The following is a 121,896-nucleotide window of genomic DNA, read 5'->3' as shown; positions in this document are numbered from 1 at the left end:
CACTCTTCCTCTACAAATTTCACATTCTATGATATAACCCTTCTTATTTCAACAATTAGTAATTAACTTCAGTTCTGGAGAGGACAAATTTTTAACGCGGAACTGTGGTATCAAGAACAAGTGGTCTACTGTATGTAAAATAAATGAATTCCTCAATCAGTGCCCTGTCCCATCAATTGGTAATATAACACAGATTATACAGGTAGGGTAAGGGTTTATATTTCCTCTTTAATGTTAACAAAAATGGAGGCATGAATTGGAGAGGACACTCATTTTTTTATTTAACGCAAAATGCCAATTTTGCAAGAATCTACGGAATTTTAACATTTTTGCACCAATTTTCACCATTCAACTTGCATGATGTTCCACACATATCATATTTTCATTGCAACAAGCACATTGCCATAGAATGTACCTAATTTTTCAAAGAATTAATTCAGAATACATGGGCAAAATGAAATGGGACTCCAAAATTGGGTTAAAAATGTACCTTTTGGCAATTTTTTTATACAAAAAATAGACAGAATTCTGTAAAAATGCTCATGTAGCTTGTAGTTTGTGGCATACTTAGAATTAAGTTAATAACACTGCATTATCACCCTAATTATATCAACCAGATATGATAAAAGCCATTTTTGTGAACGTGTCATTTATAATGAAATAGCCCTAATAAGTAATTCGCGCCGGCGTCGGTGTAGTTTTACAAAAAAAGGTACAGCTTCGCGGCGCCGTCGATGTGGTAGGGTATTATAAAGGTACTCCTTTATTTCTTTATTAAATTTGTTTATTTGTTTATTTATTTATTTCTCTATCAAATTTGTTTATTTGTTTATTTATTTATTTCTCTATCAAATTTGTTTATTTGTTTATTTATTTCTCTATCAAATTTGTTTATTTGTTTATTTCTCTATCAAATTTGTTTATTTGTTTCTTTCTCTATCAAATTTGTTTATTTGTTTCTTTCTCTATCAAATTTGTTTGTTTGTTTATTTATTTATTTATTTATTTATTTATTTTGTTTATTTGTTTATTTATTTATTTCTCTATCAAATTTGTTTGTTTCTTTCTTTCTCTATCAAATTTGTTTATTTCTTTCTTTCTCTATCAAATTTGTTTATTTGTTTATTTATTTCTCTATCAAATTTGTTTATTTGTTTCTTTCTCTATCAAATTTGTTTATTTGTTTCTTTCTCTATCAAATTTGTTTATTTGTTTTTTTCTCTATAAAATTTGTTTATTTGTTTCTTTCTCTGTTTCGTCCACAGCCATTTTTTGTTTTGGGACCCCATTGGAAATAAGCCTGCATACGTAGCCAGGCTTTTATGGGCTATCCTTGCCTTGCAACTTTTGGTGTTGTGGCGTGTATGCCGTTCCAATCTGGGATGGCATTTTGTGGTTTGTGCACATTTTATTATTGTTGTTAAATTTTTGATGCATTGTACTTGATGTCTTACCATTTTTCTGTATTTTTGTATTTGTTGCAATGCTAAATAAAAACTAAACTAAACTAAACTAAACTATCAAATTTGTTTATTTGCTTCTTTCTCTATCAAATTTGTTTACTTGTTTAATTATTTCTTTCTCTAGCATACTTGTTTACTTGTTTATTTATTTATTTCTATATCATACTTGTTTACTTGTTTATTTATTTCTCTATCATACTTGAAAGAGAAAGAAAGAAAGAAAGAATGAAAGAAAGAAAGAAAGAAAGAAAGAAAGAAAGAAAGAAAGAAAGAAAGAAAGAAAGAAAGAAAGAAAGAAAGAAAGAAAGAAAGAAAGAAAGAAAGAAAGAAAGAAAGAAAGAAAGAAAGAAAGAAAGAAAGAAAGAAAGAAAGAAAGAAAGGAAGGAAGGAAGGAAGGAAGGAGCGGGAAGGAAGAAAGAAAGAAAGAAAGAAAGAAGTATAGGCAATTGCCTAGTTAACGCCACTGTGTGAAAAATAACCAGCCAATATTTAAAGTATTCTCTGAAATTCTAGAAAATATATTTTTGTAACATGTCCTAAATTTTTAGCTAATGTAGGTGTTTGGAAATATTCGCACTTTTGTGTTTTAGGAAGGATGTGTAAACGACAGATAACACCAAAAAATATGAAGAAATTATTTCCAAACCGTGTTAAGTCTGCAAACCATTATACTTCTCATTTTCAAGAACGTTGGTTAACAATAAGCACACTATTGTCTCATTTCATAAACAAAAGCGCAAACAATATTATTACCTTTGCATTCGCTTTATAATCGTTCACCCAACTGAAACTATAATACCAGCTCATTGCTCATTGCACAGCCCAGGGGGGCCACTGGTCATTGACCAGAGGTATCATGCGTGGCCAAAGATTCAAGTAAAAGTATCGTGAATCAAGGAAATTTAAGAAAAAGGGTATACCTTGTACAAAAAATCACAGTGTTTGGGGTCCTTTGAAACAAATGTAGCATGGAATAAAGGTTAAAAGTTATGAACTTTTGAATTTGTGTTTTCCCAGTTGTTATGAAGGGTTTTAGAGTCAAAAAATCACTGATTTACTTGTTTCTAATGGGGGCAAAAATAGTGTCAATACTTATTTAGGGTATAAAATTTAAAAATTGCACTTGTCATACTTGATTAGGGGTGCAATTTTCAGACCTCGTAAATACTTGTTAAGGGTGCTATTTGGGACTTTGTGGTCACGCATGATACTCCCTTGTCAATGACCAGTGCCCCCCGGGTTGCACAGGTAAAACAAAAACATATCATAGGCCTATGTCGTGTAGATTTAACCAGAGAAGATCTGATTTAATCAGTTGAGCTGTTTTCAATGAGTGTTATCTTGGTTTAATAGCTTTTAATGGGGTTTAAGTCCTGCAAAGGTCGTGGTGAATTCTAGCCTAGGCTACTGTAGACATGACTGCATCATGAAAGAAAGAACCAGACAGATACGGGCATATGACGTCATGTAATTATTTATTCATAAGTTGTTCTGAAAGCGTGGATATATAATCATGGCGTTCGTCAAACCCAGGTAAGCTTATATTTTTGGACACAAAATACTCATTATTTAGTTCAGTTTTGTGTTATTCCATTCACTAATCATCAATGCAGTGTTTTGAATATCAATAAATTTGCGTAGAACCTTAGTTTTGATTTACTATTGGCGTCAATGGCCATGATCATGATGATTAAAAAATTTAAGCTTATTAAAAAAATTACTAAATCATGTAAATACTAGCATACAGTCACAGGGCTGTCAATTTTTTGGAATTGCTTGGGCTTGGCGTGAGACAGAGCCGTACCGGGATTTGTCGACTACTATTTGAAAAGCGGGGGAGGGGGGGGGGAGGAAGGGGGGAGGAGCAACAAATTATTTTGATGATTCTTTAAACAGATTCATCAGGATTGTTCAATACATAGCATAGGTATCACAGGGAAACCTCAGTTAACACATTTGTTAGTCAGTCAAAATGGCCTAAACCGGCAATACAAATTTACATTGAAATTAAAAAGAAGCTTTTTAAGAAGGAAACCTTCATAAATATGTTGTCTATACTTCACTTGACCCAAATATATGATTGTTTTTGGTGATGAGAGACCCGCACATGGAATTTCAGAGAGATTTTGATAGCAGTTCCATTAAAAAAAGGTGCTATCGTCATGAGACTAAGATCTAGAAACACCCCCGTAATGCCGTTTTGGGGAATTTTGCTAGCAGAATCTTTTTGATGAAAGTCAATCTTTGACAAGATGTAACTTTGCTACGGAAAGTGCTATGACAAAAAGGTTTTTAGTGTTGGATTTCTTTACTCAAGGGCTTTAATTTGATATAAAATGATGCAGTTTGATGGCAAATTTGAATTCACCTGGGATAGGCCCTACCTACAATACAGTAGAAAAGGTTCTTTTTCAGAGACTTAGACTTAGATCAGAGGTTGAATGATACCAGTGTATATGTTAAGCTTCATAAATATGTTGTCTATACTTCACTTGACCCAAATATATGATTGTTTTTGGTGATGAGAGACCCGCACATGGAATTTCAGAGAGATTTTGATAGCAGTTCCATTAAAAAAAGGTGCTATCGTCATGAGACTAAGATCTAGAAACACCCCGTAATGCCGCTTTTGGGGAATTTTGCTAGCAGAATCTTTTTGATGAAAGTCAATCTTTGACTAGATGTAACTTTGCTACGGAAAGTGCTATGACAAAAAGGTTTTTAGTGTTGGCTTTCTTTACTCAAGGGCTTTAATTTGATATAAAATGATGCAGTTTGATGGCAAATTTGAATTCACCTGGGATAGGCCCTACCTACAATACAGTAGAAAAGGTTCTTTTTCAGAGACTTAGACTTAGATCAGAGGTTGAATGATACCAGTGTATATGTTAAGCTTGACAAAGACCCCACACCAAAGTACAAAAAGCAGTTGGTGACCATACTCAGCCGACTTGAGAAAGAGGGGAAGATAATAGTGCGGACAAAAAATATCTGTACCCCACAGCTGAAATCGTCCCTCGGATTTACAGCAGCCCTAAGATCCACAAGAAAGACCCATAATTGATTATACTGGCTCGATAGGGTATAATGTACCGGTATCACGTTCTTTAGCGGATATCATAAGTCCCGTAGTAGGCACTTCTTGTCACCACGTGCTTAATTCAAAGCAGCTAGCTGACGACTTAGGGGAAGTAACTATCAAGGAAGACGAATGCCTCATTTCGCATGATGTGGTGTCCCTAGTTTTAACCAACACTCCTATCGAGATCACCTTAGACATCATTCGTCGGAAATAGGAGTAAGATCCTGATCTCAAAAAATGGACGCAAGCTTCTTAATGTCGACGATCTCATGGAATTAGTCAAGTTTATATTAACCACAACGTACTTCACTTCGAAAGGCAACATATACCAACAGAAGAAAGGCATGGCAATGGGCAGCCCTCTAAGTCCTATTGCAGTAGACCTTTTTATGGAATGGCTGGAAGAGGAAGCTATAGCAACAGCCCCGCTCACCTGTAAGCCTACCCTCTGGAAAAGATATGTTGACGACGTTCTAGAGATCATCAAGCGTAGAGAAGAGGAAAATTAAAACTGAACACCTCAACCAAGACCAAGTAGATCCGACAGGTAGTATTAAGTTCACGTACGAGGAGGAATCAGAAGGCAGCATACCATTCTTAGACACTCTCATCATCAAGAAACCAGATGGCACAACCAAACTTTGCATATACAGGAAACCAACCCACACAGACCAATACTTACAGTTCCAATCCCACCACCATCACAAGTTAGGAGTAGTAAGAACCTTGCTCGACAGGAAAGATAGCATAGTCACTGAGCCAGAAGATCAGCACAAAGAGGAGTTGCACATCAAACAAGCCCTCAAACAGTGTGGTTATCCAGAATGGACCATCAATAAGGTGAAGGAAGAGAAAGAGAATCCAAAACCAAAGAAAAAGCCGACAAATGACAGCAAAGAAAAGAACAAAGGTTTTGTTGTCATTCCCTATGTAGAGGGACTGTCAGAGCGCTTGTCCAGGGTTTTCAAGAAACACTGTTTTTACTCTTGTTTCAAACCTCACCGCACTTTACAAAATTTGCTTGTGCACCCCAAGGACAAACGTGACCCTTTGCAGACTGCTGAGGCAATTTATAAGATCCCATGCCAAAACTGTCCCAAAACATACATTGGTGAAACAGGTCGTTTGTTCGGCACAAGACTTTCAGAACACAAATCAGAAACTGAGAAAATAAGTGCAAAAAGCTTTACCAGGGCTCAAAGAAAAGTCTCAACATCAGAAATCCACAAATCAGCAATAGCAGAACACGTAGCAGCCGAGAATCACATAATTGGGTGGGAGGAGGCACAGATCATTGACCAAGAAACAGACAAAACAACACGCTGGCTGAAGGAGGCAATCTGGATAAGAAGTAGGGGGCAGAACACCATGAACAAAGATGAGGGGGCTTACAAACTCGATAAGATCTACGATCAACTCATCAAAAAACAGCAACCAGGATGTTTGGTTACGTCATCAAGACCAAACAGTGTTGCTGTTTCATCAAACATCTGGAAACACCACAACAGAGTGATCAAGATTCCTGAATCCTGATAGGAATTACCAGCATAATTGGATCTGAAAAAGAACCTTTTCTACTGTATTTTGATGATGCGTGAGATTTTACTCATTTTCCAGCATTTTGCGTGAGATTGACTACCTAGGAGTGAGATGATACTACCTTGGTGTGAGACCGTGAGAAAGTGATCCAATGCGTGAGACTCACGGCCATTGCTTGAGAGTTGACAGCCCTGAATACATTACCATGATTACCGGTACCTTGTCTTTGGTTATTATTTAAAGTTGATTTCCCTGATAAGAAATCAAAGTTTTGGAATTGTTTCATCAAGAGGCATTTATTTTATGACATGTTTTTTGTGATTTCCCCCATTGAGTGCAACGGTAAGTGTCCCCCTCGTGTCTGAGGGGACGAGGTGGAACAGCCAAATTTCGGCAATGGCAACCAATGGGAAGAAGTGATCTATCGCAAGTGATATCATGACGACCGACAGAATGTTCACTCTGGATCTGGAGTTGGTTAATAAGTCGGCAGGGAAACATTCCACCAACTCTTGTGAACGGAAATTTACTCTAAAGTGGTGTCTGGTGCTTGGGTGAAGATAGATAGGTTGAGTGCTGACTTAACCCCTGCCTACAATACACTTGAAACTTTATTTCGCACAGACAACAGTTGTGGAGTTACAGTCAAAAAATGAGGGAAAACCAATATTTGATAAATAAATCAATAACCACTTGCTTTGAGTTGCTGAATTTTCAGTATGTAGTTGTAGTCCTTGCCCCTATAATATACATATCTTACCTATCACCAGTGTGCTATAATTTTTGAGAAAAATGCAAGAATAGGAACAAAATTGGCCAGGGGTGTAGTACCCCCTTAAAGGATGCTTTTATCGTGGAACAGTTGACAATGTGAGATGGGAGTACTACTTAGTATATTCCAATCTGGTTTGGTGGTTGGAAAAATGACTGCTTGTAAACTGCCTTGTGGTGTCTTGGCTGGATGAATTTCTGTTTATGACCCTGTGTGTTCCTGGTGTTGTACTTAGCATAATTTTAAATGGGTACATCCACAATAATATGGTTGATCATCTTGTACAGCATTCATGGTGATCTGCTGTGATTTGCATCTTGACTGAAAGGAAGCAATGTATTATGCTTAATGGAAAATTTTCCTCAACTGCTGACATGACATCACATTCACATCGAGTGTGCCTCAAGACACCATCATCGGTCCTCTGTGTTTCCTGATATACATAAACAACATGCCAGATTGTGTCTCTAATATTCTGTCTCTAATTGTCGGTATCTTCTGGGATGGTTTTTCCCTCAAAGTCACTTTCAGTTGATTCTGGTATACCAGTTATTAAGAGACAGTTTCTCCGTGTGTATTGTTGCACCTCCTCCCCTACCCCTGGCTCCAGCTTTTTCAGGGCAAAATACAGGGGAAAATTCCATAAAAAAAATTACACAAAGATTACACAGAAAAACAATTTACACAGGATTACACAGAACAATAATTTACACAGGATTACACAGAAAAAAATAACAACACAGGATTACACAGAACAATAATTTACACAGAATTACACAGAAAAACAATTTACACAGAATTACACAGAAAAACAATTTACACAGGATTACACAGAACAATAATTTACACAGGATTACACAGAAAAACAATTTACACAGAAAAACAATTTACACAGGATTACACAGAACAAACAACAACACAGGATTACACAGAACAATAATTTACACAGGATTGCACATAACAATAATTTACACAGGGATTACACAGAAAAAACAACAACACGGGATTACACAGAAAAAACAACAACACAGGATTACACAGAAAAAACAACAACACAGGATTACACAGAAAACAATTTACACAGGATTACACAGAACAATAATTTACACAGGATTACACAGAAAAACAATTTACACAGGATTACACAGAAATGCTGTGTACACAGGATTACACAGAAAAACATCCTTGCATTTTTAATTCACCCCAATCCAAATTACACGGAAAAATTCCCCCTGCATTTTAATTTATCCAAAAAAAAAATGCAGGGGAATTTTTTCCCCTGCATCTCAAAATTCAAAAATCCTCAAAAAAAATTAAAATAATTTTTCCAAAAATTATTTTTAATTTTTTCCCCGATTAATAAAAAATAATTTTTGGTTTAAGAAAATCCCGATTAATAAAAACAAGATGGATCTACCGATTTTACCATTTTCAACGCTTCCAGAATTGAAGCGAATCGCCAAAGAACATGGCTACCGAGGATACTCAAAAATGAACACGGATCAAATTCACGATCTCCTTTCGAACCACCTCCTCTTTGCTCAAAGATTTGAAACGTCAAGCGAAAGAAAGGGGATACAAAGGATATAGCAAATTGCACAAATCCCAGCTCGTAGAATTGCTGGCTAACCCTCATGCTTTCGAGAATATGACGAAAACTAAGCTAAAAACATTGGCGGGAGAAGAGGGTGTCAACGGCTACCGGTCTCTGAATAGAAACGATCTCATTCGTTCACTAAATTCTTCTCAATTTTACACGATAGAACTAAAGGTCACGCCCACCAAAACTCCAGGGCCTTTGTGGAGCTGAACGAGCACGCTGCGTTAAACTCAGCCGCTCAACGCGGGAAAATACAAAAACAACTTACGAAGTTCAAGGACAGCACCACCGATATTGTTCAGGATCTTTTTCAAAAACTAAACATGATGGAATGGTTGGAAAATAGGGAATCGCTGACCCCCTACGTAAAAATTGTTTCAATCGAGCCTGGTAGCAACCCCGTCAACTTCAATCATAATGTCGTGGGAGTAACAGAGACCTCCTCTCCTCAAGTTTTTTCTCATTGGACGGACTCCACAGAATGGGACAGTCCTGAATTTCAATCAGGCAGATGTATGGCAACCGCGTTTCTTCGAAAGTTTAAAGATATTTTGAACGCGCAGAGAATAAAGCCCAATCCGCTGCTTACTTACGAAGGTCTTTGAAACTAGCCAGACCCGACGATCCTGTACCCGACGAAGGTTCGAGCTGGAAACTGTCGTGGACGCATGCCAAAGTTTGGTTGGAAAAATTTCGTATTTCGGGTCTAGTGATTGACATTAGAGGTAAAGTTCGATGCAGGTACGATCCACCTCGGGTAAATACGCATATCAATCACGCTAGATTTAATATTCTCCTTCATAATAAGCACGCCTGGCTCGTGAATAAAAACGTTCAGGAGTTTGGGCAAAAATACTCGAGAAAGCAACCCGAACCCCAACTCCCTCGTCCGCAAAATTCGATGAAACTTTCTGATAAATGGCCCCGACCCAACGAGAATAACGAAAAACTTTACTTCGTCGATTCCGTGGATGAGATTTTGACCATCGCGCTTGAAGGCACCTGTCGAATTGTTGCCGTCACCGGGAAGAGCCCGAAAACTTCATCAGAAAGTTTCATCAAGACCACAATATCGAGCCAGGTAGTTTGACTTGCAGAAGCGGGCGTCGTGGATGGATTTTCCATCAACCATCCCAAAGATTCCAAGGTTACCGTTCGAGTAAACGGGCGCTTCCCGTGGCATAGTTTGCGATCAGCGAACGATAGAAAATCCTGGTCCGAGGCTCGTCACGCCGCTGTTATGAATTGGATCAAGAAGCTGTCGAATGAGGTGGCTCCCAAATTTGGACTCTCGCGTTACAATGAACAAACCTTAGCGTTGTTTAACCGGTTCAGAAGAGGCCCGAGATGCGGATTAATCAATCGTCGGCCGAAGGAGTTGTGTGTATTTGGGGTAGACGTAGTCCGAGCCTACACCCACTTCATTCAAACATTAAGACAATTCCGTGTTCTCCGCGTTTGATCGCCTCGACCTTCAGCCATCCAAGGACATTCGCGATGAGGTGTTTTACCTGGTGCGTGTTGACGAGCCTGACTTGATCCTCTTCCCGCAGAATGAAGACCTTGTGCCCGGATCAGTCCTGCGATACGCCGATTCTTGCGGTATTCAGTATACGGTCCTAGGACGCCTAGTACCTCACGGGGTTATTGAGGTTGATCCCGCTTAGCGTAATTGACTGAAATGTACCAGAGTGATCTTCAAGACGAAGATAAAAAGTACGTAGCCAATCTCGTGTACGGTCTGACGGCTAAGAAAAAACAACAAGCCGGCATCTGGTCAGTTGTTCCAAGATGAAGAAGAAGTTTAAAGCGCACGGAGAAGATCGTTTAAATATCGAGATTGCTCCGGATCTTCATCTCGTTATCGACCAATCCATTCGCGAACTTTCGGAAGGATATCGACCGGTTGCCGCTCTCATTCTAAACGGCATGAGGGTTCTCCTTCACAAGATCGTGTCTGCGTTGGGAGACTCCGTCGTTGGTGTGAGAACGGACTGCGTGTTTACGACTCTGGCGAAAAAGAAGACGTGAGGCAAAGATTAACCCGTCGTTTACTTTTGGCAGCCGGATTGGTAACCTGAGATTTGTCGAAGACCCGCTTCTACCGGAAGGAGAACTCAAGATCGTCAAAGAACCCGCGCTCTACCTCGAACAACCCACCCCTCAGACTCGGATTCTTATGAAGGATGAATACGACGTGCATGCGACGGGCCAAAAGAATAATCGAACATCGGACCGAGACTGTGTTTGACGAGGACGCAGGAGTGCGAAATTGAATGCCCTTGCGAAGGAACTCCGAACCCCTGCTGGTTACTGGCAAATACCGGGATGTGGCAAAAGCAGACTAGCCCTGCATTGGGGGAACGAAAGAGACGACATGCTGGTTGTATGGCCCACGAATGTTTTGTGTGCCTCCGTTTTGCAACAAGGTTACACCGCCATAACCATGCACAAACTATTGGGTCGTAGACCGAGGGATTCTGAGAAAAAAAACTACACCAAGTTTGATGTGTCAAAATACAACATTGTCCTGTTTGAAGAGATCTACTTTTACCCTGTCTTTCAGCTTGAGTGGCTTCGCAATTTTATGATTTCCAATCCGGACAAAATCTTCATCGCTAACGGTGACCCAGCTCAGAACGAACCAGTGGGTCAAATACTCAGTGTTGACTTTGATGCTTACTATGATCAAATAATGCGGCAGATATTTCCTCGAAGACTCGATCTTCAAATTCCAAAACGGTACGATCCAAAAGATCGTAAAAGAATGACGAGGCTTTACGATTTAACTGCTTCGGAGCGAGATGATTCGCTTGCTATTGCTAAGAAATACATCCCAGTTGTCCCATGGACCACGCTGCCATCGTCACTGCGAAGTACCCTCACGCTGCCTTTACCAACGAATCGGTCGACCGAGTGAACCGCTGGGCTCAGTTCAAATTGAACGACACCCTCGAATGGCGAGTTGGAGATCTAGCCGTTGGAAAACCTGGAAGAAGATTGGCACGCATAAGATCACCTCCAATTCGGAATACAAAGTCACGGCAATTACTCAAAGTCAGATGACCGTGAAGGGACGTGACGGAGTCCTTAGAACTGTGAAAAAGATCAAGCGCCCAAACTCTTCAAGAGACCCTGGTGCAGAACTGGTCACTCCGTCCAAGGTCAGACTGTTGGTGACAAACTTTACATTCGCGATTCTGACAGCCATTTTGCTACTGCGAGATGGATGCGCACGGCCATCACTATATGAAAAACTTTGAATATTGTCTTGGTCGTGTTTCAGAATCCGTGCCATATGGCATCGAAGACAATTCAGCAGAGGATATCCAATCATAAGATAGTGGACAAAAGGAAGGGCAGAGCGCTTAATGCGAAAGATTACGTTATCGAATGCTGGGCTCGGGAAAAGTTAAGGCGCAGGGCTACAGCTGCGCCTGTGTCTCGAACCGCTAGACCTCGACTGGAGCATCGACAGAATTGACAATTCGAAGCTCATTTCAAAGACAACTGCCAGATCTCGTGTCGCAGTTGTCAAAACGCATCGGGTCATCGCTAAAGATAAAGAAAATGGAGTCGATACTTTTTGCTACCAAAAAGAAAACCACAGCCTCGCAGCAGATGACCAAGCGTGCGATTAAACCAAAAGAATATGCTCCCACCTGCGGACATCCAGGCACCTACCAAGGCGACCTAGTATTCTTTGAGGACATATCCAGAGTGAACCGCGCCACAAGAGTATCCTGACCGTGATTAGCGCAAACTCTAGGTTCGTGGTACGCCGAGCCTCTCAAGAAAAAATCCGACACACCCGGACGCCATGCGGCGATCATTAATAACGCCAAGTCCAGAGAGTCGATCAAAACCCTATGGACCGATCCGGGAACGGAATTTACCTCGAAAAAATTTCAGGATCTGATGAAGGCCTCCAACATTCAACATCAATTCTCTGGCGCTAAAAATCACGCACCACTTGGCCGATTCAATCGTTTCCATCTCACGCTTCGCACAATATTTGAACGCTGGTTTCTCCACACCGAAAAAACAATTGGGTCGACTCTTTACCCCAAATCATCGAATCTTACAACAAGCGTGTGAACAGCGCCATAGGAATAGCCCCAGCCAACACAACCCCGATCACATTGAGCAAGTTCGTCTAGAAGACAAGGCAAGAGCGATGAGAGTTGCCAATCGCGTGGATAAACTTAATCTAACTCCCGGCACCGACGTTAGACACATCGTTAACAGAGTAGGTTTCACTTAAAGGCAGTGCGCCAAAATGGTCTTCGACCGTGCACGAAATTCAAGAGAGAGTGGGTGTTGATAGGTTCAAAATCAAAGGTCTGCAAGGAACATTACAAGGATTACGAACTTCAGGCCATTTCACGTTGACCGGTCGGACCAGGCGGCGAAGCATGCAGAGCACGCTGAGTCGAGAAAAGAAAGACAAACCCAACGAGTGGAACGAAGGATCCACCGCGAAGGCATTGAACCGCGTGTTCGTCACCAAGACGGCTCAGACCCCGTAAAAATAAATCGGATAAAAAATTTGATTTAAGAAAAATCCCGCTAATAAAAAAATAAAAACAGTTTAAGAAAATCCTAATTAATAAAAAAAGCGAACAAAATGGCAAAACAATCAAGCATAGCGAAGCAAGAATTTGAGCACTTGTTAGAAGAGCAAAAAAGATCCACAATTTTGAAATGGGTTGAACTAGAAGAAGGAGAAATTTACAAAATTACCAATTTTGAGATCATGGAAACCAGGGTTGGAAAATCCGAGTTATCACTCTCAGTGATAACACTCGAGTTTGGAGTTGTTCTACCCTAACAAAAAAGGCTAGAGAACTTGGACTTCGTAAATCAATAGCTTTTGTTAAACCCACGGGCAAAAAAGAAAGCAAAACAACCGGGAGAAGAAAACACAGTTTAAACCTTGTAGTAAAAGAGTTGAAATATAATGAAGACTCAGACTAGTCGTACAGTCTACTATAATCAACAAAAATCCCTTTAGACATTCAGTCTAAAGGGATTTTTTATTGATACAAAAATGAAGTGTACGAGTAAATATAAGCGTTGTTTTTGCAAATTGTGTAAAAAGAAAACTCGCCTCGAAAACAGAACAAAAAAACCGATTTGCAACCTATACGGTACCGAATTTAATCGGTTGTTTAAAGAACCCGCACGAGTGGAGCAAAGAGTTCCGCCAAAATGTAAAAATTGTAACTCAGAATACATGGTAGACGATGTGTGTTATGATTGTGGTTTAGAAAATGACGCGTCTCTTAACGAGAACTCACCCCGAGTTAACATCGACCAAATTCAACAACCGAAAACATACTGCGAAACCAAGACCTACCAGTTTGAAGAATACATCGAAATCTATCTAGGAAATGTTACGAGTACTTCTGAGATTTTGATCGACGAGTTTGTTACAAAAATGAAGTGTACGAGTAAATATAAGCGCTGTTTTTGCAAATTGTGTAAAAAGAAAACTCGCCTTGAAAACAGAACAAAAACCGATTTGTCTATACGGTACTGAATTTAATCAGTTGTTTAAAGAACCAAGCCATGCGAGTGCAAAGCCTGCCAAAATATAACTCAAAATACAGTGGAAATGTTATGAGTACTTCTGAGATTTTGATCGACGAGTTTGTTAAAAAAATTAAAAAAAATAAAAAAATGTTCGAGTCCCTGAGTAAAAAAGACTTGTTAAAAGTCTTTAGATCAGACCCAAAAGCCGTTCACAAGATTTACTTAAATTACGGGTAATTTTCCCGTTGATTTTGTCACGATCGCATTAATTTGTTATGCGATCTTGATAATATACTGAAAATTTATTTACAAAATAAACCCAAGAGAAATAATTTCAATATTCACTACGTTCTCTTCTACCTACTCAAACGAAGAAATTATCCCGTAACTCTCGATGATTTTCCAGAGATTAGAGGCTCAGCTCCCACCCAAATACTTTTATCTAAAGTATTTGATAGCGACCACACCGGTTCCGAGCAATCCCAGTCCGAGCAAAGCTAATTCCCGTTCTGGATCGCTTTTGTTTGATCTTCGTCGAGATACTCTCCATCATAAAGTTGTGGTTCGGGTGGAAAAGAATCCATCAAAATTCCCGTTAAATTATAATACTGTCTCATCGCGTCATCGACGTCCGAAAAGGTTCTTTCCGCGTGACCCTGTTTTTTTAATTGATCGTTGATGTAATCTATTCTTGAAAGACGCTCTAGATTCCAAGAATCTCGGTCGTGCTGAAGTTTTTCGAGAGCGAGATCGTGTTTTTTGCGTTCTTCCGAACTGAGAGAGTTGAACAAATAACTGCTTCCTGAAAATGCCAAAGCGTTAACCACGGCTCCGATGAGCATTGCCATTTTCTCTTTATTTTAAAATTTAAAAAATGAATGTTTTGCAGTCGCGGTTATAATTTCAGGAAGTGGTTAAAAAATCACTAATAAGCCATAAAATAGTCGTACCAATTCATACATTGTTCGGTTTTATATTTCAAAAAGACGTCTCTTTTTCCCGTATGGAAAAATAAAACAGCGGGCTCTTCTTTTACTTCTGACGGTACGGCTACGATGTATAGAGCCAACCAATTATAACAACAAATTTCATCCTCTACATCAGGAATATCGGCCCAAATAAGAGGATCTACCTTTAATCGGTCACCATTGGCGAGGAAGTGAATTCGGTTTCAACATCGATCTTGGTAACTTTGTAATCTTTGTTCAACTCTAGATCTTCAATTTTCAAAAGTGCCATCCTTTTATTATTAATTAAAAAAAAAAACCTCTTAGCACAAATAGTGCTAAGAGGGTTTTTAATATACCTACCTTGACAGAATGTTTTCCTTGGACTAAGCCATAATTTGATCCGGAAGAATTCCTTGATTCACGAGCCAATCTCTGAGCATCGTGAGCGAAAAAGACGCTCAAAGTCAACTTTCCAATATCCTCCGCATCAAGCTGCGAGAGATTAGCCGGCTTCATTTTTAGGAACTTTTTCATAACGAACGAAAGTTAGCCCATATACCGAGGCTTATCGTTGTTGCGTGATACGCGCCGTTTACGATCATTTTACGCTTGGATTGGTTTCTGCCATCTTCTTTATTGTAACTAAAAATCATCGAAAGGATAGACTTTTGGTTGATGGTTGACCGCTGTGGTCACGGTAGGTGGGCTTTTAGTCGCACTACCGTTTAAGGTAGAATACCCATATGCCACTATCCCTCCAACGCATTTACCACCGCTCCTCCAACAAGAACTGGACTTGACAACCAGTTTGACACGGTTGATTTTTCTGAAGGTGTACATGACGTTTTGTCTATGGTGGACGGGTTCTCCCGTGTTGTTTCCGCTGCTTCATAGGCTTTTAATTTTGCTAATTTTTCTCTGTTTTTTACGGCTAATGCCTTTCCAGCGGCAACCCTCTTTGGGTCTTTGACTTTTGCTTGACTCACTTTTGCTATCACCTTTGCCGGCTTCATGCAGATGTTGCTGTCGCTGTTGACACTTCCACCTTGGACGGAACGTTTACTGATTTGGTTTCTTTATCACTCATCTTTTACTACTACAACAAAATCTGAGCAGCACCTGAGCAGCACCTGAGCAAATTTGCTCAAGTATCTGAGAAGTATCTGAGCAGCACCTGAGCAAATTTGCTCAAGTATCTGAGCAGCACCTGAGCAGCACCTGAGCAGCACCTGAGCAAATTTGCTCAAGTACCATGGGAATCCAACCAAAAAAAATTCAAGAGGAATAAATACTTCCTCTTGATTTTTTTAGTTTCCAGGATCTCAATCAATCACATCAATACTTGGGGAGTCGTCTACTGTGCACTTCGCTTCTGGTGGAAAGTCAACTTTTTAACACCGCTGCTAGTTAACAGAATAGCCTCCAACGGAGCTAGCATATGTCCAAAACTATGATACAGCCCACAGGTCCATTTGTTTAAAGCTAAATCAATAAAGGGTCCTTCGTTCAGAGACTCTTCCAGAGCATCACGATCGGTAATCGCTAAATTTTTTGGAAGGAAGAGTCCGACCAAATTTACGTAAGCGGTAACGGAAGTGCTTTTTCATTGAACTGGTTACTATCCCACCCATGTGAGCCTCAGATCTGGCGAGAGTCTCATCAGGCTCTTTTGATCAAGCTTCATCGATCTCAGCGGAGGTTATGCTCTTTCCCAAATACTCTTTGCTTTTTCCTGCCTCTGCTACGCCTATCAACCGTCCCGCGGCTGTGCCGTTTCGCCAAACTTCCTCACAGGTTCCTCCCGTGTAGCCGTACTGCCTAAGGTAGACATTCCGCCTATGGTGGGCAAAACGCCCACGGTCATCGCCTCGTTAACTATATCTTCAATTTCAGTCATGATTTTCTTTATCTTACGGCTAAGATTGCAAAATCACGCCAGCAAGCATTTTTTTTTTTTTTTTATCTGTACTCAAATCCTCTGGGTGGATGTAGAAATAGATTTAATTTCGAATATTGATTTTTTTCTAGTTTTTCATTCAATGCCTCCCTCTTTTCTTTGGGAACTACTTTGTTCTCCTTCATGATGGTGACGAAATCATCTTCATCTTTGCAATAGAAGGTAGACAGCCATTTGACCTGTCTTCTAATGGTTTTGGGAACTGCTACGTAAGCTTGAGTGAGCATCCAAAGAGAGCAGTTATCGTGTCTGCCGGAACAAGCGAGTTTTGTTAAAACGCTTCTTTTTTTGTCGATTCCTTCTTCGGCTATGCTATCGTCGATCAGAAACAGAACCTGGGAGTCATCCATTTTTCCGATAGTTTCCCAAAATACCTTGATCGCTAATTGAAATTGATCGCCTTTGTTAGGAAACCATTCTTCCGGATCGATCATAAATACTTGGTAGGGATTATCGAAGATCCACTGCCTACTGCGGTAAGTCGAATTATTAACCCAGTTCGGACAGATGATCACTATGTGCGAAAAATCCGCGATATTCGTTTTCTAATAGATTTAAAACATGCTCGGTTTTGCCGGACATGGTTTCGCTGAGATTATCGCCGAAAGTGCGCGTGTTTTGGAAACATCTTTTATTCTACCATAGGCAGAATGTCTAGTAGTTCACACTCTGCAATTTTCGGCTTCGATATTCACCCGTGCATCCTGTATGTAGTACACGTAAGCGTTCAACGCTCCTGCCGTCTCGGCTTCTTTTTCGATCTCGATCTGAATACTCTGACTAGCTCCTTCAATTTTCCTACCAGATCCATGCAACGTGTCATCATCCGTGGTTCTCATGTCCAACCAAAGACCATACTTGGTCGTGAGATAATCTCGCCTCTTCACATCAGCCAATCCCGCTTCCTTGATTACGTGTGGAACGGTTCTGAATTTTCCATCCGAAGTGCTTTTGAATTTCTTTGAAGTGATGGTGAGACAGCATCCCAGAGGAGTACAGCTGATTTGGAACACCGTCGAGCGTTGTTGAAACTTTCTTGATCTTTGGGTTGTAGAACTTTTCGGTATCTCGAGCGTAATTGGCTCCTCCTCCATCCGCAGCTGGGTCTACAAAGAGAATCAGAATACCTTTCATGGACTTTGCTCGCGGTGCTAGAGTGATATTCCAGACGGTGTCTGACTTGTTCAGTGACTCCTTGCTATGTCTCGATAACTCTGTCGCACATGACGACACTTTTTCCATTCACCTTGTTCCTGATATTCATCGCTAGCTCAGGATCATTGACTACATCAAACTCAAGGGTAATATCTGAGATGGAATAGCTGGCTGCTGTATCTGTGGACACCACGACTTTTTCGTAATTGTTGAACGTCAGCTCGTAACTCAGCCTGTCCTTCATCTCGTACTGAAAATATGGATTATGAGAATTCAGCATCTCAAAGTCTAGAGGGATACAAAACATGTTGTCGCCGAAGGACTTTCCTTCATGCGACATCCTTGGCATCTGTACCTTTGTCACCAGCGCCGATTCTTATTTTTCGACCTGCCGCAGACTGGATACCCTGATCAGAGGCGTTCTCTCTTTCCTCGCTCGTCTTCCAGAGATCTTGGTAGCAAAGGAATATATCAGCATCGTTCAGAGTGAAGATACTCTGCCCTTCCAATTTAACCTCAATTTTTGACACTATCGCTCTTCCGAGATTATTTACGATAGTCCTGTTAAGATCTTGATTTCCACCAGAGGCGGAATTTAGAGCAATCTTGAACCAAAGTAAACTCGTTCCAGGGTATATTACGTCATCTTTTCCAAGACCAGGAAATCTCACCGTAAGAATTCCGGTTTGGTCGATGGTACTCGAACGCGCGTATTCCGAATACTACGCCTATTACCTTTAACTCCTCGCTTTTGGGTTGTCGGTATGGGTTCAATTTGTATCCAGTATTCAGTCGACATCTTTCTTTTATTATTACAAAGTTCATTCAGAAAAAGTGTAAAATAAAAGAAAGATCAAAATGCCAGTATTTGAACCAGTAACAGATTTGGAAATGGAGAGGCTTGAAGATGAGTTGTATGAGTCAACGGTCGGTGATATAACGGGGCAGTTGGTGGTACACCGGCTGAGACTGATTTTGGTGGTGGACAGATAAAAACAGAGGCTGAGGTGTACTCCCAGAGACGTAGAGGAAGCGTCGAGTGGGAAAATCCCGATGTGAGTTTCGTTTCCGATAAGAGTCGAAATTCCATCGAAGATCTCAACGATCAACACGATCTATTAAAACTTCGTGAAGACAGTCCTTCCCTGAGGAAAACCGTCCAAACATTGAATCGACAAAAAGCGGAACTGGCTAGGGACGAGTTTCAGGATTACGTGAAACGCTTAGGATACACGCAACAAGGAACGATCTTTGCTACTGAAGCGGTTTTTGCGGTAGATGAAACCGAAGAATCAAAGTTAGTTACAGAAAAAACAAGTTTGGTTAACCAAACAAAATTCGAGCGAATTTTACCCCCTAGAATCGATAGCTAAACAAGTCAAAGGCAAAGATCCAGGAGGTACCAATTTTGTCAAAGTAGGTCTCGGAATCAAGGATTTCAAACGAGGATTAACGCCGCAAGTGCAGGAAAGTGCCGAAAAAGCGTCAACTAGCGCGAGAGATATATCACCCCTAACCACTACACCGCTGGTAGACCAAACAACACTAAAAGAGTTTTGGATGGTCTTCAAAAAACAAACCAAGACATGGAAGGTTTAGTCAATGAATTGTCAAATAATCCTCACGAAGAAATCCGAAATTTTTTAACCGAACGAGGACAACTCAAGAAGCTGTCTGATGTCTATGAGCACCTTGTCCGAAAAAGGAATGAAAAGGAAACTGAACTGAAAGAATTAAAGTCTAAAGGACGCGGTTCGGTCAGTTTTACTAACCCAACTTACGAAGGTGATGAAGGAGAGCCTCTGCTACCTGTCAGCGAAGAAGATGCTGAAAGAGCTAGGGAGCTTGAAAGCGATATCAAAGAGTTTGACAACGCCATCGTGGATCAAGATGCCAAGGTCAGAAATTCGCTTCAGCGTCTGCGAAGATCGATCGAAAGTTTCATAGACAGCGATGCTACCACGGGAAGTCGGATTCGAGAACTCTTTAGACGAGAGGGAGTCACCATAGTTTCGCTGCTCACAGCTATCGGAATGACAATAGCAACCGTCGTCGAGGGTATTCTGTTAGCCACCAAACCGCAGTCTCAGCGATCACACCGAAGCCTCCAGAACCAAAACCAGGTCCTCCTAAACCAGACCCAGGTCCTGAACCTGGACCATCACCAGGACCCGCACCAAAGCCTAAAACTTGGACCGATTGGATTAAGGATCAGCTCAAAAAAATAGCTAATCTCCTTTTGAAACTTGGAGACAAAGCTTTGATCGCACTTCCAGGGATCATCGGGCTGTTGTGAATTTCTGTCTCAAAGCTGCGGGGTCTGTTGCTGGATTTCTAGCTGATCACATATGGACATTAGCTTTAGGTGTTGGAATTTTGTTGTACACTACAGTTATGGAATTTGTCAAAAAGAAGTAAAAAAAATCTTCTTACTAGAATTTAGTGAGAAGGCTTTTTTTTATGTGTATCCAACTTTTTTTAAACCCAGAAGAATAAGAAAATTGCAGCGGCTGCCAAAATAGAGAAAGCTTTTTTTTCATCATGCGTTAGTAGAAGGTCTTCAGTTAAGGGCGGACTTTCAACCTCCTCTACCATAAGTGAACTTTCAACCCCTTCAGCCAAAGATGGACTTTTAACCGTTTCAAACAACGGACTTTCCTCAGGAGCACTGTCTTCAACATTCGGTCGAGAGTCGGTGTTTACGCCTGAGTTTAGCCCTATCTGCATGTCATCCGTGGCGATTTGGTTGAAATTGTTGTATCCGCACACGGATCCCACGAGATTTCCATGTTGCTCGGGAGCAAGTAAAGTCCGTGAGCCACGACAAAATCCAGTTTGCTTTGAGCGTACTGAAGAGTTCTCTGGTATCTGTCGATCGAGTCCGGAAAATCCACGACCGAGTTGATCACATCCTCGACGCGTTTGCTAGAAATTGTTTCTGAGCGTCGAACGCCTTGCCGGAACGCAGGATGCTGGATCTGGCTTGAGCTTGGGATCCGAGAATTGCCCACGTGTAAGTTCGGATGCTGTCGTTAATCCTCGACACCCCGGCTCTCGTGAATCCTTTCGACGAATCTAGAACGAAACTTCCGATGGCAGCCATGGCGTCGCCCTTACGAATGGATCTGTCCGTTAAACCCGGATCGTGATCAAAAATTGTTCAAGATACGCCGATAGTAGCCGCTGAATCATCCGCCCGGTAAAGGCACCATCAGAATCTTGGTCTACTTTCCAATTCATCGATTTATGATATTCCATACCACGTGTAACGACGGACCAATGTTTCGAGACTATAAACTGATACTTGTAAAAAACTTTATTAAAAAAGTAAATACCCATACCGTTAGAAGGGTCGTATTTTTGTCTCCAGTTGTCGCTAGGGCTAACTCCAAATTCGTTGCATATTCTTTCGTAGCCATCTCTGTCTATACCATTGTCCAGAGGATTCCACGAATCATCGGTGGGTAGCGGGCAGCTCATCTCATTCAGGATCCTTCTGATCTGGTAGTACGCGTGAAATCTAAACACGGATCGAATCATCGGATCTTTGTGACTGAGAAGTTCTTTGGACACCCCGCATCCTGACGTGGCGCACCAGACCGCAAAGTTCAGCTGGTTTTGCCAAAATTGCATCTGGTTGGAGAGCCAGTCATCGTACACCTCTTTTTCCGTGACTCTCGGAAGTTTGTACTTTTGCCACAAACTTGGAAATCTTACGTAAAATTTTCCTTTTTGCTGACTTGAATTTCTTGATTTACAAGACTGAAACCGCAAGCGCCGGTTCGAATACTCCTCCGGTTCTCATTTTATTGAAAGATAAAAGAAAAATGTTTGTCACAATTACCGGCACCGCAAAGGAAAACCTTATCGCCCGTTGCAAAGTATAGACAATAACGGTAAAACTTAAAAATTGGAATCAAAAGGATCTCGGTCGAGTAGGTTGGTTCAACGTCGAAGAGGAACTAGAGTGGAGGTACACTCAAGGAGGGCAGGGACCTGAAGAAGCGATAAAAATAAGCCGGGGCTGTATAATTTTGACCAGCTCGTAAAAAGAATTTACGAGTCAAATCGACGGTTTCAATTGAACTCGACGACCGCGATGGGAAACTCAACATGACAATCCCGAGCAGTATCAGATTTGGTTTCGGACGCGTTCGAGAAATGTTCGGATTGGACGACGAAGGGTGGCTAGCGGTTGGTGAATACACGGGAGATCGGGCGATAGAATTTTTACCTCGAAGAATTCTCGTGTACCTGAATCAGCTGTCAACCACGGACAATCTCAAAAACAACGACGACGTTTTGCAGGGAGGTCGAGTTCTTGGGTCCTTCGATCTCACAAACGCCGCGTTCGGGGAATACTACGTTTCGACCACGAAAAGCCGAGTTTCAAAAACTGCAAAACGGAACCATCCACGAGCTCGACTTCAACTTCAAAGTAGAATGGAAAAATTCTTCGAGAAAGCTCGATAATCACGATCAACCGCTGGATTTGGAATTTGAAATCAGATAAAATAAAAGAAAGAATGTCTATCCGAGGGCCAACGATCAAAAAAAAATCAACGTCAATAGCTGACGAAGATGTTGATCTTTCCGCGTACGTCAAAAAAACTGGAGCGCGAATGACCGGAAGGATTAACATGGGAGGGAAAAAAATAACTGGGTTGATGAATCCAACCGACCCTCAAGATGCAGCTACTATGGGTTCCGTGACCAGCCTAACCTCATGGTTAAACGACAGAAAAGTTTCAAGGATGGCGACTCGATGACCGGCGAACTCGTTATGAGCGGCAATAGAGTCACGGGTCTCGAACTCCCACGGACAACGAGGACGCTGTGACAAAAGAGTACGTGAGACCTGCAAATTGGACACGAGCACGATACCAGCTTGCATGTTTTGGGGAGATTCATGGTATGGATGAACGAAGACGGAACGCACTATGTTTCCATCCGAGCCAAAAAAACATCGACTTGGAGAGAGACAAGTTGATCGAAATTAAAAACGGAATGAACAACACTTTCAACGCTAGGCCTATGCAAATTGGTATCACTGCTGGGTTTACGAATTTGCGAATCCCGGAAAAGATTTGACCCCCATGCGACTCACTAGACCTTTAGAAATTTTTTTCAACAACCCATATTTTATTGTTCAGCCTTGGAACCTCTCTTTTTCAGTAAAATCGGGAGTGAACCCGCCGAACGCCCCAGCAAACGCTTGTTCTTTGACGTTTCAGTCTAATGCGAATTTCTTCATGTACCTAAATATTACTTGGACCGACGACTCGATATCGCTCAAAGTGTTAAATAACGCGCTGCAAACCCTCTTTTCCGCATCCGTTCAAACGGACACTACTATTATGCATCATGTCTCGATCGAGTACGTTGAAAATAAGCTTTGCTTTTGGATCAACGGGGTTTCAGCAGATGTCTACAGAACTCAAGCCCTGGTAAGTCTCCTTGGAATCAACATGAATTTTGAGCAACTGGGAATACTTAGCTTCTACGAAAAAATTTAACCAAGCAAGAAATCATACAGCATTTCGTTGAAAACCACGTTTTAAACTTTACGGATGATGAAGTTCTAATTGACTAATTAAATAAAAGGATGAAAAAACCTACAGCATCGCAAATATACCCTGATCTTCCACAAGGAGAGGATCAGGGAGTTCAATTTCGACTAAGTAAGATATCCGAAATCCGTGACGCCCTCGAAAAGGAAGTTGACCAAAGAGATCAACTAAGGAGAAAATACAAAACAGTTTGGAATGTGTTTTACAACACGGCTCAAGTAGCAGGACTCGTCGCAGTTGGAAGCGGAACAGGAGCTGTCGGAACTCTAGCTACGGGTGTTGGAGCTTTCGTAAGCATTCCTCTCGGAGGAATAGCAATTTTGGAGGTGTTCTTAGTGGAGCATGCGTGGCTCTCGGAAAAGCAACGATGAAGAAGGTCGAAAAGCACGAAAGTGTCAAAAGAACCGCAGAGTCCAGTTTAAACACGGTGAATGATCTGGTGTCTAGAGCTCTTGAAGATGGGGTTGTGAGCAATGAGGATTTCCATCACATTCTGCGGGAAATGGAAAACTACCGAGGTCACAAGGCTGGAATCAAGCACAGAACCAGAGCGGATCTAATTGAACTTACGGCTGATAGAGAACGTGAAATTCGCACAGAGGCAGAACAGGCTGGACTGGAAAGAGGAAAAAAAGAAGCTTTGGAGAGTCTCCAAGTACATTGAATCCGAGAAAAAAAAAATTAGAAATCAAACTTGTTTTGTATAAATAAAATGGATCTTCCAAATCTGACGGATGACAACTGGGTTGAGAACCTAAAAGCGTACGGAGAGTATCGGAAAGAAATGTGGGATGATGAAGGAAAACCATGCGGTGTTTGGAGATGGTACTATGACGAGGAAAAAACAAAAATGAAGGCTGAGATGGTGTTTGATGATAATTATCCCACGTACATGACGTGTTGGTACAAAAACGGATTAGTAAAAGCTGAAGGTAGATACAAAGACGGCGCACCTAGAGAACCGTGGGAATTTTGTGCTGGACGGGATCCTTTAGTTACTGGATACGCCGCATTTGTAGTAACCTACTTGATTACAACCATTTTAAACTGGGTGTGGTAACTACAACAAAAACCTCTTGTGATTAATAATCACAAGAGGTTTTTTTTTTTATTTCTGCACGACCTACTCATTCCATCTTTTTAGCATCGTTGTAGGCTTTCAAAATTTCTGTCATACGCTTGGCTTCCATCCTAATTCTTCTCTCGGGAGAATCCAAAAGAGCGCTCGTGAGAATCCAAAATGTTACGATCATCTTTATTTTAATAAAAAAATGGCAGATTCGATTTATTTTGAGCTCGCTGATGATGAAATATTCCAAAAACTGGAAGACTCGTCCAAAGGAGATTTTTATATGTGGAATGGTACTAGTCTCGAAAACCTGTTTGTTGCTGCTAGCGGTTACAACGGAAACAAAGTAAGAATCCAGGCAATCAACCTTTTGATGTGTTACATTGGGTGGTATAAGGATAGATACAGGATGAGATTGTGTTTAAGACCACCTTGGATTTTTCCTGAAAGGACAGAGGAGTTCGAGGTTTTAAAAAAGACTCTTGAGTTTGTTACGAACGAACCACCAATTAAAAAAAAAAATATGACTATGTTAAAAAATTATCAAGACAAATTTGGTCTTGTGGATAATTTTTGTGAAATAATATATTAAAAAGTAAAAATCAAAAAATTTTTGATTTTGATGAAGAGGTTAAAAAAAATGCAGGGGAAAAAATTCCCCTGCATTTTTTTTTTTTTTGGATAAATTAAAATGCAGGGGGAATTTTTCCGTGTAATTTGGATTGGGGTGAATTAAAAATGCAAGGATGTTTTTCTGTGTAATCCTGTGTACACAGCATTTCTGTGTAATCCTGTGTAAATTGTTTTTCTGTGTAATCCTGTGTAAATTATTGTTCTGTGTAATCCTGTGTAAATTGTTTTTCTGTGTAATCCTGTGTTGTTGTTTTTTCTGTGTAATCCTGTGTTGTTGTTTTTTCTGTGTAATCCCGTGTTGTTGTTTTTTCTGTGTAATCCCTGTGTAAATTATTGTTATGTGCAATCCTGTGTAAATTATTGTTCTGTGTAATCCTGTGTTGTTGTTTGTTCTGTGTAATCCTGTGTAAATTGTTTTCTGTGTAATCCTGTGTAAATTGTTTTCTGTGTAATCCTGTGTAAATTATTGTTCTGTGTAATCCTGTGTAAATTGTTTTTCTGTGTAATTCTGTGTAAATTGTTTTTCTGTGTAATTCTGTGTAAATTATTGTTCTGTGTAATCCTGTGTTGTTATTTTTTTCTGTGTAATCCTGTGTAAATTATTGTTCTGTGTAATCCTGTGTAAATTGTTTTTCTGTGTAATCTTTGTGTAATTTTTTTTATGGAATTTTCCCCTGTATTTTGCCCTGAAAAAGCTGGAGCCAGGGGTAGGGGAGGAGGGTTGCATGTCTATTATGTTGACCTTATTCTTGTGTTCTTTCTTGAATAATATACTACGGTCATTTTGAAGCTCAACTACGTCCCTTTGTATAGCCAAAATAACAAATTCTCGATCATGAGAGGATGTACCTTCTGCGTCAGCGTACTTTTCATAGAATAACACGATGGCGCGACCTGCATGACCGAACCTTGACCTTGTCTAGCAACGACCGTGTGATTGGTCAATTCTCAAAAGCTGTGTTTGCGCCGTAAGCGCCGGTCTTTGCGTAGTACGCTCAACGCAAATAACTGTGCGTACCCAAGTAGGCTCTCATGATCAAGAATTTAATATTTTGGCTATAGTATACATTTAGGTCATGAATTTCACCCTTCAACTTCTCCTGTTCTTCTTGCAGGCTGTCCTGTTTATCTGTTATTGCAACAAGTTTTTCACTCACCAGCTTTTCACTGCTTGATTTTAGGAGTGACATAAATCCTGGATCGTTCTTGACCAACGTAACCAGTTTATTGACAAGTTATTGGGATGCCTTGTCTACAGCTCTCTCGATGTCCACACTTTCTACAGCCCTGCTGTTCATCATGATGAGAATATATATTTCCAAATGGTAACAAAATATCAAACCGATGTAGTAGGAAGAACGTTACCATGATTATGTAGGCCTAGTATATAGTACTATAGTTGTAGATAGTAGTAAGCAATGCGCTGCAGTGACTAGAGATAATCTTCTATCTAGTTTACATGTTGGTTACAGAGGCGCGAAAAGCACGTCCGCAGACTCCGCACCCGATGAAATCTGTATGGCGCACTAAGATCCACCTGTTTGCAAACGATGCTCTCTTATATCAGGAAATAAACTCTGTTCAAGATCCGCAGATTTTTTAGAATGACCTAGATAGACACCTTATCCAAATTGGGCTCTGACTGACACTCCAAACACGAAAATTTTTAAATCAAGACTCCGACACCGACATTACAAGTTAAATACAGGTCATTACTTCTGACGTGATGCGGAATCCCGCTTTGTTGGAGTATACACCAGAATCAGAGAATCAGACTCCAGTGGTTGCCACTCAAGATCCCTATGAAGTTCAGTTACTGTCCCTGGTTCTCTACTGTATTCTGATTTACATTGTACAAAATCTTGCTGCCTGTCTTTGAATACTGTTCAGGAGTAATTGTTCTTTCAAGGTAAGGATTCTAAGCTGCTGAAGCATATTGAAGGAATGGTTTTACAAGTGAATGATACAAACATGTAGGTTGTTTCCTTGATGATTGAGGTACAGCTCCACAGGTTGCATTCAGGACACACTGTGCCTTTTTGACCGTGTCTCGTGTGTGACTCATCGGCCTACAACTGTCCGAGTCCAGGTCCTGCACAACCGAGTCCGGGTCCTTCAGAAAAGGACTCAAGTCCAGTCCGAGTCTAGGACCAAGAGTCTTCCAGTACTCAGTACTGGGTACTGTTGTGACTGACAAACTTGAAATGAAATAAAAACTCAATCCTGCATTGTGTTAGTTTGTAGTACACAAATCAAGTTTTATACTACTCTTTTATAATAAAGCCTTTTTCTGTTTTTGTGTATATATTTAGTGTGAAGATCGGCACCGGTGCTGTAGTATGTGTGGAGGCTGAATTGCGAGGAGACATCACAGTAGGTAGGTACAATACATTAAAGTATATATTAAGGGCATGATCACATCAGGCACTTTTGATGTGGGGACGTGGAGTCGACCCTACATCGAAACCACTTCCCTGTGTAGTGTGAACACAAAGTAAGTGGATTCGACCCTACATCAACAATGTGGATCGAAACTACCTGGTTGAGGTAGTTTCGACCCTAGGAGGTGGGTTAAATGTAGTAATGTGAACGCGATAATGTGGAGTCGATCCAGATCGACTCCACATATACCGAAGTGGCCGTGGTCGCACGGGCGAAATGGTGAACGCCAATGGAACAAATGACGAATGGCGTACACACAGCTAGGCGCAGCGCCACGCCGAACTGCGCTATGCGTTTTTGCGTGAATGACGGTGCTTTTGTGAATTTACGCGTGCGTAAGTTGGAACTTTATTGACTCGAGTAGTATGGTTTTGCCGATTCTAACACATTTCTGTATTTTTTCGTAAATCGTCCCCAACCATCAAATACACATAAAATCACAAAAACCCGTGTAAATCGACTCAACCACCAAATACACAGTAAAATCACAAAAACCTGTGTAACTGCCGTGTACACAGGATTAAAAAAAAAAACATCCTTGCATTTTTAATTCACCCCAATCCAAATTACACGGAAAAAATTCCCTGCATTTCAACTTATCTAAAAAAAAATGCAGGGAAAAATTCCCTGCATTTTCAATTTATCCAAAAAAAATGCAGGGAAAAAATTTCCCTGCATTTTTTTAACCTCTTCATTTTATTCATTTAAGAAAAAAAATTTAAAAAATAAATATAATAAAAAAATGGAATCATTCAAAAATCATTACAACGTTAAAAAGAAATAACTCTCGAATCGAAAGTAGAAAATAACCGTCTGTTCAGTATTTTACAACAACCAGTGGGTTCAACTCAGTCAAAAAATCCAAACAAATTTTACAAACCCGTAACATTGCAGAATCGTTACAATGTCGGTCTATGTAAAGAGTTGGGAATTCCGACAAATAAGGGTAAAAAATATAGTTCGCTTATTACCAAAAAAAATAGAGAGAAGTATTGTATGGCTTCAAAAAAAAATAAAAAAAAAATGAAATCCTCATAATAATTTGATATTGATTTTTTTTTTGAAAAAAAAAAAAAAGAGCTTAAGAAAATAAAACATTGTATATAATAAAAGAAGATGAGAAGAATACTAAAATTTTCATCGAACGCTGAATGGGAGCGTTTTAAAAAAATCAAGAGTGAATATACGGTAAAGGATCTACGAGCCATTGCGAAAAATGCTGGCCTGCAAGGAGATTGGAGACACACCATAAAACCGATCTGATAAAAATTCTTCAAGAAAACTATGTCTTAGATCCGCTGGATGCTCCGATACAAAATATCGATGTACCCATTCTTGAACCAACGCCGATACCACCCCGCTCCACCGCTGGATGCTCCGATACAAAATATCGATGTACCCATTCTTGAACCAACGCCGTATACCACCACCCCGTTCCACCCCAGATAGAAATAAAGCCAACATAAGATTGGTCATTCTTGGATACCCCCAAACCACCTCCCAGACGAACCAGATTTCAACGAAAGATTGCAAAGCTTTACAAACAGAAGGAAAAACCTTTAAAATTCAAGAAACCGAATCTGCTCTCAATCGATTTACTACTCAATACAAAATTGATGGAAGATCACGTTATGAACCAAGAACCTTTTAGCAGCAACTAAACAACCTGTTGTGAACCTTTTAACCAACAATGGGCAAAAAAAGATTGTGCTAGTGCTTCGCTGCATGATGGAAAAGAAGAATCTCCAAACGGGAGAACTTATCACCAAAGAAGCCGATTTACCTCCACTACGGATGTTAATCTGGAGGCAACTGATCTTGATGAATTATACAAAAGGTGGTCTGAAAGAATTTTGGAAAACATTGCGACATTTCAAAACAGCGGAAGCGGATGGGTATTCAAATCGATCGTAGACTTGAGCATTCACACAGTTAAATACAAACCGATGAGTGGTTCGTCATACATTCCGACTCCAAAAGATCTAGCCAAAAAGAAAGCGATCATCAATCTTAAAAATGAGGACAACCAATGCTCCAAGTATTCTATCACTCGAGCCCTCAATCCAGTTGACGATAATCCAAATCGGGTAGACAACAATCTTATAGAACAAGCCGAAGAGCTCAACTGGGATGGTATCCCCTTTCCAACCTCCCCTAAAGATTTTGCCAAGTTTGAAAGGAACAATTCTACAATTTCCGTTAATGTCTTGGGATACGCCGAAAAAAATTCATCCAAGAGGTTGTACAAAAATGAAGTCTACCCGCTGAGAGTAGGTGCTAGCAATCGAAAACACAAAGTTATTCTTCTTTTAATTTCGGGCAAAAATAAGGATGGCCATGACACCCAACATTACTGCGTCATCAAGAGTATGAGCAGACTAATGTCGTCACAAGAGAGTAAAAATGGTCATGCTAGATATTATTGTATGCGATGTCTCACGTCCTACATCTCCAAACAAAAATTGGTGAAACATAAAGAGCTATGTCAAAATAATGAAACCGTGAAAATTGAAATGCCGGATCCAGAGAAGGATTCATCTCAGTATTTTAAACATCATTTCAAGTCTCAGAACGTCCCCTTTGTCGTGTACGCCGACTTTGAATCCTTTGACGCCGATACAAACCTGCCAACCGGAAGTTTCTCAGAAGACTGACGAAATACCAAAAGCACGAACCGGGCTTTTGCTACTACATCAAGTGTTTCGATGTCTCGGTGTACACTCAAGAACCAGTGATCTTCACCAAGGAATCCGAGGACCAAGATGTGGCTCAGATTTTTGTGGAAACTCTAGAGCAAAACATCAAAGAGATCCATCAACAATTCAAGTTCCAAAAGGAGATGATCTTCGGGGAGCAAGAGCGAGAGATCTTCAAAAATCCACCCACTGCCACATCTGTAAGGATCCACTGACTCCCGATGATAAAGATAATTACAACGTCAGAGACCACTGTCACTATAAGGGAACCTTTAGAGGAGCTGCCCACAATATCTGCAATATGAAATATAGGAAACCAAATTTCTTTCCTGTGATTTTCCATAATCTAGCCGGATATGACGCTCATCTGTTCATCAAGAATCTTGGCAAGACCGAGGGAGAGATCGACTGTATTCCTTCCAACGAAGAGAAGTACATCTCATTCACCAAGAAGATATTGGTTGACACCTTTACCAATAAGGAAGGAAAAGAAGTCGATGTCAAGCGTGATCTCAGATTTATCGACAGCTTCAAATTTATGGCTGCTGGACTTGGCAAACTCGTCGAAAATTTGGATGAGTTTTCTGAATTACCGAAATTTTATCAGGATGAACAACTTCAGCTGCTCTTGAGAAAAGGGGTGTATCCAAATGCGATCACGTCAACTCTTTGGAAAAACTCCAGGAGACTAGTCTTCCACCCAAAGACACCTTCTACTCCAAACTCAACGAAGAACACATTTCCGATGAGGATTATGAACACGCTCAAAAGGTGTGGGATACTTTCGGAATGAAAACCATGAGGGAGTATCACGATCTGTATCTCAAGTCGGACGTTCTCCTTTTAGCCGCGTGTTCGAAAATTTCAGAAAAACCAGTCTGAAAACTACGAACTGGATCCTTGCTGGTACTACACGGCTCCCGGATTAACCTACGATGGCATGCTAAAAACGACGTCCAAACGTCTCGAACTCCTCACGGAATACGATAAGACTTTGTTTTTTGAAACGAAAATAGAGGTGGGGTTTCCACGATATCTACCAGATATGCCAAAGCCAACAACAAGTACATGGGTGACGATTACGATCCGAGCGAGCCCTCCAAGTACATCATTATACATCGACGCGAACAACCTATACGGATGGGCCATGAGTCAACCGCTTCCGGTCGGTAACTTCGAGTGGATGTCGTCAAAAGAGCTAGACAATTGGCGCGAAATCCCGTGCACTCTTGAAGTGGATTTGGAATATCCCAAAGAGCTGCACGACCTTCACAACGACTTTCCCTAGCTCCAGAAAGACTGATCGTGAACAAAGTGAAAAAACTAATCCCGAATCTGAACGACAAGGAAAAGTACGTTATCCACCACGTGGCTCTGAAGCAGTGCTTGGAGCTTGGACTCAAACTGACCAAGGTTCACAGAGGGATAAAATACCGAGAGGAAGCCTTCATGAAATCATACATCGACAAGAATACCAGTCTTGAACAAAAGCTACAACGGAGTTTGAGAAGGCTTTTTCAAGTTGATGAACAACAGCGTCTTTGGAAAAAGCGATGGAAAACATCAGAAATTACGTCAATGTCCATCTCGTGAATTCGAACACAAAGCTATCAAATTAGCCGCATGAAACCCAACTACGAAGCGAAAACACAATCTTTGATGAAAATCTTAAAGCGGTTCACATGAAAAAAATCAAACTGTACTTCAACAAGCCGATATATCTCGGAGCGAGCATCCTGGATATTGCAAAGACGAAGATGTACGACTTTCACTACAATTACATCAAGAAAAAGTACGGAAACAAAGCGAAGCTCTGTATGACAGATACCGACTCGCTACTTTATGAAATCGAGACCGAAGATTTTTACGAGGATATCGCACTAGACGTGGACCGCTACTTTGACACTTCCAACTACCCAGTTGATCATCCGTCGGGAATTCCGACGGAAAGAACAAAAAGTTCCGGCATGTTCAAGGACGAAGCCGGAGGAAAGCAGATAGTGGAATTTGTTGGACTGAGAGCAAGTTGTACTCTTTCAGAATGCACGAGGGAAACGAGGAAAAGAGGTGCAAAGGCATAAAAAAAGCGGTTGTCGAAAGAAAAATTACCCACGACGACTACAAGCGTTGTGTCTTCGATGAGAAACCTCTGATGAGAACGATGAATGTGATTAGGAGTTCCAAGCACGAGGTGTACACTGAAACCGTTAACAAAGTCGCGCTCGATTCTAAAGATGATAAGAGAAGCATACTTGAGGACAAAATTCACACACATGCATACGGTTACTGTGTTGAAAAACTTGAATAAGAAATTTTACTTCAAAACTCTGTCGGGTGGCAACTGTGTGCCCTCGGGTACTATCATAAGCTCCTGTCTAACAAACGCTCTTTTGGTGCACCTTCACTCAAATAGTACAAAATTGGATCACCGGAGTTCTCACGATACTATCAACCGTGTAAGTTTCCAGAGACCAAATGGGATCGGTTGCGCGTCTTCTCTCACCTCCCTCCAACTCTCCGGGAGCGTAAAGATATCTCAATCTCACGTTACCTGGAATTTTAATCTCATTTTTTAACTTCTGTGGAGCTGAAGGCATCGTTTCAATCTTTTTCTTCTTGATAGCATCAACCGGTTTCATTCCTATCAGCCGAGTCTCTTCGCTGTTCAAAGCTCTGATCACATCCGGAAGCCTACCCACCCACTCGGTAGACCTCACATTTTTCTGACCACGAGCTTCCATCAGTATTTCCTCGCAGTACTGATGGCCAAACAGTCTTTCAGCCAAAGTTCTGTTGAATCTTTCAACAATTGCCTGAGCTCTATGTTGACCAGGCAACCCTCTTCTGATATCGACCTTGTGCTTTTTCATCACTTCGTTCACTTTGCCCATGAATTCTCTTCCAGGATCGACCTGCAGAAGCTTGGCCACTTTAAAACTCGAGAGTAAATTTTTTCAAATGCCTTAGCCACCTCCCCAGATTCCTTGAGCTCAGAGGCTCAGCTTCCTTGTATCTGCTCGCGACATCCACCACAGTCAGCGCGTACTTGTAAAGCTTTTTCCTTTACTCGGTCTGTCGTGAGGGAGAAACAACAAATCGGCTTGATGAACTTCATTAGGTACACTTACGTTAAATTTTGCTCTGGGAATGTACTTGAGGTGGTAGGTAAATTTGCCACTGAGTCTGCTTTTTTAAAAAATTTCTAGCTTTTTCTTTCGTCACTCCAGCCTCTTTTGCCAGCTTGTCTATCGCAGAAACACCCTTCCAATACCCTCTCGGACTGTACGGCCCTGATTTGGTAAAACGATCTAACTTGAAATTTGGGAATTTTGAGATAAATCCATATCATGGGTAATGTGAGGGCGCTCTTTCCATTGGTGACATCCTCAAATCACCACCATGCCGACAAACAATGAGATTGTTATATTTTCTAAGACATTAGATCTGTTTAATAATTTATTTTGTTCAAAAAGAAAAACGGCAAGTGTTCAAACTTTAAAGCTCTTTTTCTCGAAACAGAGATTTTAATTTCAAGTTAGATCATTTTACCAAATCAGGGCCGTGTAGTAAACCTTAGACATTTTAGTTTCAGCCATCTTTTATTTTTAGCCCGATTTAAAAATAAAAACAGTTTAAGAAAATCCGGCTAATAAAAAAACAAACAAAATGGCAAAACAATCAAGCATACTCAATATTGAATTTGAACATTTGTTAGAAGAGCAAAAAGGATCCTCAATTTTGAAATGGGTTGAACTAGAAGAAGGTGGAATTTACTAAATTACCAATTTTGAGATCATGGAAACCAGGGTTGGAAAATCCGGAGTTATCACTCTCAGTGATAACACTCGAGTTTGGAGTTGTTCTACCCTAACAAAAAGGCTAGAGAACTTGGACTTGGACTGTGGTGAATCAATAGCTCTTGTTAGACCCACGGGCAAAAAAGAAAGCAAAACAACCGGGAACATGTACCACAGTTTTGACCTTGTAGTGAAAGAGTTGGAATATGATGAAGACTCAGACTAGTCGTACAGTCTACCATAACCAACAAAAAAAAAATCCTCTTTAGACAAAATAGTCTAAAGAGGATTTTTTTATTGTTACAAAAATGAAGTGTACGAGTAAATACAAGCGTTGTTTTTGCAAATTGTGTAAAAAGAAAACTCGCTTCGGAACAAAAACCGATTTGCAACCTATACGGTGCGAATTCACTCGGTTGTTTAAAGAACCCGCACGAGTGGAGCAAAGAGTTCCGCCAAAATGTAAAAATTGCAACTCAGAATACATAGTAGACGATGTGTGTTATGATTGTGGTTTAGAAAATGACGCGTCTCTTAACAAGAACTCACCCCGAGTTAACAGCGACCAAATTCGACAATCGATAAAGTACTGCGAAACCAAGACCTACCAGTTTGAAGAATACATCGAAATCTACAGTGGAAATGTTACGAGTACTTCTGAGATTTTGATCGACGAGTTTGTTACAAAAATGAAGTGTACGAGTAAATATAAGCGTTGTTTTTGCAAATTGTGTAAAAAGAAAACTCGCCTCCGAAAACAGAACAAAAAACCGATTTGTCTATACGGTACTGAATTTAATCAGTTGTTTAAAGAACTCCATGCGAGTGCAAAGCATACCAAAATGTGAAAATTGTAACTCAAAATACAGTGAAAATGTTACGAGTACTTCTGAGATTTTGATCGACGAGTTTGTTAAAAACATTTAAAAAAATAAAAAATTGTTCGAGTCCCTGAGTAAAAAAGACTTGTTAAAAGTCTTGAGATCAGACCCAAAAGCCGTTCACAAGATTTACTACAAAGTTACGGGCAATTCTCCCGTCGATTTTTGGCATGATCGCATTAATTTGTTATGCGATCTTGATAATATACTGAAAATTTATCTACAAAATAAACCCAAGAGAAATAATTTCAATATTCACTACGTTCTCTTCTACCTACTCAAACGAAGAAATTATCCCGTAACTCTCGACGATTTTCCAGAGATTAGAGGTTCAGCTCCCACTCAAATACTTTTATCCAAAGTATTTGATAGCGACCACACCGGTTCCGAGCAATCCCAGTCCGAGCAAAGCTAACTCCCCATTTTGGATCGATTTTGTTTGATCTTCGTCGAGATACTCTCCATCATAAAGTTGTGGTTCGGGTGGAAAAGAATCCATCAAAATTCCCGTTAAATTATAATACTGTCTCATCGCGTCATCGGCGTCCGAAAAGGTTCTCTCCAGCGTGACCCTGTTTTTTTAATTGATCGTTGATGTAATCTATTCTTGAAAGACGCGCTAGATTCCAAGAATCTCGGTCGTGCTGAAGTTTTTCGAGAGCGAGATCGTGTCTTTTGCGTTCTTCCGAACTACTGAGAGAGTTGAACAGATAATTGCTCCCTGAAAATGCCAAAGCGTTAACCATGGCTCCACCAACCATGAATGCGATCGACGCCATTTTTCTCTTTATTTTCACAAAAAAACCCTCTTAGCACAGATAGTGCTAAGAGGGTTTTTAATATACCTACCTTGACAGAATGTTTCCCTTGGACTAAGCCATAATTTGATCCGGAAGAATTCCTTGATTCACGAGCCAATCTCTGAGCATCGTAGCGAATAGACGCTCAAAGTCAACTTTACAATATCCTCCACATCAAGCTGCGAGAGATTAGCGGCTTCATTTTTAGGAACTTTTTCATAACGAACGAGTTAGCCCATATACCGAGGCTTATCGTTGTTGCGTGATCTGCGCCGTTCACGATCATTTTTACGTTTGGATTGGTTTCTGCCATCTTCTTTATTGTAACTAAAAATCATCGAAAGGATCGACTTTTGGTTGATGATCGACCACTGTGGTCACGGTGGGTGGGCTTTCAGTCGTACCGTTTAAGGTAGAATACCCATATGCCACTATCCCTCCAACGACGACGACCGCTCCTCCAACAAGAACTGGACCTGACAACCAGTTTGACACGTCTGAAGGTGTACGTGACGTTTTGTCTATGGTGGACGGGTTCTCCGTGTCGTTTCCTCTGCTTCAAAGGCTTTCATTTTGCTGCCCTTTCTTTGTTTCTTGCGGCTAATGCTTTTCCAGCGGCAACCCGGTTCGGGTTTTTGACTTTTGCTTGATTCTCTCCTGCCGTCCCTTTTGTCGGAGGTGTCGTGTCCGCTGCTGGGCGATCTACTGATTTGGTTTCTAGATCACTCATCTTTTATTATTAGAAAAATCTATAGATACCTGTAGAATTATCTATAGATACCTGTAGAATCATCTATAGATACCTGTAGAAATCATCTATAGATACCTGTAGAATCATCTATAGATACCTGTAGAATCATCTATAGATACCTGTAGAAATCATCTATAGATACCTGTAGAATCATCTATAGATACCTGTAGAATCATCTATAGATACCTGTAGAAATCATCTATAGTTACCTGTAGAATTATCTATAGATACCTGTAGAAATCATCTATAGTTACCTGTAGAATTATCTATAGATACCTGTAGAAATCATCTATAGTTACCTGTAGACTCTTGCGAAAGCTGAAATTTTCTTTGAAACTTCATTTTAAAGTTTTGATAAATAATTATAAACAAAAATCAGGCATTGATCATCGGAACCGAGATTGGTGTTTTAATAGCGGACACGGAAACTCAGTAAAATGACGGATTCGTTCTCCGAAGAATCAGATTTCAGCGACGAATGCGACGCTGCGTTCGATCCGCTGTACTGCGATTCAAAAGGGAGCATCTCACCTTATCGCAGAGGGTAAAAAGAAGCAGAGAGAGGATCGCCGAGAAAAGAGAGGTCGAGCTCCTAAAGACGCGACTTCTGGTGGAAGAGATCGCGCGCAGAGCAAATTTCCCAGGAAAAAATGCCCTACAAAGAGAACGAGCCCCGGTGACGCTGGTTCACTTCCTCTCGTTCGGTTGCAAGAACTCGGTCTACGAAAAAGAGATAACCTGGGAAAGACAGTGCGACTGCAAGAGACCGGATCTGCATAAAAAATCGCGCAGTATTCCAAAACCCGAGCCAGCGATCGTGATCCAAAAAAGCAACCCAAAGACGTGGAGCAACCTCTTCAAGACCGAGGCCACCATCGCGGAGGAAGATAGAAGAAGGGAGGAAAACGCAAAAAGGTTAGAACGGCAACGTCTCAAGTCCATCGTAGATCTGGAGATTCATACCGCGAAGTATAAACCGATGAGTGGTTCGTCATACATTCCGCTTCCAAAAGATTTAGCCAAAAAGAAAGCGATCATCAATCTCAAAAATGAGGACAACCAATGCTTCAAGTGGTCTGTCGCTCGAGCCGTCAATAAAGTTCCCAAAATCCAAATCGGATAGACAAAAACTAAAAGCAAAATCCAAAAAGCTCAACTGGGATGGTATCCCCTTTCCAAAGGCTCGAGCGCGAAAAACGACGCGCCCCCAGGGTAATAATCCGACTATGCAAATTTTACCAGCAAAATAAGCAATGTCCCAACATTAAAGAATGCAAAGACGCTCACTCTCCCAGAGATTTTGAACAAGAATGTAGATTTGGAAAGAGTTGTAAATTTTAAAAATAAAAGTGTAAAAATTTACACGGTAAATTATAAAGTAGTTGTGCGACTCATAAAAAAAAAATGTTCGTGGGATATTTTTCTCGAACATTTTTTTTTTTAGTTTTGAAACTTTTGTAATATTTTTTTTTTTTTTTAAAAAGTTTAGTTCCTCTCGAGCATTTTTTTTTTAACCCTTTGAGTCGCCGTTAGTATTCAAAGGTTAATCAATCACATCAATACTTGGGAGTCGTCTACTGTGCACTTCGCTTCTGGTGGAAAGTCAACTTTTTAACACCGTTGCTAGTTAACAGAATAGCCTCCAACGGAGCTAGCATACGTCCAAAACTATGATACAGCCCACAGGTCCATTTGTTTAAAGCTAAATCAATAAAGGGTCCTTCGTTCAGAGACTCTTCCAGAGCATCGCGATCGGTAATCGCCAAATTTTTGGAAGGAAGAGTCCGACCAAATTTACGTAAGCGGTAACGAAGTGCTTTTTCATTGACCTGGTCACTATCCCACCCATGTGAGCCTCAGTATCTGGCGTGAGAGTCTCATCAGGCTCTTTTGATCAAGCCTATCGATCTCAGCGGAGGTTATGGTCTTTCCCAAATACTCTTTGCTTTTTCCTGCCTCTGCTACGCCGATCAACCGTTCCCGCAGCTGTTCCGTTTTAGCAGAGTCCGTGTTGACAGGTTCCTCCCGTGTAGCCGTACCGTCTAAGGTAGACATTCCGCCTATGGTAGGCAGAACGTCCACGGTCATCGCCTCGTTAACTATATCTTCAATTTCAGTCATCTTGCTTTTTTATCTTAAGATTATTTTTGCCACCAGTACTCAGTCGGTTGCTCGGTAATTAGAATTAGTTTGGAATGTTTTTGTTTAGCTAGCTTTTTTATCTCTTTTTCTCTTCTAGAGTTGGGATTATATCGTTCTCCCTTAGAGTCTACTTGAAACTATCTTGATCTTTTGTGTAAAACAGGGCTGTCCATTTTGTCTGCTCTCTGAGATCGGTAACGATGGAGTTATATTTTGTGTAAGCACCCAAACGAGCAATTATCGTGTCTTCCGAGAATGCTAGCTGAGAAAGCATCTGTTTCTTTTTGGTTAATGATCTGTCAGAGCTGCAGTCGTCGATAATGAAAAGTGTGTGTCCGTCTTGTATTCCATAAGTTTTGTAGCCAAATTTCAAACAATCGTTCAGCCAATCGTCGGACTTTGGACACCAGTTAGGATCCATTGGAATGACATCAACGTCCTTAAAAACCAGGATCTGTTTAATGCACGCTTTGTTGCTTGGCGTCCAGGTAGGGCAAACGATTATGATGTATTCAAAGAAATTCTTGTATTCCTCTCGAGTAAATCCAAAACAAATTCAGTCTTGCCACAGCCGGTGGCTCCGCAGATTATAGCCGTGCGCGTGTTTTGGAAACATCTTTTATTCTAGTATTTCACGCTCTGCAATTTTCCGGCTTCGATATTCACCTTTGCATCCTGTATGTAGTACACGTAAGCGATCAACGCTCCTTCAGCCTCGGCTTCTTTTTCGCTTTCGATTTGAATACTCTGACTCGCTCCTTCAATTTTCCTACCAGATCCATGCAACGTGCCATCATCCGTGGTTCTCATGTCCAACCAGAGTCCATACTTGGTCGTGAGATAATCTGGTAAAATCACATCGCCAATTCCGCTTCTTTGATTATGTGTGGGACGGTTCTGAATTTTCCATCCGCAAAGTGCTTTTGAATTTCTTCAAAATGGTTGTGAGGTAACATTCCGCTTCGCATACAGCTGGTTTGGGTTCCCGTCTAGAGTGGCTGAGACTTTTTGATTTTTGGGTTGTATAATTTCTCGGAATCTCGGCGTAATCGGTTCCTCCATCCATGGGATCTCTGAAAAGAATCAAAATGCCTTTCATGGACTTTTGCTCGTGGTGCCAGGACAATATTCCAGACGGTGTTTGATTTGTCCAGCGACTCCTTGCTGTGTCTCATAACTCTATCGTACATAACCACGCTTTTTCCATCGTACATGTTTTTGATCATCATCGCCGTCTCTTGTGAGCTTACCACATCAAACTCCAGGTGAATGTTAGAAATGGAGTAACTGGCAGCTGTGTCTGTGGAAACTATCACTTTCCCATAGTTGTTAAAAGTTAGTTCGTAAGAGAGTCTGTCTTTTAACTCGAACTGGAAAAATGGGTTGTGGGAACTCAGCATTTCAAAGTCCAACGGGATGCAGAACATGTTGCCATAATTCTTGTCCACGGCAATATCCTTGGCGTCGGCACCTTTGTCACCGGCATCTATTCTGTGCTTACGCCCTGCTCCAGATTGAATACCCTGATAGACGGCATTTGATCGCTCCTTGGTTGTTTTCCAAAGATCTTGATAGCACAGAAAAACGTCAGCATCGTTCAGGGTGTATATGCTCTGTCCTTCCAATTTGACCTCAATTTGTGACACTATCGCTCTTCCAAGATTATTTACGATCGTTCGATTAACATCTTGGTTTCCACCAGCCGCAGAATTCAAATCAACATTGAATGAAAGTCTGCTAGTTCCAGGGACTATGACATCATTTTTTCCAAGGTCTGGGAACCTCACTGTGAGGATTTCACCCTGATTGATAGTACTTGGAGCGTGCGTGTTTCGAATGCTGCGTCGAATACCATTGATTCCTCGTGCATTACGAAGTTGTCGGTATGGGTCCAATTTGTATCCAGATTCAGTCGCCATCTTTTATTTATACGTAAAATAAAACCAAAAGATGGCAGATTTTAATCCTCGAGAAGACATTCAGATGGATGACTTCGATGAATTTGAAGATACGATCGGAGATACCACGGGAGCAGTTGGTGGTACACCGGCTGAGACTGATTTTGGTGATGAGGCGATACAAGCGGAGGGTCAGAGACGACGAGGAAGCGTCGGTTGGGAAAATCCCGATGTGAGTTTCGTTTCCGATAAGAGTCGAAATTCCATCGAAGATCTCAACGAACGACTCGATCTATTAAAACTTCGTGAAGACAGTCCTTCCCTGAGGAGAACCATCAAAACATTGAATCGACAAAAGCGGAACTGGCTAGGGATGAGTTTCGGGATTACGTGAAAGCGCTTAGGATACACGCAACAAGGAAGCGATCTTTGCTACTGAAGCGGTTTTTGCGGTAGATGAAACCGGAAGAATCAAAGTTAATTAAAAAAAAAAACAAGTTTGGTTAACCAAACAAAATTGAGCGAATTTTACCCCTAGAATCGATAGCTAAACAAGTCAAAGGCAAAGATCCAGGAGGTACCAATTTTGTCAAAGTAGGTCTCGGAATCAAGGATTTCAAAGCGAGGATTAACGCCGCAAGTGCAGGAAAGTGCCGAAAAAGCGTCAACTAGCGAGAGATGTATCACCCCTAACCACTACACCCGCTGGTAGACCAAACAACACTAAAAGAGTTTTGGAGGGTCTTCAAAAAACAAACCAAGACATGGAAGGTTTAGCCAATGAATTGCCAAATGATCCTCACGAAGAAATCCGAAATTTTTTAACCGAACGAGGACAACTCAAGAAGCTGTCTGATGTCTATGAGCACCTTGTCCGAAGAAGGAATGAAAAGGAAACTGAACTGAAAGAATTAAAGTCTAAAGGACGCGGTTCGGTCAGTTTTACTAACCCAACTTACGAAGGTGATGAAGGAGAGCCTCTGCTACCTGTCAGCGAAGAAGATGCTGAAAGAGCTAGGGAGCTTGAAAGCGATATCAAAGAGTTTGACAACGCCATCGCGGATCAAGATGCCAAGGTCAGAAATTCGCTTCAGCGTCTGCGAAGATCGATCGAAAGTTTCATAGACAGCGATGCTACCACGGGAAGTCGGATTCGAGAACTCTTTAGACGAGAGGGTGTTACCATAGTTTCGCTGCTCACAGCCATCGGAATGACGATAGCAACCGTCGTCGAGAGTATTCTGTTAGCCACCAAATCCGCAGTTTCAGCGATCACGCCGAAGCCTCCAGAACCAAAACCAGGTCCTCCTAAACCAGACCCAGGTCCATCACCAGGACCCGCACCAAAGCCTAAAACTTGGACCGATTGGATTAAGGATCAGCTCAAGAAAATAGCCAATCTCCTTTTGAAACTCGGAGACAAAGCTTTGATCGCACTTCCAGGGATCATCGGGGCTGTTGTGAATTTCTGTCTCAAAGCTGCGGGGTCTGTTGCTGGATTTCTAGCTGATCACATATGGACATTAGCTTTGGGTGTTGGAATTTTGTTGTACACTACAGTTATGGAATTTGTCAAAAAGAAGTAAAAAAAATCTTCTCACTAGAATTTAGTGAGAAGACTTTTTTGTGTGTGTCCAACTTATTTTTTTTAAACCCAGAAAAATAAGAAAATTGCAGCGGCTGCCAAAAATAGAGAAAGCTTTTTCTCATCATGCATTAGAGGCTCTTCAGTCAAGGGTGGACTTTCAGTCAAGGGTGAACTTTCAACCTCCTCTAAAAACAACGGACTTTCCTCAGGAGCACTGTCTTCAACATTCGGTCGAGAGTCGGTGTTTAATATTACGTCTGAGTTTAGCCCTATCTGCATGTCATTCGTGGCGATTTGGATGAAATTGTTGTATCCGTTTACGGATCCCACGAGGATTTCCATGTTGCTCGGGAGCAAGTAAAGTCCGTGACCCACGACAAAATCCAGTTTGCTTTGAGCGTACTGAAGAGTTCTCTGGTATCTGTCTATCGAGTCCGGAAAATCCACGACCGAGTTGATCGCATCCTCGACGTTTGCTAGAAATTGTTTCTGAGCGTCGAACGCCTTGCCGGAGCCCAGGATGCCAGATCTGGCTTGAGCTTGGGATCCAAGAATTGCCCACGTGTAAGTCCTGATGGAGTCGTTGATTCTCGAAACTCCGCGCGTGTGAAACCCTCGTTCCAAGTGTCTGCCACGAAACTGCCGATAGCAGCCATGGCATCTCCTTTCCGAATGGATCTGTCGGTTATATCCGGATCGTGATCGAACAGCTGTTCAATGTATAGAATCTTGTCAGTCTGATTGTCCACGCCTCCGAAGCTGACCGCGTCAAAGTGAACTTTCCAGTCCATCGACTGACTGTAGTTTCCTCCGTTGGTAAGCTTCGACCATTTTTTGGTGGTCACGAATTTCCAGTCGTAAAATTGTTTGTTGAAGAAGTAACTGCCCATTCCGTTGGAAAGATCGAACTTTTGTCTCCAATTAGCTCTCGCGGACACTCCGAATTCGTTGCAAATTCTTTCGTAAGCGTGGGTGTCGATCCCGTTGTTCAGAGGATTGAAGGATTCCTCCGAGGGTAGTGGACAGGACATTTCCGACAGGATTCTTCTGATCTGATAATATGCGTGAAATCTGAACACGGATCGAATCATCGGATCTTTGTGACTGAGAAGTTCTTTGGACACCCGCATCCTGACGTGGCGCACCAAACCGCGAAGTTCAGCTGGTTTTGCCAAAATTGCATCTGGTTGGAGAGCCAGTCATCGTACACCTCTTTTTCCGCGACTCTCGGAAGTTTGTACTTTTGCCACAAACTGGGAAATCTTACGTAAAATTTTCCTTTTTGCTGACTTGAATTTCTTGATTCACGAGACTGAAACCGTAAGGCCGGTTCGAATACTCCTCCGGTTCTCATTTTATTGAAAGATAAAAGAAAAATGTTTGTTACAATTACCGGCACCGCAAAGGAAAACCTTATCGCCCGTTGCAAAGTATAGACAATAACGGCAAAAACTTAAAATTGGAATCAAAAGGATCTCGGTCGAGTAGGTTGGTTCAACGTCGAAGAAGAACTCGAATGGAGGTACACTCAAGGAGGGCAGGGACCTGAAGAAGCGATAAAAATAAGCCCGGGCTGTATGATTTTGACCTGCTCGCGAAAGAATTCACGAGTTAAATCGACGGTTTCGAATTCGAAGTCGTCGACCTCGATGGAAAACTCAACATGAGAATTCACGAGCAGCATCAGATTTGGTTTCCGGACCGCGTTCGAGAAATGTTCGGATTGGACGACGAAGGGTGGCTAGCAGATGGTGAATACACGGAGATCGGGCGATAGAATTTTTACCTCAAGAATTCTCGATACCTGAATCAGCTGTCAACCACGGACAATCTCAAAAACAACGACGACGTTCTGCAGGGAGGTCAGGTTCTTGGGTCCTTCGATCTCACAAACGCTGCGTTTGGGGAATACTTCGTTTCGACCTACGAAAAGCCGAGTTTCAAAAAACTGCAAAACGGAACCATCCACGAGCTCGACTTCAACTTCAAAGTAGAATGGAAAAATTCTTCGAGAAAGCTCGATAATCACGATCAACCGCTGGATTTGGAATTTGAAATCCAATAAAATAAAAGAAAGAATGTCTATCCGGGGACCAACGATCAAAAAAAAAATCGACGTCAATAGCTGGCGAAGATGTAGATCTTTCAAAAAAAAAAAAAAAAACTGGAGCGCGAATGACCGGAAGGATTAACATGGGAGGAAAAAAAATAACGGGGTTGATGAATCAACCGAGCCGCAAGATGCAGCTACTATGGGTTCCGTGACCAGCCTAACCTCATGGTTAAACGACAGAAAAGTTTGAAGGATGGCGACTCGATGACCGGCGAACTCGCTATGAGCGGCAATAGAGTCACGGGTCTCGAACTCCCACAGACAACGAGGACGCTGTGGACGAAAGAGTACGAGACCGCAAATTGGACACGAGCACGATACCAGCTTGCATGTTTTGGGGAGATTCATGGTATGGATGAACGAAGACGGAACGCACTATGTTTCCATCCGAGCCAAAAAAAACATCGACTTGGAGAGAGACAAGTTGATCGAAATTAAAACGGAATGAACAACACTTTCAACGCTAGACCTATGCAAATTGGCATCACTGCTGGGTTTACGAATTTGCGAATCCCGGAAAAGATTTGACCCCATGCGACTCACTAGACCTTTAGAAATTTTCTTCAACAACCCACATTTTATTGCTCAGCCTTGGAACCTCTCTTTTTCGGTAAAATCGGGAGTGAACCATGAACGCCCCAGCTTAACGCTTGTTCTTTGACGTTTCAGTCTAATCAGAATTTCTTCATGTACCTAAATATTACTTGGACCGACGACTCGATATCGTTCAAAGTGCTAGATAACGCGGCAAACCCTCTTTTCCACATCCGCTCAAACGGACACTACGATTATGCATCATGTCTCGATCGAGTACGTTGAAAATAAGCTTTGCTTTTGGATCAACGGGGTTTCAGCAAATGTCTACAAAACTCAAGCCCTGGTAAGTCTCCTTGGAATCAACATGAATTTTGAGCAACTGGGAATACTTAGCTTCTACGAAAAAAATTTAACCAAGCAAGAAATCATACAGCATTTTGTTGAAAATCACATCTCGAATTTTACAGAGCACGAAGTTTTGCTGGACTAACGTGATATAAATAAATAAGCATGAAGAAACCTAACGCATCGCCACTTTATCCCGATCTTCCTCAGGAAAGCGAAGATCGAGGAGTCGAATTCGACTAAAAAATATCGAAGAGATTAGGAATTTCTTGGACAACGAGGTTAACGAGAGGGAAAAATTGAGGAGAAAATACAAGGCAGCGTGGAACATGTTCTACAACACGGCTCAAGTTTCCGGGCTCATCGCGGTCGGATCTGGAACAAGGGCTGTGGGGACGCTGGCCAGTGGAATTGGTGCGATCGTGAGCATTCCACTCGGTGGAATCGCCATCGCTGGTGGTCTAGTTAGCGCGGCATGCGTAGCTCTTGGAAAGGCTACCATGAAAAAATTGGAAAAGCACGAAAGCGTAAAACGAACGGCTGAGTCCAGTTTGAATACGGTAAATGATCTGGTGTCCAAAGCCCTCGAAGACGGACGGGTCAGCAACGAAGACTTCCACCACATTCGGCGAGAGTTGGAAAACTACAGAGGTCACAAGGCTGGAATCAAGCACAGAACCAGAGCAAATCTAATTGAACTTACGGCTGATAGAGAACGTAAAATTCGTACAGAGGCAGAACAGGCTGGACTGGAAAGAGGAAAAAAAGAAGCTTTGGAGAGTCTCCGAAGTACATTGAATCCGTAGAAAATAAAAAATTAGAAATCAAACTTGTTTTGTATAAATAAAATGGGTTCTGATGATGAAATGTCAACCGCTGACGAATTGGCAGAAATTTGGAAAATTCCAAATTTAATGAGTAAAAACTGGATCGAAAATTTAAAAGAATTTGGAAAGTATCGGGACGAAATGTGGGATGATAAAGGAATTCCACACGGCGTTTGGAGATGGTATCATGACGAAGATAAACGCAGAATGAAGGCTGAGATGGTGTTTGAAGGTAATAATCCCAAGTATTATACAAGTTTTAATAAAAACGGATTATTAGATAGAGAATGCACGATCGAAGACGGCGGAGTTTTGAATGGTACATTGTACGGCAAACCAAAACCTTGGGATCCCTGGATCGTTGGATGCGCCGCATTCGCGTCAACTTTTTTAGCTACAACCGTTTTTAATTGGATGGGGTAAACTATGGCAAAAAAAAACCTCTTGTGATTATTAATCACAAGAGGTTTTTTATTTTTGTACTCATTCTACCTAAGATAGAATTTAAGTTCGCTTTTGTACAAATAACCACGCTTAAATAAAATGGATCTTCCAAATCTAACGGATGACAACTGGGTTGAGAACCTGAAAGCGAACGGAGAGTATCGGAAAGAAATGTGAAAAAAAAAAAAAAAACCATGCGGCGTTTGGAGATGGTACTATGACGAGGAAAAAACAAAAATGAAGGCTGAGATGGTGTTTGATAACAATTATCCCACGTATATGACATGTTGGTACAAAAACGGATTAGTAAAAGCAGAAGGTAGATACAAAGACGGCGCACCTAGAGAACCGTGGGAATTTTGTGCTGGACGGGATCCTTTAGTTACTGGATACGCCGCATTTGTAGTAACCTACTTGATTACAACCATTTTAAACTGGGTGTGGTAAACTACAAAAAAAAACCTCTTGTGATTAATAATCACAAGAGGTTTTTTTTATTTCTGTACTCATTCTGTCTTTTTAGCATCGTTGTAGGCTTTTAAAATTTCTGTCATGCGTTTGGCTTCCATCCTGATTCTTCTCTCGGGAGAATCCAAAAGAGCGCTCGTAAGAATCCAAAATGCTACGATCATCTTTTATTTGAATAAAAGATGGCAGATTCGATTTATTTTGAGCTCGCTGATGATGAAATATTCCAACGACTGGAAGACTCGTCCAAAGGAGATTTTTATATGTGGAATGGTACTAGTCTCGGAAACCTGTTTGTTGCTGTCAGCGGTTACAACGGAAACAAAGTAAGAATTCAGGCAATCAACCTTTTGATGTGTTACATTAAGTGGTATAAGGATAGATACAGGATGAGATTGTGTTTAAGACCACCTTGGATTTTTCCTGAAAGGACAGAGGAGTTCGAGGTTTTGAAAAAGACTCTTGAGTTTGTTACTGAATGAACCACCGATTGAAAAAAAAAGATATGACTATGTTAAAAAATTATCAAGACAAATTTGGTCTTGTGGATAACTTTTGTGAAATAATATATTAAAAGTAAAAATTAAAAATTTTTTGATTTTGATGAAGAGGTTAAAAAATGCAGGAATTTTTTCCCTGCATTTTTTTTTTTAGATAAGTTGAAATGCAGGGGAATTTTTTCCGTGTAATTTGGATTGGGGTGAATTAAAAATGCAAGGATGTTTTTCTGTGTAATCCTGTGTACACGGCAGTTACACAGGTTTTTGTGATTTTACTGTGTATTTGGTGGTTGAGTCGATTTACACGGGTTTTTGTGATTTTATGTGTATTTGATGGTTGGGGACGATTTACACGAAAAAATACAGAAATGTGTTAGAATCGGCAAAAACATACTACTACTCGCGCAGTAACAAAAACCGAATAATTCCCGCCTATTAAGAGCTGATCATAGTATAGGCCTATGGTTCTGTATTCGGCGTTTTAGCCGCCACAATGTTACCGCTAATCGCTTCTCTGGGACTAGAATGCTGCGTGGTAACAGCGCTTTACTTCCAGGTCGTTCTAACATCCAGGTATGTGGATTCGCTCCACTTACGTCATAACCCACTTTCGATGTAGATTAGCTTGGTAGTGTGAACGCGAACTCAATGTGGATTCGATGTGGATCGACACCACTTCACTACCTAGGTACGAACCCACATTGTGTAATGTGAACACGCCCTTAGTGTGAAGATCAACACTGGTCCCAGTGCTGTAGTATACATGTATGTGGAGGCTAAATCACAGTAGGTAGATGCACTGAAGCGGATTATGGCATTGTCCAAAATAAGAACAATATTAAGTACTAGGCGGTTACCCGTATTTCGCGGTTCTCGGCTGTCATGGTTGGCTTTTGCAGATCTTAAAATCAGGGTGTGTCCTTTGGCTGGGATCACTGTCCTCACAGATGAGCTCAATTGTAGCTTTTTGCAATTTGACCTGACTTTCGCTCTCAAATCTGAGCTTCCTTGGCCAAAGTTACACCCACCCACCAAGTTTCATGAGCAATTTGAAATGTTTATGTTTTTGACTTATGACCTCTCAACTGTAGGTCTGACAAAAAGGTCGCCGTGGAAACTTTTGTTTTGTTAGTCCAAGGTCCACCCACCCACCAAGTTTGAGCTCCATAGAGTCAATTTGAAATTTTTACCTTTTTTGACCTATGACCTCTTAATTAACCGTAGGTCTGACGAAAAGGTCACTGTGGGAACTTTTGTTTGTTAGTCCAAGGTCCACCCACCCACCACATTTGAGCTCCATAGGGGCAATTTGAAATTTTTAGCTTTTTGACCTATGACCTCTTCACCGTATGTCTAAAGAAAAGGTCACCGTGGAAACTTTTGTTTGTTAGTCCAAGGTCCACCCACCCACCAAGTTTGAGCTTTATAGGGGCAATTTGAAGTTTTTACCTTTCTTGACCTATGACCTCTTAACCGTAGGTCTGATGAAAAGGTCACCGTGGAAACTTTTATTTGTTAGTGCAAGGTCCACCCACCCACCAAGTTTGAGTTCATAGGGGCAATTTGAAATTTTTACCTTTTTTGACCTATGACCTTTTAACCGTAGGTCTGACGAAAAGGTCACCGTGGAAACTTTTATTTCTTTGTCCAAGGTCCACCCACCCACCAAGTTTGAGCTCTATAGGGGCAATTTGGAATTTTTACCTTTCTTGACCTTTGACCTCTTAACCGTGGGTCTGACGAAAAGGTCACCGTGGAAACATTTGTTTGAGAGTCCAAGGTCAACACATTGGCATGGCCAGATTTGCCATTTAAAAGTGTTTGAAATTAGACTTCAATTGAACTTGACCCCGGCCTTGACCTTTGACCTTAAAAAATATAAACTCGTTCTTCCCCATACCAAGCTGCACCCACCCACCAAGTTTGAGGAACGTGCGACCCCCAGGCTCCGAGAAAATAGGTGGACAGACAGACAGACACACAGAAACATAGACACACAGACGATGCGTATTATTATATAGATATATGATCTGCTTGTCCTTAAATATTAACCCTACATACAAAACAATACAGTATGAAGGGATTGCAAAGTCATGCGTGATCCCATGTGATCCAAGTGTGTACTCCTGTCAAACTACATGAACAAAACCTTTGGTTGGGCGACAGTTACACACATGACTTGCTATCCCAGTTTTGCTGGTTGGCATCATGGAACCAATTTTGTTCTGTTGCCGTGTAATAACCCAATGAAGATGAAGATGGTACCCTAGAGTTAGGTGGTTCAAAACCTGGGCGGGGAAAATAACTTCTATCTTCATCTTATTTCTTTTGTCCTTCCTTTTTTCTTTTCTTTTCACTTATAGACAAAAAGCAGACAGGGAGTTGGGGTTTAAGTTTCTAAAAAATGTGTGATTTTTTTGGGTGCAAAATAAAAATCAATTTTGTTTGGTTTTGTAGCTAAGAAATTTTCCTAATTGTTATTACCATTTGGATCATTCAGTGCAGTGTGTAAATGGGCTCATTGCACCAAGGCTTAATATTAACACAGTATCAATGGGTAATGACACTGTTCTATAATAATCCCTGCAGCGATGAGGATTAAGTTCATTGTGTCATAGATACACCCTCTACTAGGGAGAGACACCCTTAGCCAGCCTACAAGTGGTTATTTTCACATTATTATTGTATTCATTCAGGTGCCAGAACAGTTGTTCATCCTAAAGCACGAATCATTGCCGAGGCAGGACCCATTGTGATTGGAGAAAGCAACCTGATTGAAGAACAAGTGCTAATCATTAACAGGTATATATGTTATACACTTGCAACTTTTTTTTTTTCATAAAATATTTTTGGCCTGAAAAGTAAGTTATAGGCCCAAAATTACTTGTTATTCAAGGTTAAAAACCAGAGAAATACTGCTACCAAAAAAAATGCCATTTTTTTTTTTTTTTTTTAGAATTTTTTTTTATGTTGACATTTCGGGATACGTGCCGATGTCAACACTTATGTCCATGAGGCATGTCATCCACGGCCTTACTTGCAACATTGATGATAAAATCGGAAGTTGTATGATTTTAGGCTTACCAATAAAAATCCATAAGCTTTATAAAAAAGGTTGAAAATATCACCTTAGTTTGAATGACAGGACTTTTCCAAAAAGGCTTTTACTTATGTTTGTTACATTGTACATGCTAAAACCCAGGAGCTAGCTGCCCCCCAGGCTCCATCAAGGACCAAGGGTAGTCCCATGGCCTATTGGTTAGGGCTTTTACTAGTTTTAGTTCCTAAATGTTGTCATGTATGCATTGAAAAGGCCTTATCATATGAAGCAGTTGCTATCAGCGCATTTTTTTTCACAGAGTGAACTGTAATTCCACTTGAACCCATATCTCATATACACAATTTATCCCTTACATACCCTGTATCTTGAATACCGGTAGCTATTGTAGCCTACCAACCCTGTGGTTAAGAGGCTAGGAAATAATTTCTAATTTCTCATACCCTCGTTTTGGTGAGCAAAGTTTGTACAATTGTTTACCAAGTGATGAGCCAACTGCCAATTGGAACTTATTCTTGAACATGATATAAGAAACCAGTAACCTCCATGCTTCATAGAATTTGAATACATATCTACCCAGTAATATTTTAAACTGATATAAATGTATTGATGAATTTTATGACAAATTGTAACAACAAAAATGTTCACTTACGTGAGCTTTCGGCGTGCGGTCGCTATGCCTTTTTCAAACTGATGTTATTGATCTTGATGAGTTTCACATGAGCTGTTGTGGTAAACAACGTCTTGTGACAGGATGTTGCGGTAGACTGGTACCAAGGTTGTGTTGTCCCATGTCCTTGTTTAGGTTACTGTGGTGTCTATGGATGTTGATAGCCTCCCTCACTCCCCTGTTGTACAAGTGGGGAGTCATGTATTATTTTTCTTTAATTTCTGTCTATTTCTTTCCACAGTAAAGAAGATGATAATAGGGAAGGTGGGCAGACTATGATCATTGGTGCCAACAATGTCTTTGAAGTAGGATGCCGTATCCTTTCTGTCATATTTTGGTTTGCCATTTTGTTGATTAAATCCACAATTCCACTCTCCTTTTGGTGCGTTAGAGCACCATGAAAATGTGCAGTCCTTCAGTGTTAAAAGCCATTGTTCCTGTGAACATTACATTAGCTAACAGTCAGTAGCTCATTGTCAATTTTGAAAGGTAAATGTGAATACGAACCCATTAAAAAACAGTTTGAACAATATATGAACATGCATGCACTATATATATATTTGTTATTAGGCCTCACTGTTGTTTGATGGCATATAAAACTATTCATTTTTAAAGCAAAGTTGAACAATGATGGTGCTATTTATCTTAAATCTTGTTTGCATTTTCCAGGTGGTAGCTAGATACATGTATAATGGTATTAAAACATCATATGAATGAGCAAGATATAGCAAAGAAATTTGTGAAGTACTTTTTATCCTAAAGGGAAAGGAATAATTCACATTATCGGGCTAAATTAAATTAAATATATATGTATATAGCACCCTTAATTTGCTCACAAATATTCAGTTTATAGAATTAAAATTGCCACAAAAAGGCAGAAAAAGATGAAAAATTTGATAAAGAAAAGAAAATCTAAGTTAAAATAGCTATAAAAAACATGTGTATATTAGTGTGATAGCTTCTGGTATTATTATGAAGGTCTATAATTGAAAATTATGTAAAGTTTTGTTAGAAACATAAATGATCATATCAAACAACCGTGGCCTATATAGTTAAAACTTGTAAATCCAATACAAGAGCCTGCTATCTCCGTACATGTACATAACTTACATGGAAATTCTGTGCATATGTTTGGTTGCCCTCAACCGACTGACCCAAAACAATTGGAAATCTTGGGTCAGGTTGTTTTTTTCCCAATCACTTTTTTAGAAGAAACCTTAAATTTGGACAGAATCAAGAACTTTTATATTCACTCATTTTATTTATTAAATGCATATTTGATTGAAAACAAGAAGTATTTCCATTTAAATCCAGTCCAAAAACACACAATATTTTTACCATCAAATGATCAAGCATTTGTCAATACTAGCCTTTTCAAAATCGAGGAAAAATCGAGGAAGAGTCCATGAAAAAAAAGAAGTATCGACCTATCGACCCTCCAAATTTTTGTCTCGGAAGGGCAACCAAACAATTTTTTTTTTGGCCTGATCATTGATCATTTTAGGAATAAACAGGACATCGACAACAATGATTTACCCTTCCCTGCCTATTAATGGATGTTGAAACAATTTGGAATTGGCATTTCTCAACATTGCACGGAGAGAGGGGTGGGTAGTTTTGTTTTTTACACGAAAGCATCCCAAGACTTTTTTCCAAGATTGTAATTTGGATTAAGCAATTATATTTAACAAAAGGACAACCTGTTAGCATGGTCCTTAACCATTACACACAGGATGTGAAGCTCTGAGAGTGGGTGATAACAACATCATTGAAGCCAAAGGTAGGTGTGTTGAAGTCCCTAAATAAATTGACTGCCTTACCGTAAAGGTTTGCCTTATGGTGCTATGGGCTTCTATGACATAAGTGGAATTTTAGGCACAACCTAAAAGTGCCCTCTTGTAAAATTCCCAGCAGCAAATAAGGGCACAGTACCTTAATTCATGTTGGGATTACAGAGGAGGGAGTTCTCTATTTGCAAGGCAAAGGAGCCTAAGTGTGCCATTAGGCAAATCTTTTATGGTATATTGCTAAGTTGTGCTCCACATTTGAAATTAGAATGTTATATTACATGATGTAATTCATGGAGTGTGTGTTAATTTAAGATCTGGTGGTATTTTATTATTGCAATAGTTACAACTTCGAGGGATATACAGTCATTTTGACAGCAAAATAGATTTCAATTTTGACATCCTAAAATGAAAACTACTGTCAACTTTGTGATTCTTCAGGATTTTTTGTGGTTAAAATTTATGCAATTTAATTGATTTTCAGCCCATTTTGGGGTATTTTAGCCCAATTTCACACTTGTTTTTTCAGGTTTTTTTACTACTTTCAGGATTCAATTGTAGCAGCTTTATTTTGAAACTTTTCTCCTTTTCTTGCAGCTGTAGTAGGTCGTGAAACGCAACTGTCCAATGGTAATGTTGTAGGGGCCTTCTGTGAGGTGACAGGCAATGAGGGATTACCTGAAAACACTGTCATCTATGGAGATAACTGTAGTAGAAGAATACAGGCAGAAAGACCACCAGTAAGTCAACAACTTTGTGAAGGATTAATCATATAAGCAGTGGCAGCGACAGGAATTTTTTTCAGGGGGGCATTATGGGGGGACAAAGTGAATTTCAGGGTAATTTTGGGTTTTTACTGGGGGAAACAGGGGGACAAGAGTTCTGACTGGGTGGGCATTTGCCCCCCATGACCCCACCCCCCACCCTGTGGCGCCACCACTGCATATAAGCAGAAACTACACTGGGTTTCAGAAAAGAACGGCAGTCCCTTGCTCAGATTGATGTGAGCACCCTGTTAATGAGCAACATACAGGTAGCTTTGTGTTCACTTCAAGGACGCTGATCTGTGCCAACCAACGATTTGATGCACAATCTGCCAATCAGATTATCGGTCTGTTGCTATGATTGTCACATGATTGATTCAGTCAATCAGAACCGCACTTCGGTGTTTACGCTCTGCAGTCTGCATGCTCTCAAATTGTAAACAAGTGCTGTTCTTCTCTGACAAAAACTTTAGTGGTTTCAAAATCAACAAACAAATAAGCTTTTTATAACCAAGCATGCAAATTACCAAACACTAATATCAAAATATAAACATTTTCAGCCTATGTAGTAAACGAAAAAAGGTTTGGATTTAGCCAAAAACTGTTATATGGGACACATGCATGTTGTGTATGATTTTGAGATAATGTTACTTGTAGGAAGCTAGTTCCCTGGTCCAATGCGATTTGTGTCTCTCATCTGCTCTCATTGCTCTCATCTCTTCCTACTGACCAAAGACACGGGCAGTGTTGTTGTTGATGCAAATTGATAACTTATTGGCTAAGTGTCCAATTTCCTCAACCCGTACCGTTGTCTAGGTTGGTCTGAGCACCAAGATTGCCGGGTGCCTGCGTGTATGTCAAAAGTGTTTCTGTAATTCTCTGTGAGAAAACACAAGCCTATGCACATTAGCTGGATTCACATTATCATGATTTTTGCATAATGATAAAGAATTGTTCACTTTATACTGTCCTTATAATATGTGACCTGCTACCACAAAGTGAGCATAAAGTCACAAGCTGGTAGTTTTGAGATGTCCTGGCTGCTGTATTGGTGATCTTTGTTTCACACGCACCTATTCAAGCCAATAATTTGTCTGGATCTGGATGTTTTCCTCTGAATAAACAGGTACCCGCATCACATCGGAGTTGGTTCAATCCAATGATCACATATGTCTGTATATCCTTTGTGAATGGGGACACACAATGGGCCATTCACAAAGGACATACTACTGGCTTGTATACAGTAAACATTATTTAACAAAGAACATCAACTCAGCAGCAAGGATGTCTTGAAACTACCAACTTACGACTTTACGTTCATTTTGTGGTAGCAGGTCACATATATTTGTGAAGTGCGTTATGCAATTTGCCAAGCGAGGGTAGCGACCACACCAACATGAGTAACGTCACTCTTTGGAGTCATATAAAATGTAAAGCAGTGAAGCTGTGGATGGTTTATAATAGTGGGATGCTTTGTCAGAATGTGGTGATGATGAAGACATTAGAGTCACGCGGTAGCTTGACCAGCAAGTTTTAAAAAAACGACTGATAAAGAAGAATAAACAGATGCACCGCGGGACTATATTTACACGAAACAAAACGCTATTGTTCTATGATATTTTTCGCTGGGTACAAAATATGTCTAAAACCATGCTAAATCTTATTTACTGTTCAAAGTGTAATATTTTAATAACTCATTAATTCAAAATGTTACACCAATCTTACAGTCAATCCGATTGTTAATAATAAACAAACATTCTTGCTTCATTTCACGCGGTATTTTATAGCCAAAATTAGTGGCAAATCATAGCTAATCATACTGATATCCAGAATCTTTCGACACTGCTACAGCCATAAATGGCTGTCACTGTCGCACTACCTTTTGAGATTCACTTCCAAATATGCCCTAGCATTTTCCTGGATACCCTCCATACAAATTCTGGATCCCATTCGCCAAAAAATCAAGTTTTTCACAATTCTTTTATTCTTTCCGGACCACAGCATACATTCATATTAATAAATACTACACTTTTACACGTCGTTATATCGAGACGTCCCCGTGGTGAAGCGGTTAAGGCCATGGACTTCTAATCCATTTATGACTTTTTGCTCAAGTTCGAAACTTCCCACCACCTTTTTTTTCAATGTTTTATTAACAAATTTATTGTCATAAATCAAGAATAACACCATTTTGAACACCCATTGGTATGGTGATATTATTTTTTTCATCAAACAAACAATTTATCAGTGGCTCTGTTCACAGCTCAGACTGAAATTATATTTGGAATAAATATTATAAATTGTCACAAATTAAAATCACAAACCGCCAAAGATCGCCAACAACTGCCGCTAAATATTGATATCCAACTAGATTTCCCCACAGGGCTATAAAGAACCACAAACCGCGAAATGTGGATATCCAACTACATTGCCCCGCAGGGCTACAAAGAATCACACACCACGAAATATGGATATATCCAACAAGCTTACATTATAAATTAGCTCCCGATAGAGGGCAGGGCTTGATAAGGGAAATTCAAATCACAAACCGCGAAAGATCGCCGACAACTAATATCCAACTAGATTGCCCGCAGGGCTACAAAGAACCACAAACCGCGAAATTTGGATATCCAACCAGATTGCCCGTAGGCCTATCTATTATAAAGAACCACAAACCGCGAAATATGGATATCCAACAAATTAAGACCACAAACCGCGAAAGATCGCCAACAACTGCCGCTCAATACTGATATCCAACTAGATTGCCCCGCAGAGGGCTACAAAGAACCACAAACCGCGAAATTTGGATATCCAACCAGATTGCCCGTAGGCCTATCTATTATAAAGAACCACAAACCGCTAAATATGGATATCCAACAAATTAACACCACAAACCGCGAAAGATCAAACTGCCGCTCAATATTGATATCCAACTAGATTGCCCCGCAGGGCTATAAAGATCCACAAACCGCGAAATTTGGATATGCAACTATTGCCCCACAGGGCTTCAAAGAACCACAAACCACGAAATATGGATATCCAACAAGCTTAAACCATAAATTAGCTCCCGATAGAGGGCAGGGCTTGATGAGGTAAATTAAAACCACAAACCACAAAAGATCGCCGATAACAGCCGCTTAATAGGGATATCACACTATATTGCCCCGCAGGGCTACAAAGAACCACAAACCGCAAAATTTGGATATCCAACTAGATTACCCGCAGGCCTATCGATTATAAAGAACCACAAGCCATGAAATATGGATATCCAACAAATTAAGACCACAAACCGCGAAAGATCAACAACAACTGCCGCTCAATATTGATATCCAACTAGATTGACCCGCAGGGCTATAAAGAACCACAAACCGCGAAAGTTGGATATGCAACTAGATTGCCAAGCAGGGCTACAAAGAACCACAAACCGCGAAATTTGGATATCCAACAAGCTTAAACTATAAATTAGCTCCCGATAGAGGGCAGGGCTTGCTGAAAACAACAAACCATTTAAAGATCGCCGACAACCGCCGCTAATAGGAATATCCAACTAGGTTGCCCCGAAGGTCTATACAAAGAGCCACAAACCGCGAAATTCGGATAGCCAAGTAAATTGCCCCGCAGGGCTACAAAGAACCACAAACATCGGAATTACTCTCTGTGTCTCTCTGGCATTGTCAACATTGGGTGTGTGTTGTTCATATTTACATTTTCTTTACATATTTACGTGTATTAAAATGTATATTAACATTACAGTCACGCGTGACGAGCAAGTTTTAAAAATAAACGACTGATAAAGTTTTGTTTAATTTATTTTTTATTGTCATGAATCAAGAATAGCAATCTCAAACATCTATTTTTCGTTTTATTCGTTTTATTGAGCACTTCGTAACTTGATGACTTTCCAAGCTTGGAGCTGATTGACTACATTCATAAAAAGAAAAGAAATCTACCAAAAAATCGTTGACAACGTAAAGAACTCAGTAAGTTTAAAAACACCCTCCTCGGCTCTCTTTTTGAAACTTGGTCCCATTTTGAACACCAACACCAAATCACTGTTTTTATTTTATTTCAACAGAATACAGCGTTTCCAACAAGATTACAAGCCTACTTGTTATTCGTTTAATTCAATCATTAATCATGATTATTATAAAACAAAACACAATAGGATATTGGTTTACCATGCAAGAACAAGATAATAACCTTTCAGGTCGTTTCATTTGCACATTAAAGATACATATAACACTACTGGAAATGTTTTAAATTTATATAAATATGATAAAGTTTTTAAAAATCAGTATCTTTTACAAATGGGACCAAGTTTCAAAAAGTGAGCCGAGGTGGGTTTTTTAAACTTGCTGATTTCTTTTACGTTGTCAACGCTTTTTTTTGGTAGATGTACTGTACATGTTGTAACAAAGCTACTTGATATTCCATACATTTATGTTAATAAAAGTCATATTTGGCTAATTTATATTCTAAATATTATTATAAAAGATACATATTATTATAAAAGATACATTTTCTTTCTCTTATTTCTTTTTGTCAGGCACAAACTCTACAGCTGGACTTCTTGATGAAAATCCTGCCAAATTATCACCATCTCAAGAAATCAACTCGTTCCAAAGTAACTGCTGATAAATAGGGAATTACCCCCAAGATATATATAAATAGATACCGACCTCTATGCCAGGTCAGATCATATACTGCTTGATTCAAATATTGAATGGATATCTAAGTAAAACAATACTTGAGGATTTTAAAAGAAAAGAAGGTAGTAAATGCTTAGTTATTAGTATGCAGTTACTACCTTCTTCCACTGAGTCGTCAATTTGTCACATGTGTACAAGAAAATAATAAAAGTCTGGAGGTATAATCGAAACAGAATTCAAAATGGGGCTATTCCATTTTCTAAACACACCCCCAGATTTAGATTTAGAGTTCCAACCAAATTCAACATTGTAATTATTCCCGATCTAACCATTTTCATCAATAAAAGTGGATAAGGCTTGGAAGATTAGAAATTTGAAATCAATTTGTCTAATTTGGACAAGATTTTGCACAGTTTATATGAGAAAGAATATTAGAAGGGGGTAAATCACCCCAATTTTATTTGATGTGACAATTAACTCAATTTTGCTTGGTTGCCTCAAGAAGATTATGTACAATGTCAATACTCAACTTTCTTGTACACTAGTGACAATGGGCTATTCCAGTGAAATCCACACACCCCCTATGGAAAACATGATCTTAATCTCACACACAGGGGGTATAGATTTCAAGTGAAGTCACCCATTGAGGTAGCCCCCATTTGAACTTCACACTCCTTATGTGGGAGATTAAGGTCATATCTTCCATAGGGGGTGTAAGGATTTCAGCTGGAATGACCCAATCTATCACACTTACAGATGTACATGCCCATACAGCAGTATTAGTCAATTGGTCCATTCAATATTTGAATTGAGGGAAATGGTTATTGCAAAGAAATTTTATCTGTACATATTATGGTATTATTTATTACACTTTATTCCAAACTAAGGTCTCTAACGGTGTTACATTGTAAGCATTACCGTAGCGTTGGTAACATTTAAAGTGAAGGGTAGTTTCTGAAACCTGTTGAATTCATCACATCTCTTCTGATAAGCAAATTCATGAATGAGGCCGATTTTGAGTAAAAGTGAAAGAAAGCACTCTTTGATATTGAGTTTCACTTATGAACGAGATGAATGCACTGTGCAGATAACATCACATGATGTCAATTTAGTGGGCTTTGGACTTGCACACTCACATGTGCAAAATGGGGCCAAATATAGTACATGGGGGTGACATACTAGGATGTGCCGCAAATGGGTCTCATATCTGGCCATTTGGTATACCAATGACCCCTTTTTCTAGGCCAAATGTTTTATATGTATGGCTTATTTTTTCAAAATTCTCCAGAAAATAGCCCAATCTTACTTCACTGTAGCCAAATTTTTTGCATTAATTTTTGCTGAAAAATGACCTTTGGTATAGTGATGGGTCCAAATTTCTTGAAAATTGGTAAGTGGATGGGCCCACTTTGAAAATCTCAGATCCACATCCCTACCAAACCAAACTTGAGTAAACCCATGCCTCCACATTGTGTATCCACATTGCTTCATAACTGAAACTCCTGAATATTTAACATGACGAGTGTGAGGACATGAATAAGGTGTGCATTGTCATTTAATTGCTCTCAATTATTGAATTTAAAAGGATGCACCTGCATGACTCAGTGCAGAGTGCTAACGCTTTGTTTGATTTTATATTATCCATGCTGGTTTCTGGTTTGAAAAGAACCAACCAGTTTGTTATGTTATGCTTGAATTGGATATCTCAAATAACATTGTAATTAGACATCAATATAGCATCTAAAGTGACTGCTGTTAAATACTTTGTAAGTGGTTATGTACCCAAGTTATAGATGGAAAGAAGGATTTTAACCCCCTGAGCACTACCTGCCGATCTAACATTGCCTCTAATTGGTCAACTACATGACATCTTCACTTTAATCACCAATCAGAATGGAGCTTTGCAAATAATTCATCACTGCGCTAAATCCCAATTTTTTGGCATGGTGAAATTATGCTAACAATGTTGCTGATTGGTCCAATTGATAATGAAAACTTCTTTTTGGCCAATCGGCAGGTAATTCTCATGGGGTTAAGCAGCTCATGTATCTGTCTTTTATAAATCAAAGCGGACGTATGTTATAACACTGAAAGTCATTCCATATACATGTATAGTAAAAGTATAATGTGCATAAATGTATGTTGCATTGCTTAAGACATGTGATTTCATTGATATTATGTGCTCCACTTTATGTAATATTGTAGGATTGAAAAAGTACAGTCTACAAATCTGAACAAGGACGAACAAGACCCTCCAAGAATCCGTAGATCTGACAGAAAGCTCCCAAGATCATTTCAAGAGACAGGGGGTCAATGCAAGCTTCCTCTAGTCCTGTACAAGCTGACAACGGCATGTCATATTATCAAGTAAAGGTAAAACTTGGTTGTTGCCTATTCAGTTCTGAAGATTAGTGGTAACTACTGCATTTAGTGAATAGCTGTAAGACAGATTTCATAGCTACTATTACCCATTACTTAGATCCTGGGTGGGATGCTCAGTAGAAATGACCATACGGGGAATCGGGGATGTGTCACATTTTCGGCTCTTTGGTATATCAGTGACCCCTTCTAGACCAATTTTAGTATATAGATGGGTATTTTTGTCAAAATGTTCATGATTTTTCTGGAAAATTTTGAAATTTTCCCCAGAAATTGACAATTTGCATTAAATGTTTTGATATTTGGTACAGTGATTTGTCCAAATTTCTTAGAAAATTGGTATATGGATGGGTCCACTTTCAAATTCTCAATGGCACATCCCTACCCAAACCAAACTTAGATATAGCCTAATAAGTCTTTATTATAATATTTCGCAGTAAACCTTTGACAAGTGCGTAGTACCGTAATGTTGCAAAGTCACAGCTATCAATGCGTATGGCGCAAAGTTCATTCATAAATTTCAACTTAGCAACAGCAGATCGCCCCAGCAGCCAATCATAGACAAGCGTGTTTCAACGCAGTAAATACATGATGTACGCTTAAAATACGCCCAGCCCTCGTCAAAGGTTTACTGAAAAATATTATAGCAGTATTTGGTACATTCTGTAGTTACACAAAAGAATTGTTAACAAAACTAACATTCTATACTCACAAAAAAGAGACCAACTCAATTTAAATGCGTCACTTGTTCAGTCTTCATGATGATAAAGGAATTGTGTTTGTTTTATGGAGTCAGATATTGGAAGTGGGGAAAGAATAAAAGGTCCCCCTGAGACTGATACTTATTTCATTTCAAGGCTGACCTTTGTGAGTATGGAGCAATGTTCTTTTCATGATAACATCTTTCCATTGTTAAACTTACCAAATTTGGTCTTAAATGTATGTGATGTCATACCTATTGTGGACTGATTATCCTAGAAATACTGTGCAGCTTCTATACAATGTGTTTATTATTAAAATCCATACACCCTCTATGGACGACATGACCTTAAGTTTCCACACAGTGAGTGTGAATTTCAAATGGGGTTACCTGAATGGGTGACTCCATTTGAAATCTACACCTCTTGTATGGGAGATTATGGTCATGTCTTCCATAGGTGTATAAGTTTCAACCTGCTGAAGCTGACCACATTTCATACCCTTGATGAGTTTCCTGGTTACAGGTCACATGCAAACTGCTACATGGGTAATCAATAGAAAAATTTAAATTTCTCCCCATATTTATTACTAACAGGTCATTTAATCAATTCATTGAATTAAACAAAGCTTCAGATTGGTTGATTTTTTCCATCTCAATATATATAATATGCTATGTTTGACTTATAAATGGTAAAACTCATAACATTGTGGATTGATAAGGAATGGTGTGGATGCAGTTGGATACAGCACCTATGCTATTTGCGGTTTTCATTATGCGTAACCGTTGCATGCTTATGTAAATTTAAACAAGTATAAGTTTGGATTATATTGATGGGTGCAATAACAAACATCGACTAATTTTTACCATTTATAAGTTGAACAAAGTATAGTATTAAGAAATAGTAATTTCAGAATGGTCGACACAGATCCGTTGGATAACGCTTTTTCAATGGGAAATGAACTTTGCTGCTTGGATGATGTCATGATGAGATAAGCATTTATTCCGCATTGAAAAGCGTGTTCCGATGGATCTGCACTCGACCGGCCTCATTTATTTATTAAATCATTATCAGTAATTCATGAATAATTCATTGGGTGCATTACATAGTGACGCATGTCAAATCCAGGGTGTTTTATATAGTGACGGATGTCGATCCCAAATTTATCAAGAAATAGACATCGGGGACAACAGTGAGTAGGTGATTTGTATTGGGCATAGATTATAAACTCGCCATAATGTTCAGCAATTCATGTGTCTGTTAAAAGTAGACCTTTGAAAGTTATTTTCAAAATGTTAAAATGTTGTAAAATTGCACATCTCACATACGTAATAGATTACCAAAATATCCATCACTATGGACGACACAATTTTTGTGACATCTCAACATCCGTCACTATGGATTTTAACATATTGTGCAGATCCGTCAGTATGTAATACACCCGATGAATATTATTGCTTTCATCAATTCAACATGTTTATTTTCATATAAACTTTAAGCATGCTCATTATTTTTTCTGTTTTTGTTATTGATATTTAATTCATCTTTTATAATACTATTTTCTATGTGACTTGTATGAAGGTAAATTGTCTATAGTTTCATAAGTTAGTCACAACTATGCAAATGAAGTCATGCTCTTTATTCCTTCTATAAAACAAAGGGTGGACTCATTTGCAAGGTTGTGATAAACCCATGTTTCCCTATTCACAGTGCATTACACATATATCTGCTGGGTGTCAAAACTTAAAAATACTTCTTAATACAATGTATCAATGTATCAAAATGGGGGTGGGGTATACTTCATGAAATGGGATTATAGGAAGAAATTGATTCGCACCTCTTTTTTGACATATTCAGTACCGTAGTAGGGTTAAAAATGTAGAATGATAATGTTCTGTCCCAAAATATCCCTGTTGAGAGTTAAGTTAGAGTTTTAGGCTAACACTAAGTTCCTTCTGAGGTAGCTTAATTTTGGCACCCATCCAAACAAATTTCATGCTAACAAACATGAAGCTTAACAGGATAGATTTACCACCAAGAAATGGAGTGCTAATGAATGTGAGGAGGGCCAATGTGGACGAGTATCAGTGTCAAATGAGGGACCTAGTTATTACAAAGAAATGTTATCTTGCACTACCTCTGCTAACACGGAGGTAAACTCCCGTCTGAACAAGCCTAATATTAGAGTTAGATTATTTGAGCAACCAGAGATATGTGTGTAGTCAAGGTCACTGTGTTTATTTCAAGTCATAAGTATTACTTTAAATTTCAGAATAATACAGCACTTGTATTTTTTATTGATATCGAACAATGGGAGAAGGGAAGGTGGTGTATTTTGTACCAGTACCAAGTACACATGATAAACACATCATAGGGTGTATCTGAAATCTGTGAGGGGAGTTTAGGCTTTTGAAATATAGGCAAAAGATTGGCATTATTTTATTTTGTAATTAAGATGGAATCATGGAACTTTAGTCCGATACGTTGATCACTAGAACTCTCAATATTCTCTTGGTGGGGCTGACGTCACAAAGGGGAAATAGCCTTTTAAAACCAGTGTGCGCATGTGCAGTTCCCCTTTCTTAAGCTGGTTGCTATGCGCGGGCTTCTGCGAAGGGGACATTGTTCCCGGATGTCCGACCGAGTGAATAATCATCCCATTTGGAAGATAGAAACCAGTCTGGTGCATTCTAAAGTAGAGTTGGTTGTGGTGCTTAAAGCCATGTACAATCTTTTTAAATGAGTTTAGTTAATTTCTTTAAAACCTGATATTTTGGCATATACACCTAGTTGAATTCAGCCAAAGTTATTGTGTTTTTAGGACAACAGAGGAAAATTGAATTAAAGTCATGATATGACTTCAAATCCCCCATAAAACACCACGGTTAAGCGGTTTAGGTAGTGATTAGTTTTCTTTCAATTTACTTCATTAGTTTAAAATGACCAGAAAATTTTCCTGACATTTGTTACTAATAATAATATTTGGCAAAGAATGACCAAATCAAAATGTGACCGAATATGCATTTGTTTGTTTTGAAATATTGCATGAATTATGGTAGTCGCAAATAAATCTTATGCTATGTACACCTGTGTTGATTGTTTCATGACTATATCTTGTATAATTTCAAGTTCATAATAATACACTATTTATCAAGAGATTTCCATTAGAATAATATGTGATGTACTATGTCCCTTTAAAACACACCCCAGGATTTTCTTGTATTAATACAACATTGAATGTGACCAAATTTTTCACATAAAACCCATTTCATGGCTACTGATTTCCAATAGGATCAGGAACCATATTAACCAAAATGCCCAGGGGCCCTCTGTAGATTATAATCAAATTATTGCTGGGAATTATGGGCGCATTACACCAAATCACTGCGCGAAAGGTGCAATGGTGATGAGTTCCAGTTAAAAGTATATGGCTACTGGAGACAATGTGGTGTCCTTAGGGACCATGTTCTTCATGAGATTGGCATGTTCTGATTTAAATGAAAGATGCTAACCTATTACTAAAATAGATAAGAAATTATATAAATTGATTTCACATGAAAAGTAGGTCCTGTCCTAATTACTGCTAACTGAACAAGTTTTAATGCTAGTTTTGGCGTTGAAATAGCGGCGTCGCTTTTCAACATTTTTTAATAAAAAACTGAATCTATAAAGTTCCTCAAAATTAAAGCTTAAATAAAATTTCAGTCCTTAAAAAATACAGGGATGATTATTGGTAAATTATGCTTTACAAATCCACTTGATTACTCACGTTTTTAGACGTTTCATCTTCCTACGGAAGACTTCATCAGTAATGTGATGAACCAGCAACACTCCTACTCTCATCTCCAGAGGGTGTAGTTCTTTGCAATAGCTGGTCATATACATGATTGAGTGAGTATGTCCCTTCATCGCGGTTGATAACGTTGGCCCCCCGTTTTCTGATCCACATTGCTTCTCTAATCCATCTGGTTTGCTTACATGAGTCTTTGTCGATTACTTTGGCTCCGTCCCAATCAATAACATGGTTTTGTTGCGAAACATGGTCTGTGATGGCGGACTTGTTAATTTCATCGACCGACTCCTTTCGAACAGCGCGTGTGAAACGTCTAAAAACGTGAGTAATCAAGTGGATTTGTAAAGCATAATTTACCAATAATTGATATCTACAATCCTGATGAACTTATTCAAGGAATACAGGGATGATGTAAAAAAGTGAAAAATATTGTCACGCCTGGTAGAAAACGCTGCTTAAAAAGTTGATTTTTACGTGCTTTACAATGGAGAAGTTATTTGGTGGTCTACGCCCTTATGTTAGGTTGTGGTAATACTGTCCACATGAGGTTAAAAGAAACCCAATATGCAATATTTGTGTCGTGCAATATCAAAGTTCTGCCCTCGATTGGAAATTCATTATACTGCCCTCACTAAATAAATGACTAGCAATCCAATTGAGAGCTGCTTGGTGGCAGTTTTCATTCTATATAGTTTCCAGGTGGCGGTGGATGCGATATCACCATTTTTGACGTCTCCTTTGGATTAACACATAATCATGAAATCTTCACAAACAATTCTAAATTTGTTATGTGGGGTCAAAACAAAATTATCTTACTCTAAACCTGTTGGGGTACGACAATGTACCACACTGTAAGTATGTTGTTTTTCAATTTATAACTGCTAACCGTCTATTTTGAATGGGGCTGTCAGCCTTGTATTTTCGCCAGCCTTGAATGTCATGTGTCGCATGTCCTATGCCGCCTGATAGTTTCTACATGTAATTTTCACATGGATTTGAATTCCCTGTTAAATTAAGAACTGTGAATTTAAAACCAATTTTGATCCATGGGTTAAAGACATTGTCACTGATTTGCTTAAATAGAAAATAAAAATAAATCGGATTTTTCTAATTTAGTATTCACTGATAGTGCATTTAATTTCATGTTTCAAAATATTTTCACAGGATTTTAAATTCACAGTTCTCAAATTAACAGTGTGAAATTCAAATTTGCATGAAAATTGCCAACTATACAGTATACCAAAACTGCCACCATGTCCTCAACTGGATTGCTAGTCATTTATTCAGAGAGGGCAGTATAATGAATTTCTAACTGAGGGCAGAACTTTGATATTGTATGACAAATCAGGGGAGGCAGGCCAAGATTAACTAAATTTTTACGTCATCATTGGTTTAGCATGTAAACACACAACTATGACAAATAATTCCAAAAATGTCTAAAATCCATTGGGGTGTGGTGGTGCACCCTAGTTTAAAGCATGGTTTTTCTATCTTTTGTGTGTGTGGCTCCAGTATGTTATGATAGAAATAGAATTTCTTCAGTGTTCACAAATGAACAGATAGATCAGAGATGGTGCTCGCCTGCACCCCGGGGGGGTACTCAAGTTTGGTTTTGGTAGGGACGTGCCGCTGAGATTTTGGAAGTAGACCCATAAATATACCAATTTTTCAAGAAATTTGGACCCATTGATATCCCCAAGAAATTGAAATCCCCAAGTTCAAAAGCCGGTATGCTGCTTACATGATTGTTTTTCTTTTTTTATCCATTTTTATCCTAAAATTGTTTATTTTCATGTATGAAAATGTACATATTGCAATGGGAAATATATTTTGTGCAATATAATTGTTAAACATCATAAAATTAGATATTTGTTTTGTGGTCTCTAGGTGTGTAAGGGTTAAGCGACTAAACCCCTCCCTCACCTATTTCGCCCTTGCTCCTATTCTCTCCCTTCCTTTCATTTCATTTCATTTTCATTTAATTTCATTTTATTTGCCAGATAAAAAACATTAAACATACAGTAAACACATACAATGATTGCACAATAATAAAAGTATATAACATTTTCAATTGACCAGCAATTAACATGAGTTATTTTCATATAGGAGTTATTAAAAGGCAAGACTCCGGTGCATGATCAGGAATCCAAGACTCCCTCGGTGTGCAAAAACAGGAGAACAAGACACAGATAGCCAAGAGTAACAAAAGTCACTTTCAAAGTGGCTAAACCTAAAAACTCTGCAAAAACAACACAGCAAAATAGATATCACACCGGAGGAGCTAGGATTTCTCCCCATGAACTAGAGTGGGGTAAATAAATAAACTAAACATATTACATAAGAAACACTCTATAAAAATCAATTCCAGCTGAGATTTTTGAAGTGCTCTTTGGAATTTGTTAAAAACCCATTTAAACTGAAAAGACGTTGATTAGGGAGATCTTGAGGAAGTTTATCAAAAAAAGCAGGAAATCTGTTGAAAACAGTGAATTTAAAACCATCTGTGCGACCATAGGTGTGACGAAATTTTAAATTCTCGTTGTGGCGGGGATTCTCTGAGATAAACTTAAAGGGATTGATATCATACCTCCCATACAAACATTTTGAAACAAAAGACAAAGCAAGGTAAATATATCTGTTACGCATAGAAGATAAACCAAACATTTCTAATCTGAAATTGTAACTAAGCTCCCCCCGGGGAACAGGAATCCTCACTCTATTTCCTCCCTTTCTCTCTCTTCACTTTCCTCCTCCCTCTGCCTCCCTCTCTGTCTCCCTCCAGTCACTTTTTTATCTTTCTACTACTCTCTTTCTCCCATGGGTATCAGTCTCGGAGGATGGGGGGGGGCGTTTCACAAAATTTTCAACAATTTTTTGACAATTCAGGAGGATTGTCCCTCACATTTCAAGACGGATTGCCGGTACTCCATTCCTCTGTAATCTCTCATCTCTCTGTCTGATTTAGTGTGCCTTTTATCCCATTAGGCTGCGTTCACATAGAAGTATACTATTCGGGTATACGGTGCACGTTTTGCAGGTGCACGCGTATAGCTTAAATCGAGCAAGACAATTTCATAGTACCGGGTCACATAAGGCTACGATCACATACTATTCGGGTATACGGTGCACGTTTTGCAGGTGTACGCGTATAGCTTAAATCGAGCAAGGTAATTTCATAGTACCGGGTCACATAAGAGGGCACTATTCGAAAAGGCCGTATACATGCGTATAGTAGTATAGTGGGAATCGTATGCGTGTTCAATTTTAGTGCAGCGTATACCGTCCTAATTTTAAAACTAAACCATATGTGGGTAAATTTTTTTTTTTTAAATAGATGCACTATCTAATTCTGCACATTATGACACCTCATTGAATGCAATGTGACCTCAAGAAGTAAACTTACTAGCATTTGATTAGACGAAGAAAATTGGTAAACTGACCTATCATGCCTAGACTCGCTAATCGCTATACGAAATAAGCTCATTCGATCAGGCTGAGTTCACATAGTATACTCCTATATGAACTCAGCCTGATCGAATGAGCTTATTTCGTATAGCGAATACCGTATACCGTATACTTCTATGTGAACTCAGCCTTAACACATTAAAGACACACATGCACTCTTGCACATAAAGGGATGACCTTTTTGCTCCCACGGATATTCACCTTATAACATGTAGAAGACCATAACAAATAGCAAGAATTTGTTTTAATTTCTTTGTTTTATTGACAGTGAAATCTGCATCAAGTTGCACTTTTGTTCCACTTGTTTCTCTAATGAAGCTGAAAGGTCATTCTCTCAGATTAACTCTCTTCATGCGGGTGTCGACTGCAGACGACATGTTTCAAAATTTTTTTAAAAATTCAAAAATTTCAGAAATGTAAATTTTCATGACCATATTTGGAATTAGCATGAAAAATGCATTAAAATGAGTACAAACAAGCCCAGTATTGGTTCAGTAGTTCTTTAAGATAGCTTTTGATATTTCGAGAAAATATTTCAAAACTTGGAACTTTTTCCGTTGAAGCGCATGGCTAGCATGCAGAGCATTAAGCAAGTAGACGGTCTCACACTACATTAAGTTTTTACCCTTTGTTGCACTGTTTTTGTGCTTGGATCATCTGGAAGCATAAAATCCGCTCATGAATATTTGAACAATTAAATGAAAGTGATTATACTTATTTCCCAAGTATATTTGACATGGATGAGTTTTGATCTGAATATTTTTTCCTGATTACTATAGGGTATAGGAGAAAGAGGGAAAGAGTACAGGCCTAGGGAGAGAGAAGAGAGAGAAAACAAGGGCAAGGGTAAACTAGAAGGCTATATATTTGTACACAAATACGGCTATACCGCATGTTATCGGTGTACCCAAACTTACAGTCCTTATTTGCTGAGGACTTAAAATAAAGAAATTGTATGTGTAAAAGTGAAAGTCCAAGTCACAAGCTTTAATTGAATGTAGGTTGCACTGTCGTAGCACTTAAAATAAAGAAATTGTAAAAAGTCCCCTCCCAGGGAGTCGTCTCTCTTACTCTCCATAGGTTGCTGTTGTCAGTCTCTCTTACTCACAGTGAGGCTATGCAATATGATTCAGGGAAACTATTCCAGAGGTAGTATGTAAATTAAATGGAACAGCCATTTCAGAGGGAGTATGTAAATTAAACGGAACAGCCTTTTTTGGGGCCATTTCAGAGGGAGTATGTAAATTAAATGGAACAGCCAATGGGTATGTAATTTAACTGGAACAGCCTAAACGCTTCACGCTGGTATTTCCAATTATGATATAATACGATCTGTCTGTTTAATTCTACGTGTGTGGGGTGGATGGGTGCGTGCGTGGGGGGGGGTGTTAGTAACAATATAATTCTCAGGTGCTATCTGTGTACAAATTGCTGAGGACTTAAAATATAGAAATTGTAAAAAGTCACCCAATTGGGTGGAAAATGTGTAAAAATTGAAAGTCCAAGTCACAAGCTTTAATTTAATGCAGGTTGCACTCTCGTAGCACTTGTATAAAGTCCCATGCCAGGGGAGTTGTCTTTCCATAGATTGCTGTTGTCAGTCTCTCTTATTCACAGTGAGGCTATGCAATATGATTAGGGGAAAACTATTCCAGAGGGAGTATGTAAATTAAATGGAACATCCATTTTAGAGGGAGTATGTAAATTAAACGGAACAGCCTATTTTGGGACCATTTCAGAGGGAGTATGTAAATTAAATAGAACAGTCAATGGGTATGTAATTTAACTGGAACAGCCTTAACGCTTCACGATGGTATTTCCAATTATTATATTAATAATTATAATACGGATACTGTTTAGTCCTACGTGTGTAGGGTGGGTAACCCAAACTTACAGTCCTTATTTGCTGAGGACTTCAAATAAAGAAATCGTAAAAAGTCGCCCAATTGGCCAGAAAACGTGTAAAAAGTGAAAGTCCAAGTCACAAGCTTTAAATGAATGTAGGTTGCACTGTTGTAGCACTTAAAATAAAGAAATTGTAAAGTCCTCTCTTATTCACAGTGAGGCTATGCATTACGATTAGGGAAAACTATTCCAGAGGGAGTATGTAAATTAAACGGAACAGCCTATTTTGGGGGCCATTTCAGAGGGAGTGTAAATTAAATGGAACAGCCAATGGGTATGTAATTTAACTGGAACAGCCTTAACGCTTCACGCTGGTATTTCCAATTATTATATTATAATACGGATATGTCTGTTTAGTCCCACGTGTGTGGGGTGGGTGGGTATGTGATAATTCTCAGGTGCTACTGTGTACAAATTCTGAGCCCGGAAGCTGCTTTATTTGATGAGAAAGCGGCCGGCCCTTTGTTATAACATTTGGGGCCCTGGGGCCCATAATATTTGACTTATGAGGCCCATGGACACATGTTGAAGTTTAATTCTCTAGTGCTATCAGTAGACTCAAGCTGGGCACTGTAGCTGCTTTATTTACTGAGTAACGGCCGGCCCTATGTTTTAGCGTTTGGGGCCCTGGGGCCCATATAATGTAATATATATGGGGCTCACATGTACATATAACAGTGTAATTTTCAGGTGCAATCTGTCTACAAACTCTGAGCCCTAAAGCTGCTTTATTTGATGAGAAACGGCCGGCCCTTTGTTTTAACATTTGGGGCCCTGGGGCCCATAATATTTGACTTATGAAGCTCACGTACATATGTTGAAGTATAATTCTCTAGTTCTATCAGTAGACTCAAGCTGGGCATTGTAGCTGCTTTATTTACAGAGTAACGGCCATTGCCCTATGTTTTAGCGTTTGGGGCTCTGGGGCCATATGATGATGTGACATATGGGGTCATATATACATATGACAATATAATACTGAAGACCTATCTGTGTACCAAATCTGAGCACTGTAGCTACTTTATTTGCTGAGAAATGGCGCCCTTTGTTTTAACATTTGGGCCCCTGGGGCCCCTAGCATTGTACATCTGGGGCCAAAATGGGCAAAAGGCACATCTACAACTTAGGGCCCATACATATGCCACATATGAGCCCTAGTGATCTTGTGCTTTTAGAGCTGGGCTTGTCAATCTGTTGCACCATATTTTAACATTTGGGCCCCTAGGGCCCATAATATATAACATATGGGGCTCTTGTATATTTGTTATCATAGAGTACCCCTGGGGCTACCAGTGTACCAACTCAGGGCCCTGAGGCTGCTTCATTTGATGAGAAATGGCATGCTTTGTATTTTCACATTTGGGCCCCTGGGGCCCGTGACCTTGACCTCTGGGGCCAAGATGGGCAAAAGGCACTTCTCTGGGTAGGCCCCATAAGTGTACCACATATGGGCCCCAGGGCCTTTGTAGTTTTAGCGCTAGCCTTGACAGAATGATGTGTTTGATAGGAGGAGAAGGAGGAGAAGGAGGAGAAGGAGAAGGAGATGAAACCATAGGATAACAATATACCCGTCCATGCTTCGCATGCGGGTATAAAAATGAGAGAGGGAGAGAAAGAGAGAATAAAAACATGTAGAAGATTAACGCTCTCGTCCAACCGTAATTGTGGGGACATGCGTGGTGCTTTTCACTGTATTAGTGTGGCAATTTTGACAAAGTGGGGACATCCTGGATTCCCCACAATTACCATACAGTATATCAAAAAAGTGTGAAAATGCTGTTTTACCGAGTGGGGACTATTATAGGTAGGGGTCCCCACAGATCTCATCGTTTACATGCATAGAGAGAGAGAGGTTGTAGAGAGAGGGGTTTGGGGATAATTTTGTTAAAAAGTGGGAACCCAAAAAAATGACCCCATAAAGTAGGTCAAAAGTACTAGTCCTCATTTTGTTTTGGGATTATTTGGTCTTTTAAGGAAGCATATATCGGGGTCAGAAAGGGGATACATGTATGTCAAATATATAGAAATAGGGTGCGCTCTATCGACTAGTGACATCAAAATAATGCTATTATCTATTCATTTAAAGTCGCTGGTAACCAGTATTTCAAAAAAGGGTGTAGCTTTGAATTGATGTGATGGGATTCAATTTTATTCAATATCTATGCTGACCAACAGATTGTTCTACGGTTTCACAATTTAAATTACTAGGCCTATATGACCCGATATTGCCGAGAAGGCATTGAGACAAACAATATGCATGCAAAATGTTCCAAAGGTTAATGATCGAGAATGAAAAGAACAGATTAACTTTATCATGTTTGTCTCCCTATGCATGAGTGCGTATATTTATGGCCTTTACAATATTATCTTATGTTCTTGATTAGGTGTGAGGTATACATTAAAATAAAAAAATAGTTATATCAAATGGAATCCTAGCACAAATATTAAAATCGTCTGCATTCAATTATTATCTAGATAATACTGTGTGCATATTTGTGCTCTCTTTATAAGCAAGTAGAAATAGCTTGTCAACATTCAACATGGAAAGGCGTTATGAAGTATCTGAAAAGATATAGCTACTGTCTATAGTACGTAGGCCCTATACGACAAACAAGATTTTCTTTCTGAATTGGACGTATTTTTACGTGTAAGAAAATCAATCGCATTATCGTGTTCACTCTGGCGTAAGTTTGGGCCCTATTTGACTCATTGGAACGTTCGAAAGGACCCCCCGCGACTGTCAAGGTAAAATGAATCAAGTATAGGCCATATGGTTAGTGCTTCTGGGGGACCAAATGTTTGGCCATGTTCCCAATTTTACTGTTTGGCAAGGTAGGGAGAGGGAGAGAGACTATAGGAGAGAAAGAGAGAACACCAGTTGCTTTTGCAGATTTTATAGAAGAGAGAGAGGGGGGGTCAGGGACTAGGTGAAAGCATAGACTGTAAAAAGATAATACAGTCTATGGTGAGAGAGAGAGAGAGAGAGAAACCACACACCTTTATGTTCTCCGTGTGCCTATTGTATGTTCTTTGTCTAATGCCTCAGGCAAAATATCAACAAGAAATATTGAGTCATGAACCAAATTGTTGTAATGGATCCTCAAATCACCACACCCAGATCAACACAGAGGTCATCATTGTTGAATTTCACATAAGTCTCTTCTCATCCTGTGCTTTTATAAAGGGTAGACAAGGTATTGTTGGTCGTAGCACCTAAAACAATTTCATTATCCAAATCATTATATTATTGAAAAATAACACTTTGATGTTTTGCAAAACTTCATCCTCCCAGACCCGGGCATTCTACAAATCATATACTTTGAAAACTTGCTTGATTTTTTGTTGTTAATGAGTTTTGTTCGTTTTACAAAAGTGTTGTTCTTTCAGCCCTCTTTGCAACATAACTCAAGAAACACAGAACCTGCAAAAGTATATCTGTGATATTTGAATTATTCTACACACTCGCTTGAAATGACCAATGCAATTATTGCCAAAGTTCGCTACCATACGCAGGATGATATGAACTACCAAATCGCAACAGTTTAAAAAAAAAAAGTTCACTTTTCCCCCCCTAATGCCCCCCAAAAAATTTCTGGTGCCGCCACTGTTTCTATACCCTGAAAAATTCTTAGTTTGTATTTTAACAGTATTATGTGGATCCTGTCTTCTGAAGTACTTTTTGAGCCAGAAACCACTTCATTATGGGTCAAATTATTTTCAGTCAAAAATAAATTAGAGGTGCAGAATTGTCAGTGTAGGCGACTAAGCGCCTAAGTCTTCCCTCCCCCTCCTATGCTGGCTGCCTTGGTATTGAAAGAATTTTTTTTTTAAGATTTTTTTTTTTTTTTTACAAAAAATATTTTTTGTAATATTTAGCCCGTTTTTAACAATCAAATTTGATCTCCCTTGAAAGTTTCATTGTCTCCGCCCCTTCTGAAAAGGTCCTGGCTGCACTACTGCACATTTATGGGCTTTGCTTTTTTATGGGTGAGGGGGGGGGGGGAGAAAACACCTTTTCCTTGTTGAGGTTTTTGGTGTAAGTGTACTGTGCATGAGTTAACAATAGACACCATCATTTTGCTTCACTGAAACAATCATCAGTAGCTTAAGGGAATCAATTTGTCATGTCAGTCCAAGAAAAAAGTCATTTTGTGGCCGGCAAACTGGCAATGGATTTCCTTTCTACTGTCCATGCTGATAGCTGCTTCAGGTATATTACACCTTTATAGTCTGAGGTCTGACGATAACACTCCGATCGGCCATGCTATCTACGTAGGGCAGTAGGGCAATGGAACCGCTATGTGAACAAGCTAATTACACCTGGAATCCACATCTCAAACAGAACTTGCTCAGTTCCCTTGGTTTGTGATTCCTGAACAGCGAGCTGTAGGGGGTGGTGCAATAATTATGTGTACACCCGAGTCCGAGTGATGAATTACAGAGTGGGGGGGCAAAGAGTTTTTGTCATGCCAAAGGGGATGGGGAGGTTATAGATTTTTTTGGCAGGTTGAAAGGGGGGAAGCAATTGGCACAGATGTTTGGAGCACCGTTTCTATAGACCACTTGACATGTGATGTCATTGCCCGGCAGTATGCACACAAATTATGGCAATTTCCATTATGGCATGTGCACTTATAATCGCCCACCACATTTCATATAGTACAAGAAAGCCATTGAACAGTGTAGCGATTCGTTCAAGCATATCGATAGACCAGTCCCTCGCCTTTGTTGATAAACAATGATGTCAAGTGGTCTATATCCTATAAAGAGGAGAAGATTTTTGGCACTGCCAAAGGGAGGGGGGAAAGCGAGTTTTGGTCGACCATTTTGAGAATTCACATAAATATTGCACAGACCCATGAGTTAAATATTTGTACATGCTGTATTTTGATGCCAGATTTTGACCACCATTTAGCCCCCACCCCCACCTTGGTGATAGATTCCCCCAGCATCCAAACATGCCTATTTGTACTTTATTGATCAATTGTTGTGGATAAGTTGGGCAAAATAGTTGGTACAAAAAATATGTCCCTTTTTTAAACAATAGACATGGCAGCTTTCCATGTACATCTGTCTTGTTCATGCAATATAAAGTACTAGTAATATGTTGTAGGTGTACCATCTGATTGACACATTCCCTTAGGGCTCTTAAGTCTGCATTTCCCTTGCTTCTAGCATTTGTTTCACAAAGCTTAAAGGTACTATAAAAATTGTTTTGCAAGTTTTGGTGATAATTTTGTTGAAAGCAGGCCCGTAGTCCATACACAGGATGGGGTGCACTCTTTGCTATTTCAGGCGGATATAATACGGAATTTGCTGGGGATAAAATATAATTATTTGACACATAATTGTGACTGTGGAAATTGTTTTTGTGTTTGGTAGCTTTATGTATAACAAGATTGACTTATGTAAAATTGTTGTTGTATATGCGTTGAGTTTGTGTACGATAATTTGGAAAAAAACATTCATTTTAATATACTATTTTTAGAAACACACTATTTTTAGAAACTCTCTGGCCTCTTCACTGAGCTAGACGCATGCGTGGTGTCAATTTTGTATAGAATTGGGCTCATTTGCATATGCATAAGTTCGTTGATAAGGCTGTGGCGTTTAGTGATAGTAGAGTTCCAGTAAAATGAAGTTGCACGATTGCGTTTGATGATATAATGCGTATATATTTAAACTGTTGAAACATTTGTTTTTGTAAATCTGCACAATGTCCAGGCATGTCGCAAATGGCAAATATTGTACTACGTGTAATAATATGTCCTAGTGTATTGTATTTGTTCGAAAAGTTTAGCCCGCTACTTTACTTGCGCAATAAGGCATAGTTAAAGTTGGATAACTTAATATGACGTCATCGAAAAGTGATTTGTTTTAGATAGAGAAATAATGCATGTCAAGTAACATTTTCGCTGACATTTTTATTTTACTGTTGTATTAATTGTTGTCAATGAAAGTGACAGTAAAATTTCGAAAATAACCGTGCATTTATGACGAATTTATGTCATGGGACTATTTGTTATGGTTTTAATGCGGAGGGACATGGAGCTATAGAGGTCAGTAAGCGTGAAATGGTCAAAGTCACGTGGACATGCACATGGAGTTGCAGACACGTGCAATAAATTATGCATGTCAAGTAATAATAATTGTGGGAAATGTTAAATTGTTTTATTGTCGTATACAATTGTTGTATAGGTCTACTGAAGCTGACAATCAATTCAAAGAAGATAATGAAGAATGATGAGGAAATGTTTGTCATGGGACTATATTTTGCTTTAATGTGGAGGGACATTAAGTTAACGTTCAGATAATGTCAAACGGCCAGCTTGCACGTGGATGACACGTGAATTGAAAAAGTCTTTGTCTCCGGTTGTTGTTCGGGTTTGGAGTAAACTTATTTTCTCGTTTTATACACAACGTGTGATCACTGTGATGTAATCGGAAACCAGCGAATAACGGCTGGCGTAACATTTTGTGATAGGGTTAAAGGAGTAGTGGGGTTAATATAGAAGGTTACCATGCGAAATGACTTGACCAGGTCAGCACGTCAGTGCATAGGCCTACTGCGAGTTTGTTATCAAGATTTTTTATGAACCCAAGCTCAAGTGCACTAATTGCTTCTTGTAGCATCACCAAGGTAAACATTCGCATGGCCTTGTAAGTTGTGCATGTTCTCTCACGCAGTGGACTTGACATGTACGTTATCTGTATGCTGCTTTCAGCATAATTATAGACCTTTACAGGGTCTAGTGCTTTCACAGCTTTCAGTTGACAAAAATCTATTACTGTAGGCTACTTTATGTGCATCGCCTATTTATATTACCGGTGCACACATGATTTATAAAGCGCGTTCATCTATGTGAACCCCGATGTGAACTGTTAGTATTAGGCCTATGTTAGTATTATAGTTTCAAGTAGGCCTATTTTACAAACCTGTTAGTGTTACTCAGATAAAAAGTATCATAACTCCAAAAATGCTGTTTTAAAGAAAACTAAAAACCACATTCTTGTGATTCCCGTTAAGTTATGTGTATACTGATTTAAAAGCAACCCTTTGAACCCAATACAAAGTCTGTGAAATTCCAGAAGTTATGATTAAATATGTGACACAATCTGATCATGCAGAACAAAGGAAGCATTTTTCACAATTCATTTCCGGAGGGGGGCACTCCTATTGTCGCCTGTACACCATCCGCGATAATCAACTTTTGAAAGCACCCTAAACAAGGATTTAACCCTTGGCCAAAACGACACCCTAAACAGGTAACACGCGCCTGTTTCACACCCTAAACAGGGATTTTATTCCTTGTATCAAATTTCATACCCTAAATTTCATTTCGCGTATTAGCAATTGCAATTTTACTACCTTTCCCCCAATTTTTCATGTTTATTACACCCTAAACACGTAAAGCAGCGTATCGCGCCTACCCACAAAAAAGTAGGCCTACCCGCTTTTACGCTGCGTTTTTATTATTGCGGATGGTGTACATGCCACCATGGGAGTGACCCTTACCGGGCAACCGCCATACTTCAATATGCTTGGTTCTAGTAGAGTTCTGATGATTTGTAGTATCCATTTTCTTAAATGTTATTTTTGTTGGCCCCTACACCATATTTTTGCCTTGATCTCAATTACAAATTTGCCGGCTTGGGCCCTAAACCAGATATCACAAATTGTTACAAATTCAATTCCTGCAACCTGTTATTTCCAGGGGCGGCGGAACGATGTTGAAAGTGGGGGGCAGTCAGGGTGATGTAAAAAATAAAAATAATGGCCGCGAAGCGGCCATCGCGTCGCGCTTGCGCGACACAGGGGGGTGTCTGAGGGGGGATGTGCCCCCCTGAGAAGTGAGAAACTTTTGCAAAATGAAGGCCCAATTTAAGCCATTTGGTGGACCATTCTGGCACTATTATTGTGTACAATTTTAGTTTGAAAATTCGAAAATGGGTTAAATGAAGGCCCAAATTGAAGCCATTCGTGGATAAGTTTTCCCTATAATTGTATAAATTATTGCTTTTAGTGTTGGGTGTCCTAATACAGGGGAGTTGGAAAATTTTGCAAAATGAAGGTCCAATTGAAGCCATTTTGTGCATAATTTTTACACTTTCTTTAAGCATGTTAAGGTCTAGAATAGAGATTTGATTATTTATGTTCACCCAGACATTTTACACACAGCACATTATGGGTTAAAAGTGTGGGGGGGGCAGGTCCCCCAGTCAAAAAAAGTGGAGGGGCCACTGGCCCCGGTTCCCCGCCTTGGTTATTTCAATTACTTGTCTTTATATGAATATACTAAAGTGAAGTCAAATAGGCCTACAGCATCTACATGTAACTCAATTCATACAAAATCTCAGTTTTGTTAGGCATTGAGTGTTAATGCTAATGCTGACCTTTCAATTAATATTAATTAACAACATTAACAACATTGAAGACAAACCTGCAGTGACAAAATCATTAAGCGGAGAGGCGAATATAATATTCGTCTCAGATGTGACATGTTTTCATTCAAAGATTATTTATTCTATACTTCTCTTAAGTTAAGTGCTTTCAGTGATTCCAGCGAAAGTAAGTTTTGTCTTAAATACATAGCTTTCAGCTGAATTACTATGTTAGCACATCTATGACAATGCAAAGGTACCAAAATCTGAATTTTGATGACTCACGATACGATCGTCCAAATGAGCAAATCCCGAATGGGCCTTTAAAACCTGTTACTTTTAAATCAGTGGCTCCGGAACCGAGGCAAATCCATCATGTTTCCTTTAATCACTGCGTTGTCTTTTTTAAAGACATTTCTTGTTTTCAATAACCATAACAAAGGGCAAGAGTGGTAGAAAAATTAATAAAAGGTTCACTTTATGGTGCTATTAAAGGCATTCAAAAAGTCCAAAAGCAATCAGTTTTTAGGGGTTTAGGTCCACTTTTTATAGAAAAATCTGCACTTTTCTATCAAAGAAAGTCGACTTTTTGGAAGTCTCGCATCACCCAAAAATAAATCCTGTGTACAGACCTGGTTGGTAGAATTCAATTTATGTTGATTTTGTTTAGTGCTAGCGGTATTCTGTGACAGATTTTTTCCAGGTGCAAGTTCACTCAGTTTTCATTCAGTATCTTTGTCAAATACCACACTTGCAGGGTTAAAATTACTTGGTAAGTTACATATTTAAAATGTTCTTGTCAAATTTTAAAATTAAGAAAAAAGTTAAATGGTTCTGTTAAGCTTAGGCCTAAAAAAATTGTTTGATTGTCGTAATATAAAGTCAGAAGTTACAAGGCCAAAACGTTTTCCACAATTCCATGGCTAAGGCCAACCTTAATTTTTCAACAATGTTTGCCAACAAATATTTTACAATAACATTTTGACAATATTTTTAGAATGTTGTTGTATGGGTTTTTTTTATATAAAATGTTTTTAGAATGTTTTCATGACCTTTATATAATCCAATATTTAAATATTGTTACCAAAATGCATTTATAACATGTTTATAATGTTTTCAAAAAACATTTTTGTGTTTGCTAAAATGTTGCTGATCAGCCATATCTGCAGTGAAACAATGATGCCTTCTCTTAATAACTATAACCCAACATGTGATTAATTTGAGGCTAAAATAAAGTCCCATCTGCATCAAAAGTTAAACCAATTTAGACATTGTTTACACTATCTGTAACATTCAATGTCTTTGTTTAATCTGTCAGCAGTGCACAGACACACTTTCGTGTTTAATAAAAGCATTTATTAAACTTGAAGAATAATTAGATTTTTTATTCATCCAAATTGCTGATAAAATGGCTATCTGAATTGCTTGAGGCTATTATTTCCATGAAATGAACTCTTCCAGTTGATATCTATACAACCCCTGTGGAAGACATGACCTTAATCTCCCATTCAAATGGAGTCACCCATTCAGGTAACCCTGTTCGAAATTCATACTCCCTGTGTAGAAGATTAAGGTCATGTCTTCCATAGGGGGTGTATGGATCACAACTGGAACAGCCCAGTACAAGTGTGTGTCCTGGGTGTCATATATTGCTATATAGATGAGATTGCTAGATGACCAAGTACTAAATATACATAATAATGTTATGACATTGATATTATTATACCAAACACTTCAAAACATGTCATGATAATGAATGAAAAATGAAATTGTGTCCACATGGAAAGTCCAATGTCTGAAGGTGCTCATCCTTAGAGTTATAGGTTTCATTCAGTTGGAGGTTCAGATCCTGGGTATCAACTCAAATTTGGTTTGGGTAGTGGTGTGCCCCCGGGGGTATGCCACTGAGAATTTGAAAGTGGACCCATCAATATACCAATTTTTAAAGAAATTTGGACACATCCATATACCAAAAGTTAAAATCTTTGGCCAAATGTTTTAGAAATTTCAAAATTTTTGGCTACAGTTATTGAGCTATTTCCCCCCCCCCCAAAAAAATTGAGCTATTGAGCAAAATTGAGAACATTTTGAAAAATGACCCATCCATACACCAAAATTGGCATAAAAAAAGGGGTAATATTGATATACCAAAAGGCCGAAAATGCTACCCATGTTTGCAGCAATCCTCGTATGGTCATTTGTACTGTGTACCCCTTCCCCAAGAATTGACTTGGCATTTCCAGTGTTTCCTCCAAGTTCAATCATCCACAACTTAGGGTTAGCTGTCAAATGTAAACTATGTAAACATTGTCACCCTGCTCAAAAATCTAGTGGCCACCGGTCAGCACTGTTGGAAGTTTACTGGCCCAAGGCAAAATCAACTGATGTGGGCGACTGCTTAAATCTGACCCTACTAAAGCCCGATCCTGACTCCACATCGCAGCGCGATGCGATGCTGCGATGCTATAAAAACTGTAATCTGAGCCAGGTTTTTACGAGCTCAGCGGTGAAAATTCTCAGCGCGCGGAAATTTTGGTCCGCGAAAAAGTTGAACAATTTTCAACTTTTTCGCATCGCGCTGCGATATCGCAGCCGTACACGCTTCTGATTGGCTGCTGGAAAATCAAGGTCGGCAGAATGACCTTTAAAGGAGATGCAGACCCCACATGCTTTTAAAACATCGCAACATCGTGCGATGAAATTAAAATGTCCATTTTAATTTCGTCGCGCAATGCTGCGATGTTTCAAAAGCATCGCAGCATCGCATCGCGCTGCGAAGTGGAGTCAGGATCGGGCTTTAGAGGAATAGATTTCATTTCTGAACTCTGAGGTTTAAATCCTTCAAGTTTTTGCCCTACATCTGATCATACCGAATAATGTGTATTCAGCATATATGTTCAAATTATTGGGAAGTTTGTATTTTATTGACTAAACATTTCAGCATAGCATAAGAGAGACAATGGGAAAGTGAATCCACCAGGACGTTGAACCGAGGGACAGCAGGGTTTCATGGCTTTTATTAACCAGTAGGATACATATCTCATTTTGCCTGAATGTGATTTTATGACAGCTGAAACTGATGAGATATTGATATTCATTTAGTTGCCCAATGACCAGATAATTATTGTCCACCTCTGATCAATTATTGCACAAGACAATGTCATAGAGCTCATTAAAGCAATGTTGTAAGATTTCTGACAAATTTAGGGGTTTTTATCACAAAATTAGATTTTTTGGCCCCACAGTGGGACTTATGTTATGGTGCAGATGGTTGTTTGGTTGGTAGTCTGTCCAGTTTTCTTTCGTTCACGGGGAGGATGCAAAATTATTAATCCACTCTGCAGTCTCCACTCAATAACTGATTTACTTCATTATTATGTTTTCGGAATCTTGCATCCTATTCCTATAGAGTATGGTGACCTTATGTGCTGTATAGTTTTGTGTGAAGTTGTTTGCATATTTCATGACTACTAATGAGCGTATTTGCATATGTTGCCTAAAGTTCCATTAATCCACTCTGCAGCCAACACACACATGCAAATTGCTTTCATCACACTGAATGCCAAAACACGATTGAACCGCCTGAGAGATTCCCCTGTTCATAACGATTCTATGACTTGGTGTTGGACAATACTATAAATGAAATAATGAAACTGAGATGATTTATGCATTTGATTCGTAAATTAAGAGCACCCTGTAACTTCTCAAACAAGTGGCATGAAAAATTACCCCTGTTTGTGTTTGTTTCGCAAATCGTGTGTCTTCATCTGAAAACACCCAATTATTTTCTGAATTTTCTGAATTTTCTGAATAGCATGAGTACCAGCGGATACACAGTGTGCTGGGACCGGGATCAGAAACCTTTTGGTACCATGCCTGCTATCTTGATCATAGAGGATTAAATCCAAGCAGCATATGATATCAGATTCAACTTGATCAAACTTATTTGCCTTACATATTAAAATGCGTAAGTCTAATAGTAATTGTACTAATTTAAAATGACATGAGCATATGACAGAATCACTTTTTTTGTTTGTTTTCCTAATGTGACTATTTTCACTATGTTTTCACGGACACCCTAGCTATAAGGTCTTTCCATTATGTTCGCAGATAATTGAAATTACACATAAAAAGAAACTTTCAACTGACTGATACAAGTAGTTTTATTTTCATCAAGGTGCATCTCTTCCTTATAGGCCAAAAAAAAAGTTGTTTGTTTGTCCTCCACCGCCCGCTCCTCAGTTTAATATTTTTTTCTTCTATTTTTTTAAAAATATTAAATATTAAATACAAAATTCATTTTTTTCCAGATTTGGAGTATCTCTGGACCTAGCTAGAGCTAAATGGTAGGATCGTTCATGGTTAAAAATAAAAAGCCCCCCAAAAAGATTATGTGTCTTCAATATGCAAAGTTATAATTTGTGTTCATATCCATAGTCTATTATTATTAATGACTTTAAAATACACTGGATTTATATCCATTTTGAAATCATTAAAAAACTATGACATGAACACAAAATAACAACAAAATGGGTTTTTTTTAAGTCACCATGAATGATTGTAGCTTTTAGCTCTAGCTAGGTCCAGGAATACACCAAATCCGAAAAGAAGAAGAAAAAAAAATCCGCCCACCCGCACCTCCTCTTTCAAAGCTGTGGAGGACAAACAAACAATTTTTTTTTGCCTTTTGACAGAATCACTTTTTTTGTTTTCTTAATGTTTTGCTTATTTTCGCCATTTTTTTCACTGACCTCCGTCCCTAGCTATAACGTACATTTCTCCAATATTTAAGTTGACAGATATTTGAAATTACACATAAAAAGAAACTTTCAACTGACTGGTACAAGTAGTTTGATTTTCATCAAGGTGCATCTCTTCCTTATGACAGAATCACTTTTTTTTGTTTTCTTAATGTGACTATTTTCGCCATTTTTTTCACTGACACCCGTCCCTAGCTATAACGTACATTTCTCCAATATGTAAGTTGACAGATATTTGAAATTACACATAAAAAGAAACTTTCAACTGACTGGTACAAGTAGTTTGATTTTCATCAAGGTGCATCTCTTCCTTATGACAGAATCACTGTTTTTTTTTTTTTTCTCTTAAGGGCTGGGGTATGAGCGTTTGGACAGTATTTATTGTGGGACATTAGAGCACATCAGACATATCGATTGCATTCTGAATCGAAGAATGTCATTCTGATATCAAATAATTTTGATTTTTGAAATTGCAATTTAATACACATTTTATGGCAAATCATTAAAATTGATATTTTTGAAGTACTTGAAGTAAACTTTATAAATCTGATGATTTATACTTAAAGTGTATGTAGGTGGGATGAAAAGCCGACGATCAATTGAAAATTTTGACCTTTTCAGTATTGAAGATATGGATTTTTTTCCCAAAACACCAAAAAAATTAGGTCTTTTTGGGAAAAAAATCCATATCTTCAATATGAAAGGTCAAAATTTTCAATTGACCGCCTGCTTTTCCTCCCTGCTACATACACTTTAAGAATATGTCATTAGATTTATATAATTTACTTCGAGGACTGTTATATATCAAAAATTTGAAAAATATCAAATTTTTATAATTTGTCATAAAATTTGTTTTATATTGTGATTTTCAAAAAATTAAAATTATTTGATATCAGAAAGACATGCTTCGTATTCAGATTGCAATTCGATAGGTCTGAGGAGCTCTCATGTCCCACAAAAAATACTGTCGAAACGCAATAAACGCTCATTTTGGATCCCTTAATGTGACTATTTTCGCCATTTTTTTCACTGACCTCCGTCCCTAGCTATAACGTACATTTCTCCAATATGTAAGTTGACAGATATTTGAAATTACACATAAAAAGAAACTTTCAACTGACTGGTACAAGTAGTTTTTTTCATCACGTCACATCTCTTCCTAAAAATAAAAAAAAAGCTCTTTGCATAACTGCAGAAATTGTTCATCATTGCCAGGGAGGTTTAAAACCCTTCCCTGCTGTCAATCAATATCACACTTTTGTCGCTAAATTTCTCGCTCGCCATAACTTACAGGGAGGAGCAGTTCTGGTATTTGAATAAACATTTGAACTCAGAACTGATATGCTATAAGACTATTGAAGAGCATGTTGGTTTAGTAGTTGATACACACCCATCTAATACAGCTTTGGCTAGAACTAGCCCTGTTCACAAATTGTGACAACCCTTATGCGAACAGTGAGGAAGACTATTGTTGAAATATCTTAGGTATCAGAATCCAGCACAGAGCCTGTGCTAAGCTGTGACACAAGCTGATCTCCTACACAGCATTGCATAATTTGACATGTTACAGTAAAAGGTACCATATACCTCATTTTGCTAGTGCCAAACCAATCAATAAGCCTATATTGTGAGCATACCCTCCACACAGGATTTTGTCAGGGTTCTGCCGTTTTCCTCCTGTAGTCTAAAATTGAATTTTCCCCATATTCCTTTCCTTCCCCATTCTCCTTGTTTTTATTATTTTTTTATATAACTCCATAACAGCACATTCAACATCTGTTTGGGAGAAAAGTAGATACAGAGTTTCTGTTATTTTATATTCCACAAATACATAATATAGCCTGATAGATAGGGTAGGGACTAATTTGGTCCTCAATTTTTCCCCAGGACCTGCTAGTTTAGTACCAAATCTGTACCCTCCTCTCCCAACAACAAGATGACAGTAAAAATACAAATTTGCCATGCTGCTAGTTCTTCAAATCACACATAGTGCGTTATTTTAAGACCTAGCTAATAGATGTGTGTGCATAACAAACTTTTTTCTCTATTGTTCATAGATGGAAGGAATAATTACTTAACTCCATCACATATGCATCACTCAAATTGATATCAAAAAAATTGCCTGACAGGTACAAGTAGCAAGTTTCTATTTTGGACCAATACTTGTTCTATCAGTGCAAAACAAAGCTCTTAGCATTGGTAGTGAAAGTTTCATATGAGGACTATCTACATTGGAGAATAGATCCACTCTAATGCACTTCATTGCAACTTTTAGCAAGATTTTAAGCAATACGTTAGGTGCACTTACTGTTGGTTGTTACTGAGTGAAATTTGTGTGCTATATAGACAGTCAGTGACGTAGATTTCTTTTTGACATTGGGGGGATGGGGGGGGACATTTCTTGAAGCATAGTAAATCCAGCACCATTTGGCTGTAGAAAAAGTTGATGGTACAATTGATGGCGAAAAATGTTGCCATATTGAAGCTAAACTGATGAAATTTGGTGTAAAAGTTGAATAAATTTAACATACAGGCATCAACATTGGGGGATGATTGTATGGGCCATCCCCCCTGACAAATATTGGGGGGATTTATCCCCCCATCCCCCAGGATCTACGCCTATGTAGACAGTCCATACTTTATAGCATACTAGGCAAGTGTACATTGACCTGAATTTTAGAAATAGCGCATTGATGCAGATTTGGCTTTCTGTGTGAATCACCCCTTATTAAACTTGGAGCTATAGAGATATTGCATTAGTGTACTGATGCATATGATGCTCCATCTATAGAGAAATGACAATTGATTTATATGCTTTCCATTTGTAATATCAAATACAAGATTTGACATTTGAGGTGTGGTTCTGTGCCGCAAATTTTGAATGGTTTGAAGACTTGTAGCTTTTGGATATGGGTTTGTATACTGACAAACTATAAACAGCATAATTGTCCTATTACCACAATTTAGCTGACAATGTTGGCTTATGCACTCTCAGAACAAAACGGTTCTAAATATGTTTTCTATATGGAACCCTCTGTCTTCTAAATGGAAAAGGGTTCTATAAAGGCTAAAAATGGTTCTAAACAGGTTAGAGAACTGTTTAATTATTCTTTCAGTTGAATGAATTTTTCTCTTGAGGGGTCCATATAAGAAGACAAAAAGGGTTCTTTAAGGCTTTTTAGAACTTTTTTCTGAAAAAGTGTGGACAATGTGGACAATGGATCTTGAGTGTTTAATTAAGACAGTGACCATTATTTTGTCACCAAAACTAGACCATTTAGTCGATACACCTATTTTCTCATGTCGCTTTTACTTTTAGGTTGACAGTGACATCAAAATGCATGTTTCAGTCAGTACTGCCTTTACACCTGAGCGTATAATGCTGCGATTCTGAAAATGGTGCGCATGTTTCAAGGCTACACAACTTATAACATGCAGTAACATGACTACCAAATTCAAAGCAACACAAGGCAAATTATATTGGATTTTGTTTTTATGTGTGTTAGATCGGTGATCCAAAAATACACTATACCTATGAGCCTGATTGAGCCATGATGTACCGACCTCGCCTTCAGCTTGGTCGGTATGTTCATGTGGTATATTCTTGTATCACACCCAAAGCTATCCAATACCATGAAGTTATCTAGTTATGTATAATTAGAATTTTACTGTTTTGATCTGGAACAAGGCAAGTGATGTAGGAATCAGTATTGCAGGTCATTATACTACTAGTATATGCATCTGTGAGATTGTGACCTACTATATTGCTCCCCAATCATAACTAGACAACTATTACCTCAAAAGGCAGCTATTCACCACTTGTAAATTAGAAAATTATGCTTTACTTTACAAATTGGTGCTTCAATTTGTTCTGTAGCACTACTTTTGGGCTCTGTTGCTTTATATACTATCCAGAGAGATTGCATCAGCAACTGACCCTCACGCTCGCTGCTTGCGCTTCACGAGCAATTCTCAAGCTACACGCTCAACGTATATTTGTGAGGTCACATACGGCAGCTATTTTTCTCCACATGCTACCCTAATCCTATCTTTATAAAACAAATTAATAAAACAAAGTCGCAAGATATATTCTACAGCAAATGTTTGGCAAACAATTGTCGATCACAAACGTTTGGCAAACATTTTTAGAAAATGCCTGTAAATGTTTGGCATCGCTAAATTTTTGTCAAATGTTTCGCAAAAGTTTCTATAAGATTCACTAAAGGCTCAAATGAACAATGTATGGTTGACAAATCTAATGTAACAACTACACCACGCAATCATAGCCGGCAGATATATAGTTATCATTTTCTTCTTGCATTGCATGAAAATTATCCATTTTAATACTTTATAACACAGCAAGTAATAAAGTACCTCCTTGACTTTACCTAAGCGCCCATGGGCTAATTAGGTCATATACAGTGTTTGATTGCATTAAATATAAGCAAATTGTCATTCCCAAAATGATAATTTTTGTGCTATGTATTATGCATGTACCATGTTAACATTTTATCATCAATATTTTGCAAAAAGCTTGATGATAATGTCAAATAATCAATGATTATCTGTTGTGAAAATAGACTGGTTTGTCATGGGAAATCTAGTCAATGACAACTAGGAGATAAAGTCTAACAAAACTCTAACATCAAATCAAAATGGGGATGTAGGACCAGTACATAATTATGTCACATCAGTACTGTCAATCTGTTTACCCAGGAGCCCTGAGATCTTGGGGCTGCAGGTGCAAACCCACCCCACACCTGAAGGGTCTGAGGTTCTTAACCGGAGCAGTGACTTTTCTCCCTTTGCCAAAAAGCAGAAAGGGAGTTGGGGTTAAAAACCCTTTAACCCTAACAGGACCAAGTACTACAAAATACTACTTGATATATGTGCTGTTCGTGTGTGCATCCCACGTGGTGTGATGACGCAATCACCCTAAGTGATATATAGGCACGGTTTCACTGGCAAGCAAAGCCCAAGACCCGTGGCAAGGTGTCGCCGACCCAGTGCTTGGCATGCGAGGGGTCTCGGGTTCGAATCCCACCCAGAGCAAACAACTTCTTTCTTTTCTCTCTTTATTCCTTCCTTCTTTCCCTTTCTGTTGCGAAAAAGCCCGGGGGGGCACTCAACTTAAATTTTGGTAGGGGTGTGCGGCGCGGAAAAATAGGGCAAAATAGGGGCTTGAAGAACTGAAATTTGGGCCAAATTATAGGCTGTTGAGCTAAAAATTTCCACATTTTTTCCAAATTTGAGCTTAAAGAGCTACAATTGTCAGAGTTTGAGGCTCAAAGAACTGGATTAGATTCAAATGTGGGGCTTAAGGAACTGCCGGAGAGCCTGAAAAAGGGACCCTTGACCGCCGCACATACCCGTACCACCTTAACATGTGAGTGTGCCCCCAGGCTTAAAAAAGCCCTGAGGGGGTTAGGGTTAAGAAAGCTCTCTGTACCCTTCATTGAGGCCTTGCTTAAAAGTTAACTCTGAACGCTACTAGACCACACAAAACCATACAGCACAAAGCAAAGACTGCAAGCACCAGTATCCCATGTGATGCTAGTGCGCAATCACTCAAGCCTTGGTATACACACAAAATTGCTGGCCAGGCTGGGGTCACACCCATGGCTTGTTATCCGTTGGTCTTGTCCTCTGAACCTGAGGGGTTTGTGGGTCTTAACCAGACCAAAGCAAACAGTTTTTCTTTGCAATTTATTTCTTTTTCGATCTTGATAGTCCTTGCCCTTTAAAAAAAAACATTTGTAAAACAATTGGAGGAGGCACTTGTTTTTTTAGTGTGGATGTCAAGCTCATTTCAAAAATTTGAAAATTTACTTAAAAGTGGCAATTTTGGGCCTCAAAATTTCCCACATTTCTTATTCTGATTTGGGAAGGGAGTATGGGGCAAAGTCAAAAATTTATAACTATTTTAAAATTCAAAATTCTTAAATTTAACTGTATAAATTGAAGAGTTTTTTTAGTACACCATTGGGTATTACAATCATGCAAAAAGTAGAAATTCAAAACATATTGAGCGTGTGACTGTGAGCAAATCGCACATTATTGCTTTAATGAGAAAAATAAAAGATTTCTAAACCTAAACCTAAATTTACATAGGGAATGAGGCTGATAGTTGTAGCATCCTGTTTTTTCTCATAAGTTTTGACTACCTTAACATGATGTTGAAATCATACATTCATATTATGTAAGGTTATGTGCGTTCCTCTTGTCATAATATTTTGAATGTGCTCTGTTTAGACAGATGAATGCAAAATAATACTAGTTCATGAGATGGACTGTTTAGATAAAGAATATTTCCTGATTCTGTGAACAAAAACATACCACTGACATGTGTTTTTAAATGATAAGATAATTTTATTTCCAGGTGTGAAACCAATCTGGTCATTCTGAGGAGACAATGGCACAGAGTTTGAGACATTTGTCCTGGTTTAGGCCAGAGAAGATACCTTACACTTCCCACAATGCATTTCTTCCATTTCAATTTTCTGTACTGATTTGTTATCATTGTCCAACATGTGTCGATAGTGACGAAATGGGCTATTCCAGATAAAACATGCACCCCCCCTATAGAGGGCAACGGAAATCCAGATTTTTTGGTGGTCTTTGGGGCTCGGAATTCCAGCCTATTCTACTTATGCTGTTCCAAATTCCAGCCTATTCTGCCTATGCTTGGCGCAGAATTTCCAGATTTTTCCCCCGTTTTGTTAGTCTGAAGGCATAGAGGGTATTGGAATTCCAGGTTTATTGTGTTTATCCTTGGTTGGATTTCCAGACTTCTTTGCCTCTGGTCAACAAAATTTCCAGATTTTTCCACCGTTTTGTTAGTCTGAAGGCATAGAGGGTGTTGGAATTCCAGGTTTATTGTGTTTATCCTTGGTTGGATTTCCAGACTTTTTTGCCTCTGGTCAACAAAATAATCCATATTTTTGTCCATGAGTTGCTGGAATTCCAGATGGTTTTGTTAGTAATTTGAGGAAAACAAGTCGCAAGGTGGCGAATCAGACCCCTCCCCTACTCAGTTGACAGATATGTTGTGACAAAATTTACAATTTGCATCTCCCTTTTGGTCTATTTTAGACCAAAATTAACCCATAGATTGGCCCATTTAGTATTAAAATGCTAAATTGCCGCACTTTATGCACAATCTTGGTAAAGCCATTTGAGTGAGTAGATCTGCGACAATCATGTTGCCTTGCCCACAGGACCATCAAAAGGCAAACTCGGCCATATACCAGGTATATGATATACACATTTTAGGCTATTCCAGTTGAAAGACATACACCCTGTATGGAAGACATTACTTTAGTCTCTCACACAGGGGGTGTAGAATTGAAGTCACCCCCAAGAAAATGGTTGCCCTGAAAATAAGCTGTTTCTTTACTCAATTAATGAAAGTTTCATTGAGTAAAGAAACAGCTTAAAACAAGGAAGGTGACCTGATATATTTGGAAAATCAAATTCTTTAAAACTTATGTATAATATAAAATGTCATCCCTTTCAAGCACTCATGCAAAAAGAACATGTAAATGTTTTTTGTCAATATGCCTAATTCCTAATGGAATTACGGACATTTATACAGCATGCTATTGGTAGTCTACAGTGTTTTTATTAATGATAATCATCATGATCATGTAATATATTGATTTCAAGTGAAAGGCCCTATTTTTCTCATAAACATATTGAAATTAGAAGTTCCAACTCAGTGTATTTCTGAAGATATCAAAAAAAAACTGCCTAATTAGTCTCAAAATATGGTATAGTTGAGACTGACAGTTTTTGATGATTTCTACGGAAATATAACGATTTGGAACGCCAAATGTCGATATCCCGGGTCAATATGTTTATGAGAAAAATATGAGCTTTCATGATCTGATACCAAAATCAGCATTTTGATGAGGTAACTGAGTGGGGGGATGAGATTGTCAACCAGGTTACCCGGCCAGGTTACCCACCTTAGCTTTAAGTTAATGAAAACAAGTTCACAGAAAGCAAGCGCACTTCGCGAGGGTTTTATTTTCGCGGATTTCGCGAATGGAGTTCCATTAACACCTCGCGAATACTAGTATATATAATAAATTGATAATGTATTACAAGTATAGGGCAAGACTAAGCATCGCGAAAATAACAATTACAAAAATGATTCTGTACTGAACTCCAAATCGCAAAAATAACTGTACGCGAAAATTACCACTTAAACAGTAATTATAGTAGGAACTCTCTGGACTGACCAAGTCAATACTATTACGTAATTGTTTGTTCATGGTACATTGCAAGCATAGATATTGCACACACACACTACCATCCATGCAGTACAAAGTGTTATCTGTTTTACTGTGTGCTTTTAGAATATTTTAGCAGATTTGGGTATTAAAAACAAATCAACCCATCGTGGCTTGGGGTTTTAATATTACAAGTTTAATTTCCGGAATTGATTGATTTTCAATGATGGATACAAATTAAGTTTAGCGTCAGTTTTTGTTAATATTTAGTTAAGTTTTATAAAATGTTGCAAATAAAAAAAAATTAAAAGTATCAAAGGCTACGAAAAAACCCTTCTCTACCGACCTGGAATTTGTGTTTTGAGAATTAAAAACCCATTTATTTTGCTTAAATCATAGAAAATATGTTTGTAAAAATTCTTCAGATTTTGGTGATATTTTAGCGTAATTTCAAGATAGCCTCTCTCTAGAAAAACAAGTACAAAAAACACCCGACCCTATACTTGAAGTTGAAAGGTCCGCCCGTAGAATAGGGTGGGTTTTTCTTTTTTGTCGCCAAAAATACAATAAATAACATGACACCAAAAACAGAAATTTTGACAATAAATAGTTTTTTTCTGATCATTTTAATGTAAATTTTGACCAAAGTATCAGTAAATTATGATATAGCGAGATTACACATAAATATAAAATTTGCAAGAGGGACTCTTTGGTTTACTCTGAGGGATATATGAATCCAATATCATACTAGCTAAAACTACTGTTCTTTGAATGGAACAAAATGCAGATGTTCAATCGAAATACATCTTCTCTGATGTTATGCAAAATATAGTAATATCAAATATCATCCCTTTTATTCACGGGATGTGATTAATTAGCATATTATAAATTTGATGAGAAATTTTAATATTTATATGCCATTGGGTTTTGTGTAGGGATGGAGGAAAAAACTTTAATTGATAATGCCATTAAAATATTAAGATACCCTGCATCTCGTTTCTACTAGGCTTATTATAATTATAATTGAAGTTTTGCTTTTGTAAAACCTACAATGTTCTTAGCACATCTAAAATTCTCCTGCATGCTGGTTGAACATAAAAAGGTTGAATAACACATGGAGATTAAAAAAACGTAAGTAAACAAAATCAAATCTGGTAATTTGCAAAACTTTAACCACAGAGCAGTACATGTATGTGTAACAGAACAAGATCTTGTTCATGGTTGTTTGTTTAACCATGGATAAAGATAATTATATGCTCTTTAAAAAAATAGTTCCATGACTTGGCAAACAAAGTTATACCACTTCCAATATCTGTGGTTATACACGCTTGTGTTTATAATACATGCACTCTTCACAGTCACTCCAGGCTATGTTTTGGATCGGGGGGCTGCTTGATCAGCAGAAGAGATATTTCTCCCATCTTCTGGTATTACAGTAAAGCTATCATTTGCTGCATATTTTGCTCAAATTTGTACTTCTTACATGATTGTAGTTGCCCAAGCTATCTGAAATACCATGTAAAGGACTAAACCTCCAAAGTAAAATTTGAAGTTTTTATAATAAAAACTGGGATCCCCCAAAGCTCCACAGTTAAGCTGCTAAGTCGGTTTTTTACTTTTTACCTCATTATTTTCGCTTAGTTAAAACTGAGACTAGTAAACTTGAGACTGTTGGTTTACTAGTCTCAGGTTAAAATGATCAGAAGACCCCCTTGAAAGATAAAGTGTTACTAGTACATGTAGTAGTTATATTATGTAATCATAGTAATTTTTGACAAAAAAGAAGAACAAAATTAAAATTTTACCAAAATCGTACATTATGTCTTTTATCATCAATCTCCAAAATAGGAAAGATAAGTGGTCTATGGTAAAACCAAATTTATCGAACGTAATGAAAACAATAAAATAATTATTTGACCAAAACAACAACAACAAACAAACATTTTATCCCTGTCCCTTTGAGGGATTCTGATTTTCGCCAGCTAAGAGCTGGCTATCTAATTCGGAGATCGTCTTTGTTTGATGAAGAGATTACGGGGTACTAGCATTGGTTTGAATTACTTAGCGGACATTTTTATGGTGAAAATATATGTAAGACATGTTATTCGATTTGTAAGAAAAAGAAAGTATGTTTTGCCGTTTCAACGAATGAAAACAGTGAGAATTTCAAAAGTTATGGTTTGAAGGAAATATGACATTAAAAGTTATATGCCAGGCCTATAATAGTTTCCACAGCATGTCAACGAAAGAACATGATAGTATCCTTGTTATCAGGCTGTTCTTAGATTTACATTTTCAGACCTCCTGGAGATCAGCACAGCATGAGATGTGTGTATTGATAACATGATTAAAACCTTTATGGACGTAAAAGTCAAAGAAAAAATATCCTATATCCTGTATCGTTTTATGGATAAAAATGACTCAAAATTTAATTTATGAAATAATTGATATCTTAAACATCAGTTTTGTCTTTTCAACGGGAAAAATTCTATGTAATTTCAGGGCCTATTTTTGATATGGGTATATAATTTATATACATGTAGGCCTATTGAACAATATCAGTCTTTATACATTTTATAATGTGATATGCATAAATTGCGAATTAATATATAAATTAATATAAAATTAATATGCATGTATAAGGCAAGTAGGATGACAGTTTTTAGCCAATTAACTAAAAACTGCAGTGTATTTCTTTATATTAATAATGAGCAAGGCAGAAAAGACAAAAAGACAGAACAATTTGGAGTAATTAATTGAAGAGTTGACAGGAAGTTATAGGAGTTAATGTTTGTTCAATTACACGGTTGACGATGAAAATGCAATGCGAACACCACCTGGTTTGGTGGACTGTCATGAAACATGATGGATCATAAAAAAGAGTGATCCTAAAAAAGCCTTCCACCCAAACTAATTACAAGACCTCTTCTGCATTGAAGCTGGCTTTCCCTTTAAAAAGGAATTTTTATCTTCTTCTTTTATTTCTTGCATAAAAGTGGAAAATTAAAGTTAACATACGGTATTGGCAACATAATTTGCTTCCTCCTCTTAAGGGGGGTACTACACCCCTGCCCAATTTTGTGCCTATTTTTGCATTTTTCTCAAAAATTATAGCGGATTGGTGACAAGTAAGATATGTATATTATAGGGGCAAGGACTACAAGTACTGCACTGGAAATTTTATTTCAGCACAGACAACAGTTATGGAGTTAGGGTCGGTTCATAGTGAATATTGAAGTCGAATATTCGCTTCAATACTTTTGTGACGTCAAAATATATACGGCAAATCGAATAAAATATGAGTTGAATCGGATTAAATGTCGCGCAACTGATAGCGAGATACTATTGATTTATATGAAATGCTCGAGGTCACCTGAATATCGTTCGACGAACGATGATTTCAAAAATCCCCAATGAAAATTAAGGGATCTGGAATGAGCGTTTTGAGCATTTCGACAGTACTTTTGTGCGACATGAGAGCACATCAGACATATCGAATTACATTATAAATACGAAGAATGTCTTTCTGATATCAAATAATTTTCATTTTTTGAAATTCACGATATAATACAAATTTTATGACAATGATATTTTTCACATATTGATATATAACAGTCCTCGAAGTAAATATTATAAATCTAATGATATTTTCTTAATATATGTAGCTGGGAGGAAAAGCCGACGATCAATTGAAAATTTTGCCCTTTCATATTGAAGATATGGATTTTTTTCCCAAAAGACCTAATTTTTTGGGTGTTTTGGGAAAAAATCCATATCTTCAATACTGAAAAGGTCAAAATTGTCAATTGATTGTCGGCTTTTCATCCCACCTACATACACTATAAGTATAAATCATCAGATTTATAAAGTTTAATTTGAGTACTGTTAAATATCAAAATATCAATTTTAATCATTTGCCATAAAATGTGTATTTCATTGTAATTTCAAAAATCAAAATTATTTGATATCAGAAGGACATTCTTCGTATTCAGAATCCTATTCGATATGTCTGATGTGCTCTAATGTCCCACAATAAATAGGCCTACTGTCCAAACGTTCATACCCCATCCCTTAACCTGCCCAGTTGTCAAATACGCCTGGATAGTTCCAAAATGGCTGATAACGAACTGAAAGAAAATGCTATGGGCGCACACCACTAAATAATCTTCCCATTGAAATACGTGTAAAAACACCGGTTTTCTTTGCTCATTTTGAGGCCTTTTGGGCTCGTTTCAAATCTTTTTATGATGACCAGTCGATTGTAAATCGATGGAAGTTTAACATATGTTTCAATGTATAGGGGTCCTTATTGTCCTTCCACCTCGTTTTCCGCCACGAGGCCGCTGAACAGCGCCCTCACTGTTTTTGACATGCTCTCAGTCTCAAGACTGCAAACCCGATTCTGCCATTTTTTAATTCGCGGACCTATATTTTCTCAATAATTATAAAAATGCGACTTTTTTGGTGACTCAAATTTATGTATAGGCTTTCCACTTTTATTTAAGCTATAATTCGCCACTCTTTCTGATTAATAAGTCTAAAGACCAGTCCAAAATACCTCAAATAGTTTCTGTATTTTACCGGAACTCATTAGGGTTACACAAATGGCGCATTGATTTAGTGGTATGCCCCCTTATTAGTGCGGTACAAGCGTACCCATTTTTATATGATACTAGATTTCGCGGTTCTCGGGTCGGGCGCTTCTCGTGATAGGCCTATTTCTAATTACCCAAACCCGTTACCCATATACCTACCCTGACTTGAACTACAATGAAATGCGTCTCTCAATGATCAAGACCCAACTTGACACAACTTAATCAACTCTGTTTGTTTTCCGATCGCGCACTGTACTCGCGCACACTCCCGTGGATACTCGCGAAATCGCACCGCATGAAAGCACGCGATAGCGCATCAGCGTGAACGCGAACGCTGACCTTGAACGCGATAGCGCGGACAGAGGACGGACGGACGGACGGACGGACACGCCGTAATTAGTATTAAGATGAAAGTAAAGGAAAATGCCTGGCAGGCAATAGCATTCCAATGCTGTAGTGATGGTAAGTAATGTTTTATGCAAATAATATGATATTTAGGCTTACAAACATATGATGCAGAAAAAAAGTCTAACTCCAAATTCAGATTTATGCCTCCACCTCGGTTTTACATAAATAATGTTTGGCCCCAGTTCTAGGTCCCCATATGCATCTGCCCCTGGCAGAGGATGTGTGAGGGTCTGGGGTGGTAAATCATTGGTTATTGATATAAAAATGCGTTTGCCATGGAGGTTCACCCATTTTTGTCATCTTTTTCCGCACTAGCGGAATTCTTGACGCTTTTGGCACCTATAGGCCTAAACGATGTTATTTTGGGCGGAATAAAGATGTAATGCGTTGTTATCAGTCAAATTCATAATTATAATTAATAACTAAGAGGGCAAAATAAGTAATATGTAGGAATGGATATATAGCGCTTTGCAATGAATATCTTCATAAACTATGCAGAACAACCAAAACCACGAGCGTTGGTACCCTATCATTATGCGTGCTCTTTTAAAATAAATTCTTGTTTATTTCTATAATTTGTGAATCAGGCATTAAAACACACTTAGGCCCTAGCAATGTAGGCCTACACAAGTTTGGAACGAGACTTTTTATCTTTTGACGCCGTATTTCGGTCAAATGCCAAAATTGATTGCTCAATGAATCATGAAATGAGAGCAATACTACTTTGATGATACCGATCTCAAGTGGATATCAGCCAATGAAAAAAGTATTCACCGGAAATATATTTGTGGGAGTTGAATTGTGTTGAACTCGACAGATATATATTTGGTGGGTCACCGTGGGTGGTCTCATATATAACACTTGTGAGGGTTGGCATATTTGTCGTCGCTTCAATCATATCTTATGATATTTATATTTATTTATTTATTTATTTATTTATTTATTTATTTATTTATTTATTTATTTATTTATTTATTTATTTATTTATTTATTTATTTATTTATTTATTTATTTATTTATTTATTTATTTATTTATTTATTTATTTATATATTAATTTATTTATTTATTTAATTATTTATGTATTTATTGACTTATTTATTGACTTATTTATTTTTTATTTATTAATTTATTTATCTATTGACTCATTCATTTCTTGATTTGCTTTGCAGTTGAAACCTACAAGAAGGTATGGGTCAACCTCCGCTCCTGGTTTTTGGCATATTAGAAAATATCAGTGTTTCAGAGTACAAATTTCACAATGAAAGTAGTAGGCCTATAGATCTTCTTCTCTCTTTCTTTCCCTTTTCTATTCTCCCTGCCTCCCTTTTTCTCTTCTCCCTTCCCCCTTTTTTCCCCTCTTTTTTCTTTTCTTCTTTCCCCTTTCTCTTCCCTCTTTCTTTCCCTTTTTCTCTTCTCCCTTCCCTTTTTCTCTTCTTTCCCTTTCTCTTCCCTCTTTTTTCTTCCTCTTTTCCCCTTCCCAATTTTTTTACTCTTCTTCCAGGTTTTTGTGTCCTGGGGGGCAGCTTGCACCCGGCCCCCACTGGTTACGCCACTGCTCCTATTTAGACCCATTTATACAGACATTAAATCATGACAATAGTTCAATGGAGTTTACCTATTATGATTTTATTAACTTCGTTAAAGAAATTCTCTAAATTTTGCTTACCTTGGTCAACGGGCAATACTTGTTAACAGTCGGCAACGCTGTGAATTGTAGAAATATATCTTTCTCCGGTTCATAGTTTTATATTCGAAGCCGCATATATTTTGACGCCAAAACGTATTGAAGTCGAATATTCGCCTTGAATATTCACTTTGAACCAGCCTTTACAGTCAAAAATGAGGTAAAACCAATATTTGATCAATAAATCAATAACTACTTGCCTTGAGTTGCTGAAATTTCAGTGCAGTAGTTGTAGTCTTTGCCCCTATAATATACATATCTTACCTGTAACCAATGCGCTATAATTGTTGAGAAAAATGCAAAAATAGGCACAAAATTGGCCAGGGGTGTAGTACCCCCTTAATGATCAATTTTGCATTGTAGAAAAAAATAAAAATAAAAAAGTTCTCCTCTTTTTAAATTTTTTTTTCTGTCAGTGTCAGGGTCAAAATATTTTTTTTTTTCTTGGGGCTATTTCCAATTTTTAAAAAATAAAAATCGCCCTGTATTGTTTTCCAATGGGGCTCTTTTAAGCTACAAGGGGGCTACTTTATCTTACATTGATATAGGTGAATGGAAAAATCGTCGGGAAATTCAAGACTTAGCACCTGCGAAATGAAAACAGATTCGGACACTAAACTTCTTCTTAATCATGTTAATTTAGTTCTGATGTTTAGTTTATGAATGGGGGCGATTGTTGTGCTTTTGTATATTTTTTTCGCCCTGGTTCACCTTCGTTTGGGGGCTATTTTGAACAAATGAGGCTTAATCGCCTTCGCCTAACCCCGTGTTTTTGATGCCTGGTCAGTGTAGTTTTTAGCTGTGGGCCTACTATGGAGTGCAGCCTGTAGTGTAGAGGTGTATCTTACTGACTTGCTTTTAATACCGACTTTCTAACCTTTTATAATTTTATAATATATAGTTACCCCTTTGGCTCTAAAATCATAATTGCAAGACTCTGAATTTGTAAAGCTATATAGTTAGTATAGACCCTACCGAATTCTGGCCACTCGTCCTTTATATTTAAATAAAAGTCTCCCTCCATAAAGTACCACGGGCAATTCACAAAATAATACCATAACACAGGTGATAAGTGTGAATGGTTGTGGAATCGAACTAGAGAAATAGCCCTCTGTCACTGCCCTTAGAACTTAAAACCAACATGTCTGCTATTTCAATTGTTATCCATTCCAGATGAGTTTCCAGATGAGTAAAAAAAAATGTAATGCTAATTTATTGCACATGCTGAGGAAGCCTGATTACCTTTTTAAAATAGCTGAGTGGGAGGGTTTTCAATGAAATATTTTTTCACGGCAGTGAAATTATGCCACTTGCCCCCACATCCCATATTACTATTTAGCCCTTAAACCCGGCAAAGAGTCTACTCAGTGTAGGAATTTTGTTAGCCTTTTTTTTATAAATATGTTTGCAATTGGCTTATAGCCGTCTCATGCTGCCAATACACATACCCGCTTGGTTAATCAAACTAGCAGTTCATGATCAGGCCTAATCAAAAAGTAAGCATATCATCTGTATAGAAAACTATGCAGCAGGCTTAATTTTACTTCAGAAAAAGTTCAATATAACTACAGTGCATAAAACTAAGCCCATTATCTATAGTTAATTGGTCAAATGTTTATTGACTCTTGTAATAACCCATGTGTGGGCCTATAAACCTGTATAATATTGGTGTTCATAAAAGCAGGACTATGAGACAAATATCCCTGACCCTGACAAAAGCTAGCAAGAGCAAATGGCTGTGTAATTTGTTTACTTTAGTGATAAGGCATCTTGCATACATGTACAATTTTCTTTATAGCCAAATTTGTTTCCTGTAGGTGGCTTAATAAAATTTCCTTTAAAAAAGGAATGGGCGCCCAATGTGAGCTTGGTCGTGACGCGTGATGCGTTGAATTTCATGGTGTTTAGATTTGGTATTATTATCTCATGAAACCCGGTGACACCTCATTATAGAAATCAGACCTGTTGATAGGTTGTAAGAGGGGATCCATAGTCTTTTCCAGGCACGAATTGTGCCATATATAAAGAAAGTGTTGCTACTTTGCGACGCAATAAAAACCCTAAATGCAAAATGAGATCCTGTAGGTGGCTTCATGTGGCTTAAAAAACTAAATGCAAAATGAGATTTTTAAAAAATATTGTTTTTCAGAGTCAAGACACATGTATCATTATTAAGCCTCATATCACTTATTTATTGTCGAATAAGTGCAGAGTAGGTTATAGATATGAATATTAAATGTTAGACCAAAGTAGCTCAAAGTACATGTACTATACACCTGATCCGTGAACTTGTTTTTTTTAAAGACAAATTCTTGTTTGTGTAAAAACTGAAGCATCATGCATCATATGTGTAAAAGAATATTTGAATATTAATTGTAGCCTACATCATAACGATTCGTGATACCCAATCATGCTTCAGTTTATGTGGTTTAGGAGGCAGAGAATTTTATTTCAATTTTATATACGCCAAAATATTTTCTGAATAATAAAAATTAACACTGAATTGATGGCGGAAATTTTATGTAAATTTTACGTAGGTCCCCACTAAAGATTACTGTTTCGGCTTTATGGGAAATTTATCTTTTAATATCTGAAAGGACTTTGGGGACCTATGTGGACTTTTACTATCAATTGCAAAAATCCAGACAGTCTTACAAGAAAAATGGTAGGCTGACTAGGCTCCCTACCTTGCAGAGCATGTGCGTGCACAAAATCAATTGTGTATGTATCATAGGCCCCTCGTATTGTCTGTATGCGCCTGAGAATTCAACAATATTAATAATGGTAGCTCTACACATTAATGTTTTTAAGCAGATAAAATTCCAAAATATGGTACGTTTTCTGTCTTTGCTTGTCACGTGGCATGTTGAAGTAATTGAAGTTGTGATTATATGTTCAAATTTTCAAGATGGCCCCAACAAGTCAGTTGGCTGAGTGGTAAAGGCGCTGGTAATATGTCGATACTGTATACATGATAGCGGTGCAGCGTGTGTTCGAGCCCCACCTCTGCCGAACTAAATTTCCTTTTTTTTTTAAATTTCATATTATGTTAGGGAAATGTGGCTGGGAGAATTTATGTATGACGATGTGGGTCTATAGGTTCATCCCCTGCAATGGTGATCCCCAGCTTGACTTGGGTCTTCACTCTTCATTCTAGCTTGTGCGAAGATTTTGTTTTTATAGGCCTATACATTTTTTTAAACAGCATCACACTCACTCCCACATCCCACACAGCACACACAACGCATGCGCATCATAGTAATAGTATAGACATATGATATCCCTATATATTTTGAGCTCAAAATGTAGAAATATACACTTTGAGCTCATCTTATAATAGCTATACAACAGGGCAAGGAAAGAAATAGACAGGTCTCAATTATAAAAACCTTGAATATATTTACATAAACAAAGTCAAGTAAAACGCAAGTGTGGACAACTCAGCTTGGTCGTGTTTACTCAAGAAAACTCAAGAAACTTGCAAATTTTAGAAAAGAAGTTGCATTGCATTCGAAATACTAGCATTTGTGAGTCAAGTTATTTATTTTTGGTACGGTAACAATAAAAGGACCATTTCCTCTATCTTCCCAATCTGGGTGTTAAATTGATATACCTAGATTTGGAAGACGATTACTTTATTCATGTCGTATTTTATTCATACATGTCGTATGTATACGGACGTTGAAAAAAGTAACAGTCCCCAACGAATTTAGATATGAGCTCTTAGTTTACTTCGCTTTGATCGTCCACTCCCCAATCAGGGAATTCCCTTTTAACAAAGGAGCACCTGCATAGTAGGCCTACATGTACTGCAGCAATTAGCAAGCACCCTCGGCGCGACAAGATCGCACTAGTTCTACTTGCTGTGGCTTCATGTATTTATCATGTAGCCTATTATAAATCTATTTTATTCAAATACAGGTATATATTTAATATAAAAACAACATTTGAGGCTTTAGGTATTTTAGTCTCAGCTCAAACCAAAGTAAGAAAGTTTGAATTCTTATGTACCGTAAACGTTCGCCTAATGGCGCACATGGGCTCCTTTGCCTTGGGGTAAATTTCATGTACAAAGAGAGAGCTAGCTACCTCCTCAAAAAATCACAACAAGAATTAAGGGTATGTGCCCTTATTTGCTGGTGGGATTTTTGTGGGAGGGCACATTAAGTTTGTGTCTAAAATACCAGTTATATCAAGTGGGCCCATAGCGCCATTACTAGGCGAACGTTCTACGGTATATCCATTGACAATACAACAATATCCGAGTTGTAAAGTAGGGAAAAAGATCTAGGCCTCAAGAAAGAAAGAACAGGATTAAATAATTAAGGACATAAAGAAAGAATTTTGCCCTAATGAATTTTTAGAAAGAGCTGAAGCAAGAAACTGAGTTTCACAATACAATCCTTTTATAGTTCGAAATGTGTGCTGCCGACAGAGTAGGTTTAACAACCCAGTTTAACAAAAATGTTAAAATTATGTTACACCAATCAAACATTTTTTAGGCCTAATATAGAAACTAGTAGGCCTACACATACCACACATTGTTATTAAAAACCCGTAAGGAAAACAGCAACCCTTCACAAAAGAGAAGCTTAATTTTAGTGGTTACCTAGGATACCAACACCAGTGGCGCGTGCGCAAAGGGACAGGGATGTGCCCCCCACTTTTGTCAAAAAGTTCGGGAAATAATGCACCCAATCGGGGAAACTGGGGAATTAGTTATTAAATTTTAAAACAGTCAGAGAATCGAGACCCCTGTCCCCGCCCCCGACTTTGAAAACCCGCGTACGTTACTGCTAAACACATGCCTTGGTGGTGGGCCTACCATGGCCTACATAATACATGTAAAACATCATAGATGACTTTGAATAAATGCAGATAAAGCCAATATAATGAAACCTTTAGAACAATAAACACCTATACAAGCCTAAAATAACTCTAAAAACCCTAACATGGAATTCCAGACTTTTTGGTAGTCAATTGAAAAATTCCAACTTATTTGTGTAATTTTAGATACCCTCTATAGAGGGCGATGGAATTCCAGATTTTTTTTGGTAAGTCAATTGAAAATTCCAACTTTTTTTAAAATTATTTTTAAAAACCCTCTATACCCCTCCATGGAATTCCAGACTTTTTTGCTAGTCAATTGAAAAATTCCAACTTTTTATTTGGATATTTTAGAAACCCTCTATAGAGGGCGATGGAATTCCAGCTTTTTTTGGGTAAGTCAATTGAAAATTCCAACTTTTTTTTGATAATTTTTAAAAACCCTCTATACCCCTCCATGGATTTCCAGATTTTACATGCACTAAACAGGGCTGGAAATCCAGGTTTCTTCCTCAAGTATGCTTTGGAATTCCAGACATTTTAGAAAAAAAATGTTTTGCCCTCTATAGGGGGGGTGCATGTTTTATCTGGAATAGCCCAATGTACATCAATGAATGCAGCTCTTGCAAAATATGTTTATTTCTTGACTGTCTGTTTAGTCAGGCTATTCTCAAGATGAAAGAAAGCGAATGTGTCACAAAGTGCCTTAGAAGTAGTGATGTAACAGGATTAATTGCTATAGTACGATTAGTGTCTTTGAAAAGAGCAGTATTGTATTTAATCTATGATTGCACCAAACAATAACAAATTTGGCTGATTCAATTTAGCCTCGTTGTGACATGTGTAAACATTACAAATTATGCCATAAATCAGGTTTGAAAAAAAAAAAACCAATTTCATATTATAAGATTGTACATTATGGCTTAAAGCTAACATAACCAAATGCAAAACTTATCCAAGCAAAAATCACAAGCCATATTGAATAGAAATGTAGGCCTAATAATAGCTATCCTAAAAGATAGTTAAGTAATTGGATGCCACAGTGACTGGCATATTGCTTGTGCATGAATACTCTACCATATAGTCAAAATAAAGTGGTATATTTTTAATTTTCTCAATATTCCATGCACAGTGAAGTAACTAAGAAACAAACTTTTTGGAGCGTTTCACAGTGAATTTGATCAAAATTGCACAAATGAGATCAGATGGCACAAAGAGATAAAATATATAACAAAATTTCTGCTTCAACGATGGTATCGCTATTCCCCCAGGGGCACCATTAGCTTAGTTACCGATTAAGGCGTGGTCAAAGATATCTTGCTGATTTGAGAATTGTAAAGACCAGTAGCATGCTGATTATAACAACAAGAATTTGATGGTTGAGAACCTGACACCGTAGTGATACTTTATAGTTCTTGAAATGTTGAAAGAATTCATGATTTTTTTTTTCTCTTTACATGTTTCATTCATGATTTTGATAAAACAAGCCTAGATTAATTCTGAGCATTTTTATATAAGATCTATGTTCAGAGCCAATGTTTTTATCCCATCTTCTATCTAAAGTATCCCAACCCCGGAAGGGTTTTCTTTAAGCATTTTGCTGAAAGGGTATTTTCAAATTTTTTTTGACCCTTTCAATTGTGAATTTTTCCTCTGAAGGAGTCAAAAACATTGCCAAGGGGTATTTTTATAATACTATTTTTCAAGACATTTTTAACAATATGTGTGTTTTTGGAGTCATAGATGTAGATTTTTTTGCCAGGGGATGGTCCATACAATCATCCCCCAATGTTGACGCCTGTATGTGGGTTTCTGACCAAATTAACCTCATATTTGGTCATTTTAGTCCCAAAAGTGCAAATTGTTGTGCGCTTAGTGCGAATTTATTCCACTTTTGCACCATATTTCAACAGTTTAGCTTCAAAATGGTAAAATTTGTTGTACCATAAACTTATTCTTTCGCCAAAAGGTGCTGGATTCACTATACTTCAAGACATTTTTCACCCCCCCCCCCAAGTCAATAAGAAATATACGCCACTTTTTGGAGCAGTGGCGGATCTAGAGCAGTCAGAAGGTCAATTTTAAAAGAAAATAATAACATTTAAAATAATAATAATAATAAAAGAAGTAAAAAACTTGTGCAAAATGAAGACCTAATTGAAGCAATTTGTTGGATCATTTTGGCACTATTAATGTGTACAATTTTAGTTTAAAAAGCCGAACATTTGTGAAATGAGCAGTCCATGGAGCCTTTCGTGGACGGCAACTTTTCCCTATTATGGTAGGCCTACAAATTATGTTAAACATAAATTGGCAAATGTCGAAAGCAGAAGTGAAAGTGGCCGTTTGTTTATCAACTACGCAGGGTGATGTTCCCCCCTCAGAACTTGGAAAATTTGCAAAATGAAGACCTAATTGAAATGATTTGGTGGACCATTTTGGCACTATTACTGTGTAAAATTTAAGTTGAAAAGCCGAAAATTGTGAAATGACGGTCCATAAAGTCTTTGTTGTCACGTTTTCCCTTATTAGGCCTATAAATTGTGTTAAACATAGCGCCTAAATTGGCAAATGTCGAAAGCCGATGCGAAAATGGTCACTTGTTTATCCACTAGGCATGGGGGTGTCTGAGGGGATGTTCCCCCATGAGAGGGAATATTTGACATTTATAAGACATTTGGTGCATCATTTAAACAGAAAAATGGACCTGAACCCAATTTGCAAGATTTCAAACTGAGCCTCTACAATTTTACTAATCACTAAAACATGCATGGATCGATGCTGACAAAATGTGATGGGCCCTACATATCGGGAGTAGGTCGAGAATAAATGCACAATATCGGGTGTTTCTCTATTCAAATCTTGCAATATCTGAACGCGTACGTTTTCAAGATTTTGTAAGCGTTGAACTTTGGGACTTTGGATTTGAAGGAGTCAGCAAAGTGCCTGAACGCGTAAATACGCGTGTTTTGTGTGTTAAAGAAAACCCTGGGCCCTGGGTTCTCCCTCTTTGAAGGTGTATGGGAATGTGCCATGGTTTACCTTTTCAGCAATTTTGGTATATTGATGGGTGAGTTTTAAGCAAAGACCAAAAATTGGGTGTATTTGGGTAAAAGTGGCCTTTAAAGCATCCAATTTGGTGCTTTTTGCGAAACATGAGTATACTAATGGATTGCAAAAAGTAGGAAAGTCAGCATCCCAAAGTTGCATGGCACATCCCCATACAACATTTTTCTAATGCCCCCCCCATATCCCAACCCTAAAACTAACCCCCCTATGTTTAACCTGCTTTTGGTAGTGATCTTGAGTCTACAAACTTTCCATTAAAATGTTTTTTATTGTGAGTGGACACAGAACTGAAAACAAACTTCTGTGAAACATGCAATTTTTACAAGCAATTTCCCCAATTTTGCAAACAAGTGACTCCAATCCATAAATGTTAATCATACATGTTTCTGATGGAATTTGAGAATTAATTGTAGCAGAACAGTGAAGAATAATTTTAAAAACAATGTTGCTGCCAAAATAACTGTTTCATAGTAATTCAAAGAATTTCTCATGTAATATGATAATGTTATTGTTCATTGGTATGTGTTTGCTGCATTCACAGGTATTTTTGAAGATGTGAAATTTTCTCAAAATACAGATATGGATATATGGTGTTTTGAAATGCCAGAGTTTTCTCAAGATTGAAAATCAGATGAGCCAGGAAAAAATTTTACTAGGTAGGCCAGCTCTATTATACAGGGCAGAAATTAGACCAAAGTTGCCTTATATATGTTGTATCCAGTGAGATATCAAGGGGGCAGCTGCCCTCAGTGAGAAGTCAAAATTCCCCCTTGAAAGTAAATCAGAATCAAAAAATTTAAAATGTAACGCATAGCTTATTTTGTTGTGCATCACATACGAAAATTTTATTTGATTTGGTTGACTGGTTGCGAAGAAATTAACAATTACATAATGCGTGCATCAATGCAGTTCATTCCAAGTTTGATCAGCAGGCGCTTTTTTCATTCTCGCTCACCGCTTCCTAAAGTTTGTGTATCTCATTAAATTTAGTCCACATTATCTATTTCATAATCTGACGGTTCTATGTCATTCATGCTTTCACTGAAGTAGAATAACAGTTTGTCCAAGAAAACTTTGATTTCTGCAATTGGAAGCCTTCCCACTTCAATTCTTTATGTTGTGCAAATATGTTATATTTTAACTTTCCAAAGAACATTTGAGCCAAGAATAATGATCATGTAGCTTTACGTGTGATTTTTGATACCATGCAACATTAATGTTGAAGTTTTAAAAGATTTAAACTTTGCATTACAATATCTTGGAAATATTCCAAAAACATTAATGTGTGTGAGAAATTTGGAATTGTTTAGGCAATAATTTTTTATGCAACATTTATATCAACACTAACGAAAAAATATATTTACAAGTACCTAGCATCATCTTACCTGCAAGCTTTCATTTTCAATATCGTGCATGTTTTCAAATTTGAACAAAACCTAATTAAATGTTTTGCAAGAAACATATTGTTTTAAAAGAACTAAATGGATTTCACAGAACACAATATGAAGCCCATTGACAGTTTAACCACTAGTGTGCATTGTGTTGAATGATCTCAAACTTGGAAGTGAATTGACGCATGCGTTATATAATCGTTCATTTCTTTGCTATCAGTCAACCGATTCCAGTAAAATTGGCGCATAAGATGCAGAATTAAATGGGCTACACGCTGATGTTTAGATTTTAGATTCTGATGCCTATTTCTCGACTTACGTCCAAATTCATTCGCCCGGTAATTTTTTCTGGGACACCCTGTATGTACTAAAAGGTCTAGCATACTTGGTTTTGTATTTTGTATTTTCTTATGTATTTTATTGTTTTTTACTCCATATTTTGCCTTTATTTCAATTTCAAATTTGCCGCCTTTGGCCCCATGGACCAGATTGTGTCACATATGACAGTTCCTATTTCTGCTAAGTAGATCAATAATTGTGTTAATTTCCTTTGTGCCTAGTTTGCACATATCTACAAAATCTTTCCAACCACAACCATGATCTTCATTTTCCCATCTATCACCCATGCTTCATTTCAAATTCTCTCATCATGCATTATGTATATGAATGTTTGAGTATTTTCTTGGTGCATTTTGTGTACTTTTGAAAAGGTTAAATATTTCACAACTTTTCAGATGGTTTTTTTTAATACAAAAGTTTATTTGTAAACAATTGTTACATGTATGTTTCAAATTGTCTTGAACATGCCACACCCTTTACTTGAATAGTGTGGCTGGGTAATTATGGGGACAAGTCCATTGTGGCTTTCAGTAATGTAGTTCCGCATGTATTGCAGTTGATAACACTGGGAGAATTGATTCCAAGTGAATATTATCAACCGTTATCTTGGCTCCTGCCATGGCTGAAATAGCATGTGGATTCAGTTTATGCCCCTTCCCCTTCCTGGAAGGGGGGTACTCAAGTTTCAAGTTTGGTTTGGGTAGCGGTGTGCTGCTGAGAATTGATAAACATTTAACAATCACAAACGTTTATGGGCATTTACGAAAATGATTGACAAACGTTTGTGATCAGCTATTGTTTGCCAAATGTTTGGCGAAAACACCACAGTGAGCAGAATCTTGGTCACCTATTATATCCAGTTACTCCCACACGGAATAAAGCAATTCTATCGTGGTAACTCGGCCAAGATTCTGCGAAAACGGCTGTGTACCAAATAGCGGAAAATGAGAACAATGTATGCAGCACATTCCTGTATGGTCATTTGTACTGAGTACCCCATTTATTTGTACTCAATTGCTTCCCCCTACTTGGTTACACAGCTTTATACCTTGTGTATAATTATATAAAATTTTGGAATTACGAGTTTTGGAATTTTGAAGTTTTGAATGATGAACTATTGTAATAAGTGACAACAGCATTCTGTTTTCATACAGTCTGCACATATTATAGTCTTCATTCTTAGCTGATTGTTGCCTTATTGGACACTTAAAATTGTGCGTGCATTAAGTAAAGTACATTTCACCCAGAAAATAATTGTCAATCGAGGGAAAAACAGCTCAGCGTGCATCAATTAACTGCTGGTCTCTTGTGCTCTATTAAAGAAGATCAATGTCAAATTATTCAAAGTACTTCAAATGGACTTTATGATACAGTGTAATCTGTTTCTCCATTCCCCTTGTTCCTTTTCAAGCTTATAATTATGTCTAACAAGCTGAGCTATCCTTTGTCACAAGCCTGAGAACACAGTAACCGGGGGGAGGAGGAGGGGGCACTTGTATTCAGAGTTGTATATCAACAGCGTACAAGAACCTTCAAAAGGTACCCGAATCAACTTTTTCCCTTTGTGTAGAATGGATCCCAAGCAAGTATTTTGTGGTTGTTTTCCTATCCTAAAAAAACCTGTTCTTTGGGCGGACGGACCTTTCAAGCAGGATCAGTCAGTTGGGTGTTCTTTTTTATTTTATTTTTTATTTTTTTGTAAAATCTGACAAATCTGAAAAAAATCTGAAGATTTTATGCAAACATATTTTCCAAACATTTTCAACCAAAATTAATCATTTATTCAAATTACAGCAAATTTTGGCCCTAAAACAGCTGATTTTACATGATTTTAGCAAAATAAAATTCTCCAAAATGCAAATTCTGGGTTGGTCAGACGTGTAGAAAAGGTTTTTTTTAGTCACCTAAGCAAGTATTTTCCAAACTTTTATTCCCAAAACAAGTAGGGTTTTTCACCTTAATTTTACATAATATTTTATTTGGCATGTTAGTGAACTTGAGGTACCCTTTTCGATTATCAACTGTGTGATTAACTCAATAAGGTATACCCTTTTTTCCAATTTTTGCTGTTTTTGCTGCCCTTTTAAAAGATGAGCGGATATCATGCCTGGCCGTGAAAAAGATTCTTTTCCCCGTATTTTTGTATATGGGTGATATAGAACTCTGAATACAAGTGATCCCCGGTCTGGTATCGTGTTGTTCTATTATTGAATCTGAAGTACCAGAAGTAATTAATATGATCAGAGATTTTTAGAGTCAGATAGAAAACGGACATCAAAGTTGATGCTTTAATCCCCCGTACATGTATTGTGAAATGAATTGTGAGGTGTCGGTGCTGTCATTTAAAAAGCACTGCATATTGTCCCGCATGGTGACATATTGTCGTTACTGGTTTTAATAGCATATGATATGAATTGTGGTTTTTATATGTGAGTGGTTTGATTAGGTGTTTAATGGGATTACAACCATATACCAAACACTTGTTCCCATCTTATTAGTGGTAATATAATAAGGGGTGTAACATGTGGAAATATATTGCCTTAAGATAGTACTGGTGGTTTGGGTTGGCAGAGAACTTGTAGTGTAATCATAGATAATGCTTAAAAAATTTAGTTGACTTGCCTTTATCGACCGACCCAAAAATCCGAAAAAACACGGTCGCTGTTTTAATTTTTTTTTTTTTAATAAATGTTATATTTGGGGTTATAATGTTTAAAATGTGTGTTTTATTTATGTTTATCTGTGGTATAAATGCATAAAATCATTAATTACAAATTCTGACTCAATTTCTGCGTTTCCTGAATTGATTTGAATCACATTTTTCATAGTATTTTCGATACATATGTGCCTGAAGATGTTGAGCTCCAGAAAGTTCAAGTATTGACAAAATTGAAAAAACAATCTACCAACCAACCCAGGTGTTGACTAAAGGGCAAGTCAACTGTTTATTTGTTTAGCCTAATAGGTGTGTGTTGGGATGTGTGTGCACACAATGGGGTGTGTATGTTTGTGTGGTTTGTAAGAGTGTGTGTGAATGGTTTGTGTTGGTGTCAGTGATTGGAATGCTATCTTCAGTAGATAGCATTTGATAACATACTCAACAAACACAAAATATTTTTAAAAATATTAGCAAATGGTTAGAAAAGGGAAAAGTTTGCTCAAACAAGTTTAAATGTTGGTTTATTTAAAAGGACTAAACCATTTTAATAGTATTCAAAACAAGCTTGCTGCAAGACATTCTAACATAATGTTATTGAGGTTTTGACAAAACAGTTTTACCAAAAAATATTTTACACTTTTTACAAAATCAGTGCTGGAAATAATAAAAATTTGGCCATTTTTGCCATGCCCTTTAAATTGGCACTGAACAAGTGCTAGGTGTAGCCTGTACAGTGCCAACATTAACAATAAAAATAAAACTGAATTTGCTCACTGCCTCACATATTTCTGTCTAATTTCCCCATTACTATATTTAAAAATTTTGAAATATCAACTTTTCACTCTATTTGGAAGTGAATAACCTTGTGATGATAAATATACATAACACTATAATAATATTTAATGAATACATGACAACCTTTAATGATAAGATCAGTAACATTTTATCCCAGTCATAATACTGATATATATCATTTGAAACTAACAGTAGGAAGGCAGCAATGTATTTAGAACATAGCAGGATATGTTGTGGGGCGCTTAGATTTAATATCATTTACATTTATCTGGCTGTGAATGTTTATATTGGAAAGTGATTATAGGTATGGTTTGTGCAGAGGCGTTTATTTCCTATATGAGAAATATTAACATTTAAATAGTATGAAATAAATAGCATTCAGAGGTTTTGTGGAATGTTTGCCCTAAATTCTTGTTGACTGGCAGAGATGACATAACAATATGTAGTATATTGCACATTCACCACATTGTAAAGAACATAATCATAAACAGTTATATTAATTATCTTGTTTCAAATGGATGGGGTCTAAAATCTAAAGGAACTTGTAGACAGAGACATGAGGCCTTGGCCATTAGCTAATATATACCAGCTAAGTGCTATTATATCCTGCATTAATATATTCTTGTTCATTAATTGTTAAATGAGTATCATGTTTTAACTATTTTGCAAAGAAGTCAAAAAGCCAATTGATGAGGGAATGGGGGTACTATCCGTACTACTATTTCCCTCTGAGTGTGTATAACCTCAATGCTGCTTCGCAGTTCCTAGTGGTCAGTGCAACTCGGTACATACACTGGATTTTTGTACTGCTTTTGGGGTATTAATGTGTAGTCTTTTCAAAAATAAAATGTCCATCTAAAACATAGGTGTACAGTGCAACTGGGAAGACCAGTATGTTTATAAGCTAAAAAAACAAGATTTGTATTGCCTTTTTTGACCGACCCTAAAATCTGAAAAACTAGGGTCGCATTGTTGACTCTGATACATTAAAAAATGAGCCATACAAACCTGATAAACCATTGTTTACCATTGTATTTTGTGGTGAACCGAGACCGACCCTTTGTCACTGTATCTTAGGCTATCGTAATTAAATCCTGAGTCTCAAAGCTGGTGTGTGAGTTAGTAAAATCGTGCTTGTAGTTCTCTTCTTTGAAAATCAACAACTTTTTATGTCTTTTTTAAACAAAAAAGTGAAAATAAACTCAAAATTCCTATTTGATTTCAAGTTTTTAACAAGTTTTGAAGTTTCAACACAGAGAAGAATTATTTTATCCAACATTTGCAACAGACATTGGATAAATTCTGCACAAAAGGCTTGTCCCAAAGCATGTGACACATAAAAAAAAAATAATAATTTAAAAAACCCATTCTGCATTAGGTTTTAAATTTCTCACAAGCTTTGAAACTCAGGATTTAATTAAGGTGGCCTTACTAAATCAAAATTCGTGAGGAAGACTATTTCTGCTTAAAATCACTGAACATCCCTTTAAATGGCTATGATATGATATAAAGAAGTAAAAATACCCACTGCGCCTTGTCATCACTTTCATGACCATGAACTTTAAAAGCTTTCTAGTGAGAGGCATATGCTTTTTGTGAAGCTTAAACAGTGATAATTATAGGCCATTCTATCTTATTTTGGCCTTTTCTGTAATTTACTCACAGCCAAGCATAAATTTCAATATACATATATGACCAGCTCCAACAAAACCTGATACAAGTCGCCAGACATATTTTTGAGTTATAGGCCGCAAACGAAAGGCCACTAGACCTTGAGTTATAGGAGAGAGCGTGTGGCGCAATGGTTAGGGTACTTGCCTTTAGTGCATGAGGTCCCGGTTCGATTCGGTGGTGGCGATTTGCTGGGATATTGACTTGAAAAAAAAAGTCTGAAATTAATTGGCAACTTCTGTAGATTAAATTCAGACTTCCGCTCTCCCATGGTTCATTTAGAATTGGGTAAATGAATCATGAAAGTACTCCAAATCCTTCGGAGGGGACGTTAAGCCGTCGGCCCGTGTACAGAGAGCCATACCTGTACATGTATCTCGCAGCCAGTTTGAAAAGAGTAGGGTGTTAACCCCTGACTGTTCCTAACCCGTCCCGGTGTTCAAATGGACCCCAATGGAAATAAGCTTCAATAAAAGCTTTCTTGGGTTATCCAGGGTTGTCAACAACCCGAACAAATCAAATCAAATCAAAAGGCCTTTAAAGATGACATTCCCATAAAAAAATCACATTTTGGAATTCTTAATTTCATGGTATTTAAGTGGACTTGCAAATCCTTAAAAGTACTTATTAAAAAGAGATTTATTTAATCAATAACAGTTAAACTATGATAATCCCTATTCAATCCTGTGTAGGCAGGAAACTAATTGACCCATTAGGTTGCGATCACATAGAAGTATACGGTATTTGGTATTCGCTATACGAAATATGCTCATTCGATCAGGCTGAGTTCACATAGTATATACTCTTATTTTGTGAACACAGCTAATAAAAGAAATATATGGATTTCCAAGTTTACTTTCTGAAAACAATTGGAATTTCATTTGCCAAATATGTTACTGGAAAAAGCTTGGAAATGCTATTGAATGAATGAAAAATCACAGTATTTTCCAAATTGGGACTCCCAAATTGAGGATTTCTGATTTAGAACTATTTTTTGCTGGATTTTTTTGCCTTTGGACACTTTCAAAGTCTGAATTTCCAACAATCATGACTGGACAAAAAGTGTGCATCTATTTTCTGGAATAGTCCATTAATCATTTCATCATTTCCCCCCAGAGCTTGGGCTTTGCCTTCCCAGTTACCTCCCCCATCAAAGCAAAAAAAGTAAAATCCACTATTTGTGCCAAAAATTTCTAGGCAAATTTTTCAATATTTGTCCCCGGTAGACCCTCCCTCGGGTCCATGGAGAACGACTGGTAATGTAGATTATATAACATTAAATAAACCCGATACACGGACCCTTCCAATCTGTAGGCAAATTGACTTCCAGTTCCCAGCATTTTGTGGGAATTCACTTTTACATCCTGGGTCAGACGAGTTTTCTATATATATCACGTCCGTGGTCTCACTGTCTTGCCGTTTGTGTAAGACTTGTGTAAGCGGCTACTCAGCCTGACCAATCAATGTAGAGCTCAGCAAGCAAGGAGATATTTGAAATGAGTTTTCATTGATAGTCTGTTGATCATAATAACCAGCAGCGCGCAAAATGACAATAGAACTGGGTCATGCATGTTATGTGCCTACGATATTTGAATTAACAATGGTGCGGGGCTATCATAATTGACGCCACAGTCACGTTACATAGCTTGATAATTATTTGGAAGTCAGTTTACTATCAAAGCGGAACAGTCTCAGATTAGGAAAGCTATTATAAAAAAATAAACAAGTTGGTTTGTAGATTAATTGAGTTTTCGTCGACGCACAGTGCTCCAGGAGCACTATAACTTTGTTGCCATTAGTTAGGGCTTAGTGGTGTGTTGGTTTTAATCTTTGGAGTGAAGGAGAAGGTAGTTTTAGCTCTAATTAATAATAAATAATAATAAATAATTAAAATAATAATTATTTACCCAGAGATGGAACCGAGACTATGGGACAGTCTAGTGCCCGGTAGACATTTCTGTTGTCATCAATGGTGAAAACACTTGTATAATAAAGTTTATTGTATCTATACAATAAACAGATTTACCTCCTGTGAAAGAGTCTAACCCTGGTCCAAAGCTTGTGTTTGGACAAATCAATATGATTGATTTATTGATTGGTTGCCTAGTAATGGCATTATGCAGGGACCAATGGGGTTTAGGGTCTATTGTTTGAAGTAGCCAATGGGAAGTAGTCAATAACCTTCTGACACTGCCAGTGGTCAGTGATGCCAACGCCGCGCCTTAGGCGCACAATTGGGCTACTTGGCGATCACTTGCCGCTACTCAAAAAAGCATGCCGCTACTTGCCTACAATTGGGCTACTTTTGCCATTGTCAGGCCGCGGCAATAATTTGATGTATTTTCCTTTCAATTTAGCCGATTTATAAACGCTTTTGAGTCTTTGAAGCTCCAAATTGAAATTACAATGGGTTTTGTGACCATTTATTGATCGGTCAATAACTTCCCAGTACCGGATGTTTTAAAGTCAAGTGTTTTTCCGCCCAATTGGGTGTTTTGCGCTCTAAATTCGGGTAAATCCGCCCAAATATCCGGTATTAGGCGCTTTTTTGGAAGCTTAAAAAATTGGGCTACTAGAGAATCTTTTACCGCGGCCTGGCGAGTCAATACGCCGCGCCTTGACGCTGAAAAGTTTTGGCAACACTGCCAGTGGTCAGGGATTAGGCACATTTTTATCTGTCATGGAAGAAGAAGGTTGTGTCTCCAATGTGAAGAAAATTTTTCTAACACAGAATTATTTCCATGGAAGGGAAAACTTATTCTTTTCAAGGAAACAGTATTTGCCTTTATAATGATATAATCAGTGGTAGTTAGAAATAGCTATAAATTATTCTGAACGAAGGAAGCATGATCGCAAAATATGTCGGCAACTAGTGTCTAGAAACACTGATGACAGGAATGGCAGCCATCATGGGAACACAAAATATTTAGCACCTTGATGGACTTTTGAAATTTAGGGGTGCAGAATTTTGAACCGATCGGGAAGGCAAGACATCGCTCATCCAGCAAAATCTGCAGCAGTCAAGGCCGCTAATCACCGAATGCTGAATCTTTCAGCAGAAATGGAATTATATGGAGGTGTAAATGAAACCCCAGTCGAGCATCCATGCAGCAGCTAGCAACGAGTCATAGCAATGAGTGGGATCGATTTGTTGATCACTGTCGGATGATGGCGAAATCTGCGTGTTGGGATCAAGTATTGCAATTTGGGAAGGCCAGCTGGGCAAACACCGCTTACAACTGTGATTATGTACATGGATACTTGCTTGGATATGGACGTCAAAACGGGGTGAGCAAATTTTAAGTAAAGTTAAAATTAATTATAAACATGGACTCTATCGAGTTCTGAAACTCTACTACTTGCGAAGTTGCAGGAATAAATAGGGTCTACTCTTGATCAATTTCAAATTCATGAGTGATTAATTAGTTGCGGTCATGCGATCATAACATCTTTTTACTTTGTGTACGAGAGATAAAAATTATCATGAATGGAAAAAAAAATAAATAAATAAAATAAAATAAAATTAACAAATAAATAAAATAAAATTGGAAGATTAGTATCCTGTATAATTCGGATGGTTTATAGGTAGGGAAATTGGTTGGGTAATCGAATTGGATAGGGAGGGGCTTTGGAAAACATGGGCGTGGCAAATTTAAAAAGGGTGCAGGTGCCACCGCTGATGTGAAAGGGGTGTCTTGGAGCCAGGGTTTTGGAGAACTGGGCAAGGCAAAATTTAAAAGGGGTGCCACTGCCACAATACCAAATTAGTGAATGTATAGGTAATTAGATGCATTCATAAGATCGGCAGGGTGCATGTGATCATATAAATACCCTTTTTCAAGGGGAGAATTTTTCCCTTTATTGAATGAATTCAAAATAAATTTGGGGAGTGAACACCCAACAGGGCAAAAAGAGGTCAGAGGTAGATGGTCGTTGGTTCATGAAATTTGGGGTGACCACGGAAACTGGACAAAAAGACCAAAAAATGTCATGGTAAATCCGGGTTCATCGGGTTTCAAACTGGTATAGATTTTGTAGGTTCATGAAATTTGGTTAGGGTTAGTTTGGGGGTTATTCGGGGTCAGATTGACATAGGTTGTCACAGGATCGTGAAATAGATTATAATCCGACTGTTGGATTTGTGCAAAACTGGTTGCATGGTATTTCACTTTATGACTTTTAAAGCTTGTGGTGCTTCACTCCTCCCTAATCATTCTGTTCAGTCAGGGTGAAGCATGAGCCTAAATTCTTTTCTCAGCATTCATGGTTAATAAGGTCAAGGTCATAATGTAGGTCAGAAGGTATGGATTGTTGAAAAATATGGGATTGGAATAAGATAAGGCTCAAGGTGTTTTCATGGAACTTGGGGAAATGGAGGAGCAGTCAAAGTCACAATTTCTTGGGTCAGGCTTATATCAGGGTCACCTGAAGACATTGTATAACGGTCAGATGGTCACGCAACTCGATAAAGGGGTTCCAGCAGATTCAGGCAATAGATAATAGTATCAGGTGTTTACGGAGCTTGGTAAAAAGAGGTACGTAGCATAGGAGGTTAAAAATGTTCAAGATGTTGGCTTTACTCAAGGTCATCCGAGTCTAGTACGTAAGACAGGGGAAGCGGGGAAAGCGACAGGATTTGGGTAGAGGAATTTGGCATAGCAGTAAGGTTGACCGGCAAGTTGCTTCCCAGTTTCTGTTTTCTCTTTCTGATTTATTTCAGGTTGAATCAACATATTGATGCTCGCAGTTAATAATGGAGGCTACGTGGCGTGGATGATATAAAGAATGATATAATACGTTCTGGACATTATTTGGACCACATTTATACCACATCTAATGATATATCCGGAGCAAGCTTATGGCAGGACAAGACGAAGTGGGACAGGAACACTTTCAGTGTACAATGCGGACATTATGTATTTAAGGGCAGGTGTATTGCAAAAACAAGTTCATCTCTATTCGAGGAGAATAATTTTTAAATTACAACTTGATATTTGTTGCAACTTTTTATGCGTAATTCTCCTGAAAAAAAAGAGAAATTGTGTGGGTGAAGTTCGTACGTGTTCGTCCCCCGTTTGAAGCGAAATTAATTTTCAAGGTAGCCGGCTGAAGACGTAAGTAAATGAAGCGGACACTATATCATGCTCTTATTTAATACGTGTGTGACACAATCACAATTACTTTGACATTAGCAACATGGTTGCTGCAACAATGGGTTGTACTATTATTTACCATAACAATGCTGCATAACAATATGCAGACTATATTGTTCGCATTTCGGAAACAAAGCCTCACACATTATTGTTACTATGTGTTTGCTTTGTAATATTTCATCCAACTGAAACTATAGTAACTATAGCAAATTAGCATTGCAAAATTGCACAGGGAAGTCGGGTACACGAGTTTGTGGGCTTAACACGGTTTATATGCTAGTCTCAGATTGAGCATGCTGAAATTATATTTTATCTTTAGCCCAAATATTTATTATGATATTGATATACATATGAATTGTAATATCACAATTGACTAATATATAAGAAAAAGAAGCGGCTGATTTTATTCATATGTTTAAAAACTTTTTAAAATTTGTAATACTTAATTCAGAGGTTTTTTCTGTGAACAACAACAGTATGCGTTATGTGCATTGAGAATGTTTGAGTCCCTTTTGGCAAAGCAGGTACAGTCATTTCATGACGTCAACTTTTTTCTAGGTCAAATCTGTCTCGTTCGAAGCAACTCATCGCTTAAGTTGTTTTGCAGAATGTCAATTTTAAACGTCTTATTTTCATTGTCCTCAAAACATTAGCTTTCCAATGATACGATGTTGTCCGAGCAATATATATGACCATTGAGTGCCATTAATTATATCGTTACAATGTCCGACAATCTCATTCTTTGGGAACAATTGATAGATGCATTGTATATGGATACTGGTATGCAAAATAAGTTGGCTTGGCAGCCAAAGCAAAGTTGCCATATTGTGTGTAATTGATTGAGTTAGGCACCGCAGGTAGCCTAACTCGCTAGTATGTTCTTGCCATTTCTATCCTTTATTATACGACTATTATACATTAAATGCTCCCTTTACAACGATCACTGTTATGGAGTCAATTTACTTTACTTCACTTCCTGGGCAGTAGTACTGGGCACATTTGGAAATATTTGCCCAGCTAATTAATAGTCGGCCTGCTCACTTCATAATTACATTTATAATTAGTGAACAAAAATATATCCAAGTGAGTGCCTTCTGCGAATTGGCGAAAACAGCATTTTGCATGTTACGTCATCAGGAGTGGATCGCACGGGCTCAGGTCGGGGCGTCAGTGATTAAGCTGAGGATAAGCTGTTGCGCAAGCCTTCAACTTACCAGCATGTTAAAGGTATCGATGTTCAAGGGTGCACAGGAAAATTAGGTGTTTCACAATAGGAATTCAATCACCAGGGTGCCATGGGGTAGTAAGCCAGGGTCATCCTCGTTCTCAATTTTTCTCCCAAAAATATAATAGAGGAGTTTTCGAGTTTTTCGTAGTCCGCTGCTACCAGGATTGTTTTTCTTAGGCCCAAAGCCTTAACAAGCAAGTCTAAAATGTACAAGTAAAGTACATGTTGTACATAGGATAAAAATAGGCACAGGTTTGGCTATTATTCGGGAATATATACTGTGTGCAGCTCATACCTCTTCCTTACACATAAGATGTCTTGTAAATTTGAGATAATTTATCTAAAATATCCTTGCGTTTGTCAATGACAAAAAAAAAAAAAAAAAGGGGGGGGGGTTGGGCAAATTTCTGTGCCATAAATTTGTTTGGCGGTAAAAAAGGGACAGGGCCACAAAATTTAATCTTGAATCCAATTATATGAAAATAATTGGACCACCATAGGTAATTGCATAAGTGTTTACAAATAGTAATAATTAAGTAACTAATAAATTTGAGAAATAGTGCATGAGAAGTTGAACGAAATATGTCAAATATCAGATTACTTTCCTGAATGTTTCCGGCTTCAGGAAAGTAGGATTAATGTATATGCACTTTTCTAAGGAATTTATATTAAAGGATTGACTCAATAAATGTATGTAAACTTCTCTTGAGAAGTTTTCTCTTGAAAAGTTAAGCTAAGTTTGATGTATTATAACGGTACCCTTTGGGTCCGTATTTTATTGGATAAGCTGAAGTTAAATCCAATTCTGGTTTATAAATAAATGGAGATACTCCTGACAGATATGCCAGCAAAACTTTTGAGTAAAATGTGCCTCATTTCATCTGGGGGTAATAAAGTTTATTGTATCTATACAATAAACAGATTTACCTCCTGTGAAAGAGTCTAACCCTGGTCCAAAGCTTGTGTTTGGACAAATCAATATGATTGATTTATTGATTGGTTGCCTAGTAATGGCATTATGCAGGGACCAATGGGGTTTAGGGTCTATTGTTTGAAGTAGCCAATGGGAAGTAGTCAATAACCTTCTGACACTGCCAGTGGTCAGGGATTAGGCACATTTTATCTGTCATGGAAGAAGAAGGTTGTGTCTCCAATGTGAAGAAAATTTTCCCACCCACCACACCCAAAAATGTAGGTCATATCCCAGTATTCAATACCTTTGTGGACAGTCACTTGGGAGCAGTAGTTGGCTGGGAAGGCTTCCATATCGTACGGGGTATAGAGGTACATAGACCTAAAGGGTGTTGCAATCTGCGTTTTAATGGTAGCTTCTGCTGGGCATGGGCAAATTACCAAGAAGAGGGCTGTTAAGCTGACCAAGGGAGAGGATTCAACAAGTGCACATTAACTTCTCTTGGAGAGGTTAGGCCACATTTGGGTATACAGATCTAGGTGTTCAGGAAATCCCTTAAAAAAAAAAAAAAAAAAAAAATTTAAAAAAAGGGTTCTGTAGCTTGCCGGTTAATACATTGCTGTTAACTTCGTTTTAAGAAGTTGGGCCACACTTGGCGAGTGTGGAAAGGGCTTGAGAATACCCTGGAGGGCCCCGTATCTTACAAGAAAGTAATTTGGGTTAACTTCTCTGCAAGAAGAGGAGTTGGGCCACACTTGTGTGTGTTTGCAAAAGGGCCAGGGAATTCCACGGAGGGCCCCGTATCTTATGGGGAATTAATTTGGGTTAAATTATGCGGAAAGAGAAGTTGGGCCACACTTGCATGTGTGCAAAAGGGCCGAGGAAATTTCCTGGAGGGCTCCGTATCTTACGAGGAATTTGGGTTAACTTCTTGTGAGACAAGAAGTGGGACCACACTTGCGTGTGTGCAAAAGGGCTCGGGGTAATACCCTGGAGGGCCCCATATTCATTAATTCATTTTCATTCATTCATTCTTTCATGCATTTATGTATTGTACAGAAAAGT

General features: G+C 38.4%; 1 protein-coding gene across 1 annotated transcript; it reads left to right on the top strand.

Annotated features, from left to right (window-relative positions):
- Positions 1-2,928: 2,928 nt before the first annotated feature.
- Positions 2,929-64,637, top strand: LOC140142520 (dynactin subunit 6-like). Its single transcript, XM_072164510.1, has 7 exons — positions 2,929-2,996; positions 27,638-27,702; positions 50,251-50,356; positions 51,524-51,597; positions 53,015-53,062; positions 53,667-53,809; positions 58,380-64,637. Exons 1-7 carry the CDS (start codon positions 2,977-2,979, stop codon positions 58,473-58,475), a joined length of 552 nt encoding a protein of 183 aa, XP_072020611.1. The 5' UTR covers positions 2,929-2,976; the 3' UTR covers positions 58,476-64,637.
- Positions 64,638-121,896: the final 57,259 nt, after the last annotated feature.

This window comes from Amphiura filiformis, chromosome 20 (genome assembly GCF_039555335.1).
Source record: "Amphiura filiformis chromosome 20, Afil_fr2py, whole genome shotgun sequence".
Lineage (NCBI taxonomy): Eukaryota > Metazoa > Echinodermata > Ophiuroidea > Amphilepidida > Amphiuridae > Amphiura > Amphiura filiformis.
This window is presented reverse-complemented; position numbering and strand designations above follow the sequence as displayed.

What these genes read in the sequence shown, in the direction of transcription:
- LOC140142520 (XM_072164510.1), top strand. Translation starts at nt 2,977, where the DNA reads ATGGCGTTCGTCAAACCCAG. An exon ending in CAAGTGCTAATCATTAACAG is followed by an intron (nt 50,357 to 51,523) that starts GTATATATGTTA and finishes TTCTTTCCACAG; the next exon opens with TAAAGAAGATGATAATAGGG. An exon ending in CAACATCATTGAAGCCAAAG is followed by an intron (nt 53,063 to 53,666) that starts GTAGGTGTGTTG and finishes CTTTTCTTGCAG; the next exon opens with CTGTAGTAGGTCGTGAAACG.